This window comes from Bufo bufo, chromosome 10 (assembly GCF_905171765.1).
Source record: "Bufo bufo chromosome 10, aBufBuf1.1, whole genome shotgun sequence".
NCBI classification, from domain to species: domain Eukaryota; kingdom Metazoa; phylum Chordata; class Amphibia; order Anura; family Bufonidae; genus Bufo; species Bufo bufo.
In genome coordinates this window covers 5,935,401-6,079,579 of record NC_053398.1, presented here as the reverse complement: position 1 = coordinate 6,079,579, position 144,179 = coordinate 5,935,401, and the positions used below count along the sequence as shown (strand labels likewise).

Here is a 144,179-nt window from a genome sequence, read left to right as displayed (position 1 = left end):
GGATTGCAGAGGTCCTGAAAAAGAAGGACCAACACTGCAAATACTGACTCTTTGCATAAATGTCATGTAATTGTCGATAAAAGCCTTTGAAACGTATGAAGTGCGTGTAATTATATTTCACTACATCACAGAAACAACTGAAACAAAGATCTAAAAGCAGTTTAGCAGCAAACTTTGTGAAAACTAATATTTGTGTCATTCTCAAAACTTTTGGCCACGACTGTATACATATTAGGGAGGAATCGTCATCCTATATGATGGCAAGTCATGAAAATAAAAAAACTGCTTTCCTGGGTTCTGCCTGTGGACGTTGCACTGTAACTGCACAGAACTGTGACGTCACGCAGTTTGATATTCTACCACTAGATGGCAGGAGCATCTAATCTCTAACACTACAGGTTGTTGATACAGCAAGACTCAGAAGAACTAGAGGATGGAGTCATGAGTGTGAACAGGGACAGATGGAGGCAAAGTACATCCAAGAGCTAAAGACAATAACAACCATGTCTCTTCTCTGTACTGAACCTGGGCTATAGTCTGTATTATACTCCAGAGCTGCACTCACTATTCTGCTGGTGAAATCACTGTGTACATACATTACTTATCCTGAGTTACATCCTGTATTATACTCCAGAGCTGCACTCACTATTCTGCTGGTGCAGTCACTGTGTACATACATTACTTATCCTGTACTGATCCTGAGTTACATCCTGTATTATACTCCAGAGCTGCACTCACTATTCTGCTGGTGCAGTCACTGTGTACATACATTACTTATCCTGTACTGATCCTGAGTTACATCCTGTATTATACTCCAGAGCTGCACTCACTATTCTGCTGGTGCAGTCACTGTGTTCATACATTACTTATCCTGTACTGATCCTGAGTTACATCCTGCATTATACTCCAGAGCTGCACTCACTATTCTGCTGGTGCAGTCACTGTGTACATACATTACTTATCCTGTACTGATCCCGAGTTACATCCTGTATTATACTCCAGAGCTGCACTCACTATTCTGCTGGTTGTTATTGGAAACAGGTGGTGGTTGTTTCACCATATACCCCCACACAGCATAGTTTGGGGGGGGGGGGGGGGGGGCATACAGTGGGGGTTGTGCTGTCCCCAGACCCTCAGTACTGGATTTCAGCTGTGACTGGCGCTCCGTGTGTTGTGTAAGGTCTCGTGCACGCGTGTCTGTGTTTCAATCTGCAGAAAATGGGTCCATGAAATCCGGATACCCCTGCGCAGTATGTTACTGGTTCTCATCCGGACAGGGGCGTTGCTAGCTTAAAACATCCGTAGGTCTGTAGAGAGCTTTATTACCACTGGGTGAACAATAGGGGGGTCTTATTTGTACTGGGGGCTCCTCTACTAATGGGCGCACTCTTGGGGAGCATTATAACTGTAGGGGGCAGTATTACTAATGAGGGCATTCTAGAAGGGAATTACTATTGGTGGGACTATGAGGAGCACTGTTACTATGGGGAAGATTATCTGTGTGGCACTCATTAGCGAGTACAGCAAAATGTCTTCAGTGCTGGTGTTTGGGGGGGGGGGGGGGGGGTTGGTCGACTTAGAGAATTGGTCAATATGCATTGGGGCTGGGGCTCCGGATCTTTTGAGACCCTAGCAACGCCCCTGTCCACGGAACAGCCACTGGGATATGTGTGTCCCCAGAGAAATTAGGTGGGGGTGGTCGCCTGTCAGTGGGGTGGGATTCACCTGAGGAGGGGGATGGTCTCCTGTCATTGTGGGGGGGATTCACCTGAGGAGGGGGGTGGTCTCCTGTCAGCGTGTGGGGGATTCACCTGAGGAGGAGGGTGGTCTCCTGTCAGTGTGTGGGAGATTCACCTGAGGAGGGGGGTGGTCTCCTGTCAGCGTGGGGGGGATTCACCTGAGGAGGGGGGTGGTCTCCTGTCAGTGTGGGGGGGATTCACCTGAGGAGGGGGGTGGTCTCCTGTCAGTGTGGGGGGGATTCACCTGAGGAGGGGGGTGGTCTCCTGTCAGTGTGGGGGGGATTCACCTGAGGAGGGGGGTGGTCTCCTGTCAGTGTGTGGGGATTCACCTGAGGAGGGGGGTGGTCTCCTGTCAGTGTGTGGGGGATTCACCTGAGGAGGGGGGTGGTCTCCTGTCAGTGTGTGGGGAATTCACCTGAGGAGGGGGGTGGTCTCCTGTCAGTGTGGAAGGGGGGGGGGTTTACCTGAGGAGGGGGGTGGTCTCCTGTCAGTGTGTGGGGGATTCACCTGAGGAGGGGGGTGGTCTCCTGTCAGTGTGTGGGGGATTCACCTGAGGAGGGGGGTGGTCTCCTGTCAGTGTGTGGGGGATTCACCTGAGGAGGGGGGTGGTCCCCTGTCAGTGTGTGGGGGATTCACCTGAGGAGGGGGGTGGTCTCCTGTCAGTGTGTGGGGGGGATTCACTTGAGGAGGGGGGTGGTCTCCTGTCAGTGTGTGGGGGATTCACCTGAGGAGGGGGGTGGTCTCCTGTCAGCGTGTGGGGGGGATTCACCTGAGGGGGGTGGTCGCCTGTCAGTGGGGTGGGATTCACCTGAGGAGGGGGGTGGTCTGTCAGTGTGGGGGGGATTCACCTGAGGAGGAGGGTGGTCTCCTGTCAGCGTGTGGGGGATTCACCTGAGGAGGGGGGTGGTCTCCTGTCAGCTTGTGGGGGATTCACCTGAGGAGGGGGGTGGTCTCCTGTCAGCGTGTGGGGGATTCACCTGAGGAGGGGGGTGGTCTCCTGTCAGCGTGTGGGGGGGGATTCACCTGAGGAGGGGGGTGGTCTCCTGTCAGTGTGTGGGGGATTCACCTGAGGAGGGGGGTGGTCTCCTGTCAGTGTGTGGGGGATTCACCTGAGGAGGGGGGGTGGTCTCCTGTCAGTGTATGGGGGATTCATCTGAGGAGGGGGGTGGTCTCCTGTCAGTGTGTGGGGGATTCATCTGAGGAGGGGGGTGGTCTCCTGTCAGTGTGTGGGAGATTCACCTGAGGAGGGGGGTGGTCTCCTGTCAGTGTGTGGGGGATTCACCTGAGGAGGGGGGGTGGTCTCCTGTCAGTATGTGGGGGGGGATTCACCTGAGGAGGGGGGTGGTCTCCTGTCAGCGTGTGGGGGATTCACCTGAGGAGGGGGGTGGTGTCATGGTCTTACCTGCTTGCTGCTCTCCTTCGTTTGACATGTGCTGGCGGCCATCTTGGTTTCTGGGTTTCTTGTAGCCTTCCACCCTGCGGCTCCTCCTTCCCCTGGGAGGAGCTGGATGCCTAGCTCATATATATAGGAGGTCTGTGGCTTCAGTTCCTTGCTTGGTCCTCTTGTGTTCACATGCTTCTAAGACTGCTGCTGCTTCTGGTTCCTGATCCTGGCTTCGTCTGACTACCCTTCTGGTTCCTGATCCTGGCTTCGTCTGACTACCCTGCTGGTTCCTGATCCTGGCTTCGTCTGACTACCCTGCTGGTTCCTGATCCTGGCTTCGTCTGACTACCCTGCTGGTTCCTGATCCTGGCTTCGTCTGACTACCCTTCTGGTTCCTGACCTCTGGCTTCGCAAAGACTCTGCTCGGTTTCACCATCCGTTTGGACTTTTGCTTTACAGCTTTATTTTCAATAAAGCCTTCTTATTTTCACTTATCTCTTGTTGTACGTCTGGTTCATGGTTCCGTGACATTAGGACCAAGCCATGAATTCTGACGGTACAGGGCCATCCTCGCTACTCACGCTGGTTGCCAGACTTGATCAGCAGGATCACCTGTTGGGTCGGTTCGCTGTGGCGTTGCAAACCCTGCTTGAACGCACGGCTCATTTCGCTCCCGTTGCCGATGGGTCGGTTGTCGCTCCTGGGCTCGCTCCTACTGCCGCTCCGGTTGTTGCGCCAGAGTCTACCCCGACACCTGTTGTTGCGCCTGCGGTGTTTCGGGGTATGACCGGTTCTGCCCCTCTTCCACAGCGCTTTGGGGGAGAGCCAACTCAGTGCCGAGGTTTCCTTAACCAGGTGGGCATTTATTTTGAGTTGCTGCCACATGCCTTTCCTACTGAGAGATCAAAGGTGGGCTTCTTGATCTCGCTGCTCTCGGACAAGGCCTTGGCCTGGGCCAGCCCTTTATGGGAGAACAACAATCCGGTGGTTGCCGAGTTTTCCGGTTTTGTTGCTTCTCTTCGGAAGGTATTCGATGTGCCGGCTCGTGCTGCCTCTGCTGCGAAGCTCCTTATGTCCATCAGACAGGGTTCACGATCCGTAGCTGAATACGCCATTGAGTTTCGTACCCTGGCAGCAGAGGTGGGCTGGAATAATGAGGCTCTGGTCGCTGCTTTCTCTCATGGTCTCTCGGATGCCTTGAAGGATGAGGTTGCAGCTAAGGACCTACCAGTTGAGCTCGAGTCTCTTATTTCTTTCCTGATTTTGATTGACACCAGACTCAGGGAGAGACCTTCCTTTAAGGAGAACCTGCGGAGGTCTTCTAACAGATTGGTGCCTACGTTTGCTGTCCCACCCGTGCCTCCCTCTCCTCCCACGCCTCCTGGGGATGACTTGTCTGGGGGTGAACCCATGCAGCTGGGGTTTGCTCGCCTGTCCGAGGGGGAGAGGGCACTCCGGAGACGTGAGGGCCGATGCATGTACTGTGGTCTCGGTGGGCATTTTCGGTTGGCATGTCCGAACCGTCCGGGAAACGCTCGCACCCTGAGATCCTGTCGGGGGCAGATCTTGGGTGGAGTCTCCTCGTCTCCGGTTTCCCGTGTTGACAAACCACTGATCACTGTTGTCCTCTCCTGGGTCGGGGGCTCGGTGACGACCCAGGCGTTGGTGGACTCTGGTGCTGGTGGTTTGTTCATTGATAGTGTGTTCGCTGCCGCCAATTCCATTCCTCTGCAGGCTCGAGGTTCCCCACTGGCTCTTGAGGCGATAGACGGCAGACCCCTTCTGCCGCCACACGTGACTCATGAGACCCTTCCAGTGGGGATAGCCATTGGTGCCGTTCACAGAGAGTCGGTCTGCCTCCAGGTTATTTCGTCTCCACACTACTCGGTGGTCTTGGGGTACCCCTGGCTCCAGAAGCATAATCCGACTTTCGATTGGAGATCGGTCGAGATCCTCTCGTGGTCACCGCAGTGTGGGGCTAGTTGCATCCATGGGTCTGTCAAGTTGCTGTGTACTTCCTCGGACTCTCTGTTGCCTCCTGAATATGAGGAGTACCGGGATGTATTCGATAAGGTGCGCGCGGTTGCCCTACCTCCGCACCGCCCATATGATTGTGCCATAGAGTTACAATCTGGTGCCGTTCCTCCTCGTGGCAAAGTCTATCCACTGTCGGTAGCGGAGAATGAGGCCATGGAGGAGTACGTGAGGGAGGCGCTTTCACGCGGACACATTCGCAAATCTTCGTCCCCGGCAGGGGCTGGATTTTTCTTTGTGAAAAAGAAGGGCGGTGAGTTGAGGCCTTGCATCGATTACAGGGGTCTCAATCGCATCACGATTAAGAACGCTTATCCGATACCCTTGATTTCCGAGCTGTTCGATCGCCTTAAAGGGGCCACGGTCTTTACCAAACTCGACCTGAGGGCGGCATATAACCTGGTAAGGATCAAGGCGGGCGATGAGTGGAAGACCGCGTTTAACACCAGGACCGGTCATTATGAATCCTTGGTTATGCCCTTTGGGTTGTGCAATGCGCCCGCAGTCTTTCAGGAATTCATCAACGATGTTTTCCGTGACCTGTTGCAGCAGTGTGTGGTGGTCTATTTGGATGACATCTTGGTATATTCTGAATCCATGGAGGCCCACATTCTGGATGTCAGACGAGTGTTGCAACGGTTACGAGAAAACAAGCTGTTCGGTAAGCTTGAGAAATGCGAATTTCACCGATCCCAGGTAACCTTCTTAGGTTACATCATTTCCGCTGAGGGGTTCTCCATGGATCCTGAGAAGGTTTCGGCTGTCTTACAGTGGCCCCAGCCCAGTGGTCTTCGTTCCCTGCAGCGCTTTTTGGGCTTCGCCAATTATTATCGGAAGTTCATCAGGGACTTTTCCATGCTGGCCAAGCCTCTCACGGATCTGACCAGGAAGGGCAGTAATTCCCAGGTCTGGCCGCTCGAGGCCATCCGAGCTTTTGAGGCCCTAAAGTCCGCCTTTGTGTCGGCTCCGATTCTGTCGCATCCCAACCCTGGGTTGCCCTTTGTCCTCGAGGTGGACGCGTCTGAGACGGGAGTAGGCGCCCTTCTGTCTCAGCGTAGAACACCAGAGGGTCCTCTGCTTCCTTGTGGGTTTTACTCCCGGAAACTGTCTTCCGCGGAGTGCAACTATCAGATTGGTGACAGGGAGTTATTGGCCATCGTGCAGGCCCTTAAAGAATGGAGGCACTTGCTCGAGGGTTCGGTGGTTCCGGTTCTCATCCTGACGGACCACAAGAATCTGACCTACCTTTCTGAGGCCAAGAGATTGACACCACGTCAGGCCAGATAGGCTCTGTTCTTGTCACGTTTTAATTACGTGGTCTCCTACCTACCCGGTTCCAAGAACATCAGGGCGGATGCCTTATCACGGCAGTACTCCGAGCTGTCCAGGGAGGAGTCGATTCCGACTTCGGTCATACCTCCGAATCAGATCCTGGCCGCCATTCGCACCAGCCTGACCTCTCCCCTGGGTGAGCAGATTTTGGCGGCTCAATCTGGTGCTCCCTCTGGGAGACCCAACGGCAGATGTTTTGTGCCTGAGGAGTTGCGCACTCGGTTGTTGCGAACCTACCATAACTCCAAGACCGCGGGGCATCCTGGAAAGAATCAGCTGTCCTGGGCTGTTTCACGTCTGTTCTGGTGGCCTTCCCTACGTTCCGACATCGCCGCATATGTAGCGGCATGCTCCGTTTGTGCCCAGAGTAAGTCCCCTCGGCACCTTCCGTTGGGCCTTCTGCAACCCATAGCCACCGGGGAGCGTCCATGGTCACACCTGGGGATGGATTTCATTGTGGACCTCCCTGCATCCCGAGGCCATACGGTCATTCTCATGATTGTGGATCGGTTTTCCAAAATGTGCCACTGTGTTCCTCTCAAGAAGTTACCCTCTGCACAAGAGTTGGCCACGATTTTTGCCAGGGAGGTCTTCCGGTTGCACGGTTTGCCTAAGGAGATTGTGTCGGATCGGGGGAGTCAGTTTGTGTCCAGGTTCTGGCGCGCCTTTTGCTCCCAGTTGGGGATTCATCTCTCCTTCTCCTCGGCCTACCACCCTCAGTCCAATGGGGCCGCAGAACGATCCAATCAGGCCTTGGAGCAATTCCTTCGTTGCTATGTCTCCGATCACCAAGACAATTGGGTTGACCTCCTGCCTTGGGCTGAGTTTGCCAGGAACACGGCGGTGAACTCTTCCTCTGGGACGTCTCCCTTCATGGCCAATTATGGGTTCCAACCTGCCGTGTTACCGGAGGTATTCTCTCCCCAGGATATTCCGGCTGTGGAGGATCACCTTTCCGTCCTACGTGCTTCTTGGGTACAGATCCAGAAGTCCCTTGAGGTCTCTGCGCAGCGCCAGAGACTCCAGGCTGATCGCAGACGAGCGCCTGCTCCTTCCTACCAGGTCGGAGACCGTGTATGGTTGTCCACCCGCAACCTCAACCTTCGAGTGCCCACTCCCAAGCTGGCGCCTCGCTTTGTTGGTCCCTTCCGAGTGCTTCGCAGGGTAAACCCGGTAGCCTATGCCCTTGCGCTTCCTCCTGGCATGCGGATCTCCAACGTGTTTCATGTCTCCCTGTTGAAGCCACTGGTGTGTAATCGTTTCACTTCCTCGGCCTCGTCCGGTCCAAGTGGGCAATCGTGAGGAATATGAGGTGAGCAATATCCTGGACTCACGCCTGGTCCGCGGTCGGTTGCAGTTTTTGGTCCATTGGCGTGGTTATGGTCCAGAGGAGCGTTCCAGGGTTCCCTCCGCAGATGTCCATGCTCCTGCCTTGCTCCGAGCCTTCCACGCACGCTTCCCTCAGAAACCGTTTTGTGCTCCGCGGAGGAGGGGCCCTTGAGGGGGAGGTACTGTCATGGTCTTACCTGCTTGCTGCTCTCCTTCGTTTGACATGTGCTGGCGGCCATCTTGGTTTCTTGTAGCCTTCCACCCTGCGGCTCCTCCTTCCCCTGGGAGGAGCTGGATGCCTAGCTCATATATATAGGAGGTCTGTGGCTTCAGTTCCTTGCTTGGTCCTCTTGTGTTCACATGCTTCTAAGACTGCTGCTGCTTCTGGTTCCTGATCCTGGCTTCGTCTGACTACCCTTCTGGTTCCTGATCCTGGCTTCGTCTGACTACCCTGCTGGTTCCTGATCCTGGCTTCGTCTGACTACCCTGCTGGTTCCTGATCCTGGCTTCGTCTGACTACCCTTCTGGTTCCTGACCTCTGGCTTCGCAAAGACTCTGCTCGGTTTCACCATCCGTTTGGACTTTTGCTTTACAGCTTTATTTTCAATAAAGCCTTCTTATTTTCACTTATCTCTTGTTGTACGTCTGGTTCATGGTTCCGTGACAGGTGGTCTCCTGTCAGTGTGTGGGAGATTCACCTGAGGAGGGGGGTGGTCTCCTGTCAGTGTGTGGGGGATTCACCTGAGGAGGGGGGGTGGTCTCCTGTCAGTGTGTGGGGGGGAGATTCACCTGAGGAGGGGGGTGGTCTCCTGTCAGTGTGTGGGAGATTCACCTGAGGAGGGGGGTGGTCTCCTGTCAGTGTGTGGGGGATTCACCTGAGGAGGGGGGTGGTCTCCTGTCAGTGTGGGGGGGGGATTCACCTGAGGAGGGGGGTGGTCTCCTGTCAGAGTGTGGGGGATTCACCTGAGGAGGGTAGTGGTCTCCTGTCAGTGTGTGGGAGATTCACCTGAGGAGGGGGGTGGTCTCCTGTCAGTGTGTGGGGGATTCACCTGAGGAGGGGGGGTGGTCTCCTGTCAGTGTGTGGGGGGGGGGATTCACCTGAGGAGGAGGGTGGTCTCCTGTCATTGTGAGGGATTCACCTGAGGAGGGGGGTGGTCTCCTGTCATTGTGGGGGGGATTCACCTGAGGAGGAGGGTGGTCTCCTGTCAGTGTGTGGGGGATTCATCTGAGGAGGGGGGTGGTCTCCTGTCAGCGTGTGGGGGATTCACCTGAGGAGGGGGTGGTCTCCTGTCAGTGTGTGGGGGATTCACCTGAGGAGGGGGGTGGTCTGTCAGTGTGGGGGGGATTCACCTGAGGAGGAGGGTGGTCTCCTGTCAGCGTGTGGGGGATTCACCTGAGGAGGGGGGTGGTCTCCTGTCAGTGTGTGGGGGATTCACCTGAGGAGGGGGGTGGTCTCCTGTCAGTGTGTGGGGGATTCACCTGAGGAGGGGGGTGGTCTGTCAGTGTGGGGGGGATTCACCTGAGGAGGAGGGTGGTCTCCTGTCAGCGTGTGGGGGATTCACCTGAGGAGGGGGGTGGTCTCCTGTCAGCGTGTGGGGGATTCACCTGAGGAGGGGGGTGGTCTCCTGTCAGCGTGTGGGGGATTCACCTGAGGAGGGGGGTGGTCTCCTGTCAGTGTGGGGGGGATTCACCTGAGGAGGGGGGTGGTCTGTCAGTGTGGGGGGGATTCACCTGAGGAGGAGGGTGGTCTCCTGTCAGCGTGTGGGGGATTCACCTGAGGAGGGGGGTGGTCTCCTGTCAGCGTGTGGGGGATTCACCTGAGGAGGGGGGTGGTCTCCTGTCAGCGTGTGGGGGATTCACCTGAGGAGGGGGGTGGTCTCCTGTCAGCGTGTGGGGGATTCACCTGAGGAGGGGGGTGGTCTCCTGTCAGCGTGTGGGGGATTCACCTAAGGAGGGGGGTGGTCTCCTGTCAGCGTGTGGGGGATTCACCTGAGGAGGGGGGTGGTCTCCTGTCAGTGTGTGGGGGATTCACCTGAGGAGGGGGGGTGGTCTCCTGTCAGTGTGTGGGGGATTCACCTGAGGAGGGGGGTGGTCTCCTGTCAGTGTGTGGGGGATTCACCTGAGGAGGGGGGTGGTCTCCTGTCAGTGTGTGGGGGATTCACCTGAGGAGGGGGGGTGGTCTCCTGTCAGTGTGTGGGGGATTCACCTGAGGAGGGGGGGTGGTCTCCTGTCAGTGTGTGGGGGGGGATTCACCTGAGGAGGAGGGTGGTCTCCTGTCATTGTGAGGGATTCACCTGAGGAGGGGGGTGGTCTCCTGTCATTGTGGGGGGGGATTCACCTGAGGAGGAGGGTGGTCTCCTGTCAGTGTGTGGGGGATTCATCTGAGGAGGGGGGTGGTCTCCTGTCAGCGTGTGGGGGATTCACCTGAGGAGGGGGGTGGTCTCCTGTCAGTGTGGGGGGGATTCACCTGAGGAGGGGGGTGGTCTCCTGTCAGCGTGTGGGGGATTCACCTGAGGAGGGGGTGGTCTCCTGTCAGTGTGTGGGGGATTCACCTGAGGAGGGGGGTGGTCTCCTGTCAGCGTGTGGGGGATTCACCTGAGGAGGGGGGTGGTCTCCTGTCAGTGTGTGGGGGATTCACCTGAGGAGGGGGGTGGTCTCCTGTCAGAGTGTGGGGGATTCACTTGAGGAGGGGGGTGGTCTCCTGTCAGTGTGTGGGGGATTTACCTGAGGAGGGGGGTGGTCTCCTGTCAGTGTGTGGGGGATTCACCTGAGGAGGGGGTGGTCTCCTGTCAGTGTGTGGGGGATTCACCTGAGGAGGAGGGTGGTCTCCTGTCAGTGTGTGGGGGATTTACCTGAGGAGAGGGGTGGTCTCCTGTCAGTGTGTGGGGGATTTACCTGAGGAGAGGGGTGGTCTCCTGTCAGTGTGTGGGGGATTCACCTGAGGAGGGGGGTGGTCTCCTGTCAGTGTGGGGGGGATTCCCCTGAGGAGGGGGGTGGTCTCCTGTCAGTGTGTGGGGGATTCACCTGAGGAGGGGGGTGGTCTCCTGTCAGTGTGGAAGGGGGGGGATCTCCTGTCGGTGGTGATGGGGGGTGGGCGGTCACGTGTGCCACGTCTGTGGCTGTAAGGTAGGTCACCTGTAGGTCGCAGCTGGTTACCCGTGATGCTTTGCCGCAGGCTGCGGTTGCCGTGCGGTGAGGTAACAGCTGGTCACGTGACTGCTCGTAGTCGAGGTATTAGGGCTGGGCGAACGGGGCGCTGCCGGGAACTCAATAACAGAACAGAGCCCCGCCCCCCTTATTAATATACCGCTGATTAACATAATCAGACGACCGCGACCTCAGCTTGTGACGCAGAACTGAAGAAGGCGGAGCGGCTCCTCCCTCTATTGATGAATATTCAAAGTATGAGGCTGAGGCCCCGCCCAATTGCTGACATATGCAGATAAAGAATTACCATGGCTCCGCCCTGTCGCTGAATATGCAAGCACTTCACTAGCGTAGACCCCGCCCCCGGAGCGGCAGTGCTGCCTGGCGGCCCCTCAGACGGCCATTTGTTTCGCGGCTCAGGGACCCCCGCCCCGGGCATGGCCGGCTGGAAGGACGGCTCGGTGCAGGACAAGTACCGGCTGGTGGTGGTGGGAGGCGGCGGAGTGGGCAAGTCTGCGCTCACCATCCAGTTCATCCAGGTGGGTACCTGTGGGGCCAGTGTGCTGGAATGTGGGGGCCACACTGTACCGGGGCCCCTGGGGGCAGCTCCCTGTAGTGTGTGCTGACCTGGGGCCCTGTCTGTAAGCAGCAGACGAGTGGCTCCACTGCTGGTGAGGTGGGGCCCCTAATGTCCCGAGTGTTGGGGTCACTCCGGGGCAGGTACCTGATGGGGGTTATCCTAGGATATTGGGGGTGCGGGTGGATCTGGAGCCTGTAGCTCTCCAGCTGTTGTGGAACTACAAGTCCCAGCATGCTCTGACAGGAGGATCAGTCTGAGGACCCCGGGTCACTGACCGCGGAGGTCACAGGGTCACCCCGCTGCAGTCCGGTGTGGCGGTATCGGTTGTGCAACTGGGTCACGTGGCCTAATCGCCAAATTTACGGTGATTTTTAGGAAATATTTCCCTGTCGTACACGTCAGGGGTGGAGCCAGGCAATCGTGCCGCCTTTAATTACGCAAACGTGGCGGTTCGTCGTCGGAAACGTCTTGGATGTGGCGTCAAGATCCGATGGGACGGCAGGGCCAGTGTGCCGCCTCTGCGGCCCTCCTCCTATCACTGTTCAGGTCAGCCATGCTGGGGGTTGTAGTTCTATAAACATCGACTTTGACCCCTCAGATTTGGTCATGTGGCTTACAGTTCTGTTTGGGAAAGATGGGTGACAACCAATATGGCCGCCACTACACCCCCTGCCAGAGCCGTTGTCATGATCGCTGCTTGCTGTCATTGAATGGGAACATTATTGTTTACATCCAGAGATACTTCGCAGCTGAGGGTTTGTTACAGTTGTATCCAGGCTCATCTCTGGGAGGCAAATCCCTCAACGCCCAAATCTCTCCCCTGATAGTTTGTTACAATGTATCAGTCTGGAGGTTCGGAAGTTTGGGGATTGTCTAGACTGCATACATTGTAACGAAAGCTCAGCTGTGAGGAGCGTCGGGCTGAATTCACACACTCGGATTCTGATCTCTGGACCGGCTGCTGCCATAAAGACACTGTGAGCTGAGGGTCATTACACCCGCGGCTGGTTTCTAGCCTCTGGATGGAAATAAGAATGTTCCCATTCACTGACAGCAAGCAGAGATCATGAAAACAAGTAATGCAGTCAGAGAGGGATTTATCATGGTCGGCAGATTTCTGTCGTAAAGAAGTCACAATGTTTGGCACGTAATAATTTCTTTTGTGCAAAAACGTGTGACTTTTTGCCTCAAGGCACGTCTTAAGGATAAAGGCGGGGTTTAGCAGAAGGGGCGGGGCTTCATCAGTGTGCCCTCGGCCCTGCAGCGGCGGGCAGCGCCCACCTGTTCACAGGTCCACCTCATCCCCCTTCTGCCATCCGGGGATGATCAGTGGCCGCTAACGATTATTCCTTTAACTTGTAATGAAAGGTTCAGTAATTTCCTGATTTGTTCATCATTTTTAGAACCCCTGCTTGCTGTCAACGAATAGGAACATTGTTTACATCCAGTGACCAAAAATCAGAAGACACGGGATGCAATCTGTAGAGGGGGGTGTATGTAGCGGTCTGTGTGCAGGGGCTATGTGTCTGATGCCCAGGAAACTGCATGAAAGGCAACTCCCTGGACCGCTTGGCACATGGCCTGCATTCGCTGGTTGCTGTCAGTGAATAGGTCCATTCCTAGTTACATCCACAGTTCTGCTCACACAGCTGAAGGTTTGTTACAGTTTATCTGTGTCTACAGTTTGACCCCTGTCCTGACAGTTTGTTACAATGTATCAGTCTGGAGTCCAGGAGGGTTAAGTTACAGATACACTGTGACAGACCCTCAGTCTCTGGATGTAAATAGGCATTTTCCCATTCACTGACATGAAGTGAGCAGTGAGAAAGCTGCAGAAATTCTCATATTATGATGCCGGCCCTTTAACATCCGTCCCATAATCCGGTGCGTCGGGTGATGTCGGCAGCGTATGCGGTGAGGGAAGGGTTACCCGGGCAGCGTGTGACGCCATGCTTTGCGGTCGGACGCAGCTGTTGTCGTTCAGGCCTCTTGCTGCAGCTGTCATTTGCTGACCTGTTGCCCCCCCCCCCCTCCCCCGCTGCTGCCATCTTGTCCTGTAATTTTTAGCTTTTTACGTATGTTACCCCTGCGGTATGTACTTATACTCCGCTCACACCCAGAGCTGCGTTCACCTGTCTGCTGTTACATCATATTTTATACTCCACTCACACCCAGAGCTGCATTCACACATCTGCTGTTGCATCTGTTTTTATATTCACATCCGGAGCTGCATCTACAATTCTTCTGGCTTCATAACCTTGCTGGTTGAGCGTTAGCACATTGGCTCTTCAGGGCTCCCGGAAAGCTGTGTTCCTCTCTTCCCAGACTCGTTGTGTTGGCCATATTGTTTGTCACCCAGCTTTCCCAGGAACAAACGGGTTATTTTACTGGGTGTGACGAGCGGTGACCTTGCTGTGGCGCCGCCTCTCTCTTCTCTGCTTCTTCTAGGACATTGATCCCTTACTGAGAAGACAAGAAAATATTAACCAGAGGGACGGAGCGGCCGCGGCGTTCAGGGTCGTGCGCTCGTCCAGAGCCACGTTTATTTATACCCCGGAGACTCCACATGTGTGCGCTCCCACGAGCCGCTGCATAACTCATGGTTCATCCTGAGCCTCCTGGTTAATCAGTAGAATATGAGAAGTGCATGAAATGCAGCACTTGTGTATCTGAGCTGCTGCTCATCCTGAGGTCCCTGGTTCATGCATTTCTTTGGGGGGTGGGGGGGCGGATGCATGTTAATTCTTGTAGGAGCCTCAACCATTTAGGAAAGTGTCCCCTGCAGGTAAAGTTGAGTGCAGTGCATGATGGGAGATCAGCGGCGTTCTCCTCCGCTTGTCACCACCTGGTGCCGAGCGTTACAACTTCTGTGTCCTGGAAGGATTCGCCTGAGATTGTTACAGTGTATCAGTGCAGACAGTCCTCTGTCTCAGCAGCACACACTGATACATGGTAACAAGCCTTCAGCTGTGTGAGGACAATGCTCCCAGTCACTGCACAAACCGTGAGCCTGAAGTGACGCCTCCACCCTGCGCATGTGGTCCCAGTACGAGGAGCGCTGCTCTGGGTGTGAGGCTGCAGTCTGTTTTTCACTGTGGTTTTTCAGGTGATGTGGGTGGGGGCGCTCTCCCGTCCTCGCACTCTTTCCTCTGTCTCTTTCTCTCTCACATACTCTCGCTTTTTGTCTCTCCCTGTCTTTCACTTTCTGTATCCTTCGGTTTCTCTCTGTCTCTCTCTCTCTGTATCGCTCTATCTCTCTCTTTCTCTCTGTATCGCTCTATCTCTCTCTTTCTCTCTGTATCGCTCTGTCTCTCTCTTTCTCTCTGTATCGCTCTGTCTCTCTCTTTCTCTCTGTATCGCTCTGTCTCTCTTTCTCTCTGTATCGCTCTGTCTCTTTCTCTCTCTGTATCGCTCTGTCTCTCTCTTTCTCTCTGTATCGCTCTGTCTCTCTCTTTCTCTCTGTATCGCTCTGTCTCTCTCTTTCTCTCTGTATCGCTCTGTCTCTCTTTCTCTCTGTATCGCTCTGTCTCTTTCTCTTTCTGTATCGCTCTGTCTCTTTCTCTCTCTGTATCGCTCTGTCTCTTTCTCTCTCTGTATCGCTCTCTCTGTCTCTCTCTGTATCGCTCTCTCTGTATCGCTCTTTCTCTCTCTGTGTCGCTCTGTCTCTCTCTGTGTCGCTCTGTCTCTCTCTGTGTCGCTCTGTCTCTCTCTGTGTCGCTCTGTCTCTCTCTGTGTCGCTCTGTCTCTCTCTGTGTCGCTCTGTCTCTCTCTGTGTCGCTCTGTCTCTCTCTGTGTCGCTCTGTCTCTCTCTGTGTCGCTCTGTCTGTCTCTGTGTCGCTCTGTCTGTCTCTGTGTCGCTCTGTCTGTCTCTGTGTCGCTCTGTCTGTCTCTGTGTCGCTCTGTCTGTCTCTGTGTCGCTCTGTCTGTCTCTGTGTCGCTCTGTCTGTCTCTGTGTCGCTCTGTCTGTCTCTGTGTCGCTCTGTCTGTCTCTGTGTCGCTCTGTCTGTCTCTGTGTCGCTCTGTCTGTCTCTGTGTCGCTCTGTCTGTCTCTGTGTCGCTCTGTCTGTCTCTGTGTCGCTCTGTCTGTCTCTGTGTCGCTCTGTCTGTCTCTGTGTCGCTCTGTCTGTCTCGCCGTGTCGCTCTGTCTGTCTCGCCGTGTCGCTCTGTCTGTCTCGCCGTGTCGCTCTGTCTGTCTCGCCGTGTCGCTCTGTCTGTCTCGCCGTGTCGCTCTGTCTGTCTCGCCGTGTGTCTCCTCCACAGTAAAGGTTCATTCACACGACCGTTTGAAGGGGGTTCGTATTCGTTCCGCTATTTTGCAGAACCGGTGCGGACCCTTTCATTTCAATGGGGCGGCGAAAGATGCAAACAGCACACCCTGCGCTATCCGCATCCGTAGTACCGTTCCGCCGCCCGCAATTGCGGACAAGAATAGGCATTTCTATCGCAGTGCCGGCCATGTGCGGTCTGTAAATTGCGGAATGCACATTGGCCGGGGTCCGTGTTTTGCGGATCCACAGTTTGCAGACCGTCGTGTGAATGCGCCATAAATGTCACAGAAAAATGAAGCCGCTATGCCGTAATCAGATGAGTAAGTTCCTACCGTTCTGTGTCTGCAGCTCCTGTGCAGACGGTGTCTCCATGGTAACAGATGACAACGTGCAGTCTGATCCTGCAGGCACAGTCTGTTACCATGGAGACGCATGGTCTGCTCGGAGCTGCACACACAGAACGGTTCAGTGTTTTCTACATTTTTAGTTTTATTGGGACAATAAAAGAAATTACTGAGCGATGGCATGTCTACTACTCCGGTCACATCTAGAGCTGCATCCAGAATTCTGCATGTCCGTCCCCCACACACACACACATTTCTCTTCCTCCACTTGTTTAGTCATAGTTACTGCTTAACTTTACATAGAATTGTGAATGCAGCTTTAGATGTGGCTGGAGCATAGGATTTGACGTAGTGCAGGATCGGCAGTAAGATGACGAGGTGGGCGGCATTGTGGTGCCTCGCGCCCATGTAGTAGTAGACAGAGCTCTGGCCATGTTTCATAGGATGCCGCTCCAGCAGGGAGCCCCGGCATCTGCATTGTTGTGATGTCATCAGAGGGGTTAACCCCTTGTGAGCCACTGATGACCACATGAACCCCAGCAGCTTGCTGCTCTGACATCACAAGGGAGAGAAGCTTTATCATGTAAAGAGACGGTGTATTTTATTTCTTCATAATTTCCATAGCTCTGCTTTCTGTCAGTGAACATGAATGTTTTTGTTTGCAGCCAGGGCCCGCGTAACAGGTCGCACAGGTGAAGGGTGTCACACAGCTGTATCTAGTGTAGAGAATCCTTGTGAGACTGATACATTGTAACAAACCACCAGCACATTACACCCCATGCCGCTATGTCAGGAGACCTGGGATTAAAAGAGCGAATGCTTCTTTTCACTGACAGCAAGTAGAAATATTTAAAATGAAGATGAATTGAAACAGTAAATCTGTTCCTAAAATGTAATTAATCTGTGTCCCCTCCATATATATCGCCCCTCCTCCTGTACGGCCACCTACATACTGTATATATCATCCACCCTTCAGTATGTCCCCCCATATATATCACCCCTCCTCCTGTATGCCCCCCATATATATCACTCCCCCTCCTGTATGCCCCCCATATATATCACCCCTCCTCCTGTATGCCCCCCATATATATCACCCCTCCTCCTGTATGCCCCCCATATATATCACCCCTCCTCCTGTATGCCCCCCATATATATCACCCCTCCTCCTGTATGCCCCCCATATATATCACCCCTCCTCCTGTATGCCCCCCATATATATCACCCCTCCTCCTGTATGCCCCCCATATATATCACCCCTCCTCCTGTATGCCCCCCATATACATCACCCCTCCTCCTGTATGCCCCCCATATACATCGCCCCTCCTCCTGTATGCCCCCCATATATATCGCCCCTCCTCCTGTATGCCCCCCATATATATCGCCCCTCCTCCTGTATGCCCCCCATATATATCGCCCCTCCTCCTGTATGCCCCCCATATATATCGCCCCTCCTCCTGTATGCCCCCCATATATATCGCCCCTCCTCCTGTATGCCCCCCATATATATCGCCCCTCCTCCTGTATGCCCCCCATATATATCACCCCTCCTCCTGTATGCCCCCCATATATATCACCCCTCCTCCTGTATGCCCCCCATATATATCGCCCCTCCTCCTGTATGCCCCCCATATATATCGCCCCTCCTCCTGTATGCCCCCCATATATATCACCCCTCCTCCTGTATGCCCCCCATATATATCACCCCTCCTCCTGTATGCCCCCCATATATATCACCCCTCCTCCTGTATGCCCCCCATATATATCACCCCCTCCCCCGTATATTACGGCTTTTCTGTCTTATTGATGTGGTTTCTTGTCGTAGAAGTTGAGACAACAGGAAATGATAAGCGGCGGCGGCTCCTCGGGTGCCGCTTGTCTCCAGTGAACATTGTTACATTTCCCGTATCATCGGTGACATTGTGTGACGACCCCGCCGGCGGCAGCGGAGGAGCTGTGCTGCACCGTGACCACCCAGCTTTCCTAGAGTTCTGACTAGCTCTTGTTGGTTGCATGTGGGGCTGAGTATTATTTTGGGGGTCTCGGTTCAGGTGGAGGGGTCTTCCCTGGGCATTTGCCAGCACATCTCAGGAATAGCTTGTAGTATGTAAATCAGGGGGAGCTAAAAATGCTGCAGGAGGGGAAAACCGGCCTGGAAACCCCCACAAATCAGAAGAGACTGCACCCTACACCCTGTAACACAGTCGGCTCTGCTTCATCATCACATGAGTGCTGACCACCTGCAGATCCCTCTACTGATCCTCAACTACATCATGTCTTATACTGCAGTCACATCCAGAGCTGCACTCACAATGCTACGGTAACGTCATGTCTTATACTGTAGTCACATCCAGAGCTCTGCTCACAATTCTACAGTTAAATCATGTCCTATACTGCAGTCACATCCAGAGCTGCACTCACAATTCTACGGTTACCTCATGACTAGGTAGAGCTGCAGTCTGTTTTCTCCTTCCTTCTTTTGGTGGCTCCTACCTGGCGGACAGACGACGCGCCCCCGTCTGTGCTCCTGATACAGTGTTGTCCTCTGGCGACCACGCTCATGTTCCACCGTCTCGCCTCCACATACCTGGAATGCCAGGAGGGTCGATGGAGGGACTGCAGCTGTCCACGTCCCTGCAGGGTCCTCGTGGACTGTAGCCCCCCAGTATATGGACACAGGGGCTCTATTTAGACGCTGGAATCTTAATCTCTTTCCTGAAATAATCTGTAAACGTCGTCAAGAGAAGACATAATATACATGAAACCTGTCACTTATATACCGCCATATACCAGATCGAGCCATCAGCGTAACAGGGGAGGAGAATTATATCAATGAAGCGGCATCCAGCGGTAATAGCGGGAAAGTAAATGTACACCATAGATGGAGTAGGTATATTCCTGTACATAGGAGCAGTATTATAGTAGTTATATTCTTGTACATAGGAGCAGTATTATAGTAGTTATATTCTTGTACATAGGAGCAGTATTATAGTAGTTATATTCTTGTACATAGGAGCAGTATTATAGTAGTTATATCCCTGTACATAGGAGGCAGTATTATAGTAGTTATATTCTTGTACATAGGAGCAGTATTATAGTAGTTATATTCTTGTACATAGGAGCAGTATTATAGTAGTTATATTCTTGTACATAGGAGCAGTATTATAGTAGTTATATTCTTGTACATAGGAGGCAGTATTATAGCAGTTATATTCTTGTACATAGGAGGCAGTATTATAGTAGTTATATTCCTGTACATAGGAGCAGTATTATAGTAGTTATATTACTGTACATAGGAGGCAGTATTATAGTAGTTATATTCTTGTACATAGGAGGCAGTATTATAGTAGTTATATTCTTGTATATAGGAGCAGTATTATAGTAGTTATATTCTTGTACATAGGAGAAGTATTATAGTAGTTATATTCCTGTACATAGGAGCAGTATTATAGTAGTTATATTCTTGTACATAGGAGCAGTATTATAGTAGTTATATTCTTGTACATAGGAGGCAGTATTATAGTAGTTATATTCCTGTACATAGGAGCAGTATTATAGTAGGTATATTCTTGTACATAGGAGCAGTATTATAGTAGTTATATTCTTGTACATAGGAGCAGTATTATAGTAGTTATATTCTTGTACATAGGAGCAGTATTATAGTAGTTATAGTCTTGTACATAGAAGCAGTATTATAGTAGTTATATCCTTGTACATAGGAGTAGTATTATAGTAGTTATATTCTGGTACATAGGAGTAGTATTATAGTAGTTATATTCTGGTACATAGGAGCAGTATTATAGTAGGTATATTCTTGTACATAGGAGGCAGTATTATAGTAGTTATATTCTTGTACATGGGAGCAGTATTATAGTAGTTATATTCTTGTACATAGGAGCAGTATTATAGTTATATTCTTGTACTTAGGAGCAGTATCATAGTAGTTATATTCTTGTACATAGAAGGCAGTATTATAGTAGTTATATTCTTGTACATAGGAGCAGTATTATAGTAGTTATATTCTTGTACATAGGAGCAGTATTATAGTAGTTATATTCTGGTACATAGGAGTAGTATTATAGTAGTTATATTCTGGTACATAGGAGCAGTATTATAGTAGGTATATTCTTGTACATAGGAGCAGTATTATAGTAGGTATATTCTTGTACATAGGAGCAGTATTATAGTAGTTATATTCTTGTACTTAGGAGCAGTATTATAGTAGTTATATTCTTGTACATAGGAGGCAGTATTATAGTAGTTATATTCCTGTACATAGGAGCAGTATTATAGTAGGTATATTCTTGTACATAGGAGCAGTATTATAGTAGTTATATCCTGTACATAGGAGCAGTATTATAGTAGTTATATTCTTGTACATAGGAGCAGTATTATAGTAGTTATATTCTTGTATATAGGAGGCAGTATTATAGTAGTTATATTCCTGTACATAGGAGCAGTATTATAGTAGGTATATTCTTGTACATAGGAGCAGTATTATAGTAGTTATATTCTTGTACATAGGAGCAGTATTATAGTAGTTATATTCTTGTACATAGGAGCAGTATTATAGTAGTTATATTCTTGTACATAGGAGCAGTATTATAGTAGTTATATTATTGTACATAGGGGCAGTATTATAGTAGTTATATTCTTGTACATAGGAGGCAGTATTATAGCAGCTATATTCTTGTGCATAGGAGGCAGTATTATAGTAGTTATAGTCTTGTACATAGGAGCAGTATTATAGTAGTTATATTCCTGTACATAGGATCAGTATTATAGTAGTTATATTATTGTACATAGGGGCAGTATTATAGTAGTTATATTCTTGTACATAGGAGGCAGTATTATAGCAGCTATATTCTTGTGCATAGGAGCAGTATTATAGTAGTTATAGTCTTGTACATAGGAGCAGTATTATAGTAGTTATATTCCTGTACATAGGATCAGTATTATAGTAGTTATATTCTTGTACATAGGAGGTAGTATTATAGTAGTTATATTCTTAACCAAATGTATTTTTATTCAAAGTAAGTAAGGCATATCAATCGATCACAAACCATCGTAGCATCACAGGTAAGGCAAAGTCACAAATCGGTCATGGAAGTGACCACAAATGCATGTCAGTGCAACACATGTTGTACAAAATGATACATCAAATGTGACAGACAATAAAAATCAAATATAACACAAATAAGAGGAAAAGAGAGGGAAAGGAAGGGAAAGGAAAGGGGGGGGGGGGGGGAGGGGAGTTTTCCCCAACTCTGTCAGGGGAACTTCCTATATGTCTTCCAGGGCGACCAGATTTTCAGAAAGCGGGAACGCGTGCAAGATTCCCAGTGGGCCAGCTCTTCAAACCTGTAGATCTGATCCACCTTATCCCTCCACATCGAAACAGTGGGAGGTTCAGTATCCTTCCAAAGCAGCGGGATGAGCAGTCTCGCCGCCGTGATGAGCATAGTAGGAAGATCAGATCTACGGGGGGAAAGCGAGTCATTAGGGCACCAAAGCAGAATCAGTTTAGGATCCAGCTTAACCTGCTTAGCACACACCTCATTTATCAGAGCTTCTATACTGGTCCAGAACGCTTTAATCTTTTCACAGTGCCACCAAATGTGTGACAGAGAGCCTACGTCTTTTCTACACCTCCAGCACTCACTTGGGAAATCTGCATTAAGCCTATGCAAGAACTCCGGGGACTTGTACCATCTCGTGAGCAGCTTATACGAGTTTTCTTGTACCTTAATACAGCGGCTAAAGCCGTGAGAGTGTGTAAGGACAAAAGCCCTTTCCGGGTCTGTAAGGTGGACAGACAATTCCCTTTCCCATGAAGAAAGGAAATGTAGCTCAGGAGGGGAGGCTGAGAGTAACTCCTTATATATGGTAGACAGCGGTTTAGGGATCCTACGGGCATCTGATAGTCTCTTAGACAGCCAAGAGGGGGCTCCAGAGGTGGTGGGGGGTGGTAGCTTAATCATCTTAATCTCCTTCTGCAGGGCAAAACTCTGTAGGAAGGAAGCTTTTTTGACTATAGGGTTATTCAAGACCGTGGACCAATCCAGGGACCCATCCGGGGACCTAATCTCACTTAAAGGGATCTCGGCCAAAAGAGGCCAGATACCTGAGGGCTTCTCGGCTTCCGGATGGACATAAAACTGTAAAGAGGAAAGCGGAGTACCCAGTATGGGAAACTCAAGTGTTCTATCCTTAAACTGCTTGGCCCACTCAACAAACATACCCTTCCATAGGAGTGGCAAAGAGGAACCACCCGGAGAACAAGGGGACAGCCCCCAGAGAATCCGCTTCATTCTAGTGGAGAGCAGAGAGCGCTCAAGACACACATATGGAGCACTATAAGTGCTATTGAGGAGGGATAGACCTCTAAATAGTTGAAAGGCCACATAGTAGGAACGTATGTCGGGCAGACCAAAGCCGCCAAACCTCCTCTCTCTGGTCAGCACCGAATAAGCAATTCTGGAGGGTTTACTTCCCCACAAAAAGAGGGAAAAAACTCTGCGGATGTCTATAGTAGTTATATTCTTGTACATAGGAGAAGTATTATAGTAGTTATATTCTTGTACATAGGAGCAGTATTATAGTAGTTATATTCTTGTACATAGGAGGCAGTATTATAGTAGTTATACTCTTGTACATAGGAGCAGTATTATAGTAGTTATATGTTTGTACATAGGAGCAGTATTATAGCAGTTATATTCTTGTACATAGAAGGCAGTATTATAGTAGTTATATTCTTGTACATAGGAGCAGTATTATAGTAGTTATATTCTTGTACATAGGAGCAGTATTATAGTAGTTATATTCTTGTACATAGGAGCAGTATTATAGTAGTTATATTCTTGTACATAGGAGGCAGTATTATAGTAGTTATATTCTTGTACATAGGAGCAGTATTATAGTAGTTATATTCTTGTACATAGGAGCAGTATTATAGTAGTTATATTCTTTTCATATGAGCAGTATTATAGTAGTTATATTCTTATACATAGGGGCAGTATTATAGTAATTATATTCTTGAACATAGGAGCAGTATTATAGTAGTTATATTCTTGTACATAGGGGCAGTATTATAGTAGTTATATTCTTGTACATAGGAGCAGTATTATAGTAGTTATATTCTTGTATATAGGAGGCAGTATTATAGTAGTTATATTCCTGTACATAGGAGCAGTATTATAGTAGGTATATTCTTGTACATAGGAGCAGTATTATAGTAGTTATATTCTTGTACATAGGAGCAGTATTATAGTAGTTATATTCTTGTACATAGGAGGCAGTATTATAGTACTTATATTCTTGTACATAGGAGCAGTATTATAGTAGTTATATTCTTGTACATAGGAGCAGTATTATAGTAGTTATATTCTTGTACATAGGGGCAGTATTATAGTAGTTATATTCTTGTACATAGGAGCAGTATTATAGTAGTTATATTCTTATACATAGGAGGCAGTATTATAGTACTTATATTCTTGTACATAGGAGCAGTATTATAGTAGTTATATTCTTGTACATAGGAGCAGTATTATAGTAGTTATATTCTTGTACATAGGGGCAGTATTATAGTAGTTATATTCTTGTACATAGGAGCAGTATTATAGTAGTTATATTCTTATACATAGGAGGCAGTATTATAGTACTTATATTCTTGTACATAGGAGCAGTATTATAGTAGTTATATTCTTGTACATAGGAGCAGTATTATAGTAGTTATATTCTTGTACATAGAAGGCAGTATTATAGTAGTTATATTCTTAACCAAATGTATTTTTATTCAAAGTAAGTAAGGCATATCAATCGATCACAAACCATCGTAGCATCACAGGTAAGGCAAAGTCACAAATCGGTCATGGAAGTGACCACAAATGCATGTCAGTGCAACACATGTTGTACAAAATGATACATCAAATGTGACAGACAATAAAAATCAAATATAACACAAATAAGAGGAAAAGAGAGGGAAAGGAAGGGAAAGGAAAGGGGGGGGGGGGGTAGGGGAGTTTTCCCCAACTCCTTCAGGGGAACTTCCTATATGTCTTCCAGGGCGACCAGATTTTCAGAAAGCGGGAACGCGTGCAAGATTCCCAGTGGGCCAGCTCTTCAAACCTGTAGATCTGATCCACCTTATCCCTCCACATCGAAACAGTGGGAGGTTCAGTATCCTTCCAAAGCAGCGGGATGAGCAGTCTCGCCGCCGTGATGAGCATAGTAGGAAGATCAGATCTACAGGGGGAAAGCGAGTCATTAGGGCACCAAAGCAGAATCAGTTTAGGATCCAGCTTAACCTGCTTAGCACACACCTCATTTATCAGAGCTTCTATACTGGTCCAGAACGCTTTAATCTTTTCACAGTGCCACCAAATGTGTGACAGAGAGCCTACGTCTTTTCTACACCTCCAGCACTCACTTGGGAAATCTGCATTAAGCCTATGCAAGAACTCCGGGGACTTGTACCATCTCGTGAGCAGCTTATACGAGTTTTCTTGTACCTTAATACAGCGGCTAAAGCCGTGAGAGTGTGTAAGGACAAAAGCCCTTTCTGGGTCTGTAAGGTGGATGGACAATTCCCTTTCCCATGAAGAAAGGAAATGTAGCTCAGGAGGGGAGGCTGAGAGTAACTCCTTATATATGGTAGACAGCGGTTTAGGGATCCTACGGGCATCTGATAGTCTCTTAGACAGCCAAGAGGGGGTTCCAGAGGTGGTGGGGGGTGGTAGCTTAATCATCTTAATCTCCTTCCGCAGGACAAAACTCTGTAGGAAGGAAGCTTTTTTGACTATAGGGTTATTCAAGACCGTGGACCAATCCAGGGACCCATCCGGGGACCTAATCTCACTTAAAGGGATCTCGGCCAAAAGAGGCCAGATACCTGAGGGCTTCTCGGCTTCCGGATGGACATAAAACTGTAAAGAGGAAAGCGGAGTACCCGGTATGGGAAACTCAAGTGTTCTATCCTTAAACTGCTTGGCCCACTCAACAAACATACCCTTCCATAGGAGTGGCAAAGAGGAACTACCCGGAGAACAAGGGGACAGCCCCCAGAGAATCCGCTTCATTCTAGTGGAGAGCAGAGAGCGCTCAAGACACACATATGGAGCACTATAAGTGCTATTGAGGAGGGATAGACCTCTAAATAGTTGAAAGGCCACATAGTAGGAACGTATGTCGGGCAGACCAAAGCCGCCAAACCTCCTCTCTCTGGTCAGCACCGAATAAGCAATTCTGGAGGGTTTACTTCCCCACAAAAAGAGGGAAAAAACTCTGCGGATGTCTATAGTAGTTATATTCTTGTACATAGGAGAAGTATTATAGTAGTTATATTTTTGTACATAGGAGCAGTATTATAGCAGTTATATTCTTGTACATAGAAGGCAGTATTTTAGTAGTTATATTCTTTTCATATGAGCAGTATTATAGTAGTTATATGTTTGTACATAGGAGCAGTATTATAGCAGTTATATTCTTGTACATAGGAGCAGTATTGTAGTAGTTATATTCTTGTACATAGGAGCAGTATTATAGTAGTTATATTCTTGTACATAGGAGCAGTATTATAGTAGTTATATTCTTGTACATAGGAGCAGTATTATAGTAGTTATATTCTTGTACATAGGAGCAGTATTATGGTAGTTATATTCTTTTCATATGAGCAGTATTATAGTAGTTATATTCTTATACATAGGGGCAGTATTATAGTAATTATATTCTTGAACATAGGAGCAGTATTATAGTAGTTATATTCTTGTACATAGGGGCAGTATTATAGTAGTTATATTCTTGTACATAGGAGGCAGTATTATAGTAGTTATATTCTTGTACATAGGAGGCAGTATTATAGTAGTTATATTCTTGTACATAGGAGGCAGTATTATAGTAGTTATATTCTTGTACATAGGAGGCAGTATTATAGTAGTTATATTCTTGTACATAGGAGGTAGTATTATAGTAGTTATATTCTTGTACATAGGAGCAGTATTATAGTAGTTATATTCTTGTACATAGGAGCAGTATTATAGTAGTTATATTCTTGTACATAGGAGGCAGTATTATAGTAGTTATATTCTTGTACATAGGAGCAGTATTATAGTAGTTATATTCTTGTACATAGGAGGCAGTATTATAGTAGTTATATTCTTGTACATAGGAGCAGTATTATAGTAGTTATATCCTTGTACATAGGAGCAGTATTATAGTAGTTATATTCTTGTACATAGGAGGCAGTATTATAGTAGTTATATTCTTGTACATAGGAGCAGTATTATAGTAGTTATATTCTTGTACATAGGTGGCAGTATTATAGTAGTTATATTCTTGTACATAGGAGCAGTATTATAGTAGTTATATTCTTGTATATAAGAGGCAGTATTATAGTAGTTATATTCTTGTACATAAGATCAGTATTATAGTAGTTATATTCTTGTACATAGGAGCAGTATTATAGTAGTTATATTCTTGTACATAGGAGCAGTATTATAGTAGTTATATTCTTGTACATAGGAGCAGTATTATAGCAGTTATATTCTTGTACATAGGAGCAGTATTATAGTAGTTATATTCTTGTACATAGGAGCAGTATTATAGTAGTTATATTCTTGTACATAGGAGGCAGTATTATAGTAGTTATATTCTTGTACATAGGAGCAGTATTATTGTAGTTATATTCCTGTACATAGGAGCAGTATTATAGTAGTTATATTCTTGTACATAGGAGCAGTATTATAGTAGTTATATTCTTGTACATAGGAGCAGTATTATAGTAGTTATATTCTTGTACATAGGAGGCAGTATTATAGTAGTTATATTCTTGTACATAGGAGCAGTATTATAGTAGTTATATTCTTGTACATAGGAACATTATTATAGTAGTAATATTCCTGTACATAGGAGGCAGTATTATAGTAGTAATATTCCTGTACATAGGAGGCAGTATTATAGTAGTTATATTATTGTACATAGGTGCAGTATTATAGTAGTTATATTCTTGTACATAGGGGGCAGTATTATAGTAGTTATATATTCTAGTAGATAACGGACTCTGTAATCTGTGACTCTTCTCTATGACGGATGGTGTAATGGTTGCCGCACAGTTCGCTGTTTTGTGCCTTTTCTATTGTTTATGTTAGTAAGGTTGTAAATTAATGTCTTCCTTGTGCCTCTGCCCCATTGCTGTCCCCTAGGGGGCACTATTGTAGCAGGACATGTATGGCGGTGACATCTGTTTAGTCCTCCCTTTCTGGCTGACGTTCCTGTGTGATATGTACATGTATAACTCTCCTGCGCAGGGTCATTACGGCGCTGATCTGTTATAACGCCGCGCCGCCGGTGTCACCTGGATTATAATGTTTATTCCCCTTGTGATCATGTGACGTCAGATCTTCATCTCATACATTTTGTTCCTCTTTATCTCGGGGTCGCTCGACAGCTGGAAGTTATTTTGGTTTTTTTCTTGGTTATGGAGAACCTGATCCGTCCTAATTAAGTAGACAAATGTCCGCCTGCCGTGCGCCTGTGCTGGCGGTCGCTGGGCGCAGACAGACCTCTGTCTAGACTCCACAGATTGATTGTGAGATTCATTATGTGATGTCCAGGGACATTAGGGAGCACCATAGGGGGGGGAGCCTTAAAGGGCTCCTGCCCCCTTTGCGTACAGCAGAGACCGCCATGAGGGTGCTGGGCTCATTGTAACCAGAGTACCAGTCAGGGGATAGATCCAGCCGCTCGTCTCATCTATGACATCATCACTGTGGCCGTGTGGAGAAACAGCGACGTATGGTGCCATAACGTGCAGCTAAACCGTAATAGTGTGTCTGATGGGGGTGATAGTGATGTCCACTGAACTGCCCCCTCCACCCTATCCCTATAGTATAAGCTGTGCAGGTGCCTGATGGCGACACCTTGTGGTGAGATGCGGTAAGTACAGGGCTCTGGTTTCTGTGTCCCTTTATCTTCCAAGCGTCAATCACGGATGTATTGTGATCAGATTCCCGTAATCCTGATGTCGGGAATTTGTGTCCGTGGCGCTGACGCTCTGCTGTTCTCTTCTTCCTGCAGTCCTACTTTGTAACAGACTATGACCCGACCATTGAGGACTCCTACACCAAGCAGTGCGTTATCGATGAACGCGCCGCGCGGCTGGACAGTGAGTACCATGTGTAATGGAGACGGAGAGAAATCTGATTGTCAGCTCCTGGGGGGACTGGAGTGAAGGGTGTGATTCATATTATATAATGGTCTGTCCTGCACTAACACTGCTGCTTGTGTCTTCCAGTCCTGGACACCGCCGGGCAGGAGGAGTTCGGAGCCATGAGAGAACAGTACATGAGGACCGGGGAGGGGTTCTTACTCGTCTTCTCCGTAACGGACAGAGGAAGGTGCGTCCCACACGTCTAAAGCAACTCACTACGGGGGCGGGGCTGTGACAACCTCTCAGACAGGATATACAGGCAGGTTGTCAGCAGTAATAGATGTTCCTGTAGTATAAGGTGTGAGGATCTCATGTCTGATCACATGTCATTCTATCAGTGATGTCATCAGGATATCGGGTTTTTATGTTTTCTGGGTGGAGTTTCCCTTTAACTTCCTTGCTGTTGATAGTGGGATGATGAGCAGGTAGTCGACCACATGATTTTTCGCTCTGACTATATGATAATGAAGATTTCTTGATTTTGTTTTTGCAGTTTTGAAGAAATCTATAAATTCCAGAGACAGATCCTCCGAGTAAAGGATCGGGATGAATTTCCTATGGTGCTGGTCGGGAACAAGGCAGATCTGGAGCATCAGAGACAGGTGAGACCGCTCTCACTGCTCCGTGACGGTGTCCGTGTGTCGGCAGTCAGGACCGCTGTCCGTCCAGCCCCTCGTGATGTCGTACACCTGCAGTCAATCTGTGCCGGAGTCTGCTCGTACTGGTGCCTGGGCCGGACAGCAGGAGGCGTCGGCAGCCTGCCTTCTGCCGCACTCTGTAGTGCAGCCTGCCTTCTGCCGCACTCTGTAGTGCAGCCTGCCTTCTGCCGCACTCTGTAGTGCAGCCTGCATTCTGCCGGCCTCTGTAGTGCAGCCTGCCTTCTGCCGGCCTCTGTAGTGCAGCCTGCCTTCTGCCGGCCTCTGTAGTGCAGCCTGCCTTCTGCCGGCCTCTGTAGTGCAGCCTGCCTTCTGCCGGCCTCTGTAGTGCAGCCTGCCTTCTGCCGGCCTCTGTAGTGCAGCCTGCCTTCTGCCGCACTCTGTAGTGCAGCCTGCCTTCTGCCGCACTCTGTAGTGCAGCCTGCCTTCTGCCGCACTCTGTAGTGCAGCCTGCCTTCTGCCGCACTCTGTAGTGCAGCCTGCCTTCTGCCGCACTCTGTAGTGCAGCCTGCCTTCTGCCGGCCTCTGTAGTGCAGCCTGCCTTCTGCCGGCCTCTGTAGTGCAGCCTGCCTTCTGCCGGCCTCTGTAGTGCAGCCTGCCTTCTGCCGGCCTCTGTAGTGCAGCCTGCCTTCTGCCGGCCTCTGTAGTGCAGCCTGCCTTCTGCCGGCCTCTGTAGTGCAGCCTGCCTTCTGCCGGCCTCTGTAGTGCAGCCTGCCTTCTGCCGGCCTCTGTAGTGCAGCCTGCCTTCTGCCGGCCTCTGTAGTGCAGCCTGCCTTCTGCCGGCCTCTGTAGTGCAGCCTGCCTTCTGCCGGCCTCTGTAGTGCAGCCTGCCTTCTGCCGGCCTCTGTAGTGCAGCCTGCCTTCTGCCGGCCTCTGTAGTGCAGCCTGCCTTCTGCCGGCCTCTGTAGTGCAGCCTGCCTTCTGCCGGCCTCTGTAGTGCAGCCTGCCTTCTGCCGGCCTCTGTAGTGCAGCCTGCCTTCTGCCGGCCTCTGTAGTGCAGCCTGCCTTCTGCCGGCCTCTGTAGTGCAGCCTGCCTTCTGCCGGCCTCTGTAGTGCAGCCTGCCTTCTGCCGGCCTCTGTAGTGCAGCCTGCCTCTGTAGTGCAGCCGGCCTTCTGCCGGCCTCTGTAGTGCAGCCGGCCTTCTGCCGGCCTCTGTAGTGCAGCCGGCCTTCTGCCGGCCTCTGTAGTGCAGCCGGCCTTCTGCCGGCCTCTGTAGTGCAGCCTGCCCTCTGCCGGCCTCTGTAGTGCAGCCTGCCCTCTGCCGGCCTCTGTAGTGCAGCCTGCCCTCTGCCGGCCTCTGTAGTGCAGCCTGCCCTCTGCCGGCCTCTGTAGTGCAGCCTGCCCTCTGCCGAATCACTGAGTGAAGGACATGCTGAAGCCCAAAGACTGCAGCGTGTTTATAATCGGGGGAGCAGCGCCTCCGCGTGTGATCCGTTGCTAACGGCGATCCCCAGCAAAAATGCATACAATGGAGGATGCCGGCAGCGGAGCACATGCACCACAAATACATCCTACAGAAGAGGAAATAATGTGTGGATGAAAATATAAAAATACATAAATCACGGAAAAAATGTGCACCACAATAATGTGTGACTGAGCGTACTCGCCCCCGACCCTCACGCTGATGTTAAAAGCTGAGACTTTAGCCAATATCTTCCAGTCAGGAACATATCGGAGCCCTGCGCACCCCGTCAAGGCCTCTCAGTGTGGCGTGGGTCCTACCGCTCAACTACCTATGGTGTGTGAACACAAGGACCGACTCGCAGCCAAGCTCCCACCTACCTCCATAGTAAGAGCCCTTTCACCTCAGCGTGAGGGTCTGGCCAGTACGGTCAGTCGCATGTTATTGTGGGGCACTTTTTTTCAGTGATTTTATGTAAATTTATTCTGAAACCAAATACAAATATAAAAATACAATTATAAAGAAATATAAAATCTCAAAGCAATACTGTAGAGAATTGCAAATAGCAGCGATCTGATTGTATCGAGTAGAATAGAAATACAATTCTGTGGCTGTTAAAGCAGTGACGGTCGTTGTCACGTTCACGCACCATCCAGTAAGAGTGCGCCCTGCTGCGAGCTCCGGGAAATACATAAAGTCCGGGGTGTCTAATTAGTGTCACAGAATATATTCTAAGGTCCTATAGCTATTGTTAATAAGGAGCAGTGATTGTATTCCCAGTTGTGCAAGGGTTCATGCACCATTCAGTAGGAGTGCGCGCCGTTGGCGACTCCGGTGCAACTGTAAATCGAAAGAATCCGGTGTGTCCGATTAATGGCACAGTCCGTTCATGGCCGATAGTGTGTTCGCCAAATACTCTCCTTGTTTAATCAGAGGGCCGCACTGGCTACTTTACCCATCCACTGATGCTTGAATCCGTGCATGTATCGCAGCAACCTCTGGGGGGATACGTTCTATCCGGCTGGAATGGTTGCGCTTTATCCGCGTACCTCGTGGCGTCCCGTGTGGTGTGAGAAGACACGTGAATTACACTTTAGTTATAAATCTTTTTGATATGGAGGAGAAAGTATATTGAATGGAAAAATCCATTTGAGAGGATACCCGTCGATTTTAAGACCTGTGGGACTAATATTTGGGAACCTCTGCTTCCCGCCTCCTGGTCACGCCTCATCTGAGTCACATCCCCTTCTTGCAATTAAACCTTTACTATAAAAAGAGCAAACAAATGGTTTACTGTGACCACTGAAGAAGGGACAGCAAGTCCTGAAACGCGTTTGGCGAAAAGAGGAGAAAACAGTGACCCATCGTACAGGGAAATATAACCTAATTCTGGCATTTGAAAGCGGGTACGCCGAGTAACCCTGCAGCAATACCCCCCACCCACGTATATTCAAGGGGAAAAATCCAAGGAGAAACCGGCTTTTTCTCACACCACGAGGTACACGGACAAAGCGCAACCATTCCAGCCGGATAGAACGTATCCCCCCAGAGGTTGCTGCGATACACGCACGGATTCAAGCATCAGCGGACGGGTAAAGTATCCAGTGCGGCACTCCGATTAAACAAGGAGAGTATTTGGCGAACACACTATCGGCCATGAACGGACTGCGCCATTAATCGGACACACCGGATTCTTTAGATTTACAGTTGCACCGGAGTCGCCAACGGCGCGCACTCCTACTGAATGGTGCATGAACCCTTGCACAACTGGGAATACAATCACTGCTCCTTATTAACAATAGCTATAGGACCTTAGAATATATTCTGTGATACTAATTAGACACCCAGGACTTTATGTATTTCCCGGAGCTCGCAGCAGGGCGCACTCTTACTGGATGGTGCGTGAACGTGACAACGACCGTCACTGCTTTAACCGCCACAGAATTGTATTTCTATTCTACTCGATACAATCAGATCGCGGCTATTTGCAATTCTCTACAGTATTGCTTTGAGATTTTATATTTCTTTATAATTGTATTTTTATATTTGTATTTGGTTTTATAATACATTTGTTTTAACACCGTTGGATTAGACTTCCTCATAGCTGCCAGCGATCGGAGTGCCCTCCAACCTTCTAAATTAGATTTCTGTAGCATTGTATTTACAGGCTCGGGGTGTTGCCCTGGGAGAGAGCGCCTACTCCGTGATATTACTTGCCGATGAGCCACTGACATTCGGATCATTGATTTTGACACCCCTTAATAAAGCCCTGCACTGGCGCCGGCCTCTCCGTAACTTCAGCGCATCCAGCGCCAGTTCTAAATGTAAGACGGCTTCCGAGCATCCCCTTCCTCGCCTGCACTACGACCACTTTTGTAGAGCTGGCATGAGCGGGGAGAAGTCGCAGATTGCAGCGCAGAGGACCTAATATAGGCGTATTTCTGTTTTAATAAATGACCCCCATAATGTCCTTCTCTTGCAAGTTCAGTATATACAAAGGATAAATACCTTACATTGAGTTGCACCATCTGACAGCGACGCACCAGCTGGGACGCCCTTTAGAGTCTCATTGGGAAACCACCAGCTCCTGCACAAAGCGCCCCTCGTGGCGAGCTTCTGACCGCTCCGTGAAAAGTTCCAGCATTTATACTGTTTAACCATAGAGCTTCACCCCTAGTGGAGTGTAGCCTGCGCATGCGCTCCATGAGGGTCACTGTGTGTATCTTGTTCATCTGTTATCACTCCGGAGCTCGGAGCAGCCGATTCCCAGATCCGCAATAAATCCGAATCCCGGGATCACCTCGGCAGACAATGCCTACAGGTTCTATTGCACCGGCAGACATCATACGGATCACCATGCACAATCCATCGAGGAGTGATAATTTTTTTGGATGAAAAACTAACGATTTATCACTCCTCTTTCAATCGTTCATACTTATTGTATCACACGATTCTCATCCATTTTCGCTCGCACAAGAATCTGTACGACGTTCGCTCCGTGTAATAGGGCCTTTACTCTACTGAACAAACAAGGCCTTGATTCTATGAAGTAAATGGGACAACACCTTGTTACCAACATTACAGACAAGTCTTCCATTCATTCATTCATAGGTCAGGATCGTTCTGTCAGACACAATGAAGTCCAAATAATCAGCGGCGCCATCTTCATACTTTATCCATGTAATACCCACCTTCCACCAGCAGGTGGCACAATGCATTGAAGACTGATGGCATCTACAACAGCCACAGTTGTGAGGCACACGGGGGAGGCTTCAGCTCTTGCTGCGGGGTTCCTCCACAGCTCTTTTTTATGTTGTGTTAGAATAGCACAGGGCGTCCCCCCCTGTAAGATCCCGAACACCCCCAGAACTGCAGGCTGGTGCTTGGATCTTCATGTGGGTAATTAATGTGGCCGTGGACTGAGCGTTGGGGGTGGTGGTCGCTCAGTATCGCACCCACTGCCATCACGTTGCTCTTCACAGGTAACGCAGGAGGAAGGGCAGCAGTCGGCGCAGCAGCTGAAAGTGACGTATATGGAGGCGTCTGCCAAAATCCGGATGAACGTTGATCAAGCTTTTCATGAACTGGTGCGAGTAGTGAGGTGAGCGCAGCGGCCATCGTAGATCGGGAAATGAGACGCCTGTCAGTAAGGGCTCATGCACACGACCATATGTGTTTTGCGGTCCGCAAAAAATACGAATGGCGTCCGTCTGGTGAATGGTTCCGCATACAGTCTGCAAAAAAACGGAACGGACGCAGAAAGAAAATACGTTCGTGTGCATGAGCCCTAACTCTTATCAGTCAGGACCTCTGCTTGCTGTCCGTAAATGGAAACGCCATTAACATCTATAAAGTTCCTCCACGGCTCCCCTGTCTGAGTTTGATACAATGTTTCAATGCAGGTTCTGCGCCGTTCTGCTGGATTTAAATAGTAAATATTTCTATTCACTGACAACAAGCAGAGAAATATTGAAGAGTCGAAACACAAACTATATCAGAAAGTTGTAGAATGTTCCATAACACAGTTGTGGACCGAGCTGTTGAGGACACGCCCGTGCCCATAACTCCCATCATTCGCTGAGTTTGTCTTCTCTGCCCGCAGGAAGTTTCAGGAGCAGGAATGCCCCCCGTCTCCGGAGCCGACGCGGAAGGAGAAGGACAAGAAAGGCTGTCACTGCGTCCTGTTCTGATACCTGGCGTCCTGTCGGAGCAGCGTTTCTCAGTACATGTCACCAGGATGGCCTTAGTCCACGAGACCCAGGACAGTCCCTCGAAGCCCCGCCCCAACGCAGGAGCGAGCAGGTCTCCCCGGAAATTCACCGCCAGCTCGCGACCAATTGTAAAGTTGGACTTTTAATAGTTTATATTTTTTTTTAATCTATCTTTTTCAATTATTATTATTTTTTTTGTTATTGAGCGGTAAATTCTCCGTACGGCGACGGCGGTCGGGTGACGAGGGCGCGGGGTGTGAGGTCTGTCCACGACGTATGCGGTGGGGACTGATCTTTTTAATTTTTTTTTTACATTTTTCATCTTTTAAATTGAATTTTGTCGCATTTCAGGATGAGATTTTTATTCACCGAGAATCCGTTTTTAAGTGTCCTTTTCTTGTAAGATGGCGGCCGTTATAGCCCATAGAACTCCGCTGACATCCGCGCGGTCCGCGTCACGTTGATCCAGTGTCGGGCCGAGCGCCCTCTTCTCCATCTTATTATTTTCGCCTTCCGGGAATCTAATGTAGCGCCTGTCTCGAAGCCAAGTACTGAGGACTCTGACGTACCATCCGGCGGAGAAGCAACCAAGTGCCTGAGCTGAACTCTGACCCTGGAGGAATGAGCGCAAATATGGCGTCATACGCGGGCGGTGAGCGTCTTAACCGTTGCCAAATTCTGATGACAATAAAGGTTATTGGTGTAAGTGTGGCGCAGTCGGCATCCATTTAAAGAGAGAAGACTTAAAGGGCCGGTACAGTCTCCTGTAAACAAGGCTTAAAGGGCATGTCCTGAATTAGAGAAGAGAGTGAGAACAGCGCCCCTCCTTTCCCTGGGCTGTAACTGGTATTGCAGTTTAGTAACTCACTTTAGTGAGGATCAGCTGTAATACCAGGTGTGTCCTCTAGGATTGGAGGGGCGCTGTTCATGGGAAGAAGCAGACTGCTTTGATAGTTGTATAATGAATTAATATTTTGGATAAGTTCTTGCTGTCAATGAATGGGTGCAGACATAGAGAAATCTCTGCAGAATCGGGACCACAAGTCCGTGACTGTTTACATGACGATGCATGAAGATGGCTTCCCAAAACCAGAAAAACGAGCGGATTCAGTGTTTACTGCAGAATTTGTTACAGTGTGTCAGTATAGGAAAAATAACCGTGCTGAGCATTCCTGGCTGCAGCTGAAGGTTTGTCACTACGTATCAGTTCTGTGAACCACAAACACATGCAAAGCTGTCTGCTGTCCTTATCTGCAGGGTGCTAGCACTCACCTACACTGACACGTAGTAACAAACCCTAAGCTGTGACAGCAGCACTAGGTAAAGACAAGCTTTCAGCTTCAGAATGGAATAAATACTATTTCTATTCATTGACTGCAAGCAAATATCTTGAATGTAGTGACAGATTGAAGCAATGCATCTGCTTGATTTCCAGAAGGAATAGTAGAGGTTTGCCTCTTGTGAATTAGATTTGCTCTCAGGACCCTGGGAAAGCTGGGTGACAAGTCGGTGGGCTGTACTGCTGAACACTAGGGGGCAGCCTCATGGATCCCTTCTTTTTGACGTTCTGTTTTTCTGGATGTCTCTTGATGACGTCTCCGCCCGGAGCGACGCTCTCCGTGTTATACTCTATAATTAGAGGGCAGTGATCTACAGGGACTGGCTTGACACGCCTCACCTGCATCGGGCCCCCAGGGGCCAATTTCTAACAGCCGGTGTGTTTATTTATAAGTAATTACCAAATGAGGAAAACACGAGTCGCATGAGACATCCGCGACCTGCAGGGTGCGGGGCCCGGACAGTGTGAACAGACCCCCAGGGGGCTCCTCGCGTAGTGCAAAGGACACGACAAACCCTCAGCAGTGGCGGAGGATGGGGTCTCGGACTCCAGAAGGTTCCCATTCACTGACATCTGGCAGAGATTTTGAAAATATCTGAAGGGATTCATAGACATTTAAGACAGAATTGGGTGTCATACGCCTGACACCTGCCGGCAGTGGCGGGGATGACTCCGATCCTGGCCCTTTTAACCCCTCAGATGCCACAGTCATCCATGACCGCAGCATCTGATCAGTCAGAAGCCGGCCCCAGGGGCAGGGTCAAATCGTGTGATCGCAGGTTCCCCCGTGGGACTAGAGAAACTGTAAAAAAAAAAGCTTCATAAAAGTCTTTAAAATTATAAAAAGCACAAATATTTAAAAGTAACTGCTTTTCCCATCAATAATATAAAAAACGTTACTTCTAATCCAGAAATGTCTGCAGAGTTAGTGACTGAACGTCTGGGTTTCTCATCTCCCAAAAAAGGTGAATAAAAATCATCAAAAAGTTGCATGTTCCCCAAAATGGTACCAATAAAAACTGCAGTGTGCTCCAAAATATAGTTCCACGTGGCCGGAGTGACGGACTAATAAAGTTATGGGTTTCACTATGCAAAAAAAAAAGAATAAAACTTTTGAATATTAAAAACAATAAAAATAAACCCGAACCTCGCCCCACAAATAATTAATTTTATTTTATTTTTTTCTGCATTACATTCTATGGGAGATGACATGTGGCGCCATCCTGCACACAGCGAGCATCGTGGGAAAAATAAAAATGAAGACTGCACCCAAAACCTGGCCCCGTCAAAGGGGAAGGGGTTGTCCGGGATTATAAAATCGCTCAAAAACAGCGCCACCCTCGTCCACAGGCCGTGTCTGGTACTGCAGCTCGGTTTTATTGATGTCAGCGGGGCAGAGCAGCAGTTCCACACACAGCCTGTGCACAAGGGTGAAGGGGTTAATACTGAGAACATAACATCCAGAGGCGGAAGGCTCCCCTTGATCTAGTCCTGCTCACACAGCTGATTGTTTGTGACAATGTGTCAGTGTAGACCGTCCCCTCTGGGAGCCAGACACCGCAGCAGCACAAACCTCTCCTGTACCGGACACCAGGCCGATAATGCTGCACTGACACATAGTAACAAGCCCATCAGCTGTGTGAGCAGGGCTAGGTCAGGATGGGTTTTCAGCATTTTCACTCGAGCATTGAACAGAATATGGATACATTGTAACAACTCGTTCAGCTCTACGAGCAGGATTCATACAGTCAGGTCAATAAATATTGGGACATGGACACAATTCTGACATGTTTGGCTCTATACACCACCACAATGGATGTGAAATGAAACGGACAAGATGGGCTTTACCTGCAGACCGTCAGCTGTAATGTGAGGGATTTACATCCAAATCAGGTGAACGGTGCAGGAATTACAGCAGTTTGCATATGTGCCTCCTACTTGTTAAGGGACCAAAAGTAATGGGACATAATAATAATCATAAATCAAACTTTCACTTTTTAATACTTGGTTGCAAATCCTTTGCAGTCAATTACAGCCTGAAGTCTGGAACGCATAGACATCACCAGACGCTGGGTCTCATCCCTGGTGATGCTCTGCCAGGCCTCTACTGCAACTGTCTTCAGTTCCTGCTTGTTCTTGGGGCATTTTCCCTTCAGTTTTGTCTTCAGCAAGTGAAATGCTCAATCGGATTCAGGTCCGGTGATTGACTTGGCCATTGCAGAACATTCCACTTCTTTCCCTTTAGAAATCTCTCTGGTTGCTTTTGCAGTATGCTTTGGGTCATTGTCCATCTGCACTGTGAAGCGCCGTCCAATGAGTTCTGAAGCATTTGGCTGAATATGAGCAGATAATATTGTCCTGAAACCCTTCAGAATTCATCCTGCTGCTTTTGTCAGCAGTCACATCATCAATAAATACAAGAGAAGCAGTTCCATTGGCAGCCATACATGCCCACGCCATGACACTACCACCACCATGCTTCACTGATGAGGTGGTATGCTTAGGATCATGAGCAGCTCCTTTCCTTCTCCATACTCTTCTCTTCCCATCACTCTGGTACAAGTTGATCTTGGTCTCATCTGTCCATAGGATGTTGTTCCAGAACTGTGAAGGCTTTTTTAGATGTCGTTTGGCAAACTCTAATCTGGCCTTCCTGTTTTTGAGACTCGCCAATGGTTTACATCTTGTGGTGAACCCTCTGTAGTCACTCTGGTGAAGTCTTCTCCTGATGGTTGACTTTGACACACATACACCTACCTCCTGGAGAGTGTTCTTGATCCGGCCAACTGTTGTGAAGGGTGTTTTCTTCACCAGGGAAAGAATTCTTCGCTCATCCACCACAGTGGTTTTCCGTGGTCTTCCGGGTCTTTTGGTCTTTGCTGAGCTCACCGGTGCGTTCCCTCTTTTTAAGAATGTTCCAAACAGTTGTTTTGGCCGCGCCTAATGTTTTTGCTATCTCTCTGATGGGTTTGTGGTGTTTTTTCAGCCTAATGATGGCTTCACTGATAGTGACAGCTCTTTGGATCTCATCTTGAGAGTTGACAGCAACAGATTCCAAATGCAAATAGCAGACGTGAAATGACCTCTGGACCTTGTATCTGCTCATTGTAATGGGGATAATGAGGGAATAACACACACCGGCCATGGAACAGCGGAGAAGCCAATTGTCCCATTACTTTTGGTCCCTTAACAAGTAGGAGGCACATATGCAAACTGCTGTAATTCCTGCACCGTTCACCTGATTTGGATGTAAATCCCCTCACATTACAGCTGACAGTCTGCAGGTAAAGCACATCTTGTCCGTTACATTTCACATCCATTGTGGTGGTGTATAGAGCCAGAAATGTTAGGATTGTGTCCATGTCCCAATATTTATTGACCTGACTGTATGATGTCGTATACCTAGTGATGATGTGATGCTCCCTGAAGATGTTCTGCAGCAGCTGCGTAGTGTATGATATTGAGCTGATCTGTAACATCCTCATAGTTCACCTGTACATTATCCCTATGTATAATACTGCACCCCTGTGCTCTCTGCTGACAGTGACGAAGACTCAGCGCCTACAGGCCACTTAATTAGTGACAGGCATTACTGGGGGGGAGGGTGCAGCCCCTCGAAGTCCTCTGTGTGCCGATCAGCTCCCATCAGGCATACGGCTGTTTCTATGGGAACACAACTCCGTGCGCTGAGCCCAGGGCGGCATCTCACAGTCCACAGGACAATCTAACAGTTGCATCCAGTGTGCGGCCTGTCAGCTATATACAAGCACATCGTATGACGCCACAATACATGTGCAGGTCACTAATCCGGAGTACGGAGCAGCAGAGACGAAGGGGCCATCAGCACATGGACAATCCTGGAAATGCTTCCCCGTATGTGTCAGAATTTATAGCTAAACATATAAACATTACTGTGCGGTATTATACCTCTCATATCCTTTTATATAGGGGCAGTATTATAGTAGTTATATTCCTGTACATAGGATGCAGTATTATAGTAGTTATATTCCTGTACATAGAAGGCAGTATTATAGTAGTTATATTCTTGTACATAGGAGGCAGTATTATAGTAGTTATATTCTTGTACATAGGAGCAGTATTATAGTAGTTATATTCTTGTACATAGGAGCAGTATTATAGTAGTTATATTCTTGTACATAGGAGGCAGTATTATAGTAGTTATATTCTTGTACATAGGAGCAGTATTATAGTAGTTATATTCTTGTACATAGGAGGCAGTATTATAGTAGTTATATTCTTGTACATAGGAGGCAGTATTATAGTAGTTATATTCTTGTATATAGGAGCAGTATTATAGTAGTTATATTCTTGTATATAGGAGCAGTATTATAGTAGTTATATTCTTGTACATAGGAGCAGTATTATAGTAGTTATATTCTTGTACATAGGAGGCATTATTATAGTAGTTATATTCTTGTACATAGGAGCAGTATTATAGTAGTTATATTCTTGTACATAGGAGCAGTATTATATTAGTTATATTCCTGTACATAGGAGGCAGTATTATAGTAGTTATATTCTTGTACATAGGAGCAGTATTATAGTAGTTATATTCTTGTACATAGGAGGCAGTATTATAGTAGTTATATTCTTGTACATAGGAGCAGTATTATAGTAGTTATATACTTGTACATAGGAGCAGTATTATAGTAGTTATATTCTTGTACACAGGGGGCAGTATTATAGTAGTTATATTCTTGTACATAGGAGGCAGTATTATAGTAGTTATATTCTTGTACATAGGAGGCAGTATTATAGTAGTTATATTCTTGTACATAGGAGCAGTATTATAGTAGTTATATTCTTGTACATAGGAGCAGTATTATAGTAGTTATATTCTTGTAAATAGGAGCAGTATTATAGCAGTTATATTCTTGTTCATAGGAGGCAGTATTATAGTAGTTATATTCTTGTACATAGGAGCAGTATTATAGTAGTTATATTCTTGTACATAGGAGGCAGTATTATAGTAGTTATATTCTTGTACATAGGAGGCAGTATTATAGTAGTTATATTCTTGTACATAGAAGGCAGTATTATAGTAGTTATATTCTCGTACATAGGAGCAGTATTATAGTAGTTATATTCCTGTACATAGGAGGCAGTATTATAGTAGTTATAGTATTGTACATAGGAGCAGTATTATAGTAATTATATTCCTGTACATAGGAGGCAGTATTATAGTAGTTATATTCTTGTACATAGGAGGCAGTATTATAGTAGTTATATTCTCGTACACAGGAGGCAATTTTTATTAGTAAAAGCAAACAGAAATATACATTTCCAAAAAAACGTTTGAAAAACAATGGTCGTTAAACAGAAATCATACCCTCCCCTACAGAGTAAACTCATAATTTCAATATATCATGAGTCCATTTGTGTTAAAAGGAAAGAAAAATAATACCCATCAAACATAATTCAATTGCATTAAAAGTATCATCAAATCCCAAAAATGTCAGGTTGTTCCTATTTTTCCTGACTTCCAGGGATTTGCTCCACCTCAGCTCTGACATGATGAGGGTCACTGCTTTTGTGCGCTGGAATGGCTCGTTACTGATGGACGCTCTGGTTCTGGTTCCAGTGATAGTACTTGATGACGGTAATGATGAGATACATGGTCCCCCGGTCAATGTCACCTACATTAGATGGCACCCCATAGATGATATCTGGGTATTTTAGAGACTGCAGTCGTGGGATTTTTAGCTTACGGGATATTTCCTGCCATATTTTTCCCCCTCCCCAGCACTCTGATATAAAATGTGCCATGGTCTCTTCCTGCTGACAACCCAAGGGACACATACAATCTGACACGCTCAAAATTTTTTGATTCTCTTTAAAAGCTTCTCATGCAAGGACAGCCAAGCAGTGTCATAAAATTTAGGAGGGCGCCTCACTGCGTTAAGGAACCCCAGACTGTCCTGTAAGATGGTGGTCGTGCAGTCTTTCAGTGTGGGCTGTAAACAGAAGAAGGTCTTCCATACCCTGGAGTACAGCTCTTTCCTGGTCTTAGTCTGAATGTAAGACTTCTCTATACCCCACTTCTTCAGGCATCCGAGACCAAAGTCCAGGTACTGGGGGAGGTAGTCACGAGTCGATCGACCCCTCTTGAGACTGCCGCCTCGCACCGAAGACTCTGCAAAAGGTAATATCCAGTCCCTGACACTGTTCACCCACAGGGAGCTGTTCTCCGAGTCCAGGCACCAAAATTAACTTTTAGGAACAAAGAGTCAAAGAAAACCCTTGGATTTATCCTATCCAGCCCACCCTCTCTCCTCTGTAGGTAGGTGATGCCTCTTTTAACTGGGTTCAACCTGTCCCCCCAAAGAAGCGGGAAGAACAGGCTAAAGAGCCTAGCCCAGAAAGATTTATCCTGGCGTTCTCGTCGCTACCGAATTTAACCCCAAGGTTTTTAATATGGGTGGAGGCTTTCGCAAATTGTGGCAGATCAAAATCTGCATCAGAATTCAGTGTCCAGAAAGCTTGACTCTTCTCAAGGTTGACCATGGACCCTGAGGCCTCCGAGTAGCTTCTGATGGCTGCCGACAACATCTCCACCTCACGAGGTTCAGATATCCCCACCGTCACATCATCCGCGTAGGCAACGACACTGAGAGGCAAGCAACGGGGGACCGGTACCCCCCGAAAACCACACTCCTGCAGTGACCTCATAAACGGGTCTAAGGCAAACACATACAGCAGTGGACTCAACGGGCACCCCTGCCGCAACCCTGAACGTGCCACCCTGCCAACCATTGACCACAGGAAAGCTCTCTGCCTCTCTATACAAGGTTTTCAGCCAATCAATAAATTGTCCCAGAATACCGTACTTTGACAAAGAGGCCCATAGATCCTCATGGTCTACTCTGTAAAAGGCTTTTGCCAGGTCAAGACCAACAACATACAGTTGTGTTCAAAATAATAGCAGTCAGACATCACTAACCTGATCAATCACTGCTTTTGGTAGAAATGATATTTCTACATGGCAAATAATTTACTAGCAGGTGTAGTAGAGTAATAGAAATCCAACACACCCAACAGTCATGACATGCATGCTGCTGATTCTGTGTAATTGAATCACTAATTGAAAGGGGCATATTCAAAATAATAGCAGTGTGGAGTTCAATGAGTGAGGGCGTTCATTCTTTGAAAAACAGGTGGTAATTATTGCCCTTATTTAAGGAAGGAAGGCAGCAAATGTCGTACCTGCCGGTTACAGCGCATTTCTCTCTGAAATTCTGAGGAAATTGGTTGTTCCAGACATTGTTCAGAAGAACAGCGTACCTTTAAAAAGTTGATTGGAGAGGGGAAAACATTTAAAGAAGTGCAGAAAATGATCGGCTGCTCTGCTAAAATGATCGCAAATTCTTTAAAATGGCAACCAAAACCTGAAAGACGTGGAAGAAAGCGAAAAACTACCATTCGAATGGATAGAAGAAAAGCCAAAATGGCGAGGACTCCAGGAAGATGAAAGAAGGTGTAAAGTTCCCTATGAGTCCTGTTACAAGGAGAAGACGCCGATGTGAAGCCGAGCGATCTGCAAGAAGCCCCCGCAAAGTCCCACTGGTGAAAAAAGACATGTGCTGAAGAGCTTACAATCTGCCAAAGAGCACATTGACGGCCTAAAGAGACCTTCTGTGGACTGATGAAGGTAAGATGGTTCTTTTTGGGTCTACTGGCCGGAGACAGTTTGTCAGACGACCCCCAAACACTGAATTCAGCCACAGTACGCTGTGAAGACAGTAAAGCATGGTGGACAAGCATCATGAGATGGGGATGTTTCTCATACTACGGTGTTGGGCCTATTTATCGCAGACCAGGGATCATGGATCAGTCTGAATCCATCAGAATACTGGACAAGGTCATGCTGCCTTATGCTGAAGAGGAAATGCCCTTGAAATGGGTGTTCCAACAAGACAACGACCCCAAACACACCAGTAAACGGGCAACATCTTGGTTCCAGACCAACAAGACTGACGTTATGGAGCGGCCGGCCCAATCCCCGGATCTTAATCCAATAGAAAACTTGTGGGTGACATCAAATATGCAGTTTCTGAGGCAAAACCAAGAAATAGAGAAGAACTGTGGAATGTGGTCCGATCCTCCGGGGCTGGAATACCTGGTCACAGGGGCAGAAGGTGGTGACTCCGAGCAGCACAGACGTCCAGCAGTTCTCAGAGACAGCGGTTATACAACTGAGTATTAGTGACGGGATTCAGAGGAAAGAAAAGCTTCAAACATTTCTCAGTTTATAGAGTGAATGTTTGAGTTTGTAAAAAAGAATGAAAACACTGCTACTTTTTTTGAACAGTCTAATATTCACTTTTCTTCAAAAAAATTTTAGAGGAACAACACTAATTTGATATTTTTCTTCATGTTTTGATTTGGAATAGAATGTGTAGTGTTCCCGATGCATCCGTGTGGATGGAAATAAAAGCTATTAGAAGGACTTTGAGCTTTATTCACTTTTTTAAACACACTGCTATTATTTTGAACACGACATATCTCCCACACCTCAGAGCTTTACATCTCTCAAACATCTCCCTTATCGAGATGACTGCCCCAGAGATGTTCTGCCTTTTTACTGTGCCGAACTGACAGCCTGCCAACAGTGCCCGGGACAAACGGACTAATCTAGAGAAAAGGATTTTTTGCCAGAATTTTCCTGTCGACATTCAAGAGGGCAATCGGCCTCCAGTTCTTGATGTCACTAGGCTCCTTACCTTTAGACGGCAGAATTAACGAGGACACCCTCATGAACGGAGACATCAGGTGATTTTCTAAACAAGTGTTGTATACATCCATGAGAATTGGAGCCAATTGGGCTTTGAATTTCTTATAAAATTCTGCTGTTATACCATCGGGACCTGGTGCCTTCTTCAGATGTAATTTATCAATGGCCACTTTAACTTCATCCACCGTCGAGGTCCGTATAGTAAGATCTCACCACCCCCAGGATACCCTCCAGAGATTCCTGCAAACCACCCTGGGAGTCAGTGAGACCTGTGACCACTTTGATTTCCACACACTCCCGACAGTTCTCAAAGGGATCAGATGACCCTAAGGTCCCATAATCCCATTCAAGAAATAGGGAGGTGTACCTGCTCTACTGATACTGACCTAGCTCAGATTTCAGTCGGTTGATTTTTTTGTTTTTCATCCCCACCCACCGAATACAGTGACTCCAATTCTTTCCGCAGCTTGAGGTACTGGCTGTACTTACTCCTCCCTTTCCTAAATGACAGTCTTCTTAAGAGGGGTCTGATCTCCTCTTTGACGTCCTCCCACCAGTCGGCCATGTTGTCGTAAAAGTCTACCCTCTGTAGTTGATGCTGAAAAAGAGAGAGGACAGAATCCTGGACATAAGGATCCTCCAGAAGACTGGAGTTAAGTCTCCATAACCCCCTACCAATATCAGGACACTTAGTGGCTCCTAAGCAGAAAAATAAGGCCAGATGACCTGAATAAGGGACTACTCGCTCCTTCATCTCAGTAACAGTCTCTGCTGGACTGACAAAAGCCAAATCTATCCTACTTCTTCTGTCGGCACAAGAGTAGGTGAAGTTTGGCTTCCTTCCTCCCTGGGTGAAGACATCAATGAGACCTGCCTGAGAGATCATGTTATTTAAGACCTTGGAGTCCCTGGTCCCTGCTCGGCCAGAAGATCTGCCACCCGATGTTCTAGCGACATTGAAATCTCCAGCCATTACCAGAGGAACTGAGGTAAAGAGATACTGCTTCACCTCACTGAACATCTGGATCCTTTCCGCCACTGACTGTGGGCCATAGATATCAATGAGCCGGAGCCTCCTACCATGAATAGTGACTTCTAGAACCAGACATCTTCCCATAGCCACCTCTGTTACCCGATGTACTGTCACATTATTGGTGGTGAACATGATAGCCACCCCGGCATAAGGCTCCACAGCCAGTGACCAGAAAGAAGGACCAGTCCGCCAATCTCTTTCTGCCTCCCTAAAAGCTATAATGTGGTCAGACGGGTCTCCTGCAAGAAGATGACATCTGCATCCAGATACTTGAGATGGTCGAACACAGCGTGTCTCGTACTCCTTACTTTTATGCTGTTCACGTTACTTGAAGCTATTTTTAAAGAAAACGTGGCCATCAAAGCACAACAAAATAAAAGCAGTGAAGTCCCCATCATCATAGGTCAGAGTCTGAGTTGTTCTGTCTGCCACTTGTTTCCATGTCTGACTCTACCTGATCTTCTATGGCACTGGGTCTCCTTTTTGTTGGGAGGTTTCCTGTGTCGCCTTCACGTTCATTGTCTATCCTTTGTAGTTGTCTCTCGTAATCACCATCTGTCTCTGTCAGAACCTCGCACCTATTAGATATCACCATTACCTCTGCACCTGTATTTTTTTTCTTGGTCCTTTGGCCCATGTTGTAATCTGCCTCGGGCTTACGGGAGGAGGTGTCTATTTTCCTCCGTTTGCCCTTCTTACTCCTTCTCTCCTCAGGTACAGATGGTGAAATAGACGAGGCTTCATTAGACTCTTGCTGGACCTGAGGGACAGTCTCCATGTCACCCTGCACATTCTCTGAGCCCTGATGTTCTGGCTCTACACTATCCGACCTCTGCTGGACTTCTTGCCTGGTCAGTATTGTCCCTGACATCAAGGCCTCCTCCTCTACAGCCTCTGCCACCAGTTCCTCACCAGGGAGCTCTGTACAGATGTTGTGCCATGCATCTGGGCAATCTCTGTGAGGGTGGCCCATGTTTCCACACAGATTACATCTGATGGTCTCACAGTTAGCACTTACATGGCCGACCTCGCCACATAGATTGCTCTTCACCACAGTGCAGGCACTGGCCAGATGTCCGGCCTTGCCAAATCTGAAGCACTTCCTGGGCTGACTAGGGTAGAAGCAGACGCCTTTCTCTCTCTCAATGTGGAAGGAATTGGGTAGATGCCATGTTATATTGTTCTGCTGGCGCAGTTTTACCAGGACCTTCCACCCTCCCGTCCAGATACCGCCATCGTCCCTGTTCTTAGTCAGTTCAGACATAAGGTCACAGTGTCTCCGGAGCCGCACCACAATGTCCTGGGGAGGGATGGCCTCATTCCAGAATATGATGTTGACTGTGACAGTGTCTGGTTTGGAGATTGGAATAAAAATGAATTTACTCCAACCTTGAGTGTCCCTAAACCTGGGGAAACTAGCCCAGAACCTATCCAGATTAGACATGAGCTTAAAGCGGACATCATAGCCCTGTCTATCTGGTAGGTTTATAACTGCCAAGATGTCAGCTGGCACGAACCCTATCTGGCGACACAGAAGTTCCCTCACCACAAACCTCCTATCAGGGTGGTCTTCTTTGGCGCCTCGGTGTTTGAACCTCACCACGTGATTGCTTCCCTCTGCGTGTATCACCCTCTTGGAAGGAGAAGCTTGCAGCCTGCAGGACAGGCCGTGTCCTCTGCCGGGGCTCATCTGGGGTATTATTAGAGGATCTGGGCTCCAGTTCAGTGCTCTGCCTATAGGTGGCAAACCGCTCCTGGTTCTTATAGGACTCTGCCAGGGGCCCCATCTTCTCCAGGACACAGTCCATCTCCCTCACCACCCCAGCCAGCCCTACGCTCAGTGAGTGCAGCCTGCCATCATACAAGGTCTTACTCTTAAGGTTTGCAGTCTTAAGTTTATACAGACAGTCTATCTGCATCTGCAGCATTTACTTATGGTGGTTCAGCTCCCTCAATCTCCTTACCAGCCCTGGGATCTCCTCCGCCAGCTGCAGCTCAGGTGCACGCAACGTCTCCTTCTCCGGTGGTCTTGGTTTGGGCAAACTCTGAGGCTGTTTAAACTCAGTCTCCCCATTCCAGGCTTGATGGTCTCATCACTGGGTCCAGAGTCTGCACCTATGATATTATAGTAGTTATATTCTTGTACTAGGAGTCGGTATTATAGTAGTTATATTCTTGTACATAGGGGCAGTATTATAATAGTTATATTCTTGTACATAGGAGCAGTATTATAGTAGTTATATTCTTGTACATAGGAGCAGTATTATAGTAGTTATATTCCTGTACATAGGAGGAAGTATTATAGTAGTTATATTCTTGTACATAGGAGCAGTATTATAGTAGTTATATTCCTGTACATAGGAGCAGTATTATAGTAGTTATATTCTTGTACATAGGAGCAGTATTATAGCAGTTATATTCCTGTACATAGGAGCAGTATTATAGTAGTTATATTCTTGTACATAGGGGGCAGTATTATAGTAGTTATATTCTTGTACATAGGAGGCAGTATTATAGTAGTTATATTCTTGTACATAGGAGGCAGTATTATAGTAGTTATATTCTTGTACATAGGAGCAGTATTATAGTAGTTATATACTTGTACATAGGAGCAGTATTATAGTAGTTATATTCTTGTACATAGGGGCAGTATTATAGTAGTTATATTCTTGTACATAGGAGCAGTATTATAGTAGTTATAGTTTTGTACATAGGAGCAGTATTATAGTAGTTATATTCTTGTACATAGGAGCAGTATTATAGTAGTTATATTCCTGTACACAGGAGCAGTATGATAGTAGTTATATTCTTGTACATAGGAGCAGTATTATAGTAGTTATATCCCTGTACATAGGAGGCAGTATTATAGTAGTTATATTCTTGGACATAGGAGGCAGTATTATAGTAGTTATATTCTTGTACATAGGAGTCGGTATTATAGTAGTTATATTCTTGTACATAGGAGCAGTATTATAGTAGTTATATTCTTGTACATAGGAGTCGGTATTATAGTAGTTTTATTCTTGTACATAGGAGGCGGTATTATAGTAGTTATATTCTTGTACATAGGAGGCAGTATTATAGTAGTTATATTCTTGTACATAGGAGCAGTATTATAGTAGTTATATTCTTGTACATAGGAGTCGGTATTATAGTAGTTATATTCTTGTACATAGGAGCAGTATTATAGTAGTTATATTCTTGTACATAGGAGGCAGTATTATAGTAGTTATATTCTTATACATAGGAGGCAGTATTATAGTAGTTATATTCTTGTACATAGGAGCAGTATTATAGTAGTTATATTCTTGTATATAGGAGGCAGTATTATAGTAGTTATATTCTTGTACATAGAAGCAGTATTATAGTAGTTATATTCTTGTACATAGGAGCAGTATTATAGTAGTTATATTCTTGTACATAGGAGGCAGTATTATAGTAGTTATATTCTTGTACATAGGAGCAGTATTATAGTAGTTATATTCCTGTACATAGGAGCAGTATTATAGTAGTTATATTCTTGTACATAGGAGCAGTATTATAGTAGTTATACTCCTGAACATAGGAGCAGTATTATAGTAGTTATATTCTTGTACATAGCAGGCAGTATTATAGTAGTTATATTCTTGTACATAGGAGCAGTATTATAGTAGTTATATTCCTGTACACAGGAGCAGTATGATAGTAGTTATATTCTTGTACATAGGAGCAGTATTATAGTAGTTATATCCCTGTACATAGGAGGCAGTATTATAGTAGTTATATTCTTGGACATAGGAGGCAGTATTATAGTAGTTATATTCTTGTACATAGGAGGCAGTATTATAGTAGTTATATTCTTGTACATAGGAGCAGTATTATAGTAGTTATATTCTTGTACATAGGAGTCGGTATTATAGCAGTTATATTCTTGTACCTAGGAGGCAGTATTATAGCAGTTATATTCTTGTACATAGGAGCAGTATTATAGTAGTTATATTCTTGTACATAGGAGCAGTATTATAGTAGTTATATTCTTGTACATAGGAGTCGGTATTATAGTAGTTATATTCTTGTACATAGGAGTCGGTATTATAGTAGTTATATTCTTGTACATAGGAGGCGGTATTATAGTAGTTATATTCTTGTACATAGCAGCAGTATTATAGTAGTTATATTCTTGTACATAGGAGCAGTATTATAGTAGTTATATTCTTGTACATAGGAGCAGTATTATAGTAGTTATATTCCTGTACACAGGAGCAGTATTATAGTAGTTATATTCTTGGACATAGGAGGCAGTATTATAGCAGTTATATTTTGCTCTATGTGTAGATGTCTCCTACATATGTGTTAGATATTATATTATAATAATAAATCTATCCCCTTATCTTTAACTATATTAATCAGGCTGTTTCTTGCTGCTGCTATGAACAGAGTTGCTGTTTTAGATGCGACATACTGTGGCTTAGCCGAGCATCAGTATGCAGTGGAGGATGGTAGTAGTAGTAGTTCTTATTGTAGGCGGCTTCTGCGATCAGCAGGTTGTTTTTAATCGTCTTCTACAGGAATACCCATTACCCTGAAAACCAGATCCCTGATAATGAATGATCTGCAGTTGGAGGATATCTTCCAGGTCCATCTCCCATCCGTGCGGCCGCCTGTACCTGCACACACATAGCGTTGGGCTGGGACTGGAGTCTATTGGGCACAGAGGGACTGTGATGTCAGGATGGAGCAGCAGCTGTAGATACAGAGCAAGGAGGCTGCCAGTATCAGGAGACTCCAGGGGAGACCCAGCGTCCTCTCCAGGCTCCTCACACTCCGTCTCCTCCATCACACTGGAGCGGCAGCAAGCAGGCTGACAGATCTGAGGGTCTCGCTGCCAGAAGACTGGGCTGCATCCCCCTCCTCACACTGAAAGTGGTACATTCCTCAGATTGTGAGACCCAAGTCAATGAGCCTCTGTGAATCTCTCTGTGACTCCACTTACCGGACTGGAGGTACCAATCCCAGCCACAACCCAGTGCCAAGCGCCATAAGCAGCACCCGGCAGCCCCTGAGGATGGACGGGGTCAGCAGCAACAGAACCATGTGCTACAGCAGGTGGAGCTATGACAGGTACTGTGCCATGCATCCTGCTCCTGATCAGCTGGGGCCCAGTTACAATGTGTCAGTCAGCAGCTGCCTGGATGGGTTACAATGTTACAATGTGTGCCCCATATGTGTGTATAGGGAGAGATTGTGTATATCTCTGCTATCCGGGGGTCCGGCCGCAGAACGTTCTGTCTACAGACAGCGGATGAATCATTCATGCATTTGGAGATGAATCATTTTATAAAGGGGATAAATAATTGAGCTGCAGGAAGTAATATGTGCGATCATGGTGCCGGGCGCCGCTGATCACAGCACTTTATAGGCTTATCACAGGTTAGACGGCCGTAAACTTGATATATTGTAATGTGTCCCCGGGAGTCGGAGGCTGTGATGATCGGTGGGGGAGGGGTCAGAATATGCCCCGCCCATTATATGTGTTATATGTATGCAGGTGGGTTTCTGATTTAACCCTTTAGGTTCTTCTGAGTAAAGCCTAGGCCTTCACAGTTAGCAGTTACTGGACGCCAAGCCCACCGGCTCCAACCTGATCCATCAGCACCCCTTATCTCGGCGTATTCTGCAGATTATTACACCTCTGACTATTCTACAGATCTGCAGAACATCGCTCAGTCCTCTCTACCTCCTGACAGATACATAGTGATATATCCTGCAGATTATTACACCACTGACCTCTCCAGAGATCTGCAGAACATCGCTCAGTCCTCTCTACCTCCTGACAGATACATAGTGATATATCCTGCAGATTATTACACCACTGACCTCTCCAGAGATCTGCAGAACATCACTCTGACATCTCTACCTCCTAAGGCTTCATGCACACAACCGTATTATTTTGCAATCTGCAAAAAATACGGATGACGTCCGTGTGCATTCCGTATTTTGCGGAACGGAACAGCCGGCCCCTGATAGAACAGTCCTATCCTTGACCATAATGCGGACAATAATAGGACATGTTCTATGTTTTTGTGCAACGGACATACGGAAACGGAATGCACACAGAGTACCTTCCGTTTTTTTTTGTGGACCCATTGAAATGAATGGTTCCGTATACGGTCCGCAAAAAAACGGAATGGAGACGGAATTAAAATACGATTGTGTGCATGAGGCCTAATAGTGATATATCCCGCAGATTATTACACCTCTAGAGATCTGCAGAACATCGCTCTATACTCTCTACCTCCTAATAGCGATATATCCTGCAGATTATTACTCCACTCACCACTCCAGAGATCTGCAGAACATCACTCTGTCCTGTCTTCCTCCTAATAGCGATATATCCTGCAGATTATTACACCACTGACCACTCTAGAGATCTGCAGAACATCGCTCTAAGGGCTCATGCACACAAACGTATTTTCTTTCTGTGTCCGTTCTGTTTTTTTTTTAGGACCGTATGCGGAACCATTCATTTCAATGGGTCCACAATAAAAACGGAAGTTACTCTGTGTGCCTTCTGTTTCCATATATCCGTATTTCTGTTCCGCAAAAACATAGAACATGTCCTATTATTGTCCTCAGTACGGACAAGGATAGGACTGTTCTATTAGGGGCCAGCTGTTCCGTTCCGCAAAATACCGAATGCACACGGACGTCATCTGTATTTTTTGTGGATCCATTTTTTTGCGGTTTGCAAAATACATACGGTCGCGAGCATGAGGCCAAACCGCTCTACTTCCTGACAGATACACAGTGATATATCATGCAGATTATTACACCACTGACCTCTCTAGAGATCTGCAGCACATTGCTCTGCCCTGTTGTGTGGGGTACGGTCCAGGCCCAGCTCTTTCTGGGTTATTTTGGCCTTTTCTGCACTTTATTTCCCTACTCAGAGCTGTGCAGCTTCCAGCCTGACATTGAGCGCACCACATCAGAGAATCTCATTGACTCTTCTGTATATGGGGGTCCTCACTGCCATGAGCTGATGATGGGGGTGGTGCTGATAGGACCCTCAGGATTCATGTTGTATTGCAGGGGAGACGTTTGCATGAATTGGAGCCTTACATGGAGGCGACATAGGGGGTGCCTTTAGGGTTCATTGGCCGATCTATACACAGCGGCAACCCCTTTAGTCATGGATCTACCACTGCACCCGGTTATGGTGGGCCCCTCATCTCTCAGGCCTGTGGATGACCCCTTTAATAGCGTGCGCCCCTGTCTGTTCCCCGGTGGTCTGCACCGTCGCTCTGATGTCAGGGGCCCCATCTGTTCTTTCCGCCGCTCTGTTTCCATGGGTCCGGTGGCAACAAGCCTCCATGGGGCCGGGGCGGCATAGGATCGATGCCCGGACGCACAGGTTCCCCTGCTCGCGTCGCTCGGCTCCTGGAGACCTCGGTGTCAGGCCGGTTGCTAAGGATTTGTCTTATAAAATCCCCGGGGAGATGAATATTAAAGATTCCTCCTTACACAATCCGATCCATAAATCAAGTCACTGAAAGCGCAGAGAGAACTCTCCTTATACTACATCATCCGACTGCTGTCATCCCAGCTGGCAGAATCGTGAGTGCAGCTCTGGATGTGCTGGGAGCCTCAGTCAGTGAGGACTATATGGAGATGAGCAGCAAAACATTATCTTGTGATAGCAGGGAGCGATAGCCTCTCAGTGTCATCTCTGCTTGCTTTCAGTGAATGAAAACTTTCAGAAGGAAATTGTTGCAATGTATCCAGGGGTGTAACCAGAATTTATGTGTCCCTTTAGTCAGGAGTGGCCCCAACTTGTACTAATGCAAAGAGCAGCAACCACAGGACGGATAGCAGTGTATGTATGTATATGCACTCACATCAGTGTTTTCCTGATACAGAGCTCCAAATTCACACGGCCATAAAGTTACATATTAAAATCCTGTTACTAGAGGAGCTGACTGCATATTGATTTATTCATACTAGCTCCCCCTAGTGACGGCTGCAGGAAGAACAAATTCTATTATGCAACTCTAATGGTGCTGCCGATCATGTCTATCGCGGACCCGTGCTGTCGCTTTTGGATGATTTCTTTCTGCTGTCAGCAATGTCTTGACTAATGTTTGTAGGATGAATAAGGACCCTGTTGTCAGAGGAAGATGGGCCGAGACGCCTCCATGTTCTCCTAGATTCACCTACAGCACCCTGTGCACCTAACCAGACACCCTGCAGACCATTCCTCTGTGTTCTGGAATACTGATCCAGGCCGCCCCTCAGAACATGCAGGTACTGATCCAGGCCGCCCCTCAGAACATGCAGGTACTGATCCAGGCCGCCCCTCAGAACGTCCAGGTACTGATCCAGGCCGCCCCTCAGAACATGAAGGTACTGAACCAGGCCGCCCCTCAGAACATGAAGGTACTGAACCAGGCCGCCCCTCAGAATGTGCCGGTGCTGATCCAGGCCGCCCCTCAGAATGTGCCGGTGCTGATCCAGGCCGCCCCTCAGAATGTGCCGGTGCTGATCCAGGCCGCCCCTCAGAACATGCAGGTACTGACCCAAGCCGCCCCTCAGAATGTGCCGGTGCTGATCCAGGCTGCCCCTCAGAATATGCCAGTGCTGATCTAGGCCGCCCCTCAGAATGTGCCGGTGCTGATCTAGGCCGCCCCTCAGAACATGAAGGTACTGAACCAGGCCGCCCCTCAGAATGTGCCGGTGCTGACCCAGGCCGCCCCTCAGAATGTGCCGGTGCTGACCCAGGCCGCCCCTCAGAATGTGCCGGTGCTGACCCAGGCCGCCCCTCAGAATGTGCCGGTGCTGACCCAGGCCGCCCCTCAGAATGTGCCGGTGCTGATCTAGGCCGCCCCTCAGAATGTGCCGGTACTGATCCAGGCCGCTCATCAGAACATATGTAAGCTGTGCAGCCATGGATCTGGTAGGTTACATTGTATTTATAGTGTATTCCATACTTCATCTCCTTGTGATACATTGTATCTACTGCAGTATATATCCTCTACTAAACATCTCTGCTACATTATATCGAGTATGTATCCCATGGTCACCATCTTCCTGTGATACATTATATCGAGTATGTATCCTATGCTCATAATCTTCCTGTGATACATTGTATCAGACATTCTGGGCGCTGCTTCCAGCCCACACGGTGCGGTTCCGCGGTAAAATCTCTGCTTCCCGGCTGCGTCCGTCCCTTGTTCTTTGGTGATGAGGGAACAGGAATGAGAAAAGTGGTTTCTTGGAAGATCCAGCCGATTCCACATGAATGAAGTCAGATCCTCTGATATCAGATGGAGGCTTTTATTACTAACAATGGACTCGAGACTTCCCCGCGGGGGCAACGAAGTGCTAAATATAGGAAACAGCTGAGCCCACTCCTAGCCCCTCACCCCTAGCCTATTGAAATCCACAGCGTCACTTAAAGGGGAACCCCCCAGTGTCTTATGTAGAATTGTATATGGAGCCTGTAAAGAGGGGCCCCAGCTCTGGTTGGAACCTGTTCTTTTTGTCCAAGATTTTTATGACCCTGCACAGGATCCCCTCCCCATCACATAAATATTAATGGGGTTCAAATCCAAGGTCAGAGGGAGCCTCTCTTCTCTCCTACAAGGGTTAATATGGGGGAGGTGACCCCGAAGTCCGTATTTACATTGTTACAATCGGCTGCAGACGTATCAGACACTTTGTATCACTGCAAATGATTCATTAAAGAAAGTGTGAAGAAGACTGTGATACCAAAATGCTTCACGCCCACCACAAAGAAAATGAGGATGACAACGAGCGCTCAAGAGACGCCGATACGTCCACCACAGCAAGTGCGCAGGAGACGCCGATTCGTCCACCACAGCGAGTGCGCAGGAGACGCCGATACGTCCACCACAGCGAGTGCGCAGGAGACGCCGATTCGTCCACCACAGCGAGTGCGCAGGAGACGCCGATTCGTCCAACACAGCGAACAGGCAGGAGATGGAGATACGTCCACTACAACGAGCATGAAGGAGACACCGATACGTCCACCACAGCGAGTGCGCAGGAGACGCCGATACGTCCACCACAGCGAGTACGCAGGAGACGCCGATACGTCCACCACAGCGAGTGCGCAGGAGACGCCGATACGTCCACCACAGCGAGTGCGCAGGAGACGCCGATACGTCCACCACAGCGAGTGCGCAGGAGACGCCGATTCGTCCACCACAGCGAGTGCGCAGGAGACGCCGATTCGTCCAACACAGCGAGTGCGCAGGAGACGCCGATTCGTCCAACACAGCGAACAGGCAGGAGATGGAGATACGTCCACTACAACGAGCACGAAGGAGACACCGATACGTCCACCACAGCGAGTGCGCAGGAGACGCCGATTCGTCCACCACAGCGAGTGCACAGGAGACGCCGATTCGTCCACCACAGCGAGTGCACAGGAGACGCCGATACGTCCACCACATCGAGTGCGCAGGAGACGCCGATTCGTCCACCACAGCGAGTGCACAGGAGACGCCGATTCGTCCAACACAGCGAACAGGCAGGAGATGGAGATACGTCCACTACAACGAGCACGAAGGAGACACCGATACGTCCACCACAGCGAGCGCGCAGGAGACGCCGATACGTCCACCACAGCGAGTGCGCAGGAGACGCCGATATGTCCACCACAGCGAGTGCGCAGGAGACGCCGATATGTCCACCACAGCGAGTGCGCAGGAGACGCCGATACGTCCACCACAGCGAGTGCGCAGGAGACGCCGATGCGTCCACCACAGCGAGCGCGCAGGAGACGCCAATACGTCCAACACAGCGAACAGGCAGGAGATGGAGATACGTCCACTACAGCGAGCGCGAAGGAGACACTGATACGTCCACCGCAGCGAGTGCGCAGGAGACACTGATACGTGCAACACAGCAAACAGGCAGGAGATGGAGATACGTCCACCACAGCGAGCGCGAAGGAGACGCCGATACATCCACCGCAGCGAGCGCGAAGGAGACGCCGATACATCCACCGCAGCGAGTGCGCAGGAGATGCCGATACATCCACCACAGCGAGCGCGCAGGAGACGCAGATACGTCCACCACAGCGAGCGCTAACGAGACGCCGATAGATCCAACACAGCAAACAGGCAGGAGATGGAGATACGTCTACCACAGAGAGCGCACAGGAGACACGATACGTCCACCACAGCGAGTGCGCAGGAGACACCGATACGTGCAACACAACAAACAGGCAGGAGATGGAAATACGTCCACCACAGTTAGCGCGCAGGGGAGAGCAATACGTTTACCACAGCGAGCGCACGGGATACGGAGTTACATCCACCACAACGAATGCGCAGGAGACGGCAATATGTCCACCACAGTGAGCACAAGAAGACTGCGATGCATTCACCACAACGAGCTCTCAGAGAGACATCTACCAGTGAGATGATGGGTCTCTGAAAATATCGGTGTCTAATCCTGGAACTTTCCAATAAAATTCATACATCAATTCCTCACCCGAGATCTCTGCTTGCTTTCATTGAATGAGAATATGCTTTCTGAAATCCAAAGAATAGAAACCTGTACCTGGTTTAATACTTCTCATAGCTGAAGAGTTTGATACAGGGAGCTCCCCCTGGTGGTGGCTGTATAATCTGTATGTAGTGTGCTACCTCTAGTGGTGGCTGTATAATCTGTATGTAGTGAGCTCCCTCTAGTGGTGGCTGTATAATCTGTATGTAGTGAGCTCCCCCTAGTGGTGGCTGTATAATCTATATGTATTGCGCCCCCAGTAGTGGTGGCTGTATAATCTGTATGTAGTGAGCTCCCCCTAGTGGTGGCTGTATAATCTATATGTATTGAGCCCCCAGTAGTGGTGGCTGTATAATCTGTATGTAGTGAGCTCCCCCTAGTGGTGGCTGTATGATCTGTATGTAGTGAGCTCCCTCTAGTGGTGGCTGTATGATCTGTATGTAGTGAGCTCCCTCTAGTGGTGGCTGTATAATCTGTATGTAGTGAGCTCCTCCTAGTGGTGGCTGTATAATCTGTATGTAGTGAGTTCCATCTAGTAGTGGCTGTATAATCTGTATGCAGTGAGCTTCCTCTAGTGGTGGCTGTATAATCTGTATGTAGTGAGCTCCCTCTAGTGGTGGCTGTATGATCTGTATGTAGTGAGCTCCCTCTAGTGGTGGCTGTATAATCTGTATGTAGTGAGCTCCTCCTAGTGGTGGCTGTATAATCTGTATGTAGTGAGTTCCATCTAGTAGTGGCTGTATAATCTGTATGTAGTGAGCTTCCTCTAGTGGTGGCTGTATAATCTGTATGCAGTGAGCTTCCTCTAGTGGTGGCTGTATAATCTGTATGTAGTGAGCTCCCTCTAGTGGTGGCTGTATAATCTGTATGTAGTGAGCTCCCTCTAGTGGTGGCTGTATAATCTGTATGTAGGGAGCTCCCGCTAGTGGTGGCTGTATAATCTGTATGTAGTGAGCTCCCTCTAGTGGTGGCTGTATAATCTGTATGTAGTGAGCTCCCTCTAGTCGTGGCTGTATAATCTGTATGTAGGGAGCTCCCGCTAGTGGTGGCTGTATATTCTGTATGTAGTGAGCTCCCTCTAGTGGTGGCTGTATAATCTGTATGTAGTGAGCTCCCTCTAGTCGTGGCTGTATAATCTGTATGTATGGAGCTCCCTCTAGTTGTGGCTGTATATATCTGTATGTAGTGAGCTCCCTCTAGTGGTGGCTGTATAATCTGTATGTATTGAGCCCCCAGTAGTGGTGGCTGTATAATCTGTATGTAGTGAGCTCCCCCTAGTGGTGGCTGTATAATCTGCATGTAGTGAGCTCCATCTATTAGTGGTTGTATAATCTGTATGTAGTGAGCTCCCTCTAGTGGTGGCTGTATAATCTGTATGTAGTGTGCTCCCTCTAGTGGTGGCTGTATAATCTGTATGTAGTGATCTCCCGCTAGTGGTGGCTGTATAATCTGTATGTAGGGAGCTCCCGCTAGTGGTGGCTGTATAATCTGTATGTAGTGAGCTCCCTCTAGTGGTGGCTGTATAATCTGTATGTAGTGAGCTCCCTCTAGTCGTGGCTGTATAATCTGTATGTAGGGAGCTCCCGCTAGTGGTGGCTGTATAATCTGTATGTAGTGAGCTCCCTCTAGTCGTGGCTGTATAATCTGTATGTATGGAGCTCCCTCTAGTTGTGGCTGTATATATCTGTATGTAGTGAGCTCCCTCTAGTGGTGGCTGTATAATCTGTATGTATTGAGCCCCCAGTAGTGGTGGCTGTATAATCTGTATGTAGTGAGCTCCCCCTAGTGGTGGCTGTATAATCTGTATGAAGTGAGCTCCCTCTAGTGGTGGCTGTATAATCTGTATGTAGTGAGGTCCCTCTAGTGGTGGCTGTATAATCTGTATGTAGTGAGCTCCCTCTAGTGGTGGCTGTATAATCTGTATGTAGTGAGCTCCCTCTAGTGGTGGCTGTGTAATCTGTATGTACTGAGCTCCATCTATTAGTGGCTGTATAATCTGTATGTAGTGAGCTCCCTCTAGTGGTAACTGTATAATCTGTATGTAGGGAGCTTCTCTAGTAGTATCTGTATTCATACTTTTGTGAGACACTCCCTATAGTTGCAGTTGGAGTCAGACAGGATTTTATTATGTTGCAAGGCTGCTGGGGATTTTGACCTTTGTATCAGAAAATCAGATCTGGCTGGTATAGGAATTCTGCCTCTAAACTACCAGAGGGGGTATATCAAACCCTAATGCATAATGCCGTAAATGTATGGCATTTTATGCCTGGAATTGTATGGAGCCGGTAGCTGCAGTCAGCCCTCTCTATACACGGCATGTATAATACAGCAGGCACCCTCACGCAATGGCAGGAAACGGCGATCAGGCCGAATGCCATCATTTAACCCCTCAGAAAATGTGAAATCAATGAGGTAAGGCAGAGGGGTGCAGCTACTTCTGTCTTTTGATCGGAGCCTCCGCATTGAAATCTCGGGGCTCCGATCAGTTACCATGACAGACTGGGGCCTGCTGAAGGTTCCCAGGCCTGCCATGGTAATCTGTCTACAAAACTGTGCACGAGGCACAGCTCAGCATGGACCGTGTGCAAAATCCTATTCACCCAGGTTCTAGCCCCCTAAGGGGGCTAATAGTTATTACATAAAAAGTTGGAAAAAGATTCAAACTTTAAATCACCCCTTTTCCCAATTTTACATATCAAGATATATAAACAAATTAGGTATCGCCGTATCCGAAAATGAACTATTCGCAATTTTTAGTCGTACATACCACAAAAATGGTACCAATAAAAACTACAGTTTATCCACAAAAAACAAGCCCTCATACAATTGTGTAGACCAAAATATAAAAACGTTGGCTGTCAGAAAATGGTGATACAAATATCATTTTGATTTTTGTAAAAAAACAAAATAAAAACTATACAAATTTGTTATGGTCATAATTGTATTGAGATGCAGAATAAGGACGTCATGTCATTTTTAGCGCACAGTGAACGCCATGATGTCAAAACACCAAAAATCTTGGTGGAATTTTTCCCCCCAGATTTTTCAATACAAGACATGATAAATTAAACTGTGCCATTAACAAATGCATCTTGTCCGGCAAAAAATAAGCCCGCATATGGCTATGTGAATGGAAAAATAAAAAGTTATGGCTACTGTTACGTGCGGAGGAAAAAATCAAAAATGAAAATAGGACCGGTCTTTAAGGGGTTAAGAGGAGGGGGTATAATAGGACAAGACCATATAATAGGAGAAGGCGGTATAATAAAAGTATAATATATGGAGGGGGTAGAACAGGAGGTGTGGGTGTAATAGGAGGACTGGTTATGATAAGAGAAGGGGGTATAACTGATACATTATACAAGGGGGGGGGCACCTGTCCAATCAAAGACGGGCGCTGGGGACAACCAGTATAGCTGCCCTAACAGCTCATGCGCTGGCGCATCCATCCCTAACTATACTGGCCCATGGCGGCTCTATCCAAGAGTCCAAACACAAAGCAGGATCCGTAAATATATCCCCCCCCCCGCCCCGCCAACTGTGCATTACAGAAATGCATCCTTCAGGTCCTCGCCATTTACAGGACCTCTGCTTGCTGTCAGCTACTCACACAGCTGATGCAGGTTTGTTACAATAAGTAAGCAACACATAGTTCACCCTTGTCATGGCCTCTGCGCTGACACATTGTGGCAAACCTTCAGACGTGGGTGCAGGTCTAGGTCAGTGCAGGTTTTCAGGCTCTGGATGTCGACAATTTGTTTTCATTGACAACAAACAGAGATCTTGAAAACTGTGAAGATGTAAAACTGAAATTTTGCCTCATCGCCTTCCAAGACTCCTAGCTCTTTCATTTTGTGGTTGGTTCAGCCGGTTAGCGGCTTTTTTTTTTTCCTTTTTGAGAGACGATACTTTTTATTGGCGCCATTTAATTCTCCGTGTCACATGATGTAGAACAGTAAGAAAAGTATTTGTGGGGGGTTGGTGGGGGGGGGATCAAAAAGCTATTCCATAGCAGTGAAACTGCCGTGGTCAGATTAGGGCCTGTTCACACCGAGGGTTGGCTCCGCCACAAAAGGTGGACAAAAAAGTCCTGCGTGCATCCGCTAAGAAAGCGGAACGGAAACCGAACAGACCCCAATATCGTGAATGTGATCTGCTCAGCGACTTGTTATCAGCCTGATCGATGGAAATGGCGGCGGTGTGAACGCGGCTTTATTCTGCGCTCTATACAATTATGGCAACACCACATTTAGGGCTCATTCCCTCAAACATAAGGGCTCCGCGCTCGTGCTGCAAATAACGGACTGCAATGCACAGGCACCAGCTGCGCTTCTGATCCGTGCCTCTGCTCCGCAAAAGTCAATGGGTCCACAGTGCCCGTATATTGCGGATCCACCGCATGAGGCCTTATACGGATTTTATTCCATTTTACTACTTGTTAACTGTAGTTTCTATTGGCAGCTTTTTGGGAAAAAAGCTATTTTTTTTTGCTAATTTTCTTATTCCAATATTTTTTATAAAGCTGCAGCAGTGGCGCACAGTTACGGTCGGGTTCGGAGGACTGGGGTCGGAGTCTTAGTTTTTCCTTGCGCTCCTTCTTTAATTATCGTCTTTCCTCGACGTGGAAGTTAATCCATTCCATTGTGTGTCTTTTACCTGCTCAGCGAGGACCTGTTGCTATGGAAACCAGGCGACGAAAAGATTCCTGTTCCCTCCCACTCACTGCGGAATATGGAGGCTCCGATTATTATATCCAATGTGATATTATAATGCCACAATGATACTAAATAGGGAGGGGGAGGAGCTGACCGATAGAGGGCTGGTGACATCATCGCTTCAGCAGGGATTCGTCACCATGAGCCGGAACCCTGAAAATAGCTGCAATGTCCCTTTAATGCAAATTATTATAAGTAAATGTTTACATCTGGATACAATGTTTCTAGTCTTCTCATTGTCTGTAACTCATTGTTTCCTGCATGCCAGATCACAGGGGCCGAGTGCTTTCAGATCGGGCCCCTGGGTGTGTGATCCTCTGATTGGCTGCAGGCTGTTCCAGTCATGTGTCGGTTGTTCTGATTGGCTGGAGGCTGTTCCAGTCATGTGTCGGTTGTTCTGATTGGCTGCAGGCTGTTCCAGTCATGTGTCGGTTGTTCTTATTGGCTGCAGGCTGTTCCAGTCATGTGTCGGTTGGTCTGATTGGCTGCAGGCTGTTCCAGTCATGTGTCGGTTGTTCTTATTGGCTGCAGGCTGTTCCAGTCATGTGTCGGTTGGTCTGATTGGCTGCAGGCTGTTCCAGTCATGTGTCGGTTGTTCTGATTGGCTGCAGGCTGTTCCAGTCATGTGTCGGTTGTTCTGATTGGCTGCAGGCTGTTCCAGTCATGTGTCGGTTGTTCTGATTGGCTGCAGGCTGTTCCAGTCATGTGTCGGTTGGTCTGATTGGCTGCAGGCTGTTCCAGTCATGTGTCGGTTGGTCTGATTTGCTGGAGGCTGTTCCAGTCATGTGTCGGTTGGTCTGATTGGCTGCAGGCTGTTCCAGTCATGTGTCGGTTGGTCTGATTGGCTGCAGGCTGTTCCAGTCATGTGTCGGTTGTTCTGATTGGCTGCAGGCTGTTCCAGTCATGTGTCGGTTGTTCTGATTGGCTGCAGGCTGTTCCAGTCATGTGTCGGTTGTTCTGATTGGCTGCAGGCTGTTCCAGTCATGTGTCGGTTGGTCTGATTTGCTGGAGGCTGTTCCAGTCATGTGTCGGTTGGTCTGATTTGCTGGAGGCTGTTCCAGTCATGTGTCGGTTGGTCTGATTGGCTGCAGGCTGTTCCAGTCATGTGTCGGTTGGTCTGATTGGCTGCAGGCTGTTCCAGTCATGTGTCGGTTGTTCTGATTGGCTGCAGGCTGTTCCGGTCATGTGTCGGTTGTTCTGATTGGCTGCAGGCTGTTCCAGTCAGGTGTCGGTTGTTCTGATTGGCTGCAGGCTGTTCCAGTCATGTGTCTGCTGGTCTGATTTGCTGGAGGCTGTTCCAGTCATGTGTCGGTTGTTCTGATTGGCTGGAGGCTGTTCCAGTTATGTGTCGGTTGTTCTGATTGGCTGCAGGCTGTCCCAGTCATGTGTCGGCTGTTCTGATTTGCTGGAGGCTGTTCCAGTCATGTGTCGGTTGTTCTGATTTGCTGGAGGCTGTCCCAGTCATGTGTCGGTTGTTCTGATTGGCTGCAGGCTGTCCCAGTCATGTGTCGGTTGTTCTGATTGGCTGCAGGCTGTTCCAGTCATGTGTCGGTTGGTCTGATTGGCTGCAGGCTGTTCTAGTCATGTGTCGGTTGTTCTGATTGGCTGCAGGCTGTTCCAGTCATGTGTCGGTTGGTCTGATTGGCTGCAGGCTGTTCCAGTCATGTGTCGGTTGGTCTGATTGGCTGCAGGCTGTTCCAGTCATGTGTCGGTTGGTCTGATTGGCTGCAGGCTGTTCCAGTCATGTGTCGGTTGGTCTGATTGGCTGCAGGCTGTTCCAGTCATGTGTCGGTTGGTCTGATTGGCTGCAGGCTGTTCCAGTCATGTGTCGGTTGTTCTGATTGGCTGCAGGCTGTTCCAGTCACGTGTCGGTTGTTCTGATTGGCTGCAGGCTTTTCCAGTCAGGTGTCGGTTGTTCTGATTGGCTGCAGGCTGTTGCAGTCATGTGTCGGTTGTTCTGATTGGCTGCAGGCTGTTCCAGTCATGTGTCGGTTGGTCTGATTGGCTGCAGGCTGTTCCAGTAATGTGTCGGCTGTTCTGATTGGCTGCAGGCTGTTCCAGTCATGTGTCGGTTGGTCTGATTGGCTGCAGGCTGTTCCAGTCATGTGTCGGTTGGTCTGATTGGCTGCAGGCTGTTCCAGTCATGTGTCGGTTGGTCTGATTGGCTGCAGGCTGTTCCAGTCATGTGTCGGTTGGTCTGATTGGCTGCAGGCTGTTCCAGTCATGTGTCGGTTGTTCTGATTGGCTGCAGGCTGTTCCAGTCATGTGTCGGCTGTTCTGATTGGCTGCAGGCTGTTCCAGTCATGTGTCGGTTGTTCTGATTGGCTGCAGGCTGTTCCAGTCACGTGTCGGTTGTTCTGATTGGCTGCAGGCTTTTCCAGTCAGGTGTCGGTTGTTCTGATTGGCTGCAGGCTGTTGCAGTCATGTGTCGGTTGTTCTGATTGGCTGCAGGCTGTTCCAGTCATGTGTCTGCTGGTCTGATTGGCTGCAGGCTGTTCCAGTCATGTGTCGGTTGTTCTGATTGGCTGCAGGCTGTTCCAGTCATGTGTCGGTTGGTCTGATTGGCTGCAGGCTGTTCCAGTAATGTGTCGGCTGTTCTGATTGGCTGCAGGCTGTTCCAGTCATGTGTCGGTTGTTCTGATTGGCTGCAGGCTGTTCCAGTCATGTGTCGGTTGTTCTGATTGGCTGCAGGCTGTTCCAGTCATGTGTCGGTTGTTCTGATTGGCTGCAGGCTGTTCCAGTCATGTGTCGGTTGTTCTGATTGGCTGCAGGCTGTTCCAGTCATGTGTCGGTTGTTCTGATTGGCTGCAGGCTGTTCCAGTCATGTGTCGGTTGTTCTGATTGGTCCACCTGTGACCTCAGGGACTTGTTAGGCCTGGATTCCTGTTTCTTCGCTTTGCACAATGATCGTCTCAGCCACTAATGTGTATTAACAAGACGACGGGGGCAATATGACTGCAGGATCAGACTACACAAAGTTTGTAGTCTGTTACCATGGAGACACATAGATCTGCATGGGAGCTGTAGACCACTGGGTAACAACCTCTATTGGGGACCTGTTGACTGTCACCCAGATTTCCCGGGATGGACATAACTACTAAGCAGACGAGTCCAGGGATTACTTGGACACTGTCATGGTGTCCGTGTCCTGAAGTTCATTAACCCAGCAATCGCCATTGGTCGCCGCTGACCCCGCATGACCTTATGTAAATACCTATGTGCCGCCATTTCCTGGGCCTCAGACCTTTGATCCCCCAAATCCCAGGACTGTAGCACCTGACCAGAGAGTCATTGCAGCCTCGGAGTCACCGCGGAGCATCCAGGATGAGGGAAAGTTTCCGGAGGAAAGAGAAGAACTACAGGTAACGTCCCCACAGAGGGGACGCTCGGGCCCCTGCGAGGATGATGAGGGGCCCTGTATTACATGTCTAAGGCACATTGGTTGTATAATGGAAGGCCCTGCAACTAGACTGATCAATTCTGCTCCATTTTTAAAATATCTGCTTGCTGTCAATGAATGGGAATGATTGCTTATGTCCAGAGGGTAAAACAGACCTTACCTAATCCTGCTCACACAGCTGAGGGTTTGTTACAGTTATATCTAATATAGACATTTCTATGTCTGGACGGATACAATTTACCTGCACTGATACATTGTAACAGGTGGGAGGCTGCATTTAGCTCATGCCTGATTGTGTACTCTTTAGCTGTAAATCCATCAATTCTTCACCCTTTTCAAGATCTCTGCTTGCTGTTATTTTTTGGATTCCAAGACTGAAAACCCATCCTGACCTAATGTTACAATGTCCAAACAATCCTCTGTCTGTCTCCTGCCCTGATGGTTTGTTACAATGTATCAGTGCAGGTAATGTATCAGTCTGGAGTCCATGGAGCTCATGTAGGATTGTGACACAAGGTTGGGGGCGCAATTGTAACAAACCCTCAGCTGTTAGAGGCCTGAGCTGGGGTTGGGATTTTAGCTTCTGAATGTAAACAAGAATGTTCCCATTCACTGACAGCTAGCAGATATATTAAAACTTCCAATACTTTCCACTTTGGAGAATCTCCCTGAATAGTCTCTTGATGATCACAGGATATAGGGCCCCAGTCTGGGGGCCCCCGGCACGAAGTGTCTTGTAGGTTCTAGAATGTGTATGATAGGTGAGGTTGTTCTCTTCCCATTGGGTCTTAGACATTCGCCTCCGGTCTCCATGGAAACCTTTAGCGTCATTCCGTCTGTAATCCTCGTAATCTGGCGCCACCTTGTGTCCATCCGCAGAGTAACAGCTGCTGAGAAATCGCCAGACTGAGCGCAATAAAAAGGTGCGATCAGTGCGTTAGCGGATCTGGACACAGAGGCGACCGTAGGGGCGATTTGTCTCTGCCCGCTGTGCCAGAACCAGGATTAACCCCTTCTTTACGTTACATCGGCTCTGGCCACCATTTTTCACTTTTCCATCAGTTTTGCGGGTGCGGCTGCATTTATAAGATGTGTGGCAGCAGCTCGTCGGACCGCCGGCATCATACGAGGGTCTTTCTGAAATGGCGAGGGTGTGACGTCTCGTTCGTTCTGTGACTTTCGTACATTAACGCTTCTCCGTTTATCATGTTTATGGCAAACGATAAAAGCTGCTGCTGAGCGCAGTGCTGCGGGGATCATCCTGATTGTACTACAGATCCCATCATCTCATGGTTACTGAAGGTAGAAAGAAAGCAACAAAATCCTACCGAGAGGTAGAAAGTATGTGCCCCCATATGCACTTGTCTCTGAAGATTTCTATACTGTTCACGGTCTGTGACTAGCTTGGTGATCCAGCAGCACAGAGGATTTCAGTAGCGGAGTGTGCCGATCCTGTGAAAGGTCACAGACTGGGACTTCCATACAGATCCCCAGCAGCACAGAGTATTTTAGAGCACTTGCTGATATATGAGCTTCTGTGGCTGACGGAAGCTTTAGTCTAATCTGATAAGTCACAGCCTCGTCCCTATTGCTTCCAGTGGAATCCCACATCTCTGCGGTCTTAGGACTTCTCATTGCGTTCCCTGTCCCACTATCCCAAACTACTTGCACAACTGCCCTAAATGGCAGACCTCAACTGGTCGGCAGTCCCTGCTTGAGGGCTCATGCACACGACTGTAGCTGTATTTGCGGTCCGCATATCACAGATCCGCAAAACATGGATACCAGCCATTTGCGTTCCGCATTTTACCGAACGGAACGTCCGGCCCATAATACGTAAAACGGTCAAGTATAGGACATGTTCTACTTTTTTTGTGGGTGCAATGTAATGGACATATGGATGCAGACATGTCTGGTCCTGATGGGTGAAGGGTTCATGTTTGGTCTTGGTGGGTGGAGGTTTCATGTTTAGTCCTGAAAGAATGGAGGGTTCATGTCGGTACATGGTGGGTTGAGCTTCTGTGTCTGTTCCTGGTGGATTAAGGTTTCTTATCTGGTCCTGGTGAGTGGAAGGTTCATGCCTGTTCCTGATGAGTGAAGGAATCATGTTTGGTCCTCATAGGTTAAGTTTTCATGTCTAGTCCTGGTAACTATATGGCTCATCTCAAGTCCTGATGAGTGCAGGGTTCATGTCTGGTCCTGGTGGGTGCAGGGTTCATGTCTGGTCCTGGTGGGTGAAGGGTTCATGTCTGGTCCTGGTGGGTGAAGGGTTCATGTCTGGTCCTGATGGGTTGATTTTTCATGGTAGCTAGATGGTTCATGTCTGGTCTTGATGAGTGGAGGATTCATGTCTGGTCCTGATGGGTTGAGTTTTCATGTCTATTCCTGGTAGCTAGATGGTTCATTTCTGGTCCTGATGGGTTGAGTTTTCATGTCTATTCCTGGTAGCTAGATGGTTCATGTCTGGTCCTGATGAGTGCAGGGTTCATGTCTGGTACTCATGGGTGGAGGGTTTATGTTTGGACTTGGTGGGTGGAGGGTTCATGATTGGTCTTGGTGGAATTAGGTTTCATGTCTAGTCCTGGTGGCTGGAGTGTTCATCTCTGGTCCTGGTGGGAGAACGGTTCATGTCTGGTCCTGGTGGGAGAACGGTTCATGTCTGGTCCTGATGGCTGAAGGATTCATGTTTGGTCTTGGTGGGTGAATGTTTCATGTTTAGTCCTGAAGCATGGAGAGTTCATGTCCAGTCCTGGTGCGTTGAAGTTTCATGACTAGTCCTGGTGGGTGTAGAGTTTATGTCTAGTCCTGGTGGGCTTAGGTTTCATGGCTGGTCCTGATGGCTGGAGGCTTCATGTCTGGTTCTGATGGGTAGAAGGGTCATGCCTGATCCTGGTAGGTATTATACGCAGTGAGACCAGGAGATGCCTCATTGTCAAGGTCATTGAGAACATTGCCTCTAATTACCTGTGCATCAAACAAGTGGCTGCTTCCTCATTAACTCTCCCTGTATATGGTTAATGATCTGCGTGAATCCGGATCAGCTTCTTCTTGGTGCGGCGTCTATATTTACACAATCGGCAGCGCAGATCCCGGGGCCCTCGTTATCACTTTTCCTCCAGCGCCCAGAAGTTGCCAATAATAATGTGTCCAGGCAGAAGGGAAATGCTGCTTTTCGTCTTCCTCTTATCTCTGCAGCCATAAACACGACATTAATGCAGCCTTAATTGGAGAAATTACGCACCAGGCGTCCGGCGAGACTGCGCTAAAGTTCACAGCGCTTAACTGCACTTTGTGGAGATGAGTGTAAACCGGGAGTTGCATTAATTTAACAGATGGGGGAGGGGTGTAGATTTAGATTTCATGTCTGAATTCACCATCGCTTCCCCATATCCATATCCGCAGCCTATGCATTGCAGAGGGCAGAGCCCTGGGGGGTGTCCGCAGCATAAATGAACATCCACTCTTGGGTAAATCTTTATTCCAGGAGCAATGGAGGCGCCGGTGATGATGAATATGGTGGAAAATATGAGGAGTCTGTTATAGCGTCACACGACGAGGCCTGAAATGAATAGTAGATGGCGAGAATACACCGAATATACGTGTATGATATAATGTAACATAGAAGACAATGTAAGGTGAGACAATATACAGGATGTCGTTTACGATCTAGTATAGTGGGATACGATGTAACCTGATAATATACAGGATATAAAGTATCACCGTATAATCCTCTGGATCATTTCTAAGCGCAGTTTCGGGCCGGTGCTGGATGAGATTTAATGAAGACATTTTTTGGGTCAGTGTGACACTGGAATATTCTGTGTTCTCCTCTCCACTGTGATATCCTCAGTGTACCAGCGCAGGAGTCGCTGGATGAAAGGACCTTACCGGATAGTGTTGTGCGCGGTCAGGCACAACACTAGGACATGGTGGAGCCCCCGACGCGGGGAGGAGAGACCGGATGCTGCGCTTGTGAGACGGACACGGCAGAGAAGGGACTGAAGACAGAAGCAGAAAAAACTGCGCGCTGCAGCGCGTGACTTCAAAGTAGAGATCAGCGAACCACTCAAGATTAGTTTCAGGTCCAGTTCGCTGAATGTTTGAAAAAGTTTGGTTTGGACCTGAATCGTTTCGTTGCTCCTGAAAGCTGATATGTAACCCCCTCTAGCCCCCTAGGACTAATTTTTAGGACAACTTGTTATCGCTTATTCAGACTTTTTCTTGGTTCCAGCATGTTTTGGCATAAACTGGCAGGCACACTGGGATATTCTGCTTTATCCTTCCCTGCTGTGCTAAACTCGGCTTTAGTCTGGCAGCTGGACTTTAGGACTGTTCTGAAACCTTTGGAGTGGGGGGTGCCTTTAGCTGTTGACCCCCTTACAATATTCTGTCTGTAAGGAGTCATGGTGCTCTATGAGCTGCTTCCCTCTGGACTCTTTCAGGAGAGGGGCCTTCCCTCGTGTAACGGGTCTCCTGGCACCCCGACTGGGTACCTCCGTTGATGGATGCTTCCCGAGGGCTCCAAGCGCTCCGCTCCACACCGTAGGCTCTGCTGACCCCACAAACTGCCGCACCTTGTGTAAGACTGAGACCGTTTTTAACTAAACCAATCACATGCAGTTGAAGGAGGCAGAAAACACACGTGATACAATGAATCAACACAATGGGATAACGTAATCACTCAAAGGCAGACAACACACACCTGTCATACAATTAACCAACACAATTTTCCCTTTGTAGAATAATGAGCCGGGGGGAGGGAGGGGGGGTCTCCATAGTTCTGGGTCCATAGTGCATAGGAAGGAGGCTAGCCCTCAGGCCTCTCCAGCAGCCGCAGTGACTCTTCAGTCCGTCACATTTCTCCCCTCCCAACAGTAGACTAACCAGGTACCAGACCCCCAACTGGTCTGGACCTGTGTTAGTCGGACAAGATGAATCCAGAACCTCTTCCAACTGGGCCGGCTGCCCAGCATCCCTGCAGGGCCGGTAGAGAGACCTCGGTCCCATCTCCACCTGCCGACTGTGGGTCCTCCCATAGTGCCTGATATGCATCATCCAGCCAGATCTCCTGCCATACCAGGGTCTCGCGCTCCGACACCCACCCCTTCAGGGGCTGCTCTCCCAGTAGAGGCATTCGCAGCTCCCATCGCATCCGCAACCTCTGCTCCTCACTGGGGAGACTATTGCCCTGCTGACGCTGCACGTCCTCCAGGGCCTCGTGCCATACGCCTTTCCGGACTGCATCCCTGTAATCCGGGTGATCCTCCTCTTCCTGATGGAACGCTGCTCGAGAACCCGCCGATTCCATGCTGCTGCGGTCGCCAGGGGCGCTGTACGAGTACTGGCGTTGCCCTAATTATAAATCCACAAACAGAGTCTCCGAGCTGCTTCTCCTCGCACTAGGACACCATCCTCCATGATGCCATGTGTCAGGAATCATCCTGCTATGTCTGTTAAGTTCAGGTTGTCTTGCCCTCAAGTTCTCCCTCAGTTAAGAAGGTGGATTGTGTCTCAGCTGGGGGCATCTTACTTCCTGTTTCACATATAAACCTCTCAATCCTGTTACTAATTGCTTGAGTATTGTGTTTTAGCTACGGCTCGTGCGGTCCTCTTGCTTGGAACTAGCTCTCTGGTTTGTTCCTCCTCCTTGCGGTTTACCCTGCTACCTCCTGTTGCCGACCCGGATTGCTTGACTACGTTCCTGTGCCGCCTGCCCTGACCCATTGCTCGTCTGACCTTGGCTCTGCTGCATCCTTCAGTCCTGCACCGTTGCTACCGGTAACGGCTCCGCCTGTCTGGCTCTGCTGCATCCTTCGGTCCTGCACCGTTTCTACCGGTAACGGCTCCGCCTGTCTGGCTCTGCTGCATCCTTCGGTCCTGCACCGTTTCTACCGGTAACGGCTCCGCCTGTCTGGCTCTGCTGCATCCTTCGGTCCTGCACCGTTTCTATCGGTAACGGCTCCGCCTGTCTGGCTCTGCTTTATCCTTCAGATCTGCACCGTTGCTACCGGTAACGGCTCCGCCTGCCTGGCTCTGCTTTATCCTTCAGATCTGCACCGTTGCTACCGGTAACGGCTCCGGTAACCTCCTGCAACCTCCTATTCAAGACTCCGGTGCTTCCTGTGTACAGGCCTTGTCGCTGCCATTGGATTCCAGCAGTATTCCACTAGTATCGTGACAGAATACTCAAGCCAAAAATGGAGTCCGCCAAGACTTGGAGTTCAGAGGTTCGCATTAAACAACTGCAGACCGCTATGGCTAATATGCGCACCGAGATGCAGACTTTAAAAAATAAATATGGCGCCTTTGAAGGACAGACTTCCCACAACATCCAGATTTATGGACAAGCGATTCACGATCTACGTGGTACCGTGCAGACATTATCCGACCGGACAGTCCACTTGGAGAATCAAGTTTCTGTACCACCCGCTACAGTGCCTGCAATGACCCATAAGTTACCACCGTTCAGATTTGGCGGAGACCGCGACAAGTTCCGCGGGTTCCTCAATCAGTGTAGGCCATACTTTGATGCAAATTCAACTCAGTTTCCGACTGATAGATCTAAAGTCCTATGTATTATAAAGCCATTGCCTGGGCAGGTCCGTTATTGAGACTCAAGACGCCCGGCTAAATCACCTAGAGGACTTTATCAATGCCATGAGTCAAATGTTTGACGACCCCAATCGAGGTGCTACAGCTGAAGCAGCATTACTAGCACTGGGCCGGGGCAGACGCCCTGTCACAGAGTATGCAATGGAGTTCAAGAGGTGGGCTGTCGACACCGATTGGAACGACGCAGCGAAAATGTCATTTTTTTGGAAAGGACTATGCAGCGCATTAAAGATGAACTTGCTCGTGCAGAGGCCCCTTTAGGTTTGGGTCCCTTTATTAACCATTGCAATCGAATCGATACCCGACTGTCTAAACGACGACAAGAGAAATGGGCTACCTTGAATTATGATACTAAGCAGTCTCCATCTTTTCCTGTCTCCACTTCCAAGGAAAGATTTATAGAGAATCGGGAAGTGAGCCTATGCAAGTAGATTCCATACTGAGACGTGAAAGCATCGATCGAAGGGAGCGCAGGCTCCGGGAAAGGCTATGCTTTTACTGTGGAAAGTCTGACCACTTCCTTATCAACTGGCCTAGCCGTCCGCGGAGGTTGGTGGCAGCCATTGCAGATCCTGACTGTTCAGATGGAGAATCAATTGCTTCGGAAACAGAATTATCTGAGAAAGCAATCATCCATTTCATCGGTGGCTCCTCATATTAAGAAAGAGAATAAAGACTCCCATTGCTTCCTTCCCATTAAGTTCTTGATTAAATCTCAGTCGATATCCACCTCTGCTATGGTGGACTCCGGGGCTAGTGGCAATTTCATGGACCTTTCTTTTGCACAAAAGAATGGGGTTAAATTTCAGAAAAAAACTCTCACCTGTGGTAATGGAGACCGTAGATGGATCCCCACTGAGCGCAGGGCCGGTGGATCAAGAGACGGAACCACTTGAAATCATTATAACACCTCATCACCATGAAGTCCTATCGTTTCCATTGATCTCTTCTCCACATTTCCCTGTTATTCTTGGCCTATTCCTATAGAATTACTTCCTGGTGCACCCATACCTTTTGGAAACATCTACCCTTTAGCCGGCCCTGAACTAAAAGCCCTCAAGGACTACATAGAAGAAAATCGGGCTAAGGGGTTTATCCACCCATCTTCCTTACCGGCGGGGGCTCCCATATTCTTTGTTAAGAAGGACGGTTCTCTAAGACCTTGCATTGATTACCGAGAACTTAACAAAATTACAATCAAAAATCGTTATGCTTTACCTGAGCTTTTGGAGAGAGTGCGACATGCAATTTTTTTTACCATGTCAGACCTGCGAGGCGCCTATAACCTGGTCCATATCAGATCTGTAGACGAATGGAAGACAGCTTTTAGGTCACGATACGGACATTTCGAATATCTTGTTATGCCTTTTGGTCTTTGCAATGCCCTTGCCACTTTTCAACATCTCGTCAATGATATCTTCAGAGATCTTCTGGACCAGTTTGTAGTCATCTATTTGGACGATATCTTGATCTTCTCTAACTCTATGGAAGAACATCAGAGACATGTGAATTTCACCAGACTGAGATCCAATTCCTTGACTATATAATTTCACCTCATGGTCTACACATGGACTCTCGCAAGATTAAAGCAATAGTAGACTGGCCTACCCCAAGGAGCATAAAAGATGTTCAACGTTTCATAGGTTTTGCCAATTTTTATAGACTCTTTATTAAAAATTTCTCAGAAATAATTACTCCTATTACACACTTGCTTTTGTCTGGTCTCCTCAAGGACAGGAATAGTTTTGTCTCCTAAAGTCCAAGTTCACTACAGCCCCTGTATTAGTTTATCCTGACCCAGAACTCGCCTTCATTGTGGAAGTAGATGCTTCAGACTGTGCTATAGGGGCTATTCTGTCTCAGAGAACCGGAGAGAAGGGTTTATTGCATCCGTGCGCTTTTTTCTCCCAACGTTTATCCCCTGCTGAGAAGAATTATGATGTGGGGAATAAAGAACTGTTAGCTATCATTGCAGCTATTAAGGAATGGAGACATCATCTTCAAGGAACCTCACAGCAAATAATAGTTCTGACTGATCACCATAATCTGGAATTTGTTAGATCTGCCAAATGTCTATCCCGTCGCCAAGCTCGTTGGAGTCTCTTCCTCAATCAATTCAACTTCGTCATCTCGTTCAGGCCTGGTTCCCGTAAAGGCAAGGCAGATGCTCTATCGAGAATCTTTTCCAATGATTCCACTTCTACGATTCTGCCCAAGACCATTGTTCCTAAGTCTAATTTTGTGGGAGTAATCCATAATAAGGACTTGCTTGAAGAGATAAAAGAGGCCTATGACACCGACTCCTTGCTGTCTCGACCACCTGATGATGTGCATTTGGTGCTTAAGAACAAGGTGTGGACCCATGGGCAGCAGCTATATATACCCGAAACAATAGGACTGAAAATTCCAAAATTAGTCCATGATTCTAAGATTGCGGGTCACAAAGGAGCGCAGAAGACACAGGAATTTTTATCCCGTTTCTTTTGGTGGCCCAGTTATCAACAGGATGTAAAGAAATATGTCATGTGACGTTTGTGCTAGATGTAAGACTCCACGTTCTTCACCCATGGGTTTATTACAGCCTTTGTCGGTCCCCTTCGTCCCTGGGGTTCTATTTCCATGGACTTTATCGTAGATCTACCTACCTCTAAAGGAAAAAACACAATTCTGGTAGTAGTTGACCGGCTCACCAAGGCTGCACATTTCATTCCATGTACCGACCTACCTTCTGCCAAAGACACCGCTGACCTTGTGTTTCGTTTTCATGGAGTCCCTGATGAAGTAATCTCGGATCGTGGGGTGCAGTTTACATCCAAATTTTGGCGTAGTTTTTGCACAGCACTTGAGATAGATATTAATCTATCAACCGCCTTTCACCCACAATCTAACGGACAAAGTGAACGCACAAATCAGTATCTTCGATGCTATATCCGCCATTTACAAGATGATTGGGTCGATCTGCTTCCTGTGGCTGAGTTCTCTTACAATAACTCCTAAAGTGCCTCCACCAAGCAAACTCCTTTCTTTGCAAATTTAGGGTATCATCCAAATATTCTTCCCAAATTCCCCGCTGTTTCACCTATTCCAGCAGTCGCGGAGAGGATCTCTGCATTACAGCAACATTTAGAGCTACTAAATGGAGGATTAGAGAGGGCTCAAGTAAATTACAAGAGGCGGCAGAAACATTTCGTAGACCAGCACCAATGTTTAAAATAGGCGATAAAGTATGGCTTTCCACTAGGAATTTTAAACTTAAGGTTCCTTCACCAAAACTTGGACAGAAATGTATTGGGCCTTATAAGATCATCTGGATAATTAGTCCAGTAGCTGTTCGGCTCAAGCTTCCACGACCTATGAGGATTCATCCTGTTTTTCATGTGTCCCTACTTAAGCCTGCCTTACCCAATCCTTTTCCAGAACGTATCCGTCCTCCTCCCGATGCAGTGGAGATAGATGGGCAAGAACAATTTGTTATAGAGAAAATCCTGGACTCTAGAATTTTCCGGAACCATCTACAATACCTCATTAAGTGGCAGGGTTATGGGTCTGAAGAGAATTCTTGGGAACCGGTGGAAAATATTAATGCTCCCCGACTGATCAAACAGTTTCATCAAAGACATCCTGGGAGACCAAGTCAGGTCTCGTCCGGAGGCCGCTGTTGAGGTGGGAGTAATGTCAGGAATCATCCTGCTATGTCTGTTTAGTTCAGGTTGTCTTGCCCTCAAGTTCTCCCTCAGTTAAGATGGTGGATTGTGTCTCAGCTGGGGGCATCTTACTTTCTGTTTCACATTTAAACCTCTCAAGCCTGTTACTAATTGCTTGAGTATTGTGTTTTAGCTACGGCTCGTGCAGTCCTCTTACTTGGAACTAGCTCTCTGGTTTGTTCCTCCTCCTTGCGGTTTACCCTGCTACCTCCTGTTGCCGACCCGGATTGCTTGACTACGTTCCTGTGCCGCCTGCCCTGACCCATTTCTCATCTGACCTCGGCTCTTCGATTCCTTCGGTACTGCACCATTGCTACCGGTAACGGCTCTGCCTGCCTGGCTCTGCTGCATCCTTCGGGCCTGCACCGTTGCTACTGGTAACGGCTCCGTCTGTCTGGCTGCTTCATCCTTCAGTCCTGCAACCTCCTATTCAATACTCCGGTGCTTCTTGTGTACAGGCTGCCATTGGATTCCAGCATTATTTCACTAGTATCATGACACCATGCTCTATGAGCTGCTTCCCTCTGGAGGGACTCCTGCTGCAGGAGGGAGGCCTTCCCTCGTGTAATGGATCTCCTAGCACATCAACTGGGTACTTCCGTCGATGGATGCTCCTAGTGCTTCCCAAGGATTCCAAGCACTCCACTTGACACCGTAAGGACTGCCGACCCCACGAACCGCCGAAGCTTGGTTGGGATCTCGCTGTCTTCTACCCACCCTGGACCTACAACAAGGCTTCCAGGTTCCAGTGGGTGAACCTCTCTTCTTTCAGACAGCAATGCAGGAACAGCTCTTACAAGAGCTAGGGATTATACTCTGGAGAGTATAATGATTATTGCAATCCCCAGAGTGTAGTTCTCCAATCCCCCAAACATGAGCCCAGACTTCATGAAGGGTAGAACAGGACACTTTAATGAGGCTACAGGTCAGCCTTCTATGGAGGTCTTCCATCGAGGGACACTCCCATGGGGACCTTGTGGAAGACTGAGACAGTTTTTATATAAACCAATCACATGCAGTTACACATGTGATACAATTAATCAACATAATGGGATAACGTAATCACTCACACACAGAAACTACCCATTTTTCCCATTGCAGAATAATGAGCCGGGGAAGGGGGGGGGGGATGTCTTCATAGTTTTGGGTCCATAGGAAGGAGGCTAGCCCTCAGGCCTCTCCAGCAGCCCCAGTGACGGTTCAGTCCGTCACACCTCGCTGCTACATCTTCACACATCTGCATCCAACACTAGAATGGCTAAGACTGACTAAACACTTCTTGCAGCCCCTCCCTTGGTAGGAAGCAGGAGTAGCCCACTTCTGCCCAAAAGGAGGAGAATAGAATGGTAAATTTCATTCTATCTAAAAATCTCTCTGCCATATACACACCGCCATCTGCTGTACAACCAGGCACATTACATGAAATACAACGAATAACATATAGCAATAATAGGAATGTACAGTGTAAGAGGACCTGGAATAAATACACAGATGACATTTTGTTTAGCCCATTAAATACAGTAGCAGGGTGTAGGAATGGTAATACCACTTTGGGGTATTACACACTTGCCGTCTCCCTTCTCTCTTCCTGTTCACTGCTGCAGCACTGATTGGCTCATCCAGGCTGTCTGTCCACTTCCTCTCAGGGTCATGTGTGCACCCTTCTTCTTCCTCTCTAGTGCTTTTTTCCTATGCGACATTTTAGTGGATTTGTCCGAAACGAATCAGAAAATTTCGTCTGCCATTCAAAAAATAGCTAAATTTGGGCCGAACTGGTTCACTTATCATTACTTCAAAGGTTAGTGATTATTAATAAAAACATTTAAAAATAGCTACGCGTTTCAGTGGCCGCCACCTTCATCAGGCTGCGTGTATCGCATGCAGAGGGAGAATAAATACCAGTACAACCGGAAATGAAAATTTCCATGAGACAAACCAAAGGCCGTAAGATTATAAAAAAAATTATAAAAAGTTATATTAATATATCATATATAAATAAAAAACATTAATCAAAAACCCGGAATGGGAGAATACATAATTATACGTAAAACACGAGCCAGCAGGATATGCTCAAGAGGGAATTGACATAATGAGCACCACAGAATGCATTGTTACTATGGAAACCGGTAAACCGGAGAATAGCCTGTGAAAATGGTTATTGAATCGGTGATCGGTAGTGATATTCCTGGCAGATAAATAAGTAGTCAACACGGACATTACTAAAGGAGCGGCCGGACAGAAACTGGATCAGGGGCCCAAAGAACAGTGCAGGAAGAAACCGAAAAGTAGATACCCCAGTGCACAGGAGGAATGTATCCATTAGATACCCATAGTATCTACAAGAAAAAAGGCAACATAAGATTACAACATCAAAGTAAATACAAAATAACAAGTGCGGAGAATCGGAAAACGATAGATGTGATATCCATCACCTTCCATTCTCCACATTTAAGGGTCTCAATCATCTCATTAAAACCTCAATCACCACTAATCTGAGGTCACGTGGGTCCTTGTCATGCACCAGAGGGAAGGATGAGAGACGAGGCCCTTACTAATGATGTAGTTTAACCTGGTAGTGCGCCCAATATACTGGAGTCTACAACTGCAGGGGAGTAGGTAGAGCGTAGAGCTACTTGTGATCTACCTCCTCCCCTACAGAGCTACTTGTGATCTACCTCCTCCCCTGCATATCTACTTGTGATCTACCTCCTCCCCTACAGAGCTACTTGTGATCTACCTCCTCCCCTGCATATCTACTTGTGATCTACCTCCTCCCCTGAAGAGCTACTTGTGATCTACCTCCTCCCCTGCAGAGCTACTTGTGATCTACCTCCTCCCCTACAGAGCTACTTGTGATCTACCTCCTCCCCTGCATATCTACTTGTGATCTACATCCTCCCCTGCAGAGCTACTTGTGATCTACATCTTCCCCTGCATATCTACTTGTGATCTACCTCCTCCCCTGCAGAGCTTCTTGTCATCTACCTCCTCCCCTGCAGAGCTACTTGTGATCTACCTCCTCCCCTGAAGAGCTACTTGTGATCTACCTCCTCTTCTGCAGAGCTACTTGTGATCTACCTCCTCCCCTGAAGAGCTACTTGTGATCTACCTCCTCCCCTGCAGAGCTTCTTGTCATCTACCTCCTCCCCTGCAGAGCTACTTGTGATCTACCTCCTCTTCTGCAGAGCTACTTGTGATCTACCTCCTCCCCTGCAGAGCTACTTGTGATCTACCTCCTCCCCTGAAGAGCTACTTGTGATCTACCTCCTCTCCTGCAGAGCTTCTTGTCATCTACCTCCTCCCCTGCAGAGCTATTTGTGATCTACCTCCTCCCCTGCAGAGCTATTTGTGACCTACCTCCTCCCCTGCAGAGTTCCCTGTGATCTACCTCCTCCCCTGCAGAGCTACTTGTGATCTACCTCCTCCCCTGCAGTTGTAGACTCCAGTATATTGGGCACACTACACAATATATCAGTACCAGGTGTAGAAAGGCGCAAGGGACCATCATTGACGGAATGTATGTGTCACTGAGGTTCCTGGTCTTGGTGGAATAAGAGCCAGTTTTCATTTGTCAGCAGCAGTTGCTGTTTGACACCTTGCTATTTAGTATAGTGATCATAGCTGATCCGGGACAGCTCTTACTGGGAGTAGTCAAAGTGCTGGGTGGGCGACTACTCCCCACATTCCAGGCCAGGTCTTGACTGGCCTATATAAAAAACCCAGCCAGCAGTGTCAGCTGGAAGTGATTACCTCTCTCTCTGACAGAGGAGCTCTGGCAATCGCTGGATTGGGATCTGAGCCGTGTGCTAGGCTGGAGGCCTGAGTTTGGGAGGTGTGCTCTGTCCTGAGCAATGCCGATCGGGTGTGAACTAACACCTAGGATAACAGGTGACTCTTTTGCTGTATGAATTGTCTAGGTGTGAACGAACACCAAAACGGCAAATGGACTGTCGTATTGTTTTGTTGCCATAAGTGTGAATAAAACACTAAAGTTTTTGAGTTACAAACGTGTCTTTGCCTCTATACTGCGTCCGCTTGTCCTGTCTACCAGAGCGAATCCCCACACAGGTTAAACAACCCTCGCTACATTCCTCCAGAGACTCCTGATACACTGAGGATATTACAGCATAATGCACTGGTATCTTCTTTTTTTTTAAATAGAGAGGAGAACACAGAATATTTGGGTGATTCAGTGACAGAAACTGCTTGCAGCTACACACATCGCATTGATATCACATTCTGCTCCATAATAAGAAATATCAAAACACTTATGGTCGTGTGAATGGACCCTCACAGATATCTTCAGGAGTCAGAGCTATGATTTTCTGATACAAAAGTAATAATCTACTACGTAAACAGAACCACAAGATAAAAACCTATCTGCATGAAACCACCAGAGGGAACTCACTAAAGAAAATATTTCTAGCCAGAACTAGGGGACGCTCACTACAGATTACAGATTATACAGTTACCACTAGAGGGAGCTCACTACATACAGATTATACAGCCACCACTAGAGGGAGCTCACTACATACAGGTTATACAGCCACCACTAGAGGGAGTTTACTACATACAGATTATACAGCCACCACTAGAGGGAGCTCACTACATACAGATTATACAGCCACCACTAGGAGCTCACTACATACAGATTATACAGTCACCACTAGAGGAAGCTCACTACATACAGATTATACAGCCACCACTAGAGGGAGCTCACTACATACAGGTTATACAGCCACCACTAGAGGGAGCTCACTACATACAGATTATACAGCCACCACTAGGAGCTCACTACATACAGATTATACAGTCACCACTAGAGGGAGCTCACTACATACAGATTATACAGCCACCACTAGAGGGAGCTCACTACATACAGGTTATACAGCCACCACTAGAGGGAGCTCACTACATACAGATTATACAGCCACCACTAGAGGGAGCTCACAACATACAGATTATACAGTCACCACTAGAGGAAGCTCACTACATACAGATTATACAGCCACCATTAGAGGGAGCTCACTACATACAGATTATACAGCCACCACTAGAGGGAGCTCACTACATACAGATTATACAGCCACCACTAGAGGGAGCTCACTACATACAGATTATACAGCCACCACTAGAGGGAGCTCACTACATACAGAATATACAGCCACCACTAGAGGAATCTGACTACATACAGATTATACAGCCACCACTAGAGGGAGCTCACTACATACAGATTATACAGCCACCACTAGAGGGAGATAACTACATACAGATTATACAGCCACCACTAGAGGGTGCTCAATACATACAGATTATACAGCCACCACTAGAGGGAGCTCACTACGTACAGATCATACAGACACCACTAGAGGGAGCTCACTACATACAGATTATACAGCCACCACTAGGGGGAGCTCACTACATACAGATTATACAGCCACCACTAGAGGGAGCTCACTACGTACATATCATACAGACACCACTAGAGGGAGCTCACTACATATAGGTTATACGGCCACCACTAGAGGGCGCTCACTACATACAGAATATACAGCCACCACTAGGAGGAGGTAACTACTTACAGATTATACAGTCACTACTAGAGGGAGCTCACTACATACAGATTATACAGCCACCACTAGAGGGAGCTCACTACATACAGATTATACATCCACCACTAGTGGGAGCTCATTACATACAGATTATACAGCCACCACTAGAGGGAGCTCACTACATACAGATTATACAGTCACCACTAGAGGGAGCTCACTACATACAGATTATACAGCCACCACTAGAGGGAGCTCACAACATACAGATTATACAGTCACCACTAGAGGAAGCTCACTACATACAGATTATACAGCCACCATTAGAGGGAGCTCACTACATACAGATTATACAGCCACCACTAGAGGGAGCTCACTACATACAGATTATACAGCCACCACTAGAGGGAGCTCACTACATACAGATTATACAGCCACCACTAGAGGGAGCTCACTACATACAGAATATACAGCCACCACTAGAGGAATCTGACTACATACAGATTATACAGCCACCACTAGAGGGAGCTCACTACATACAGATTATACAGCCACCACTAGAGGGAGATAACTACATACAGATTATACAGCCACCACTAGAGGGTGCTCAATACATACAGATTATACAGCCACCACTAGAGGGAGCTCACTACGTACAGATCATACAGACACCACTAGAGGGAGCTCACTACATACAGATTATACAGCCACCACTAGGGGGAGCTCACTACATACAGATTATACAGCCACCACTAGAGGGAGCTCACTACGTACATATCATACAGACACCACTAGAGGGAGCTCACTACATATAGGTTATACGGCCACCACTAGAGGGAGCTCACTACATACAGAATATACAGCCACCACTAGGAGGAGGTAACTACTTACAGATTATACAGTCACTACTAGAGGGAGCTCACTACATACAGATTATACAGCCACCACTAGAGGGAGCTCACTACATACAGATTATACATCCACCACTAGTGGGAGCTCATTACATACAGATTATACAGCCACCACTAGAGGGAGCTCACTACATACAGATTATACAGTCACCACTAGAGGGAGCTCACTACATACAGATTATACAGCCACCACTAGAGGGAGCTCACTACATACAGATTATACAGCCACCACTAGAGGGAGCTCACTACATACAGATTATACAGCCACCACTAGAGGGAGCTCACTACATACAGATTATACAGTCACCACTAGAGGGAGCTCACTGTATACAGATTATACAGCCACCACTAGAGGGAGCTCACTACATACAGATTATACAGCCACCACTAGGGGGGCTCACTACATACAGATTATACAGCCACCACTAGAGGGAGCTCACTACATACAGATTATAAGAGGCACCACTAGAGGGAGCTCACTACATACAGGTTATACAGCCACCACTAGAGGGAATCTCGCTACATACAGATTATACAGTCACAACTAGAGGGAGCTCACTACATACAGATTATACAGTCACCACTAGAGGGAGCTCACTACATACAGATTATACAGCCACCACTAGAGGGAGCTCACTATATACAGATTATACAGATTCTTTTGAACTGAGTAATACATCTTTCTTCACTGAGCTGCTATTGTGCACAGTACCACTTCTCCTGTCCTGTATATATATACACTGCACAGTACCACTTCTCCTGTCCTGTATATATATACACTGCACAGTACCACTTCTCCTGTCCTGTATACTGGGTGTAATCCTCAGTATCTGCTCTTATTCTGTATATATACACCGCACAGTACCACTTCTCCTGTCCTGTATACTGGGTGTAATCCTCAGTATTTGAACAGTACCACTTTTCTTGGTTTGCCTGTTGGGGGTCATTCTACTTTTTGGCATGGATATAGTTAATGAGTTGTTCTGTTTATTACTTTGTATCTTTCTTTTCGTTAGCGGTGAGCACGATGTAATAGTCGTCAGATCTTGATGTTCCCTTCACTGAATGCTCTGCTGTCCGTTAATTATCGTATTCGCCATTGTTCCTGCTGCGTCTTTCTCTTTTTCTGTGCTCAGAAAAATTAGAGCGAGTTCATTAAAGGGAATGTGTGAGTTTTATGCCTCTGTTTCTGAGGGTATAATAACGTAGTGACAGACGCCCAGATTGCAGCACGGGGTCACTTATATTTCCACTGCTGAGCGGCAGGAGCCGGACCCCGGTGCCGGAGCCCTGGCTGGTGAGTGACAGCTCCCCTCCCCCCTTCCCCCCCTTCTCCCTCTGGTAATTGGCAGCTTCTTTCCTATACTGTGCACAGGGAGAAAGCTCCGGTCGGCAGTGGAGGCGAGGAGGCCGGGGGATGAGAAGACAGCAGCTCCTGAATTTTGAAGATGCCTCGGTGCCTGCACAGTTTTAGGGCTCATGCACACAAATGTATTTTTCTTCTGTTTCCATTCCGTTTTCTTTTACAGGTTCGTATACGGAACCATTAATTTCAATGTGGCTTGAAAGAAAAACGTAAATGACTCAGTGTACATTCTGTGTCCGCAAGTCCGTTCTGCAAAAAAAAAAATAGAACATGTCCTTTTCTCGTCTGTTTTGCAGACAAGGACAGGCATTGTTACAATGGATTCGCAAAAAAAAACGCATGCAACACGGAAGTCACACGGATGTCACCACAATATACATACAGTCGTGTGAATGAGCCCTTACAGTGCTTAATGAAAACTACTGCACAATAAAAAGTCAGTGACCCAGCTGTGGAGTCGGAGAGTCACCAGTTTATGCTGCTCTCAGACAGATATCGCTCCCGACATCTACTGAAGCTCCATTTTCTACATCAGCTCCATCACCTGACAATAGAACGTGCCTCTATCATCTACATCGGCTCCATCACCTGACAATAGAACGTGCCTCTATCATCTACATCGGCTCCATCACCTGACAATAGAACGGGCCTCTATCATCTACATCGGCTCCATCACCTGACAATAGAACATGCCTCTATCATCTATATCAGCTCCATCACCTGACAATAGAACGTGCCTCTATCATCTATATCAGCTCCATCACCTGACAATAGAATGTGCCTCTATCAGCTCCATCACCTGACAATAGAACGTGCCTCTATCATCTACATCAGCTCCTTCACCTGACAATAGAACGCGCCTCTATCATCTACATCAGATCCATAACCTGACAATAGAACAGGCCTCTATCATCTACATCAGCTCCATCACCTGACAATAGAACGTGCCTCTATCATCTACATCAGCTCCATCACCTGACAATAGAACGTGCCTCTATCATCTACATCAGCTCCATCACCTGACAATAGAACGCGCCTCTATCATCTACATCAGATCCATCACCTGACAATAGAATGTGCCTCAATCATCTACATTGGCTCCATCACCTGACAATAGAACGTGCCTCTATCATCTACATCGGCTCCATCAGCTGACAATAGAACGTGCCTCTATCATCTACATCGGCTCCATCACCTGACAATAGAACGGGCCTCTATCATCTACATCGGCTCCATCACCTGACAATAGAACATGCCTCTATCATCTATATCAGCTCCATCACCTGACAATAGAACGTGCCTCTATCATCTATATCAGCTCCATCACCTGACAATAGAATGTGCCTCTATCAGCTCCATCACCTGACAATAGAACGTGCCTCTATCATCTACATCGGCTCCATCACCTGACAATAGAACGGGTCTCTATCATCTACATCGGCTCCATCACCTGACAATAGAACATGCCTCTATCATCTATATTAGCTCCATCACCTGACAATAGAACGTGCCTCTATCATCTATATCAGCTCCATCACCTGACAATAGAACGTGCCTCTATCATCTATATCAGCTCCTTCACCTGACAATAGAACGCGCCTCTATCATCTACATCAGATCCATCACCTGACAATAGAACAGGCCTCTATCATCTACATCAGCTCCATCACCTGACAATAGAACGTGCCTCTATCATCTACATCAGCTCCATCACCTGACAATAGAACGTGCCTCTATCATCTACATCAGCTCCATCACCTGACAATAGAACGCGCCTCTATCATCTACATCAGATCCATCACCTGACAATAAAACGTGCCTCTATCATCTACATCGGCTCCATCACCTGACAATAGAATGTGCCTCTATCATCTACATCAGCTCCATCACCTGACAATAGAACGTGCCTCTATCATCTACATCGGCTCCATCACCTGACAATAGAATGTGCCTCAATCATCTACATCGGCTCCATCACTTGACCATAGAACGTGCCTCTATCATCTACATCGGCTCCATCACCTGACAATAGAATGTGCCTCTATCATCTACATCAGCTCCATCACCTGACAATAGAATGTGCCTCAATCATCTACATTGGCTCCATCACCTGACAATAGAACGTGCCTATATCATCTACATCGGCTCCATCACCTGACAATAGAACGTGCCTCTATCATGTACTTCTGGTTTATCACCTTACTGTAGAAGGAGCGGCTGTCATCTGCATCCAGCTCCATTGTCCAAACCTGTGTCAGGAATTCCCGGCCCCGGGGGCCATAGGTCGTCAGCGGGTATGTCTCACCTATCTATTGTGATGATGGTGATGATGGTGCTATAGGCAGTAATGTCGCACCGGTCAGTCATTCCTCTGTATTACAGATATTGGCCCCCACCCCGGATAGCGGCTTTACAGAGAAGACATACATATGAGAAGATGGGAGCCGATAAAAGCGACCGCAGGAAATGAATCCAGACGCTCCGCAGAGCGCTATCCGTGAACAAATATCACTGCGATCGGGGACGGGGAGGGGGGTCTGCATTTTTATGAATTTGCGACTGTCAGACGAAGGATTGATATCAATAGTAAAGTGTCTGCTTCATTCTGCCGGATTGTGGCCGGCGGACGGTAAAAAATGTTATGTGCCAGTAAGAAATAAAGGGTTAAAGGGGGATTCCGGTTGTGAGCCGTTATCCCCTATCTGACTATTAGATCAGTGAGGGTCGTACTGCAAGAACCCCCCCCCCTGCTCATGACGACCCCCAAATGAACAGAGCAGCAGGTCGGGCATGAACGAGGGGGCTCGAGGGCTGCGGGGTTCTCATGATTGGTGGGGTCTCAGCAGTCGGACCCTCACAGAGTCCTTCTTTACTGAGAAGTTCTGGAGATTTCGAATGGTCCTGATTCATCTTAATCGGCGTCTGCCTCCCGAGGAGCCATGTCATTTATGGCGTAAATAAGGAAGTTACTCCATGTGCATTCCAATTACGGATGTCCGTATTTCCGCTCCGCAACAAAATAGAACATGTCCTATTATTGTCCGCATTACGGACAAGGATAGGACTGTTCTATTAGGGGACGGCTGTTCCGTTTCGCAAAATATGGAATGCACACGGATGTCATCCATATTTTTTGCAGACCTGTTTTTTGCGCACTGCAAAATAAATACGGTTGTGTGCAAGAGGCCTAAAAAAGTTGTAATTGCATTGAAAGGTTGTAGACTGCAGGGTGAAGAGGGGTTAGCACGCGCGGTAAGGGCTGACGATGGCAGAAGGGTGTGTCCTCAGATTTGGGCGGACGGCTCCAATCTGTCGCTGGAAAAAAACAGGAAGAATCGCATTGGGATCTCCCCGCAGATGAAGCAGACGGCGAATGGCAGGACAAGGGCTCACTGGCTGCAGTAATCCAGTGTGCAGGGAGCATTAGGGGTAGAAGGAGAGGAGAGCGCCCCCGACTGGTGAAGTGCAATAACTGTATAGTCCTCTACCAAGTGCAGTACTATAATTATCTGGTGCAGTGCACTGAAGCATTATAACTGTACAGTGCTCTCTCTGGTGTAATGCACTGAAGCATTATAATATACAGTGCTCTCTCTGGTGCAGTGCACTGAAGCATTATAACTGTACAGTGCTCTCTCTGGTGCAGTGCACTGAAGCATCATAATATTACAGTGCTCTCTCTGGTGCAGTGCACTGAAGCATTATAACTGTTCAGTGCTCTCTCTGGTGCAGTGCACTGAAGCATTATAACTGTACAGTGCTCTCTCTGGTGCAGTGCACTGAAGCATCATAATATTACAGTGCTCTCTCTGGTGCAGTGCACTGGTGCATTATAACTGTACAGTGCTCTCTCTGGTGCAGTGCACTGGTGCATCATAATATTACAGTGCTCTCTCTGGTGCAGTGCACTGAAGCATTATAACTGTTCAGTGCTCTCTCTGGTGCAGTGCACTGAAGCATTATAACTGTACAGTGCTCTCTCTGGTGCAGTGCACTGAAGCATCATAATATTACAGTGCTCTCTCTGGTGCAGTGCACTGAAGCATTATAACTGTTCAGTGCTCTCTCTGGTGCAGTGCACTGAAGCATTATAACTGTTCAGTGCTCTCTCTGGTGCAGTGCACTGGTGCATTATAGCTGTACAGTGCTCTCTCTGGTGCAGTGCACTGAAGCATTATAACTGTACAGTGCTCTCTCTGGTGCAGTGCACTGAAGCATCATAATATTACAGTGCTCTCTCTGGTGCAGTGCACTGGTGCATTATAACTGTACAGTGCTCTCTCTGGTGCAGTGCACTGAAGCATTATAACTGTACAGTGCTCTCTCTGGTGCAGTGCACTGAAGTAGTGAATGAGAGCCGAGCCGCGCTCCGGACAGCGGAGACACGGAGCAGTAACACGACTGATAACGCTCCGTGCCGCTCTGTGACCTTTTTGCTACAAAATCAGGGTGACGACTTTATCTCACTGTGATTGATTATCAATCTTGTGACTGCTCCGTGTCTCTGCTGTCCGCAGCGCGGATCGGCTGTCTGTCATGCAGCGGATTAGCCGCACGGCATCCGCTCGTGTGAAAGAGCCCTAACAGCACCGCGGCGGAGTTCCCCTCTGAGTATCTACTGGTATAATGCGGCACCGGACATCTCCTCCTCTTCTCCACATCCACACCAGAGGATTCAATACCCAGAGCTTCGGAGAGAAGAGCGCAAGGACCTCGACAGTACAAGTGAAAGTGCAGACAAAGGCGCTAAAACTTATGCAATTATTAAATGCATTCTAGTGTGAATAGTATGTGAGGGGCGGACCTGTGTGACCGCTGCCCTGCCCCCATCTCATACACAGCGGGGCAGATGGTCCAGGACGGGGGCGACCACCACGGAGGGGCTCAGCCGTCACTGCTTGGGTTCCAGGGCAATCAATCTACAAAGTATCTATATCTTTTATATCTCATATCTATCTATCTATTATATCTATCTATTTATCCCATATCTATCATCTATATCTATCTATCTATTATCTATCTATTATCTATCTATCTATCTATCTATTATCTATCTATCATCTATATCTATCTATCTATCTATCTATCTATCTATTATCTATCTATCTATCTATCTATCTATCTCTCTATTATCTATCTATTATCTATCTATCTATCTATTATCTATCTATCTATCTATCTATCTATCTATCTATCTATCTATTATCTATCTATTATCTATCTATTATCTATCTATCTATCTATCTATCTATCTATCTATCTATCTATCTATTATCTATCTATTATCTATCTATCTATCTATCTATCTATTATCTATCTATTATCTATCTATCTATCTATCTATCTATCTATCTATCTATCTATCATCTATATCTATCTATCTATCTATCTATCTATTATCTATCTATCTATCTATTATCTATCTATCTATCTATCTATCTATCTATCTATCTCATATCTATCTATCTATCTATCTATCTATCTCTCTATTATCTATCTATTATCTATCTATCTATCTATCTATTATCTATCTATCTATCTATTATCTATCTATCTATCTATCTATCTATCTATCTATCTATCTATTATCTATCTATTATCTATCTATCTATCTATCTATCTATCTATCTATCTATCTATTATCTATCTATTATCTATCTATCTATCTATCTATCTATCTATTATCTATCTATTATCTATCTATCTATCTATCTATCATCTATATCTATCTATCTATCTATCTATCTATCTATCTATCTATCTATCTATCTATCTATCTATTATCTATCTATCTATCTATTATCTATCTATCTATCTATCTATCTCATATCTATCTATCTATCTATCTATCTCTCTATTATCTATCTATTATCTATCTATCTATCTATCTATCTATTATCTATCTATCTATCTATTATCTATCTATCTATCTATCTATCTATCTATCTATCTATCTATCTCATATCTATCTATCTATCTATCTATCTCTCTATTATCTATCTATTATCTATCTATCTATCTATCTATCTATCTATCTATTATCTATCTATTATCTATCTATCTATCTATTATCTATCTAATATCTATCTATCTATTATCTATCTATCTATCTATCTATCTATCTATCTATCTATCTATTATCTATCTATTATCTATCTATCTATCTATTATCTATCTATCTATCTATCTATCTATCTATCTCCTATCTATCTATCTATCTATCTATCTATCTATCTATCTATCTATCTATCTATCTCCTATCTATCTATCATCTATATCTATCTATCTTGTAGTGTAATAACCTTATAACGGCTCCCTGGGAGCGGGGGCTTCTATTGGGGGTGGGTGGCTCCTTTGGGGGGAAATCTTCAGCTGAGGGGCGGCAGAGCGGCGTCCGGTGATGATGAGGATCAGAACACGAGTCTCCATGACAACCGGAGCCCGAGCTGTCTCTTCATTCATGGAGAGGAGGGCTTGTTACCCGCACGATGCACCGCGTCTCACCCCGACTCCTCGCTGCAGCCTGGCACCCGCACACTGCCGCAGAGCCGGAGTCTGTGCTGTTGCAAAAGTATTCACCCCCCTCCATATATCTCACATTGAACAGTTCTGGATCGGTGCAATGTTAATTAAGGGGTGGTCCGGAATCAGAAAAACATGGCTGCCTTCTCCAGCGCCACCCCTGTCCATAGGCTGTGTCTGGTACTGCATCTGAGCTGTGATACCGCACACAACCTGTTTCTGGAAAAGGCATAGGGGTAAATAACCTTTGCTCCGCAATCTGCGTCAGAAAACTTGCGTATATCAGTCAGTAAATGACCCCGCACGCTTCCTCTGATGGAGCAGGAGAATGTCCGCTGTCCTCAGGATGGAGTGGAGAGGTCACTGGGTTCTGTGTCACAGGGAAGGTGCGGGTGAATACTTTTGCTGTATTTTGTGGCAGCCCCAGCATCGTGCACTGGGGTCCACTGGTTGTGCTGGGCCCCCCTCTGCTTGCTCAGCTCTGCTCCATCTCAGGTTTTGCAGCGGGCTGGTGACTGGCAGATGACATCACTGGGGGTTGTGTCTGCTGCTGATGTGGAGCTGCTGCTCTGTGGAGCCGCTCAGTAAAGGAAGACACTGAATGCTGCTGCTGCTGCTGTACAGGTGGAGGGGACTGAGCATCATGTTGCAGCAGGACAAAGCGGAGACGCTTCGAGGGGGCCGCAGCGGCGACAAGAGGCGACTTTAGTGCCAACATTTCCGCAGCGGTGCACAATGCATTAGTCTCTGCTGAGGGATCTCTCCTGGTTTTATTGCTGGAGACAGGATGAGGGTGCTGTTGGGATAGACCTTGCTGTGCTGCACTGTGCTCTGCTCCTCCTGCACTGCTGCTCACCTTCCTCCACAAGCAGAGGATGCTGCTGGCTACATGGCAGAGGTCTGCATGGGGTCTGAACAGGTCGCCTCGTCTTATGCTGGAGGTTCGGGCCCTTGACTGTGAGGAGCAATGACTTCTAAGTACCAGTCTGACTGGATTCCTTACAGGTACCTGTCCTCCTCCTCGTCACCTCCCAGCACTCGGGGGGGGGCTGTCAATCATCTCCATCACCAGATGTACATGACCGGACTGACCGGCAGCACATGGCGGCTACAATGTATCTCTGTAGAGTAATCATGTTTATTATATTATTATTATTTGTATCATTATGATGTCATTATTGTTATTATTATGTTATTTTATTATTATTATTATTGTTGTTGTTTATGATCTTATAGTTTGAGGTTAGGCTACTTTCAGTGCTGACTACAGCTAACCGCCGGTTTGGCTATTTCCGGAACTCCCATAGAGGTGAATGGAGTGCACTTGCGTGGTGCATCCTCGTTCACTTTGGGTTCCCGTTCTAGTTATAGGTGCCGGTCTCAGAGGTGGTCCTAGAGATATGCCACCAATTTGTGTGATGGACCAACCCCTTTAGGGTTTCAGTTAGTTTTACAGTTGTGAATAGTCAGGTTAGCATGACGGCTAGTGTTAAGGCTTGGGTTAGTTATAGGATTGTGGTTGATGTTACGTTTCTGGTTAGTGTTAGGGTTCTGGTTAATAGGGTTAGGTTTAGCATTGGGGTTAATGTTAGGGTTCTGGTTGGTGTTAGGGTCCTGGTTAGTGTTTGGGTTCTGGTTAGTGTTAGGGTTCTAGTTAGCATTAGGGTCCTGGTTAGTGTTAGGTTTAGGGTTCAGGTTAATAGGGCTAGATTTAGCATTGGAGTTAGTGTTAGGGTTCTAGTTAGTAGGGTTACGGTTAGTATTCAGGTTAGTGTTAGGGTTTATTGTTCATTTTAAGTATATTTTTATTGTTGTAGTCAGTGTTTAGTAGGGTTAACATTGGGGTTGGTGACCAGGTTGGGGTTATATTAACCCATGGATGCAATGAAAGTTGGTAACTTCCAAATCCTATGACTGTCCCAGAAGATAAGTTGCGTAGACACTGGAACAAAGTGAATCGTCTCCCAGTGACATCCTCTATAGCAGGGTGTAGAGTCTGCAACCTGGTGTCACGGACGTTCCCACGACAGGTGGCAGGAGATCGGTGAGACTGGCAACACGTGGTTTGATTTGACATGTTTTCCTTGTGGATCACTGGGCGTCTGTGTTGTTTCTGGTAATGGCCAGACCCCTCGCCTCCAGGTGTTGCTAATGTGGTCATTTTACCTTCCTTATTTATTGTTCCTTCTCCCACAATGCTGTGCGGTCTATAGCTTCTGTGCCTGTGGATTGTTTGTGGTTGGATCTCAGCTGAGTTCCTGGTGCTTCCATAGCCCTTTTGAAGTTAAGTCTTTCCTTTCCCTTTTTGTATGTTGTTTGGGTTCTGTGTGTTGCATTTCCCTATTGTTTGCATTAGGCCTGAAGGAGACTCCTGTTCGTCCTTCCTTTTGGAGGAACAGGTAGTCTCGTCCCTGCCATTAGTACCAGGGTCCTATAGGGCTAGATAGGACTCTAGGTATTCCTGCGTATGAACTCACCTACCTCTGGGGTCTGTTCATACTGGTAGTCAGTCAGGATATTGGGTTAGGGTTTTACTAGGAGGTGTCCATCTTCCTTCCCTAGTTCTCAGGCCTGGTTCCCTGTTCCCTCCCATACCCAAGCGGACACCCAGGTCCACACGTGGCCGATGATACTGTTATATGTGGCCTCCAGTCTTTAGGCTTCCTGTCACTTCTGTTTACAAGTCCTGTGTACTATTATGGATAGATATAGAGAATGAGGGGAGCAGGAGACCCCCCACTCTTCTTGTATGAGGGAGTCCCTGCAGTGATGCCCCATCTCTAATGAGAATAGTTTTTGCAGTCCCTGGGACTTTTACAATGTTGCCCTTGAACCTAAAGCGTTTGTGCATGCCCCAGTATGGAGCATGCAGGTTCATGCTGCGTATAAGTCTATCCCACCCCAAGCTTTCTCATTTCCACATGCTTCAACTTTCAATTTACCTTAAATGGTTGATAATGTTCTAAAGTGGGTGCCGGGCCTCCTTGAGGATCCAGGTGCAAGGACCTTTGAGATGTAAGAGAGAAGGCCACGTGAGTGCAGTCAAGGCTGTAGAGATGTGAAGCTGTGGACTACCAGGACCCACCTTCTCAGGACATGAATGGGGGTCCCAGCCCTCATGGTTGTGTGAAGGGTTAGCCTCTCTGGTGTCATGGCCATTCAGTGACTCTGGATGGAGATGAGGGCTCCAGTGCACCTCACATGGGGTTCAGATCTGGACTCACCGATGGACAATGGTGTCCTACCTTCAGAGCTGAGGTCGGGGAGGTGTCACTCCGCGGTTGTCGGTGCAGCTTCATATACATTCGCTTCTTGGAAAGGTTTCCAAGGTGATCCACATGTCTCTATATATATTCTGTAGGTGCCGAGGCCTCCGATACCTCGCAGGAATTATTCCCATTAACTCTTTCATGTGCTGTTTTCTGGGGGTGCAAGGAGTAATAGAGTGGGTTAAAAATGACACATTTTCTGCGCAATCAGTAACTGTGGTAATTAAAGGGCACAGGTCCCCATTAATTATTTAAGGAGTGACGTACTGCCCCCGGCTGTGAGCGAGCGACGGCTAACGCGTTCCTGCCGATAAGAATCACTTTGCTGGAAAGGACTCGAGTCTTTATTAAATTCTATAACTGGATTGAAAATGATATTTGGTAGAAAAGTCATAATTCTGCCAAAATGTTACCTCTTCATTTCCGCTGACCAAGAGTATGTGACGGTGAGAATGGAGGGATGAAAGATAAGTAATTAATGGCGAATTGTGCTCCAAAACTGTAGACTGTGCAAAAGACAATGCACGGAACTACTTCTGTATGCAGGATATAACTCTCATCATGTAATATACTCAGGGGCGTAGCTATAGCGGGGCAGAGGTAGCAGTCGTTACCGGGCCCAAAGACCCTTGTGCCACATAAGAAGACACCGGCTGGAGGGAAGGGGTTAGGTTAAGAATTGGGGGGGGGGGCACCAGGGCCCACGAGCCTTCAGCTACACCCCTGACTATACTATATGCAGGATATAACTCTCATCGTGTACTATACTATATGCAGGATATAACTCTCATCGTGTACTATACTATATGCAGGATATAACTCCCATCGTGTACTATACTATATGCAGGATATAACTCCCATCATGTACTATACTATATGCAGGATATAACTCCCATCGTGTACTATACTATATGCAGGATATAACTCCCATCATGTACTATACTATATGCAGGATATAACTCCCATCGTGTACTATACTATATGCAGGATATAACTCCCATCATGTACTATACTATATGCAGGATATAACTCCCATCGTGTACTATACTATATGCAGGATATAACTCCCATCATGTACTATACTATATGCAGGATATAACTCCCATCATGTACTATACTATATGCAGGATATAACTCCCATCATGTACTATACTATATGCAGGATATAACTCCCATCATACTATCGTTCTGCGCGCTCACCTGTGTCCCGCTAAATGGAGGCACGGACCATAAACTCGGATCAGGCAAGATTAGAGTCCAAAAAAAGAAAAGAAAAAGTCCAGCCTCCAATAAAAAGCGTTGTATTCTTTATCAGGACAGCGTTATAGTCTACGCGTTTCGGATACCAGAATGCGACCCTTACTCATGACATAAGCCACGTAATACTAAAAATCTTATATAGCCAACCCCACCCATCAACTGAAGTATCAGGAAACACGGATCCGATATTCGTTATAGCCAAACGAGAAATGTCTCGGCGCCGACTTCACATTTTGCTCATATACATAGAGGCGATATTTCCTCCTTGTAGTTCAGGGAGTCGAGCGAGTCACGGCCCCGAGGAGGAAGCTGCTCAGCCGGGAGTCTTTATCCATGTTCCGGCCGGGCAGCGGTACTTATTCTGCGATACATTTAATGTGATGTTACTTGTTTTTTGGTTTCCTTTCTCTTTTTTTGTCTTTTTGCCATGTTTTATGTATGTCTCCTCCTGGCAGGTGCCATCAATTGATGGGGGTGATTGGCTAAATACGTTTTTAAGTATCACATGGCTTATGTCACGAGTAAGGATCATATTTTGACTTTTCAAGAATAAAGAATGCAACACGTTTTATTGGAGGCTGGATTTTTTTGTAACTTTTTTATGGACAGAACTACTTCTGTATGCAGAATATAACTCCCATCATGTAATATACTATATGCACAATATACCTTTCATCATATACTATTATTATGTATATACGTACACTGCACAGTACCACTTCTCCTGTCCTGTATACTGGGTGTAATCCTCAGTATCTGCTCTTATTCTGTATATGGACCCTGCACAGTACTATTTCCAATTTTCCATTTGACCGATTTGCTATTCTGGAGTCTGGGATTTACTGTGTACATACATTACTTATCCTGCACTGATCCTGAGTTACATCCTGTATTATACTCCAGAGCTGCACTCACTATTCTGCTGGTGCAGTCACTGTGTACATACATTACTTATCCTGCACTGATCCTGAGTTACATCCTGTATTATACTGCAGAGCTGCACTCACTATTCTGCTGGTGCAGTCACTGTGTACATACATTACTTATCCTGTACTGATCCTGAGTTACATCCTGTATTATCCTCCAGAGCTGCACTCACTATTCTGCTGGTGCAGTCACTGTGTACATACATTACTTATCCTGCACTGATCCTGAGTTACATCCTGTATTATACTCCAGAGCTGCACTCACTATTCTGCTGGTGCAGTCACTGTGTACATACATTACTTATCCTGTACTGATCCTGAGTTACATCCTGTATTATACTCCAGAGCTGCACTCACTATTCTGCTGGTGCAGTCACTGTGTACATACATTACTTATCCTGTACTGATCCTGAGTTAGATCCTGTATTATTCTCCAGAGCTGCACTCACTATTCTGCTGGTGCAATCACTGTGTACATACATTACTTATCCTGTACTGATCCTGAGTTACATCCTGTATTATACTGCAGAGCTGCACTCACTATTCTGCTGGTGCAGTCACTGTGTACATACATTACTTATCCTGTACTGATCCTGAGTTACATCCTGTATTATACTCCAGAGCTGCACTCACTATTCTGCTGGTGCAGTCACTGTGTACATACATTACTTATCCTGTACTGATCCTGAGTTAGATCCTGTATTATTCTCCAGAGCTGCACTCACTATTCTGCTGGTGGAGTCACTGTGTACATACATTACTTATCCTGTACTGATCCTGAGTTACATCCTGTATTATACTCCAGAGCTGCACTCACTATTCTGCTGGTGCAGTCACTGTGTACATACATTACTTATCCTGTACTGATCCTGAGTTACATCCTGTATTATACTCCAGAGCTGCACTCACTATTCTGCTGGTGAAGCTTCCCAGCATTCCCTGTCTTCCAGAATCTTGCTCGGGTCACATTCCGGGGGTCAGGACAGGTGCGATCCTGCTATAGACACATCTGGCAGGTCTGGTTGCCGGCGCTGCTGACGTGTTGTGTGGGAATCAGGCGTCTTTTATTCTGTTTTTCACAATAGAAGTTTCTCCATATAGGAAAGTCGTGAGCGGCTCCTGCAGCGCTCATTACCCGCACTGTGTGCTGCACTGCACTGCGCTCCATCTGTGTCTTATATCCTCCCCTTCTAAAATAGCATCACAAATGGATCGGCGCCTACAAATAGTAAACACACAAGGGGTGGCAAATACAGACCTCCGCAGTGTGACCGCTCTTACAGTAGAGACCTCCGCAGTGTGACCGCTCTTACAGTACAGACCTCCGCAGTGTGACCGCTCTTACAGTACAGACCTCCGCAGTGTGACCGCTCTTACAGTACAGACCTCCACCATGTGGCCGCTCTTACGGTACAGACCTCGGCAGTGTGACCGCTCTTACAGTACAGACCTCGGCAGTGTGACCGCTCTTACAGTACAGACCTCCGCAGTGTGACCGCTCTTACAGTACAGACCTCCGCAGTGTGACCGCTCTTACAGTACAGACCTCCGCAGTGTGACCGCTCTTACAGTACAGACCTCTGCAGTGTGAGCGCTCTTACAGTACAGACCTCCGCAGTGTGACCACTCTTACAATAGAGACCTCCGCAGTGTGAGCGCTCTTACGGTACATACCTCCGCAGTGTGAGCGCTCTTACAGTACAGACCTCCGCAGTGTGACCGCTCTTACAGTACAGACCTCCGCAGTGTGAGCGCTCTTACAGTACAGACCTCCGCAGTGTGAGCGCTCTTACAGTACAGACCTCCGCAGTGTGACCGCTCTTACAGTACAGACCTCCGCAGTGTGAGCGCTCTTACAGTACAGACCTCCGCAGTGTGAGCGCTCTTACAGTACAGACCTCCGCAGTGTGACCGCTCTTACAGTCGAGACCTCGGCAGTGTGACCGCTCTTACAGTCGAGACCTCGGCAGTGTGACCGCTCTTACAGTACAGACCTCCGCAGTGTGACCGCTCTTACAGTACAGACCTCCGCAGTGTGAGCGCTCTTACAGTACAGACCTCCGCAGTGTGAGCACTCTTACAGTACAGACCTCGGCAGTGTGACCGCTCTTACAGTACAGACCTCCGCAGTGTGACTGCTCTTACAGTGCAGACCTCCGCAGTGTGACTGCTCTTACAGTACAGACCTCCGCAGTGTGACCGCTCTTACAGTACAGACCTCCGCAGTGTGACCGCTCTTACAGTACAGACCTCCGCAGTGTGACCACTCTTACAGTACAGACCTCTGCAGTGTGACCGCTCTTACAGTACAGACCTCTGCAGTGTGACCGCTCTTACAGTACAGACCTCCGCAGTGTGAGCGCTCTTACAGTACAGACCTCCGCAGTGTGACCGCTCTTACAGTACAGACCTCGGCGGTGTGAGCGCTCTTACGGTACAGACCTCCGCGGTGTGACCGCTCTTACAGTACAGACCTCCGCAGTGTGACCGCTCTTACATCGCAGACCTCCGCAGTGTGACCGCTCTTACAGTACAGACCTCCGCAGTGTGACCGCTCTTACAATACAGACCTCCGCAGTGTGACCGCTCTTACAGTACAGACCTCCACCATGTGAGCGCTCTTACAGTACAGACCTCCGCAGTGTGACCACTCTTACAGTACAGACCTCCGCAGTGTGACCGCTCTTACAGTACAGACCTCCGCAGTGTGACCGCTCTTACAGTACAGACCTCCGCAGTGTGACCGCTCTTACAGTACAGACCTCCGCAGTGTGACTGCTCTTACAGTACAGACCTCCGCAGTGTGACCGCTCTTACAGTACAGACCTCCGCAGTGTGACCGCTCTTACAGTACAGACCTCCGCAGTGTGACCGCTCTTACAGTACAGACCTCCGCAGTGTGACCACTCTTACAGTACAGACCTCTGCAGTGTGACCGCTCTTACAGTACAGACCTCCGCAGTGTGACCGCTCTTACAGTACAGACCTCGGCGGTGTGAGCGCTCTTACGGTACAGACCTCCGCGGTGTGACCGCTCTTACAGTACAGACCTCCGCAGTGTGACCGCTCTTACATCGCAGACCTCCGCAGTGTGACCGCTCTTACAGTACAGACCTCCGCAGTGTGACCGCTCTTACAATACAGACCTCCGCAGTGTGACCGCTCTTACAGTACAGACCTCCACCATGTGAGCGCTCTTACAGTACAGACCTCCGCAGTGTGACCACTCTTACAGTACAGACCTCCGCAGTGTGACCGCTCTTACAGTACAGACCTCCGCAGTGTGACCGCTCTTACAGTACAGACCTCCGCAGTGTGACCGCTCTTACAGTACAGACCTCCGCAGTGTGACCGCTCTTACAGTACAGACCTCCGCAGTGTGACCGCTCTTACAGTACAGACCTCCGCAGTGTGACCGCTCTTACAGTACAGACCTCCGCAGTGTGACCGCTCTTACAGTACAGACCTCCGCATTGTGACCGCTCTTACGGTACAGACCTCCGCAGTGTGACCGCTCTTACAGTACAGACCTCCGCAGTGTGACCGCTCTTACAGTAGAGACCTCCGCAGTGTGACCGCTCTTACAGTACAGACCTCCGCAGTGTGACCGCTCTTACAGTACAGACCTCGGCAGTGTGACCGCTCTTACGGTACAGACCTCGGCAGTGTGACCGCTCTTACGGTACAGACCTCGGCAGTGTGACCGCTCTTACAGTACAGACCTCCGCAGTGTGACCGCTCTTACAGTACAGACCTCCGCAGTGTGACCGCTCTTACAGTACAGACCTCCACAGTGTGACCGCTCTTACAGCACAGACCTCTGCAGTGTGACCGCTCTTACAGTACAGACCTCCGCAGTGTGACCGCTCTTACAGTACAGACCTCCGCAGTGTGACCGCTCTTACAGTACAGACCTCCGCAGTGTGACCGCTCTTACAGTACAGACCTCCGCAGTGTGACCGCTCTTACAGTCGAGACCTCGGCAGTGTGACCGCTCTTACAGTACAGACCTCCGCAGTGTGAGCGCTCTTACAGTACAGACCTCCGCAGTGTGACCGCTCTTACAGTGCAGACCTCCGCAGTGTGACCGCTCTTACAGTACAGACCTCGGCGGTGTGAGCGCTCTTACGGTACAGACCTCCGCGGTGTGACCGCTCTTACAGCACAGACCTCTGCAGTGTGACCGCTCTTACAGTACAGACCTCCGCAGTGTGACCGCTCTTACAGTACAGACCTCCGCAGTGTGACCGCTCTTACAGTACAGACCTCCGCAGTGTGACCGCTCTTACAGTACAGACCTCCGCAGTGTGACCGCTCTTACAGTACAGACCTCCGCAGTGTGAGCGCTCTTACAGTACAGACCTCCGCAGTGTGACCGCTCTTACAGTGCAGACCTCCGCAGTGTGACCGCTCTTACAGTACAGACCTCGGCGGTGTGAGCGCTCTTACGGTACAGACCTCCGCGGTGTGACCGCTCTTACAGTACAGACCTCCGCAGTGTGACCGCTCTTACATCGCAGACCTCCGCAGTGTGACCGCTCTTACAGCACAGACCTCCGCAGTGTGACCGCTCTTACAGTACAGACCTCCGCAGTGTGACCGCTCTTACAGCACAGACCTCCGCAGTGTGACCGCTCTTACAGTACAGACCTCTGCAGTGTGACCGCTCTTACAGTACAGACCTCCGCAGTGTGACCGCTCTTACAGTACAGACCTCCGCAGTGTGACCGCTCTTACAGTACAGACCTCCGCAGTGTGACCGCTCTTACAGTACAGACCTCCGCAGTGTGACCGCTCTTACAGTAGAGACCTCCGCAGTGTGACCGCTCTTACAGTACAGACCTCCGCAGTGTGACCGCTCTTACAGTAGAGACCTCCGCAGTGTGACCGCTCTTACAGTACAGACCTCTGCAGTGTGACTGCTCTTACAGTACAGACCTCCGCAGTGTGACCGCTCTTACAGTAGAGACCTCCGCAGTGTGACCGCTCTTACAGTACAGACCTCCGCAGTGTGACCGCTCTTACAGTACAGACCTCCGCAGTGTGAGCGCTCTTACAGTAGAGACCTCCGCAGTGTGACCGCTCTTACAGTACAGACCTCCGCAGTGTGAGCGCTCTTACAGTACTGACCTCCGCAGTGTGAGCGCTCTTACAGTACAGACCTCCGCAGTGTGACCGCTCTTACAGTACAGACCTCCGCAGTGTGACCGCTCTTACAGTACAGACCTCCGCAGTGTGAGCGCTCTTACAGCACAGACCTCCGCAGTGTGACCGCTCTTACAGTACAGACCTCGGCAGTGTGACCGCTCTTACAGTACAGACCTCCGCAGTGTGACCGCTCTTACAGTACAGACCTCCGCAGTGTGACCGCTCTTACAGTACAGACCTCCGCAGTGTGACCGCTCTTACAGTACAGACCTCCGCAGTGTGACCGCTCTTACAGTACAGACCTCGGCAGTGTGACCGCTCTTACGGTACAGACCTCGGCAGTGTGACCGCTCTTACGGTACAGACCTCGGCAGTGTGACCGCTCTTACAGTACAGACCTCCGCAGTGTGACCGCTCTTACAGTACAGACCTCCGCAGTGTGACCGCTCTTACAGTACAGACCTCCACAGTGTGACCGCTCTTACAGCACAGACCTCTGCAGTGTGAGCGCTCTTACAGTACAGACCTCCGCAGTGTGAGCGCTCCTACAGTACAGACCTCCGCAGTGTGAGCGCTCCTACAGTACAGACCTCCGCAGTGTGGCCGCTCTTACAGCACAGACCTCCGCAGTGTGACCGCTCTTACAGTACAGACCTCCGCAGTGTGACCGCTCTTACGGTACAGACCTCCGCAGTGTGACTGCTCTTACAGTACAGACCTCCGCAGTGTGACCGCTCTTACAGTACAGACCTCCGCAGTGTGACCGCTCTTACAGTACAGACCTCCGCAGTGTGACCGCTCTTACAGTACAGACCTCGGCAGTGTGACCGCTCTTACAGTACAGACCTCCGCAGTGTGACCGCTCTTACAGTACAGACCTCCGCAGTGTGACCGCTCTTACAGCACAGACCTCCGCAGTGTGACCGCTCTTACAGTACAGACCTCCGCAGTGTGACCGCTCTTACAGTACAGACCTCGGCAGTGTGACCGCTCTTACATCGCAGACCTCCGCAGTGTGACCGCTCTTACAGTACAGACCTCCGCAGTGTGAGCGCTCTTACAGTACAGACCTCCGCAGTGTGACCGCTCTTACAGTACAGACCTCCGCAGTGTGACCGCTCTTACAGTACAGACCTCTGCAGTGTGACCGCTCTTACAGTACAGACCTCCGCAGTGTGACCGCTCTTACAGTACAGCCTCCGCAGTGTGACCGCTCTTACATCGCAGACCTCCGCAGTGTGACCGCTCTTACAGTACAGACCTCCGCAGTGTGACCGCTCTTACAGTACAGACCTCTGCAGTGTGACCGCTCTTACAGTACAGACCTCCGCAGTGTGACCGCTCTTACAGTACAGACCTCCGCAGTGTGAGCGCTCTTACAGTACAGACCTCCGCAGTGTGACCGCTCTTACAGTACAGACCTCTGCAGTGTGACCGCTCTTACAGTCGAGACCTCGGCAGTGTGACTGCTCTTACAGTACAGACCTCCGCAGTGTGACCGCTCTTACAGTCGAGACCTCGGCAGTGTGACCGCTCTTACATCGCAGACCTCCGCAGAGTGACCGCTCTTACGGTACAGACCTCCGCGGTGTGACCGCTCTTACAGTACAGACCTCCGCAGTGTGACCGCTCTTACATCGCAGACCTCCGCAGAGTGACCGCTCTTACAGTACAGACCTCCGCAGAGTGACCGCTCTTACATCGCAGACCTCCGCAGTGTGACCGCTCTTACAGTACAGACCTCCGCAGTGTGACCGCTCTTACAGTACAGACCTCCGCAGTGTGACCGCTCTTACATCGCAGACCTCCGCAGTGTGACCGCTCTTACATCGCAGACCTCCGCAGTGTGACCGCTCTTACAGTACAGACCTCCGCAGAGTGACCGCTCTTACAGTACAGACCTCCGCAGAGTGACCGCTCTTACATCGCAGACCTCCGCAGAGTGACCGCTCTTACAGTACAGACCTCCGCAGTGTGACCGCTCTTACAGTACAGACCTCCGCAGAGTGACCGCTCTATGTCTCTTCATTCTGGGCTGAGGTTTGTTCCTCAGCATCAATGATCTCATTCATTAGTCGGCGACTATTTGGTGGCTCTGCTTCACTTCCCGCTTCCTCTCCCAGACCTTTAGCAATGAATGTGGAGCTTTGTGTTTCCGACTTTCTCCTTGGATTTTTCTCTTTAAGGCGTTTGTGCAGCAGGTGCTGTGGAAGAGAAGACCCTTGTGTCCCTATAAGACTTGGGGGTCTGTGCCCAGAGACATGAATGGGGGTCTCGTGATGTCACGGAGTCCTGCAGGTGATGTCCAATGCTTCCTTCCTGGGTGAACAGCAAGGGTCATTGAACATGTACTGAACCAGAAGCCCCCCATGTATCATGAAGACCCTCACCTTCCCCCCATGTATCATGAAGACCCTCACCTTCCCCCCATGTATCATGAAGACCCTCACCTTCCCCCCATGTATCATGAAGACCCTCACCTCTCCCCCCATGTATCATGAAGACCCTCACCTGTCATAAAGCCCCCCATGTATCATGAAGACCCTCACTAGTCATAAAGTCACTCTTTTAATATGAGGACCCTCACTTTGCCATGGACCCCTCCCCTGTCTAGTTCCATTACTGTCGGGCAGTGGAGTCTGTATCGTGGCCGGTCCATGCAGAACTGTCATTCAGGACTCTGGGAAAGCTGGGTGACAACCTGGTGATAGTTGTTTGCACCTGCAGAACCCGCAGATCCTTCTATAGGAGATACATGAGTATTATTGTACAGGATATTAGTATTCTGGAGATCGCATTGTTAGAAATGCACGTGGCCGCTGCTGTGATCATGGAAATCACATACTCAAGTCTGAAAGTGAGGCGGAGGGCGACTGGGTGACCAGCGTCGGCTCTCCCTCACCGCCCCATGGTGGCATCTGAGGGGCCTAAAGCCGCAGAAGCAGAAAGCATATTATGAATAGCTCATGGTAGTTGGGGGCCCTGTTAGAGACTTTGCATTGGGGCCCAGGAGCCCGACGTTATGCCTTTGCATTGGGGCCCAGAGAAATACTGTGCAGCCTGGGGAAGGGGGGGGGGGGGGGGGGATCATCAATAAGCAGGATTCTGACTTGTTACATTGTTATTCTTTTTATTGCATTGTTATATTTTGTAGCAAATTGTTATATTTTTCATTACATTGTTAGGTTTTTGTTCTACGTTGATATTTATTTTTCATTACATTGCTAAATATTTTATTACATTTTTATTTTGTTTTGTTTTTTACATTATTATATACAGAATTTATTACCTTGAAATATTTTGCGCTACATTATTAAACTTTTTATTACATTGATATATGGTGTATATTTCAATACATTTCTATTACGTGGTGATATTCTTTTACTTTAAGATATAGTTTTATTACACGGTTATGTCTTATATACTGTGTATTTTTGTTTATGTTACATTTTAGTCCGTTTTTATCCAATGTATTTTTTACATTACTATGTACAATATCTTACGACATTGTTAGACTTTTTTCCATTGTTACTTTTTGGTTACATTGTTCTACACTCTTATATTTGTCTTTTCTCGGCTTTGACTTCAGGAGAAGTTCAGGTGACACTTGAGATGACGCAGAAAAGTCCGACTATCATACTACGTAATACATCGCTCGGCCTTCTGGGAGATGGAGCTTGTAGACTTGACTTTGAGAGTCAGCAGAATTATGACTGCAGCTCTGGATGTGACTGGAGACTTGATCCATTTGTTTGTGTTGTTGTAATGACATCATTTCACCCTTTTCCGGTGGCAGGTGACAATTGTACAATGGCTGAGTATTAGAAAGTAAGTGCCCCCCTCTTCACACGCAGATTGAGGGGTAATCTCTGACACTTCCTAATCTGACAGACGGATTGTGGAGTATTTGGATTTTTTTGCTTTCACCAAACCTTGGTGCGATTCCAGGTTCTGACTGTTTTATATGGATGCCGCTGTGGAGAGAGGGCCCCTAGCATAATGTGGCCCCTAGCATAATGTGGCCCCTAGCATAATGTGGCGCACTCAGCGGGGCCTGCCATGGATGCTGGGATAGGTCATACACGTATATGCTGCAGATTTTAGGGTAGGTGCAGTGGTTGGGCCCCATCTCATTATTTCATATTGCTCCCAAGAACATCTACCGATATATTAACCTCCACATTATATCCCCCTCCACAGTTCTGCTCAGGAACGCCCCTATTAATGCTAATTATCCTAAGCCCCGCCTCTCTACGTGCTTTGATTTGTGGGGCAGCCCCATTATGCTCTCAAACCACTAAAGGTGCAATGAGACGGACAGATCCGTCAACAGCAGCAGATCCAGTGACTGTTCCTATAGGGCCTATCCTTGTTGTGTGTGACGTGCAGATTGGCGGGTGGAAGACTCGCTGGTACTTGTAGTTCTTCACGGGCTTATTCTTGGTGACCAGGGGTGGTGACTATATGGCGGCTGTTTTCTCTCACTGTCGTCAGGGCGGACACGCGATGTATCACAGAACACCGCCATATCATCCCGGCCTCCTCTAATGCACAATTAAACTGCACATAGATTTAATAAAGACCTAAATTAGGAAGATGGGGAAGAATATAAGAGCTCTGAGCGCCAAATTATCTCCCACCGCCTACCAGGAGGTATTGTGTCTGATGCCGGAGGCCCCCCTAATGACTGCTGCACAGGTCCTATTCAGACCCATTACCGAGATAACGATCCCATTGCCTCCATCGTTACATTGTAGGAAATTCTTCCTTTGAAGGTTCTGCAAACCTGGGACCCCCAAATCTACTGCTGGAGGTGGGGGGCCGCTTGGGGAAGGGGGCGTTGGTTGCAGTTTGGATTTACTTTTGAACATCACTGACCAATTAAATCTTCACATTAGACTGAATAGATTTGTAAAAACTGCTCTTGAGTTTATTGCTCCAGTCACATCCAGAGCTGCATTCAGAAATTTTGTGTCTCCTTGTTGTCGGAGAGCAGTATGGGAGCACAGAAGCCAGTAAGGGGGGGAACAAACCAACCCCCCTATACAGCTACACATGGTTGTTACATTGATGCAACAATGTAACGATACATATTATAATGAGCTGCTACCCATTATAAACAATGAGCTGAAACTACCACTCACATCCTGCCATGAAAGCTGCACAGTGCTGGGACATGATGTGAGTGGTAGTTTCACACGCTGGACTGTCGCCGGCTGCCGACTGATACATTATTTCCTTTGTTACTGTTTTATTTACCCTAAAATGCAACTTATGTTTGTATTTCCAGCGTTCTGGATGATGAGAGCAGTAGTCTGCGCCAACAGAAACTCGACAGGCAGGTTAGTTCAGCCATGAACTGATGTGAGAATCGCGTTTGACGTAGAAAACTGAACAGATAATGTATGGACGAGCGATCATCAATAACTGATCAATAACCATTCTGGATGGGGGCCGTCGCCTCATCCACACAAGAAAATCCCAACCACATGGTATATGGCCTCCGCAACACGACCGTATGGCTTTTTCTGTGCTTTGCAGTCCGTTTTTCACAGATCCGTTGTTCCGTTTTTTTTGTTTGTTTCTGTTGTGTTTCTGTTTATGCTCCGTTTTTCCGTTCAGTTTTTCCGTATGGCATATACAGTATACAGTAATTACATAGAAAAAATTGGGCTAGGCTAAAAGTTTTCAATAGATGATTCCGCAAAAACGGAACAGATATGGAAGACATACGGATGCATTTGCAGCCACGGAACATGATTTGCATGCAATAATAGGACATGTTCTATCTTTCAACGGAACAGAAAAACTGAAATACGGAAATGGAATGCATACGGAGTACATTCCGTTTTTTTTTAGCGGAACCAATGAAATGAATGGTTCCATATACGGAACGCAAAAAACGGCCCGTAAACGGGAAAAAAAAAACGGTCGTGTGAAAGAGGCCTATTCCAGAAACAACAGTTATCAGAAGATGGAACCAGAGAGGAAATATCAGTGATGTCATCAGCAGGGGGCGGGGCTGTGACAACCTCTCAGACAGGATATACAGGCAGGTTGTCAGCAGTAATAGATGTTCCTGTAGTATAAGGTGTGTGGATCTCATGTCTGATTATATGTCATTATATCAGTGATGTCATCAGCAGGGGGCGGGGCTGTGACTACCTCTCAGACAGGATGTACAGGCAGGTTGTCAGCAGTAATAGATGTTCCTGTAGTATAAGGTGTGTGGATCTCATGTCTGATTATATGTCATTATATCAGTGATGTCATCAGCAGGGGGCGGGGCTGTGACAACTATAAAATACAATATAGCTATAAATCCATTAATATTATTTCTCCGTGTCGGATAACTTTCTCCTGTTGTCGGCAGCGCGCTCTATTAGAACAGAAGCAGAAGAAGAAGCGTCAGGAGCCTCTCATGGTCCAATCTAACGTGGACGGCCGGACCCGGACTCGCAGGATGAAACAGTCCGAGGAACAAGCTCCGCTGGTCGAGTCCTATCACAGCAGTAACAGCAGCACCATCTATCACGGTGAGCACCGCGTTGCACCAGGGGCACGTCCCCATTGATTACACATTATAGTAAGGGTTTCTCTGCAGGGCGTTGGGTGTAAATCATGTGATTTTTATAAATTAGCGGATCGGCGCTGCTTGTCTCACAATCTTTCCCACAGGAATGGACCTCAGATGAAGAGGACAAGCTCCAGTTAGTGTACATATCCCCCAGAGCAGCAATCTGCGTCATCACTTTCACCTGGAACCTTCACCTCATAAAGAGCTTCAACAGTGAAGTCCTGGTGCTCAAGATACTGGACACACATGGAATTCTGCTTACAAGTAGTAGTAATAGAGGCGCATAGCGTAAATCTCTATTCCCTCTGAAACCACAATTCATCTCCTTCCTTTCATGTTGATCCTTTGACTTAAAGACAGAAAGACCCCCAGTAGTGGAGTAACTGCCACGGAGAAGACATGCAGTTTATTCTACTATCAGTCTGTTATTGGTCACACGGTTCGGGTTTCACCACCTTCTTCAGGGGATTAGCTTTGTTCCGCTTCTTCAGGGGTCTGACTTCGCCCGCTTCATCAGGGGTTTGGATTCGCCTCGCTTCTTCAGGTGTTTGGCTTTGCCCACCTTTTTCATGGGTTTGGCTTTGCCCAGCTTCTTGAGAGGTTTGGCTTCGTCCTGCTTTTTCAGAGGTTTGGCTACTCCCTGATCCTTTAGTGGTTTGGCTTCACTCTGCTTCATTAGGGTTTTGGCTTTGCCCTGCTTCTTCAGGAGTCTCGCTTTGCTCTGCTTCTTCAGGGGTTTAGCTTCACCCCACTTCTTCGGGGGTTTGGCTTCACTCTGCTTCTACAGGGGTTTGGTTTTGCCCCACTTCTTCAGGCTTTGGCTTTACCCCCCTTCTTCAGGGGTTTGGCTTTATCCCACTTCTTCAGGGGTTTGGCTTCATCCTCATTCTTCAGGGGTTTGGCTTTGCCCCCCTTCTTCAGGGATTTGGTTTTGCCCCCCTTCTTAAGGGTTTGGTTCCCCCCCCCCCCCTTATTCAGGGGTTTGGCTTTGTCCTGCTTCTTCAGGGGTTTAGCTTTGTCCCCCTTCTTCAGAGGTTTGGATTCACCCCGCTTATTCAAGGGTTTGGCTGCCCCCCTTCTTCAGGGGTTTGGCTTCGTCCTGCTTTTATAGGAGTTTCCTTTTACTTTGGCAGGAGGACCTGTCCCTTTGTGATCCTGAGGGGCTCTGACCTGAGTCGAGAGATAAGGACTTACTTTTTTTTTATTTTTATGACATTTCCAGATTTTAGATTTATCCGTTCCCATGTATTTATTGAGCCAAAATCCATTATTTTCCTTGTGTTCCCATAAAATGACTGATACCAGGAGGCAACAGACAATATTCACCAGCATAAATTTCTGTACCCACTGAGCCAGCATAATATAAAACACCCACATTCTCTCAGAATCTGAGCAGGACAAATACAAGGACCAGGAATCAGCTGGATCAGTGCTCAGCAGGATCAATAACTGGCTGGATCAGTATCTGGCAGGATAAATAATTGGCATATGCAGCAGGATCAGTGCCCTGATTAATACCCTACAGGATCACTACCTGACATTACCAGCAGGGTCGGCAACTGTCCTATTATTGCCCGCAAATCATGTTCCGTGGCTGCAAATGCATCCGTATGTCTTCCGTATCCGTTCAGTTTTTGCGGAATCGTCTATTGAAAACTTCTAGCCCAGCCCAATTTGGCAGGATCCGTAACCAGGATTATCATTATACAGCAGGATCAGTATTTGGCAGATTCAATTCACAGTGGATCAGTAAATGGATCAGCAACCAGCAGTATTCATGCTCACCAGGATCAATACCTTACAGGATCAGTACTCAGCAGGATCAGTACTCAGCAGAATTAATAACCAGAAGGACCATTATGCATCAGGATCAGTAACCAGCCGCATCAGCCATCAACAGGATTAGTGCCCGACAGGATCAGTAACCAGCAGTCTCTTATTTTCACCATTATCTCCCTGATCAGGGTATTTGTTACTTTGTGTCTGAGTAGAACAATCAGTAACTTAAAGACATCTTGTACACATCAGACTGGGATGGTAAATACGGATTTTAGACCGCACGTCATCCGTCAAACATTGTAATTTCCCTTTCTGCATCATAACTTTGTAACGAGACAAGATTGATGGAGGCATTCGGGGAATTTTTGAAGTCCATATTTCTTGAGGGCTCGCGCGCACCGACCATTGCCTGTTTTGGTGCCTGCAAATTGCAGATCCGCAAAACACAGATACCGTCCGTGTTCGTTCCACATTTTACGGAACATCTGGCCCATAATATTGTCCGTCGTAAGGACAATAAACGGACACGTTAAATTTTTTGTGGAACGGCCAGGCTGACCTACGGAAACAGAATGCACGCGCAGTAAATTCCGTTTGATGTTGCTCCAGTTTTTTGCGCCCCTACAGGAGGACGATTGCGCTTTTTTGTGACTTTCTAAAAAGCTGTAGTCGATAAATCTAGCATGCTCCTAATTAACATAGCTAACCACGCCCACTGCCCGCCCACTTTTCAAAAGTGACAAGATCAGCATAATCTGGGAAAGTTGGGTGAAAAGCTTTATTTGCAGCATTACAGCTCCCATTATGACGTCGCTCCTCATCTAGTTATATACAGGTGGGGCAGTGGAGGGGGTCACACTGTATAATGAGGCGGGTGACATTCAGGGGTCTTCAAAGCCTCAGGAGAAGGTGGGCTTCTCTGCTACCTCTGCACCCCCTATAGCTACGTCCCTGGTCGCCATGTTGTCCTGGTTATGCAGCGATAGAGCCCCTGCAGGAGTCTGGGAAACTGGGTGACAACCCTAGTGAGAGTTGCATTGGTGGAAATATAGGTTGTCACCCAACTTTTCCAGAACCGGATATAAGAAAGTATTGGCTGAATGGAATTTTTCATGAACTGGAAAGAGGCGGAGTCATCTCTGACCAATCATCTCTCTCAAATCACTTTGCGTCATGTCGCGGTTATGGAGGTTTCTTCACTTCGCTGATTTGCTACATTGTTGTCATGATATTCGGGGTTCACAATTGTGTCTTCCCACCTTCAGCACATTAGATACAGTGATGCGGAGTTCTCTCTGCGGAGGTCGCACTCTTTAAAATCTCACTGAAGATCATAAGTCATTTGCTTGAGTCGTTCCCTGAGAGAAGGAAAGGTCAAGGGTTAGCTGTTAAATCTGAACTAGTTCCGCTCACATAGCTGAGTGTTTGTTACAATGTGTCAGTGCGGGTATAAGCTATCAACCTGGAGTGCAGAACAGAAGAACGATCTGTTATTGGAGTGTTCAGACTGTAGGCAATTGTAACAAATCCGCAGCTGTCCAGCGAACAATATTTAGCATTTGAGTGTAAACAGCAATATTCCTATTCAGTAACAGCAAGCAGAGATATAAAAAATGGTGAAAATTTTAATGAAAGTCAATTGTCTAAGTGGCAGTACCTTACAATATGTGATGATGAAGCTCTACATACAGAAGGCTGGACGCCGCCCCTTTAAGTTCATTATTTGTTCTGGTTCCAATATTTACCACAACAATGAAACTCTTTTACTAATATCTGCAACATTGTTACTTCTTTCTGTGTCCTCCCACAATTCCTAGAGGGACGCACTGCTCCGTTCATCCTGATGTTCTCTGTGCAATAACGGAATGCCAAAACCAGGGGTGCAGCTGGGGGAGGGCACATGGGGCTCCTGCAGGTAGGGGTGTGGGGGGGAGGGAAGGGAGCAGGATGAGATTGTGCCTTCCCCTTCCCTCTCATGTCTTTGTACCTTTTGAGTTACAACAGCCTGAGAGTCTCACTGGCTGTTGTAACCGGATCCAGCAGCTCTATAAGACAGGAGGTGAAGGGCGCGCTCCCCATGGCTCAGTCAGTAGACGAGTCCATTCAGGGCCTTTGGAAAGTTGTGTGACAGTCCTCACAGGCAGCGTTATGGCAGCCATCACCTGTTACCTGTATACTGCAGGATAGGCGAGACACCTCCGGGGCTTAGATCTCCAGACCTTCCATGAATCATTCATTATTCTGTGCAGGCATTTCTTTGAAGTATAACACCTATCATCTCCTCTGGGATCCCGCTCTGCTGCTGTCAACGTTTCTGCAATTAGATAAAATTGAATGGCGAGTGATTGCGAAGGTTAATTCTGCCGCGTTAGCCTGGACACGAAGCGGGCTCCTCGCTGATTTCTGGAGTGATTGCTCTGAGGCTCGAGGCGCTGTTCAAACACGGAGAAGTCAATGAGAGGTGACTGCCCGCCATTACCGCCATATGCATGTCCCCGTTACACTCCGCGCTGCATCGGGATCTGTAAGCTCCCTGGTGAGGACAAGGGCGATGCTACTTCGGACACCGACAAATGTTGGCCCCTGTTCACAATAGTTGGGGCCCAATCTAGTCGCCAGTGCCGTCTCCATGGGGGATTGCTGCAAACCTCAAATCTTATGCTGAACATAACTGCAACTTTAACACAATAATCAGAGAGAAGGGGGCGGGGACAACTGTGCGACTGTCCCGACTGCTTGATACTTTGTAACAATCCGGATTTCAAGGCGGATTCCGTTATTTCCTGCACTGCATAGTAAATCCAGAATGACCGCCATCTCCAGCGCAGATCGCCATCATCATTGTGTCCAACAGTAACCTGTCAATTGCTGCAATAAAACCTGCTCCTCCTGTGTACAGCAGCTACGGAAGACGATGGTCCTGGGCGTTATCCGGAGGACGCACAAGACGTCCGCAGAACCTTGACCGGGTCTAAAATGGATGAAGAACAACTTTAAGAACATCTTTGTATATTTAGCTGCAACAACTCCCCCCATCATCTCCTGCCTGTGCTTCACTACAAACATATCATAGAAATGTCAGTATAAGGGCTCGGTCACACGACCGGATGGCTTTTTCAGTGTTTTCCGGGCCGTTTTTAATAGATCTGTTTTTCTGTTTACATAAAAAAAATTGGGCTGGGCATAAAACTTTCAATAGATGGTTCCACAAAAACGGAATGGATACAGAAGATATACGGAGTACATTCTGTACGTGGTCCGTTTTTTTTTTTGCGGAACCAACAAAATGAATAGTTCCGTATACGGACCGTATACGGAACTCAAAAAACGGCCCGTATACTGATAGCAAAAAACGTTTGTGTGAACGAGCCCTAAAGCTGAGAACTTTGTAAATCATTAGTTCTGCACCGAGGCTGAGTATCATGTCTTATACTCTACTCACAACCAGAGCTGCATCCACAATTCTGCTGGTTTCCAGGGAGAAGTGCTCGGAGGCTAGTTATCCAGCTATAGCTCTGCAGGTCAAAGGGATGGACAGGAGACCAGCAGAATTGGGACTGCAGCTCTGGTTGTGACTGGAGCATAGGAGACCCCTGTGATTTAGGTGAGGCGTGGGATCTGCACGTGCTCAGCAGTTGTTCGTCTATAGATTTTGATTCTGATGATTTGAGTGATTCCTGAGCACTGGTCCCAGGAGCTGACTCTCTGTGTAACCGGGGATGTCTCTATATACTCCAGTCACATAGAAAGCACTCCCAGGACCCCTCCTCACATCCAGTCTGCCCCTTGTAGGGTATATTCACATGCAGCAGAAATTCCGCTCCCCACTTGTGACCGCGATGGTTTCTGCAGTCAGTGAATGAAGTTCTGGAAGGCCCATGAATAAGGCAGATGGGGCAGAGTTAAAGGCAGCAGGTCCGCTCCCGTCGTGCTGTCATCAGGATACGGGAGCTTGGGTTCTGGGATCCGGGAATGTCATGTCCTCAGGAGATTTCCTGCTGCTACAGTGATTGATTGCATCAATGTGAGGGAATTGCCAGATAAGCAATGTCTTCCCTGGTGTGTAGTAGGGGGCCCCCTGCAGGCAGAATACGGGCTGTGCATGGTCCTCAGTGACTGGAGTAACGTGATTTCTCTCTGTTTCCTCGCTGTATCCCCCGAGCAGTGCAGGAGGCCGAGCAGGAGGACACGCAAGTGGCGGCCGAGGCTCAACCTCCAAAATCTACTAAAAAGAACAAGGCGGCCAATGCCGCTAGCTGCCCGTCAGGCAGCGCCAGGAAAGAGAAAAAAGGAAAGCAGAAAGGTCAGATGCATGACGCTCCCTGCATGCCCCCAAACAGCTGCATGACTATGTGTGCACCTGTCCGCATGAACAGATCTGCCCCAGCACGTATCTGCCCCTCCACCCAGCACGTATCTGCCCCTCCACCCAGCACGTATCTGCCTCTCCACCCAGCCAGTATCTTCCCATTCACCCAGCACGTGTCTGCCCCTCCACCCAGCAGGTATCTTCCCATTCACCCAGCATGTATCTGCCCCTTCACCAGCACATCCAGCACGTATCTGCCCCTTCACCAGCACATATCTGCCCCTCCATCCAGCAGGTATCTTCCCATTCACCCAGCACATATCTGCCCTTCCACCGGCACATATCTGCCCTTCCACCGGCACGTATCTGCCCTAACAGAGGCACTTATCTGCCCCTCCACCCAGCAGGTATCTTCCCATTCACCCAGCACATATCTGCCCTTCCACCGGCACGTATCTGCCCTTCCACCGGCACTTATCTGCCCTTCCACCGGCACGTATCTGCCCCTCCACCCAGCAGGTATCTTCCCATTCACCCAGCACGTATCTGCCCTTCCACCGGCACGTATCTGCCCTTCCATCGGCACGTATCTGCCCTACCACCGGCACGTATCTGCCCCTCCACCCAGCAGGTATCTTCCCATTCACCCAGCACATATCTGCCCTTCCACCGGCACGTATCTGCCCTATCACCGGCACGTATCTGCCCTTCCACCGGCACTTATCTGCCCTACCACAGGCACTTATCTGCCCTACCACCGGCACGTATCTGCACCTCAACCAGGCACAGCATGCACATGGTGAGCGCCACTCATTTTCGCACATCTCACATTGCTCCTCCTGTAACATTTTGGGCCCATGTCAGCAGCAGTCAGCAGTCACTCCTGACCCTGAGGATGGCCTGGGCCCCTGAGCATTGGAATCATAGGGCCACTGAATGTTCTGAGGATTCCTCCATATGTTCTTGATTTTGAATTAATGTATAAAATGAAAACTGTGCAGAATCGTCCATAGGGGCCCGAGCACAAGATCCCTCAGTCACAGAGGTAATTCTGGCTGCTGGCAGCCACCACTAGGGGGTGCTCATAATAAACAACTAGCACTGAACCCATGGAGAGCTGCTTGCTTCTAAGCGCCCCCTAGTGGTGGACTGTATGATCGTAAGTAGTGGAGGCAGCACAGTGCCAGGTGCCGCAGCTATGTGGCAGATGCTTTCCTCTGGTGGAGTAGAGAAGTCAGGGGCAATCCAGGCTGTAACGGATCTCCTAGCACACCGACTGGGCACCTCCGTTAAAAGATGGTCCTAGTGCTTCCCGAGGGCTCCAAGCACTCCGCTCGATACCGTAAGCACTGCCGACCCCACGAACTGCCGCAACTTGGTTGGAATCTCATCGTCTTGTATCCACCCTGGACCTACGTCAAGGTTTCCAGGTTCCAGTGGGTGACCCTCTCTTCTTTCAGAGAGCGATGCAGGAATAAGAACAGGAACAGCTCTTACAAGAGCTAGGGATTATACTGTGGAGAGTATAATGATTATAGCAATCCCCAGAGTGTCGTTCTCCAATCCCTCAAACATGAGCCCAGACTTCATGAAGGGTAGAACAGGAGACTTTAATGGGGCTACAGGTCAGCCTTTTATGCAGGTCTTCCAGTAAGGGACATTCCCATGGGGACCTTGTGGAGACTGAGACAGTTTGTTACATAAACCAATCACACGCAGGTACAGGCAGACAACACCCACCTGTGATACAATTAACCAACACAATGGGACAAGGTAATCACTCACAGGCAGACAATAGAATAATGAGCCGGGGGGGGGGGGGGGTCTCTATAGTTCTGGGTCCATAGGAAGGAGGCTAGCCCTCAGGCCTCTCCAGCAGCCCCAGTGATTGTTCAGTCCGTCACACAGGCCTTGTTCATTTTGATAAGAGTCAACCTGTCAGCATTTTCAGTTGACAGTCGGATACACTTATCAGTTATGATGCCCCCAGCAGCACTAAATACCCGCTCTGACAAAACGCTGGCGGCAGGGCAGCACCTCCAAGGCGTAGAGCGCCAGTTCCTGCCACGTGTCCAGCTTGGACATCCAGTAGTTGTAAGGCACTGAGGGATCATTGAGGACGCTGACACGGTCTGCCACGTACTCCTTCACCATCTTCCAAAACGTTTCCCTCCTTGTGACACTAGGCCGCGCATCAGGGTGAGGGTGCTGGCGGGGTGTCATGAAACTGTCCCAGGCCTTGGAGAGTGTTGCTCTGCCTCTGTTGGAACTGCTGTGTGTTCCCATTGTCTCCCCTCCTCGGTTGCCCAAGGAACTACGTACTCTTCCGCCAGCGTTGTGAGCTGGACTTTTTTGGAGCAAGTTTTCCACAAGGACCTTCTGGTATTGCACCATTTTGCTCGTCCTCTCCACCAGAGGAATGAGAGATGAGAAGTTCTCTTAGTAGCGGGGGTCGAGAAGGGTGAACAACCAGTAATCAGTGTTGTCCAAAATGCGTAAAACGCGTGGGTCACGGGAAAGGCAGCTTAACATAAAGTCAGCCATTTGTGCCAGAGTCCCAACAGACAAGACTTTGCTGTCCTCATCAGGAGGATGACTCTCAATCTCCTCATCCTCTTCAGCCCATCCACGCTGAACAGATGGAATTAATCTTCCATGGGTACTACCCTCTGTAGCGGAGGCAACCGTCTCCTCCTCCTCCTCCTCCTCATCATCATCCAATTCGCGCTGAGAAGACGGACGGAGGGTGGTCAGGCTATCACCCTGTGTACTGTCTTCCGCCATTTCCACCTCTTCCACATGCAAATCGTCCGCCTTCATTGTGATCAGCGAGCGTCTGAGTAGACACAGCAGTGGGATGGTGACTCTGATAATGGCGTTATCGGCGCTCACCATCTGTGTTGATTCCTCAAAGTTTCTTTAAACCTCACAGAGGTCAGACGTCCATGCCCACTCCTCGCTTGTGAAGAGTGGAAGCTGACTGGAAAGGCGACGACCATGTTGCAGCTGGTATTCCACTACTGCCCTCACAAAGCCTGTCCAACATGTGGAACGTGGAGTTCCAGCGCGTGCTCACGTCGCACAACAGTCGGTGAGCTGGAAGCCGGAAGCGCTAGGGGTGGGCTAGGCATGGTATGTGTGTGAGCTTGCCGAGCTCCAAAGCCGCCACCAAGTTCCGGCCATTATCAGACACAACCATGCCTGGTTCTAGGCTGAGTGGTGAGAGCCACAGCTCAGTCTGGTCCCTTATCCCCTGCCACAGCTCTGTGGCCGTGTGCTGCTTGTCACCTAAGCAGATCAGCTTCAGCACGGCCTATTGCCGCTTTCCCACTTCAGTGCTGCACTGCTTCCAGCTACCGACTGATGGCTGACTGGGCTGCAAGATGAGAAATCAGAGGTGGAAGTGGAGGAGGAGGTGCAGCCACTAACGTATGTGGCGGAGGAAACCCTGATGGAAGTAGGGGCCGCAATCATTGGCGTCAGTAGCACCTGTGCCATCCCAGGGTACGACTCGCTCCCAACCTCCACAACGTTCACCCAGTGTGCCGCCAGGGAAATGTAGCGTGCCTGGCCAAAAGCACTTGTCCATGTGTCAGTCGTTAAGTGGACCTTCCCAGTAACTGCGTTGGTCAGGGCACGGGTGATGTTACGGGACACATACTGGTGTAAGGCTGGGACTGAACACCGTGAAAAATATTGGCGGCTGGGGACAGAGTAACGATGGACGGCCGCTGACATCAGGCTGCGGAAGGCCTCAGTGTCCACAAGCCTAAATGGCAACATTTCCAGGGCCAGCAATTTGGAAAGGTGCACATTTAGTGCTATGGCCTGTGGGTGGCTGGGTATTTGCGCTTTTGTTCAAAGGCCTGAGGTATAGACATCTGTACGCTGCGCTGGGACACAGAAGTGGATGTGGTCGCTGATGGTGCTTGAGAAGGTCCAGGTGCAGGGCGGGAGGCATCCGGGCCTGCGCCTTAGACAGGGGATTGGCCAGCACGTAACACAGGGGAAGAGGAGGCAGTGGTGTTACCCGCAGACACTGATTGTGGACCCTGGCGTTCGGCCCACCTATTAGGCGGCTTTGATGCCATGTGGCGGATCATGCTGGTGGTGGTGAGATTGCTAGTGTTTATGCTCCTACTCATTTTTGTATGGTACAGGTTGAAAATTACAATTCTTTTGTCGTCCGCACTTTCCTCAAAAAAGCACCAGACTGCAGAACACCTACCCATTGGCAAGGGAGATTTCTGCAAGGGTGTGCTCCGGTGAACAGTTGTGGGCCTGTTTAGTGTGGCCCGCCTTCTCCCTTTTTCCACCCCACTGCCTCTTCCAGCCTGTTGCGTTGCTGCGGATCCCTCCCCCTCTGTACTGCTGTCCTCGCTCAGCTTTCCACCTTCCCAGGTTGGGTCAGTGATTTCATCGTCCACCACCTCCTCTTCCACTTCCTCACTCTGATCAGCCTCCTGACTTGTTGACCTAACCACAACCTCAGTTATTGATAACTGTGTCTCATCCTCATCGTCAACCTCTTAAGACACTAATTGCCATTCCCCACTGTCTTCTTCTTGTGACTGTGGATGCTCAAGAGTTTGGGAATCAGTGCACACAATCTCCTCATGTCTCTATGCAAGCGGCCTTGGCGAGAGGCCCAAATCAAGGAATGGCGCTGAAAACAGCTCCTCGGAATATCCGAGTGTAGAGTCACTTGTTTGCCCAGACTTTCTATGGTGGGAGGAAGGAGGATCAGGGTGAGGATTCTGTTGACCAGACTCTTGGCTACTGAGACTGGACTTTGTGGAAGACAGGTTGGTGCTTAACCAACAGGAAGCATTATCTGCTGCAATCCAACTGACCACCTGGTCGCACTGGTCTGACTTCGAGAGCGTTGTCCTGTGCCGCCCTGCAAACTGGGACATGAAGCTAGGTGTCGTGGATGAGTGTGTTTCTTGTGCTCTGGCAGCAGGCACAGTTTCAACGCGTCCAGGGCCACGGCCTCTACGTGCACCATCAGCATCATGGCCACTTCCCCGTCACACGTACAGTAGCGCAGGTTTTGTAAGTGTATGATAAAAAAAAATTTAAAAGGTATTTGGGATGTGGAAACGTCACACAGAAGATATCCCCCAGATAATGTCACTGATGTCAGCAGCGGCTAATATAACATTACAGGGAATGTCACGGGTATTTGGGATGTGGAAACGTTACACAGGAGATGTACCCCAGGTAATGTCACTGTCCGCAGCGGAAACAGTCCACGGAAAAAGTACACTGATGTCACTGATATTTTTGGGATGCGCACACATTACACAGGAGATGTAGCGCAGATAATGTCGCTGTCTGCAGCGGCCAAACTACTGCACGCTATTTCACGCAGGATGCACTAAAAATAGATATTGCCGCCACACACAATAGTCCTTAAAAGGACTTTTGGGTCTCTGAAAAGTTTTTAAACTTACAAAAAAAAAAATCACTCCCTACACTATCTTTCCCTCTTTCAGCAAAGCTCTCCCTGACTAACACTGAGCCGAACACGTGTCGTTGGGAGCTATATAGCATCGGTGACGCGTTCCGGCCGGCCAATCACTGTAATGGCAGTAACCAACATGGCTACAGCATTACAGTGAGGGCAGTACTTACCTGCACGTTTATTGGCGAGGAGACTCGAGCATTGCTGGTGCACTGGTGTTCGGCCGAGCATGCTCGATCAACACTAATAGAGAATTAACCTGGAAATTGCTGGACAGAGGTGAAGTCAGGGTCACCCACAATGCACTGCAGCTGAGCATGCCCTCATATGGTGCCCCCATGTCTGCATGTCCCTTGTGTCCCCCATTTATCTTGGTCATGTGACATCAGTGTGGGTGGACTCCGTCAGCATGACGGCCCTGGGTGTTGTCGCTCATATATGACATGTGATGTGGGCGGGGCTTCATTACACCGTATGTAGATTTATTTTGTATTGTAAGATGTTCGCAGCCCTCACAGCTGATGGACGGCAGGACGTCCCCCGAAGACAGATGTCCACAAGAAATCTTTATTATATGTTATGATAAGAAGTATTGTTATTTTATGTTGTTATAATTATTTTGTTTATTAATATTAGAGTATTATTATATAATTATAGTTTGCATTATATTTACTTTATTATCATTATTTTTAGTATTATTATATTTTTTATTTATATTTTATTATTATTTTATATTATTACACTTATTATTATTCAGTTTAATTTTTTATAAACTCCTCGGCGTCTGCTCCGGTGCAGCTGAGGACGTTCATAGGATGCAGATTAATATAAATTGCAGCTGTTCTGTTTCCTGTGAGAAGGAGGTGCACACCCTGACGGGTCACTACAGGGGGGGCAGGAGATAATGTCTCCTCTGCCACAGAGGAGGACAGCAGTGCTATAAATACTGGTGGGACCCCCAATGCACCCCCAGTTATTCAGAAACCTCCTAGCACCCAGCACCTCCCTGCCATCCATCACTTCTTGGACACCCAGTGCTCTGGCCCAAGGCACCGAGAAACTTCCAAGCCCCCAGTGCCCAGAAACCTCCTGCATCCAGTACCCCCATGCACCCAGAAATCTATTTCACCCAGCTTACCACAGGCACCCAGAACCCACTGGTGCCCAGCACCTCCTCCTGGCATCTATCACTCCTCCGACACCCAGCACCTCCAGGAACCCATAAACCTCCTGGCACCTAGTACTCCCCATGCACCCAGAACCTTCTGGCACTCAGCCCCGGTACCCAGCACCCTCTGGCATCTATCACTCCCCTGGCACCCAACACCTTTACGCACTCAAAAAACCCCAGGCACCCAGAAACCTCCTGTCTTCCAGAACCCCCTGGCACCCAGCACCCTCCTGTGCCCAGCACCCTCCTTGCACCCAGCAATGCCCCAGTGGCCTGACCCTTCCTTCGCCCCTGATTAGCCGTTCTCACAGCTTCGCTGCCCTCTCCGTGGTGGTCCAGCACCCACTCACCGCCAGGTATCTGCCTCCTCAGGTATCGATGGCCCCGCAGCTTCTTTCCAGGACGAGGCTCCGGACACAGGGAGTCACGTACAGATATTAACAGTCGGTCAGTCCAACCATGATGAAGACGAGGGGGAATCGACGGCCACCGGGCAACAGCAGAGCAAGCAGGACCTGAGGGTGACCATGCAGAAGAAAGGTGAGCTCCACTGAAGTACAGGGGGCGCTAAGAGGTGCAAAGGCCCTGAGGACTGGGTGGCCCCCAGGGACCCCTGACGTGAAGAGAACAGCTGTAACAGTGGGGAGGCAGTGAGATGTATGGAGATCCTTGCTCCCTTAGGCCTAATGGGACCATATTAATTAGGAATCTGTCCTCTCCCAAGTCCCGGGGTGCAACTAAGGTATGAGCTGATCTAGATGTAGACCCCTGGGCTGGCACTCGTCACCCCCATGAGGGGCGTCAGGGAGCTCTGACCTCTCCGACCTCCTCCTCTTGAAGGATTCATTGTCTTTGGCCTCTGATTTTACTGCAGGAATATCCAGCAGCATGAACTTTGATGAAGAGGAGGATGAGGAAGATGAGGACAGCTCAAGTTCATCCCAGCTCAACAGTAACACCCGTCCAGGCTCTGCCACCAGCAAGAAATCTAATAAGGTCAGTAAACTCCTAACCATGAACGTGGAGGCTTCACTCAGCCGAGAAGAACAATGCAGTTCAGGGTCTACTCCAGCTATTGTGCAACTACAACTCCCAGCATGCTCCATCCACCTGTATGGGAGGTCTGAAAACAGCAGAGCAAGTGTGCATGCTGGGAGTTGCCGTTTTCCATTACCTGATGTAGGCTGCTGTCCCCTGCCCTATGGGCCCTGTAATGGTGGCCATTTGTGGTTGTCACCCAGCATCTGATTGGCTGGGTTATAGACTCCACGCAGAAGACTCAGGGGCTGGGATTTTGAGGGATTCTTTAGATTTTAAGGTGACATCATCTTGGACAGTCTCTGAGACTCAGGAAATCAATGACTATTCTGTTCCTGCAGGAGACAGCGTCGGCCCCCAGCCCCTCCACCAATGAGCCGCCCATCGATGTAGAAGACCTGGAGGAATTCTCCATTCGGCCGGCTCCACAGGGGGTTACTATCAAGTGCAGGATTACCAGAGACAAGAAGGGCATGGACCGGGGCATGTACCCCACCTATTATTTGCACCTGGAGCGGGAGGACGGTAAAAAGGTCAAAATGACATACATTTTAAAATATGTGTCAAAAAGTCCCTGCATTGCGGCACGTTACATCTATGAAAGTGCTGCCCTTACTGTAAGGAATCCTTCCCTGTACTGTTGTCCTATGTTATCCCCACAGACAGAGAGATGAACATATAGTGATTGATTCTTTACATCTATGGAAGTGCTGCCCCTTACTGTAAAGAATCCTTCCCAGTACTATCATCCTATGTTACCTCCACAGACAGAGAGATGAACATATAGTGATTTATTCTTTACATCTATGGAAGTTCTGCCCTTACTGTAAAGAATCCTTCCCTGTACTATCATCCTATGTTACCTCCACAGACAGAGAGATGAACATATAGTGATTTATTCTTTACATCTATGGAAGTTCTGCCCTTACTGTAAAGAATCCTTCCCAGTACTATCATCCTATGTTACCTCCACAGACAGAAAGATGAACATATAGTGATTGATTCTTTACATCTATGGAAGTGCTGCCCTTACTGTAAAGAATCCTTCCCTGTACTATCATCCTATGTTACCTCCACAGACAGAAAGATGAACATATAGTGATTTATTCTTTACATCTATGGAAGTGCTGCCCCTTACTGTAAAGAATCCTTCCCTGTACTATCATCCTATGTTACCTCCACAGACAGAGAGATGAACACCTAATCATTGATTCTTTACATCTATGGAAGTGCTGCCCTTACTGTAAAGAATCCTTCCCAGTACTATCATCCTATGTTACCTCCACAGACAGAGAGATGAACATATAGTGATTTATTCTTTACATCTATGGAAGTTCTGCCCTTACTGTAAAGAATCCTTCCCTGTACTATCATCCTATGTTACCTCCACAGACAGAGAGATGAACATATAGTGATTTATTCTTTACATCTATGGAAGTTCTGCCCTTACTGTAAAGAATCCTTCCCAGTACTATCATCCTATGTTACCTCCACAGACAGAAAGATGAACATATAGTGATTGATTCTTTACATCTATGGAAGTGCTGCCCTTACTGTAAAGAATCCTTCCCTGTACTATCATCCTATGTTACCTCCACAGACAGAGAGATGAACATATAGTGATTTATTCTTTACATCTATGGAAGTGCTGCCCTTACTGTAAAGAATCCTTCCCTGTACTATCATCCTATGTTACCTCCACAGACAGAGAGATGAACATATAGTGATTGATTCTTTACATCTATGGAAGTGCTGCCCTTACTGTAAAGAATCCTTCCCTGTACTATCATCCTATGTTACCTCCACAGACAGAGAGATGAACATATAGTGATTGATTCTTTACATCTATGGAAGTTCTGCTCTTACTGTAAAGAATCCTTCCCTGTACTATTTCCTTGCTGATAAATGTGAAGGGCTCCATTACTGCCAGCTAGATACTGAGGCTGTTGAGCAGTGCTGATGCCCATAGACCCTAGGCAGCTGAGAAGATGGCGGCAGGTACCCCCACCCCCACCCCGCGGTCACCTCTGTCCTGAGCGTTAAATTGTGATATTTTTATGATAATATTTTTAGGTTTTTCTATTGGCTGGAAGAAAGCGTAAGAAGAGCAAAACCTCGAATTACCTCATCTCCATAGACCCGACTGACCTGTCCCGGGGAGGGGAAAGCTTCATTGGCAAACTGCGGTAATGACGTGACCGATGAGGTGCCGTTCACATGTAAGTGTCACGCGTGTAACTATAATCACGTAATCGCCGCAGGTCTAACCTGATGGGAACGAAGTTCACGGTCTACGATAGCGGGGTGAATCCGGTGAAGACGTCCTCAACTCTGGAGGCCAGCAACTTACGGCAGGAACTCGCAGCCATCTGCTATGTGAGTCACCCTGCATAACCACTGCAGTTCACTAACCGTTTTTCAAGATCTCTGCTTACTGTCAGTGAACAGAACCATGCACTAGTTACATCTGGAGATTGAAAACCCTCCTGACCTGCACTCACAGCTGAGGGGATGGTTACAAATGTATCCATTCTAGACATCCTGGACTCCAGACATTTTACCTGCACTGATACATTGTAACAAACAGTCAGAAGAGAGATTTGTGCTGCTGTTTCTTCAGCTGACAGAGGAAATATAGACACATATGGTATAACGGTGCCATACAGTGAGCCATCAAGGTGCCATGTAGTGCCCCAAGCAATGCCACCACACAGTGCTATGTGATAATCAGGGTGCTGGGTGCTGCCCCCTGTGGGTGTTACTACCACACAGCACCACCTGCAGGTTACTGGAGGGATGCCACCCCGTGTGTATGTAGATAGTGATGCCGCTTGGTGAATCCATCGATCTTCATGTAAATCCCAGATTTTCTTTGCCTTCAGGAAACCAATGTCTTAGGCTTTAAGGGCCCTCGGAAGATGAGCGTCATCATTCCCGGGATGAACATGGACCACGAACGAGTCTCCATACGACCTCGCAATGTGAGTCCGGGATCTGGGAACCTCCACAATTTACTCCGCACCAGAGTTTCTCAGAACTTTCATCATGAACTTTCTTGCAGGAGCACGAGACGCTCCTCTCCCGGTGGCAGAACAAGAACACGGAGAGCGTCATCGAGCTGCACAACAAGACGCCCGTCTGGAACGACGACACCCAGTCCTACGTCCTAAACTTCCACGGCCGGGTGACACAGGCGTCTGTCAAGAATTTCCAAATTATACATGACAACGATCGTAAGTGACATCATGCCTTATACTCCAGTCACATCCAGAGCTGCATTCAAGGTTATATTACATCATGCCTTATACTCCAGTCACATCCAGAGCTGCATTCAAGGTTCTATTATATCATGCCTTATACTCCAGTCACATCGAGAGCTGCATTCAAGGTTTTTTTTACATCATGGCTTATACTCCAGACACATCCAGAGCTGCATTCACAATTGTGTTATATCATGTCTTATACTCCAGTCACATCCAGAGAGGCATTCAAGGTTGTATTACATCATGCCGTATACTCAAGTCACATCCAGAGCTGCATTCTACATTTTGTTACATCATGAATAATGCTCCAGTCATATCCACAGCTGCACTTATCATTCTGTCATATGCTGTACACTCCAGACACATACAGAGCTGCATTCATAATTCTGTTACATAATTTTTTTTTTACTGCAGATACATCACCCAAAAGTTTTATTACATCATGCCTTATTCTCTAGTCACATCCAGATCTGAGTTCTACATTTTTGTGACATCATGACGTATACTCAGCGCTGCTAGGCACTGTGAACCAGCAGGGGGCAGCAGAGACATGAGAGAGCCTGCAGCCTGAGGAAATAAGCAGAATTGTGAATACAGCTCTGGATGTGAGTAGAGTATAACACAGTGATTTGGGACCTGCAGAACGGGTGCCTCGTTGGCAGTGGCCCCTATAATGCAGCAAGAGTCTGGGGGCCCGCATTGCTTGGCCTCACCCTTGTCTCTTGGGACCTGCATAGAAACCTAGAATGTGTCGGCAGATGAGAACCATTTGGCCCATCTAGTCTGCCCAATATACTGAGTACTATGGATAGCCCCCGGCCCTATCTTATATGAAGGATGGCCTTATGCCTATCCCATGCATGCTTAAACCCCTTCACTGTATTTGCAGCTACCACTTCTGCAGGAAGGCTATTCCATGCATCCACTACTCTCTCAGTAAAGTAATACTTCCTTATATTACTGTTAAACCTTTGCCCCTCTAATTTAACACTATGTCCTCTTGTAGCAGTTTTTCTTCCTGTAAATCTTCTCTCCTCTTTTCCCTTGTTGATTCCCTTTATGTATTTAGCAGTTTCTCTCATCTCCCCTCTGTCTCGTCTTTCTTCCAAGCTTTACATGTTAAGGTCCTTTAATCTTTCCTGGTAAGTTTTATCCTGCAATCCATGGACCAGTTTAGTAGCTCTTCTCTGAACTCTCTCCAAAGTATCAGTGTCCTTCTGGAGATATGGTCTCCAGTACTGCGCACAATACTCCACATGAGGTCTCACTAGTGCTCTGTAGAGCGGCATGAGCACCTCCCTCTGTCTACTGGTAATGCCTCTCCCTATACACCCCAGCATTCTGCTAGCATCTCCTGCTGCTCTTTGACATGGTCTGCCTACCTTTAAGTCTTCTGAAATAATGACCCCTAAATCCCTTTCCTCAGATACTGAGGTTAGGACTGTATCACTGATTGTATATTCTGCTCTTGGGTTTTTACGCCCCAGGTGCATTATCTTGCACTTATCAACATTACATTTTAGTTGCCAGATTTTTGACCATTCCTCTAGTTTTCCTAAATCCTTTTCCATTTGGTGTATCCCTCCAGGAACTTCAACCCTGTTACAAATTTTTGTGTCATCAGCAAAAAGACACACCTTACCATCGAGGCCTTCTGGAATTTCGCTGATAAAGATATTAAACAATATGGGTCCCAGAACAGACCCCTGAGGTACCCCACTGGTAACAAGACCTTGGTCTGAATATACTCCATTGACTACAACCCTCTGTTGTCTGTCCCTCAGCCACTGCCTAATCCATTCAACAATATGGGAGTCCAAGCCCAAAGACTGCACTTTATTGATAAGCCTTCTATGTGGGACAGTATCAAAAGCCTTACTAAAGTCTAGATAAGCAATGTCTACTGCACCTCCGCCATCTATTATTTTAGTCACCCAATCAAAAAAATCAATAAGATTAGTTTGACATGATCTCCCTGAAGTAAACCCATGCTGGTTTTCATCTTTCAATCCATCGGATTTTAGATATCCCACAATCCTCTCCTTAAGTATGGTTTCCATTATTTCCCCCACTATTGATGTCAGGCTTACTGGCCTATAGTTGCCCGATTCCTCCCTACTACCTTTCTTGTGAATGGGCACAGCATTTGCTAATTTCCAATCTTCTGGGACGACTCCCGTTACCAGTGATTGGTTAAATAAGTCTGTTAATGGTTTTGCTAGTTCACCGCTGAGCTCTTTTAATAGCTTTGGGTGTATCCCATCAGGCCCCTGTGACTTATTTGTATTAATTTTAGACAGCTGACTTAGAACCTCTTCCTCTGTAAAGACACATGCATCAAAAGATTCATTAGTCTTCTTTCCTGACTGAGGTCCTTCTCCTTCATTTTCCTTTGTAAAAACTGAGCAGAAGTATTCATTGAGGCAGTCAGCTAGTTCTTTATCTTCTTCCATATACCTTCCTTCTTTTGTTTTTAATTTGGTAATTCCTTGTTTTAGTTTCCTTTTTTCATTTATGTATCTGAAGAATGTCTTATCGCCTTTTTTCACTGACTGAGGTAATTTCTCTTCTCCCTGTGCTTTAGAAGCTCTTATAACTTGTTTGGCCTCTCTCTGCCCAATCTTATAAATTTGTCTGTCATCCTGGTGGTTTTCTTTATTTTTAGAATTACTAAATGCTATCTTTTTGTTTTTAATGATTTTGGCCACTTCTGCTGAGTACCACAGTGGTCTCTTCCTTTTTTTGCTTTTACTGAAAAGCCTAATGCAATTTTCTGTTGCCTTAAATAGTGCCACTTTTAAGTAGTCCCATTTCTCCTGGACTCCAATGAAACTGTTCCAATCTGATAGGGACTCGTATACCACTAATCTAATTTTAGAAAAGTCTGTTTTTCTAAAATCTAAAACTTTCGTTTTTGTGTGGTGTGACTCAGCCACTGCACTTATAGTAAACCACACTGACTGGTGATCACTAGATCCCAACCTTTCCCCTACAGTAATATCATATACCAAATTCCCATTTGTGAATTCTAAATCTAAAATGGCCTCCTTCCGGGTTGGCTCCTCCACTACTTGCTGTAGAGATAATCCCAGTAGGGAATTTAGAATATCTGTACTCCTGGTAGAACTTGCTATTTTGGTTTTCCAGTTTACATCAGGAAGATTAAAGTCTCCCATAATGATAACTTCCCCTTCAATGTCATTTTAGCTATTTCCTCAACTAGTAGATCATCTAATTCTTTGACTTGGCTAGGTGGTCTATATATCACACCTACACCAGTTACCTTATGATTATCAAACGGCAAGGTAACCCAAACTGACTCTAAATTGGTCTTGCTAACTTGTATTAGATTTGATTTTATGATATCTTTCACATACAGGGCCACCCCTCCCCCTTTATTGCCTTCTCTGTCTTTCCTATATAGAGAGAACCCTGGTATTGTAATATCCCAGTCATTACTCCCATTAAACCACATCTTAGTAACAGCCACTAAATCTATATTCTCAGATGCCATTATAGACTCAAGTTCATTGATCTTATTCCCTAAAACTGCGAGCATTTGTAGACAAGACTCTGAGCTTGTCATTTCTTAACCTTTGTGCTACTGGCATCTTCTGGCATTGTTCCGGGGGGCAGTTGGACTGCTCGATTATCACTCTTTTGCCCCCCTTTCCTAGTTTAAATGCTCCTTAGCAAATATTTGGAACTGTTCACTGAGGACATTCGTTCCCTTGAGAGAAAGATGCAAACTATCTTTCTTGTAAGTTTTTTCCATTCCAACGAGAGCTAACATGAGACACAAAGCCAAACCCTTGGTTCAGGCACCATTCACCAAGCCATACATTGAATTCCTTAATGTACATCTTCCTGTCATGCTGAAGGTTATTCACAGGCAAAACTGCAGAGAATGAAACAGTCGATGCAACCTCCCGTATATCCTTTCCAAGTGTGTGAAAAGCTTCCTTCACCTTTGAAACCTCATTGCAAGCCAGATCATTTGTTCCAAGATGGACAATAACATCCACCTCCCTTTCCTGCTTTGCTTGCCTAATATTAAGGATACGATGTCTGTCCCTGCTAGCGGTAGCACCAGGGAGACATCTCACAATACCATTCTCCTCAAACTTCACACCTCTTATGATAGAATCGCTCACCAACATCTGCTTACTATCAATCCTCACCTTCTCCTTTTTGTCTTTGGCTGCAGTCTTGCATACTTTAGGCATAGGAGATGATTGTTCCTCACCCACTGTGCTTGAGCCATCCTCCATCTTGCTCTTGCGCTCTGAAAGTGCTGCAAATGAATTATGGAGAGCCACAGACTGTGGGACATGTCTTCTATCCACAACTCTCAGTCTACCAGAACCTGCAGTAACCCATCTTCCATTTCTTGGGGGCCTCTGTGGCAGTGGCATTGCAATGTTCTCAGCCTGAGTTTGTTTAACAGTTAATTAACAAATCTCTGATTTCAAAAATGCGATTTCCTGCTGCATTATGGAGAGCTGTCTACAGATCAGACAGCATCCAAACCTCCGAAGAGTATAGGGGCTGCCTTGTTAGCTGTGGCCCCTGTAATGCAGCAGGAGTCTGGGGGCCCTCATTGCTTGACCTCACTCTGGTATCTGGGGACCTGCAGAAGCCTTGTTGGCTGTGGCCCCTGTAATGCAGCAGGAGTCTAGGGGCCGCATTGCCTCACCCTTGTCTCTTGGGACCTGCAGAGGGGCTCCCTCGTTGGCCGTGGCCCTTGTAATGCAGCAGGAGTCTGGGGGCCCGCACTGTCTCACCCTTGTGTCTTTGTCTTGCAGCGGATTACATCGTCATGCAGTTTGGCCGGGTTGCAGAAGACATCTTCACCATGGACTACAACTACCCGATGTGCGCCCTCCAGGCCTTCGCCATAGCGCTCTCCAGCTTTGATAGTAAACTCGCCTGCGAGTAATGGCAGCGCCCGCGGCGTGGAGGCCGCCCGCCCGTGTCTTACACTCCCTATTGTATGGGCTGGACAAATCCGAGTTGCGCTGTGATTTAATTTGTCAGCGGGACCTCGGCGTTGGCGCCGTTGCTACGTAATTCTGAAGTCGCTCGCTGACGGAGAAAATGCGTCTCGTAAAACTTTCCGCTCGACTCTTTCTACAATCGTGGAAACTGTAATTTTATTTTTGTATTTGTTTTTATTGAGGCCAGCATTTGGGTGGGGGGAGTGGGGGGCCGGGGTTATAACCGCCCCCCCATGCTAGTCGCCCCAGTGGACTAAGCAGCGCTAATGCCCCTGATGAGCGCAGTCTGGTGGGCGTGGCCCGGGGAGACGTTTCTGCTTTGTATTTTACTAACTGTCTAACACGATGCATCTGGTGGTGGCCGTTACTAACACGACGTCGCTGCACTGATATCCGCGGAAGCACAAAAATGAAACCGCCAAAAATGTAGTAAAAATTGCTTTCTTGCCCAATTTTAGCCATTATGACTTATCTAAAAACTGTCATTTAAAGGACCGGCGTCCAGTCTTCTGTAAGTAAAGTGTAATCGCTGTGTAATGGGAAGTTTTTGCTTTCTCACAATTTTCCACATCTCTGCTTGCTTGAAGTGAATGGAAGCATTATTTCCATTAATTTGCTGAAACTTCCAAACAGTCCAGACAGTGTATGCTCCAGCTTTTACCTGCACTGATACAGTGTAACAGAACCTCAGGACAGGAGATTGTCTGCAGTGATACAGTGTAACAATCCCTAGAGCCAGGATGGGTTTTCAGCCTCTGAATAACAACACATTCTCATTTACTGACAGCAAGCAGTGGTCTTGAAAATGGGGCAGAACTGAAGCACAAAGCTTCACAGATCATGGCACATAGAAGGAAACCGAGAGCCAAGATGAATGAAGGCCCCAGAGTCCCGGTGGGTGAAGACTGGGGCTGTGACCCGGCTCCTGGTCATGGTCGCACAGTGACAACTTTTTGGATTATTTTTGATCCGTTATTTTATCCATTCTCCTCCAAGGATCCCTGAAATCTCCTGCTGACGACTCTTTAGTGACCTCTGCAGGCCAATTCTAGAATCACAGACGTCTCTGCCTATACAACTTGCGCCATCTGGAGGCCGATTCTAGAATCACAGACGTCTCCGCCTTTACAACTTGCGCCATCTGGAGGCCGATTCTAGAATCACAGACTTCTCCGCCTTTACAACTTGCGCCATCTGGAGGCCGATTCTAGAATCACAGACGTCTCCGCCTTTACTCCTTGCGCCATCTGGAGGCCGATTCTAGAATCACAGACGTCTCCGCCTTTACTCCTTGCGCCATCTGGAGGCCAATTCTAGAATCACAGACGTCTCCGCCTTTACTCCTTGCGCCATCTGGAGGCCGATTCTAGAATCACAGACGTCTCCGCCTTTACTCCTTGCGCCATCTGGAGGCCAATTCTAGAATCACAGGGTTGGACCTCAGGACGCAGGGGTCACTGAGGAGTTTTGAGGAGCAGAATTCAGGCCGATCGCCCCATAGATTTCACTTTATTGGAAGTGTTTTGCAGCTTTTTGGGAGGAGCTACGCTCAGAGCCCGCCCCCGCGTTACACCTTTCTTCTATTTTCCGTGTTTCTATCACTGAGCTGCAGTCGCCGCTGATAACCTCGTGATGATGATAACGTTCTGTATTCAAATTTTTGTTGTTAACGCCTCAGTGACCGCGGGGCCTCAATGGACTCATCCTCGCCTTTAATTTACGCAAACATTTTTCAGCATCTGTAGAAAGGGTGATGACTATTTTGGAAATGTATTATATATTAAAGAAAATGATATCGTCCTGCTCCTCTGGCTGTATTATCTATATTCAGATGTACCCCCCCCCCCCCACAGGGCACGCGACCCCAAAAGGTCGACCTAGAGGGGCGCCTGGAATTCTGCGGCAAAAATCACATCACAGCCTCACGGAAATTAGAAAATGGCGTCAGCAAAAACGGGTTTATGTATATGATGTGCAGAGAGACGGAAAATGAATTAAATCGACAATCGTGTGGAAAATACAAGAAAAGTGTCAAAAATCATCAGAAGAAAAAATAGAAAATGTATTACTAAAGTCCTACATAACACAATGATAACTGAGTACAGATAATGTAGTAGATGTCACCTGCAGTCCTATGTAACACCACAGATAACACAATGATAACTGAGTACAGATAATGTAGTAGATGTCACCTGCAGTCCTATGTAACACCACAGATAACACAGTGATAACTGTGTACAGATAATGTAGTAGATGTCACCTGCAGTCCTATGTAACACCACAGATAACACAATGATAACTGAGTACAGATAATGTAGTAGATGTCACCTGCAGTCCTATGTAACAGCACAGATAACACAATGATAACTGAGTACAGATAATGTAGTAGATGTCACCTGCAGTCCTATGTAACACCACAGATAACACAGTGATAACCCTCTGAGTACAGATAATGTAGTAGATGTCACCTGCAGTCCTATGTAACACCACAGATAACACAGTGATAACCCTCTGAGTACAGATAATGAAGTAGATGTCACCTGCAGTCCTATGTAACACCACAGATAACACAGTGATAACCCTCTGAGTACAGATAATGTAGTAGATGTCACCTTCAGTCCTATGTAACACCACAGATAACACAGTGATAACCCTCTGAGTACAGATAATGTAGTAGATGTCACCTGCAGTCCTATGTAACACAACAGATAACACAGTGATAACTCTCTGAGTACAGATAATGTAGTAGATGTCACCTGCAGTCCTATGTAACACCGCAGATAACACAGTGATAACTCTCTGAGTACAGATAATGTAGTAGATGTCACCTGCAGTCCTATGTAACACCACAGATAACACAGTGATAACTCTCTGAGTACAGATAATGTAGTAGATGTCACCTGCAGTCCTATGTAACACCTCAGATAACACAATGATAACTGAGTACAGATAATGTAGTAGATGTCACCTGCAGTCCTATGTAACACCACAGATAACACAGTTATCCCTCTCTGAGTACAGATAATGTAGTAGATGTCACCTGCAGTCCTATGTAACACCACAGATAACACAGTGATAACCCTCTGAGTACAGATAATGTAGTAGATGTCCCCTGCAGTCCTATGTAACACCACAGATAACACAGTGATAACTCTCTGAGTACAGATAATGTAGTAGATGTCACCTGCAGTCCTATGTAACAGCACAGATAACACAGTTATCCCTCTCTGAGTACAGATAATGTAGTAGATGTCACCTGCAGTCCTATGTAACACCACAGATAACACAGTGATAACCCTCTGAGTACAGATAATGTAGTAGATGTCCCCTGCAGTCCTATGTAACACCACAGATAACACAGTGATATCTACTACATTATCTGTACTCAGAGAGTTGTCACCTGCAGTCCTATGTAACAGCACAGATAACACAGTGATATCTACTACATTATCTGTACTCAGAGAGGGATCACTGTGTTATCTGTGGTGTTACATAGGACTGCAGGTGACATCTACTACATTATCTGTACATAGAGAGCTATCACTGTGTTATCTGTGCTGTTACATAGGACTGCAGGTGATATCTACTACATTATCTGTACTCAGAGAGCTGTCATCTGCAGTCCTATGTAACAGCACAGATAACACAGTGATAACTCTGAGTACAGATAATGTAGTAGATGTCACTTGCAGTCCTATGTAACAGCACAGATAACACAGTGATAACTCTCTGTGTACAGATAATGTAGTAGATGTCACCTGCAGTCCTATGTAACACCACAGATAACACAGTTATCCCTCTCTGAGTACAGATAATGTAGTAGATATCACCTGCAGTCCTATGTAACACCACAGATAACACAGAGATAAGTCTCTGAGTACAGAGAATGTATTAGATGTCACCTGCAGTCCTATGTAACACCACAGATAACACAGCGATAAGTCTCTGAGTACAGATAATGTAGTAGATGTCACCTGCAGTCCTATGTAACACCACAGATAACACAGCGATAACCCAGAGTACAGATAATGTAGATGATACCTGCAGTCCTATGTAACACCACAGATAACACAGCGATAACTCTCTGAGTACAGATAATGTAGTAGTCGTCACCTGCAGTCCTATGTAACACCACAGATAACACAGTGATAACCCTCTGAGTACAGATAATGAAGTAGATGTCACCTGCAGTCCTATGTAACACCACAGATAACACAGTGATAACCCTCTGAGTACAGATAATGTAGTAGATGTCACCTGCAGTCCTATGTAACACAACAGATAACACAGTGATAACTCTCTGAGTACAGATAATGTAGTAGATGTCACCTGCAGTCCTATGTAACACCACAGATAACACAGTGATAACTCTCTGAGTACAGATAATGTAGTAGATGTCACCTGCAGTCCTATGTAACACCACAGATAACACAGTGATATCTCTCAGAGTACAGATAATGTAGTAGATGTCCCCTGCAGTCCTATGTAACACCACAGATAACACAGTGATAACTCTCTGAGTACAGATAATGTAGTAGATGTCACCTGCAGTCCTATGTAACACAACAGATAACACAGCGATAACTCTCTGAGTACAGATAATGTAGTAGTCGTCACCTGCAGTCCTATGTAACACCACAGATAACACAGTGATAACTCTCTGAGCACAGATAATGTAGTAGATGTCACCTGCAGTCCTATGTAACACCACAGATAACACAGTGATAACTCTCTGAGTACAGATAATGTAGTAGATGTCACCTGCAGTCCTATGTAACACAACAGATAACACAGTGATAACTCTCTGAGTACAGATAATGTAATAGATGTCACCTGCAGTCCTATGTAACACCCCAGATAACACAGTGATAACTCTCTGAGTACAGATAATGTAGTAGATGTCACCTGCAGTCCTATGTAACACCCCAGATAACACAGTGATAACTCTCTGAGTACAGATAATGTAGTAGTCGTCACCTGCAGTCCTATGTAACACCCCAGATAACACAGTGATAACTCTCTGAGTATGGGCGTCACTAGGTTAAAAGATTGGGGGCCTGGGCCCTGAATGTACTGTCTGCTAATGAAAAAAAAGCGTGACTACCGGTACTAACCAGGGACGCACTGCAGGAGCTGAAGGACCTGTGATGACATCACAGTCAGGTGATCTGTACTAGAGACAGAGCTCAGTGGTGGAGAAGGACCTTCGATGATGTCACCATCATGTGATAAGTGCAGGAGGGGGCGGAGCTAAGCTGTAAAGAGGAGAACTAGTGGAGAAGACCCTGACTGGGCTGGGAGTTGTAGTTCTGCTCTCTCACACCACCTCCCTGCTTGGTTGAGAGAGTGATGTTATTTACATGGGACTGTATGTTGGAGGAGCTGAAAGGCGGGGAGTGATGTTATTTACATGGGACTGTATCTTGGAGGAGAGTGATGTTATTTACTTGGGACTGTATGTTGGAGAAGCTGAAAGGCGGGGAGTGATGTTATTTACATGGGACTGTATCTTGGAGGAGAGTGATGTTATTTAGGTCATGTGACAGCGGTTTAAGTAGCGTCCATATATAACCAATTGCAGTCTATGTGGCAGTTTTTTTTTTTAAAGGTCTAGTAAATAGCGGCCAACAAAATATTGGGCGTGTCCTATTTTTGGCCGTGAAATCAATGGGGCCATTTCTAACAGCCGTCTAGACAGGAGCACGCCCCTTTAACAGCTGACAAAAACAGGTACAGTGCGGATAAATGATATTTCAGGAGTTAAAATAATTTTAAAAATACTCACCTCATCCAAAGGGACACAGACTCCTCATTGAATGCAGAAGGACCTGCGCTCCCAGCGTGATGACATCACACAATCACATCAGGTCCTGCTGCATCCAGTGAGGAGCGGGTGTCTCCGCGCATGAAAGTGGATGAGGTGGGTTTTGGGTTTTTTTCTGTAAAAAAAAATGCTATGGGCCATATTATTAATGAAGACAGAGGATTGATGTTATTTACATGGGACTGTATGTTGGAGGAGGCAGGAGAGATGGCGTGATGTTATTTACATGGGACTGTATGGTGGAGGGAGAGAAATTATGTGATTGGGTCTGTATGTTGGAATGTCTGGGGCATTATAGGGAGGATTATAACTATAGGGGGCACTGCAGGGGGCATTATAAAGACATATGCATTGGGGCTTGGGCCCCCGATCTTTTGAGACCCTAGCAACACCCCTGTCTCTGAGTACAGATAATTTAGTAGATGTTACCTGCAGTCCTATGTAAAACTACAGATAACACATGATAACTCTCTGTGGTGCAGAATATATTGGCTGAAAGTCATCGCCACCTGGTGGACACATGTGAGTATAACACGGGGCTCATTGATCCTGTGATTACATTATACGTTCGCCCGATCCTCGCCCTTTGTCCGCTGATGTGTTGTTGGCTGCTCCGCTCCATTACTAAGACCCTGCAGCTGCTATATGCTATATTACACAGGGGAATTGCCAGTTATGTAATTGTCTAATATATTCAAGTACATTTAGCATCGCAGAACCTCAGTATTTCATGACTTATTAAATCACCCCCCCGAATGTCAGTCCCATGTAAAGGATCACATCGTTATTAGTGATCATGCTTATCCATCATCAGGAAATTATTATCCCAAATCAGTTTAAAAGAGAAGCGTTGTAAGTATGAAACTGCAAACAGACCAGTGTACCAATGGAGAATTTACATCTTTTTATAGGATTGGGTGTTTCAGTTCCTCCGCTTGCTGTCAGTGATTGGAAACAGTGCTTCCAGAATATATGGTTTGTTGAAATGTGAGAAATACATTGTGATTAGTGTTGAGCGAATCAAAGCATCCGAAGTGGAATTCAGTCCAAATCTCCTTGCAGTTTGTGATAACTAATTTTTATTTTTTCCTAAAATGGCAGCTACACAAGAGAAAGGAAGAAGCCTGGGAATGTGAGATCCCCCATAATGCCGTGCAGACAGCCAATCAGCAGCTAGCCAGACCCTGTGATGTCACAGCTCTATAAAAGCCTCATCTCGCGCGGTCTCTGTTATTGGGGTGACATTGAATAACTTATTTTACATATACAGTTAGGCCTCTTTCAGACGGGCGAGATTTCCGCGCGGGTGCAATGCGTGATGCGAACGCATTGCACCCGCACTGAATCCGGACCCATTCATTTCTATGGGGCTGTGCCGATGAGCGGTGATTTTCACGCATCACTTGTGCGTTGTGTGAAAATCGCAGCATGCTCTATATTCTGCGTTTTTCACGCAACGCAGGCCCCATAGAAGTGAATGGGGCTGCGTGAAAATCGCAAGCATCCGCAAGCAAGTGCGGATGCGGTGCGATTTTCATGCATGGTTGCTAGGATGAAAGTCTATTCACTGTGTTATTTTCCCGTATAACAACATGGTTATAAGGGAAAATAATAGCATTCTTTAATACAGAATGCATAGTAGAAGGTCACTTGAGGGTTAAAAAAAAAATTAAAAAATTATTAACTCACCTCCTCCAATTGATCGCGTTGCTGCCGGTCTCCTGTTCTTTCTTCAGGACCTGTCAAAGGACCTGTGGTGACATCACTGTGCTCGTCACATGATACATCACATGATCCATCACCGTGGTGATGGACCATGTGATGAGCTCAGTGACGTCACCACAGGTCCTTTGACAGGTCCTGAAGAAATAACAGGAGACCGGCAGCTACGCGATCAATTGGAGGAGGTGAGTTAATTTGTTTTTTATTTTTTAACCCTCAAGTGACCTTCTACTAAGCATTCTGTATTAAAGAATGCTATTATTTTCCCTTATAACCAGACCTCGATGGTAGGAATGTTCATACGCAGGAACCTAGAGCCCTATCTGACCCTAAAAGGGCCCTGGAAATAGTGTCAGGACAAAAGATGACCTGTTGAAGGAACAGGAGACTCCCTCAGACCTAATACCAAAGGATAGGGGAATGCAACAAACTAGAAATAGGAAATGACACTTTAAAGAGGACCTTTCACTAGAATAAAAAATCTAAACTAAGCATACAGACATGGAGAGTGGCGCCCAGGCATCTCCCTGCACTTACTATTATCCCTGAGCGCCGCTTCGTTCTCCTGGTATAGGCTCCGGTAGCTTCAGATTTTCGGCTCAACTGGGTGGAGCCTGCCGGCGTCTCCTTCTCCCAGGCTGTAGCGCTGGCCAATCACAGCGCTCAGCTCATAGCCTGAGAGAGAAAAAAAACCTCTCAGGCTATGAGCTGAGCGCTGCGATTGGCCAGCACTCCAGCCTGGGAGAAGGAGACGCCGGCAGGCTCCACCCAGTTGAGCCGAAAATCTGAAGCTACCGGAGCTTATACCAGGAGAACGGAGCGGCGCCCAGGGATAATAGTAAGTGCAGGGGGATCCCTGGGTGCCGCTCTCCATGTCTGTATGCTTAGTTTAGATTTTTTATTCTAGTGAAAGGTCCTCTTTAACTCCGAAGTACGCGGACGAGCAGGAACTTAGAGGAGAACCAAACACCAGCACTTCCACAACCAGAAAGGAGCTATCAACTGCATAGCATGATGGGTGGGACCAGACTAAATAGAGGAGTTGGAATGAGCACTTAAGCTACACCTGAGACAAAAGGTGTGGTCATAACCAGCAACAACACAGAAACAAGTGAAACCAAAGAGGCTGTCAGATCACATCACGTGCAGCCAGTCTCTTAGATCTTCTGACCCCTGTCACGGGAGAGACCGTGACACGTATGTTGAACAGAAGGTGGGCCAGTCCTTGAGCCTGTTGGTGTTGTGGAGCTGTAACCACGGTCAAGGACAATATATGTCCTTTATGGCCGACTGGCTAAATGTCTCTTGGCCAGGTGCCGGCATTTCTCAAGCAGTGAGTCCAGTACTAATGTCCACCTCTGCCTCCTCATCGTCCACCTTCTCCTCAGCCTCCACTGCAGGCACAATCCAGAGTGCTCCTCCAGCATACCACATGTGCAGGGCACGGCGGTGTCACACTGTTCTGCACCTGGTTTTCCTGGGCTAACAGAGTCACACCTGGGAGGAACTGCTCCGCCGCCATCAACAAAGAAATTGAATCCTGGCTTTCTCCTCACCAACTGAAGATCGGAACCATGGTCACCGATAACGGGAAGGACATCGTGTTGGCGCTGCGTCAAGGAGGGCTGACCCATGCGCCCTGCATGGAGCACGTCTTTAATCTGATTGTAAAGAGGTTCCTGAAGTCTTCCACCCAACTGCAAGACACCCTGAAAATGATCAGGAAACATTGCATGCATTTCAGTCACACTTACACTGCAAAGCATGCCCTCCTTACGCTGCGAATGGTGTTCCCCAACATCGCCCGATATGCGACATTTCTACCCGTTGGAACTCCACCCTCCATATGTTGGACTGGCTATATGAGCAGAGGAAGGCCATAAACGATTTCTTGATGATACGGGCGAACAGGAGCACTCCCCTGTGCAACTTCAACGTTAGCCAGTGGCAGCTCATGTGTGACACCTGCCGTTTGCTCAGGCCATTTGAGGAGGCCACTTTATTTATCAGTCGCCAGGACTACAGGATGAACAACGTCATTCCATTGCTTCATGTCCTGGAACAGAAGCTGTTAAATCTGTCTGGCCAGGGAACAGATGTGGCGACTACATTTCATAGCCACATGAGCCCTGTCGGGGCTGAACTAGAGGAGGACATTCACACACAAGCAATGTATACAGAAATGGGTGGTTTATCTGCACAAGTGACAGGAGAGGACCAAGAGGAGCTGGAGGGCGATGAGGAAGACGAGGTGACCCCGACCTGCCGTGACAGTATGCAGTGGAGATGTAGGCAGGGAGTCCCTCCGAGTCCCTTATGAAAATGTCCAGATGCATGCTGAATTGCTTAACGTAGTGACAGTCGTATTATCACTATTCAGCAGAAGGATGACCACTGGCTCTCCACCATGTTAGACCCTCACTACTGCTCCAAAATGGGGGCCTTGTTTACATCCGCTGAGAGGGAGGACAAACTCAACTACTATCGAGACATCCTATGTGGTCATTTATTCGCTGCCTATGTGCACAATCGGATATTCTCACAAAAGTCTGACCCGGGGGCCCTCTGCTCTTACGTTCCACTGCCATGGCTGCTGGAGGGGGGGGGCAGGATCAGCAACTTGAGCCTCCAGTCTCTGAAGAGCACGTTTCTTAGTAACATAGTAATAGTTTATACGTTTCTTCACCCGCCTACTGAAGAAACCTCCCACCAGCAGCAGTAAGACATGGAGCAGAACCTGAACCAGCAGGTGTTGGCATATTTGGACTCAGGGGCGTTACTAGGATCTCAAAAAGATCCGGGGCCCAAGCCCCAATGCATATGCCCCAAATCTCTAAGTCGCCCCTCCCCCCGCACACTCCATTTTGCTGTACTCGCTATACAGCAGCACTTACCTCTCACATCCAGGGCCTCCAGGTGACGTCTCCTCTGATGTAGATCTTCTCTGTAATCATCTTCTCCATTCGGTCCGGACACTTCTCTCACCCGCTCCTCGTCTCTGCAGAGTGTGACACACGGACATCTTAGCTTCCTCACATTTCTATCATCATCCCCCAACCTGGAGCCCCCACAGTGTTATCCTGATGCTCACTGTGCCCCCCGATACCTCCAAATACTGTCCTGAAGAAATAATAGTGCCCCCATAGTAACAGTGCTCCTCGTAGTCCCACCAATAGTAATACCCTTCTAGAATGCCCTCATTAGTAATACTGCCCCCTACAGTGCCCCCAACCGTGATAGTGCTCCACAAGAGTGCCCCCATTAGTACAATGGCCCCCAGTATTAATAATATCCACACAGAGCCTCCAGTAGAAATAAGGCCCCCCCATTGTTCCCCCAGTGGTAATAAAGATCTCTACAGACCCCTTAGTAGTAATAAGGCCCCCATAGTGCTCTTAGTAGAAATAATGCGGATATATATGTCCCTCCTATAGAGCCCCCAGTAGTAATAAGACGCCTAATGTCCCATGGATTTAAAATGCCCCCACAGTGCCCCCAGTATGTATACTGCCCCCTACTGTTATAATGCTCGCCCTGAAGTGCCCCCAGTATTTATAATGCCCCCTGCAGTGTCCCCTGTAATTATATTCCTCCCTCCACCATACAGTCCCATGAAAATAACATTACACCATCTCTCCTGCCCCCTCCAAAATACAGTCCCATGTAAAAAAACATCACTTCCCTCCCTTCAATATACAGTCCCATGTAAACATCACCCCCTCAACATTTATTCTTATGCAAATAACATCTTTCCCAGTTGCCTTCAATGTACAGTCCCATGTAAAGAACATCACCCTGCCCCACCCGCAACATGCAGCCTCATGTAAATAACATCACTTCCTTCAGCCCTAACATACAGTCCCAGTTAAATAACCACAACTCCCAGCATTGCTCTGCCTCTCCCTTCACTTACCTCTCCTCATGTACAGACATCACCACAGCTTCTTCCCCAGGTCTTCTCCTCTTCACTGCCGCCCTCTCCTGCACTGGTCACATGATGGTGACATCATCGCAGGTCCTCAACCACTGCCTGCTTTATTGGTCACATGACCTGTGATGTCACCACAGGTCCTTCAGCTTTTCCAGTGCATTAGATGTTATTGTATTCCCACCCTGAAGACTTACAGTTGTATCTATCTGGCAGGCAGGACATTCGGGGCCTGGGACAAAACATCAGGGGCCCAGGCCTCGAATGTTTTAACCTAGCAATGACCCTGCTCGGACTGCACCCTGTCACCCCACATCCAAGATCCCCCAGACTACTGGGCAGCTAAACTGGATTTGTGGCCGCAACTGGCCGAGTTTGCCCTGGACAAGCTTTCCTGCCCGGCCAGTAGTGTGGCAGAAGAGCGGGTGTTTACTGCGGTGGGGGGCATAGTTACCCCAAGGTGACCTCGCCTGTCCACCCAAAATGTGGAGAGACTGACCTTTGTGAAGATGAATCAGGCGTGTATTAGCCAGGATTTCCACCAATGCCTGATGCATCAGACTAGATCATCCATGGTGCCACACCAAAACATTGTGAAAAATGGCCCGTTACTTCTGGCCACCCGCCTGATGCCACACATCTGCTGCCATCTTCTCCTACTGCCACCATCTTGTGCTGTTTCTGCCACTGCTGTTGCAACCCCCCCCTGCTCTCTGTAACTGGGTCACTGTGTTTTTTTTTTGGGTTGTTCTTCTGACGGATCACAAGAATGGAAAAATAATCAGTGACGTCAACACGAACTTACTGCTGACACCGTCTCCACTCTGTCGGGGGCTCTACTTGTCTCAGCGTGTAACAGAACAGGTTGTGTAGAAATCTATGTGAAATTGGCTCTTTTACGCTATAGTAGAATCCCGGGCCACTGCGCAGTTCTTTATACCGGACGCTTCTTTATACCTCACACTTCAGTTATTTGGTCAGTTAATTCCAGCAGTTACTGTATGGTGATCCAAATACGTGAAGTGTGAACTGAGCCTAAGGCCTCATGCACATGAACGTATTTTCATTCCGTGTCCGTTTCGTGTTTTTTTCGGACTGTATACGGAACCATTCATTTCAATGGGTCCGCAAAAAAAAAACATTCAGTTTCCGTCTGTCCTATTATTGTCCGCATTACGGACAAGGATAGTACTGTTCTATTAGGGGCCGGCTGTTCCGTTCCACAAAATACAGAATGCACACGGATGTCATTGCACACGGATTTTTTGCAGATCCGTTTTTTGCATGTGGTCATGTGCATGAAGGCCTAATAGTAACGCACAGTCATTCTACAGCTAACAGACGTGATTCAGAAGCATGTGTTCACACTGCCACAACATGGATTAAAATAACCTTTTTTTTTCTCCACTTCTTTATTGGCACTGCCTTCATGTCCTTTTGTTCCACTAAAGATTTACTGGGACATAGCTTCTGCAGGCGCACAGTGGTTGTTTTTCTTTTACTGAAGGCTGCTGTATGCTTTCATTTTGGTTTAGCTAGGGGTTAGCTAGGACTGTTGGTGGCCAGCACGACAATGCGCGCATCATTATACTGTATGTGACCTGTCTGTCATACAGATGCACAGTAACTGTTTCACTACCAAAAAAGACTAGCTATGCATGATACTGCACAGTGATGTACACCGAGATTCAGGCTCTCTGCCGGCCGGGATATAGCTTTGAGATTCCATGCGCTTTGAGAAGAATTAATTCGGAATGAAGCAAATTTCCTGAATTAAATTTTTCGAAACCTCGCTCACCTCTAATTGTGATACATTGTAGACGTACTGCTGGAAGGTTTCATTCACTGGGTACAATTACATCCAGTTCTCAACTCCATACTGAATAGAAACAAGGTTATCCACTGACAGCAAGCAGGGGTCCTGAAGTCTGTTCATTCCTTGTGCAGGGTGGCAGGTTAAATAGTCCACCACCGTATGACACCGCCACGGCGCCTCTCGCTCTTCTTGCAGTTTATTGTCCTGATGAGTTTATGTTTACAACCATTTATTCCATTTCTTCAATGCATCTAAAATGAAAAATACAACAACTGTGCAAATAGTGGCAATACAAATCTCCTCCCGTTTAGTGTATACAGCTACTGTGCAAACTAGGAGTCTTTATGATGACAGACTACAAACTCTGTCAGCACCTGTTACTATCCGTCTGGTGATTTATTCAGCGTCTGTGCGGCGGGAAGACCAGACATTACCCTCATGTGGCGGGCACGGCCGGAATAATAACTAGTGCCTGTGGTGTCAGTGATGGTGAGCTCCTCGTAGTGGTGGCTGTCTAATCTGTATGTATGCGAGGAGCTCCCCCTAGTGGTAGCTGTCTCTAATCTGTATGTATGTGAGGAACTCCCCCTAGTGGTGGCTGTCTCTAATCTGTATGTAGTGAGGCGCTCCCCCTAGTGGTGGCTGTCTCTAATCTGTATGTATGTGAGGAGCTTCCCCTAGTGGTGGCTGTCTCTAATCTGTATGTATGTGAGGAGCTCCCCCTAGTGTTGGCGGTCTCTAATCTGTATGTATGTGAGGAGCTCCCCCTAGTGTTGGCGGTCTCTAATCTGTATGTAGTGAGGAGCTCCCCCTAGTGGTGGCTGTCTCTAATCTGTATGTATGTGAGGAGCTCCCCCTAGTGGTGGCTGTATAATCTGTATGTATGTGAGGTGCTCCCCCCCAGAGGTGGCTGTATAATCTGTATGTATGTGAGGAGCTCCCCCTAGTGGTGGCTATATAATCTGTATGTATGTGAGGAGCTCCCCCTAGTGGTGGTTGTATAATCTGTATGTATGTGAGGAGCTCCCCCTAGTGGTGGCTGTATAATCTGTATGTATGTGAGGAGCTCCCCCTAGTGGTGGCTGTATAATCTGTATGTATGTGAGGTGCTCCCCCTAGTAGTGGCTGTATAATCTGTATGTATGTAAGGAGCTTTCCCTAGTGGTGGTTGTATAATCTGTATGTATGTGAGGAGCTTTCCCTAGTGGTGGTTGTATAATCTGTATGTATGTGAGGTGCTCCCCCCAGTAGTGGCTGTATAATCTGTATGTATGTGAGGAGCTCCCCCTAGTGGTGGCTGTATAATCTGTATGTATGTGAGGAGCTCCCCCTAGTGGTGGCTGTATAATCTGTATGTATGTGAGGAGCTCCCCCTAGTGGTGGCTGTCTAATCTGTATGTATGTGAGGAGCTCCCCCCAGTGGTGGCTGTATAATCTGTATGTAGTGAGGACCTCCCCCCAGTGGTGGCTGTATAATCTGTATGTATGTGAGGAGCTCCCCCTAGTGGTGGCTGTCTAATCTGTATGTATGTGAGGACCTCCCCCCAGTGGTGGCTGTCTAATCTGTATGTATGTGAGGAGCTCCCCCTAGTGGTGGCTGTCTAATCTGTATGTATGTGAGGAGCTCCCCCTAGTGGTGG

General features: G+C 47.6%; 2 protein-coding genes across 5 annotated transcripts; both read left to right on the top strand.

Moving 5' to 3' along the window:
* Positions 1 to 11,315: 11,315 nt before the first annotated feature.
* On the top strand, positions 11,316 to 35,334 carry RRAS2 (RAS related 2). The gene is made up of 6 exons (XM_040409612.1): positions 11,316 to 11,504; positions 28,227 to 28,314; positions 28,444 to 28,546; positions 28,853 to 28,961; positions 33,900 to 34,018; positions 34,520 to 35,334. The coding sequence occupies exons 1-6, from the start codon at positions 11,403 to 11,405 to the stop codon at positions 34,605 to 34,607; spliced, it is 609 nt and encodes a 202-aa protein (XP_040265546.1). The 5' UTR covers positions 11,316 to 11,402; the 3' UTR covers positions 34,608 to 35,334.
* A 29,920-nt stretch (positions 35,335 to 65,254) lies between these two features.
* Positions 65,255 to 129,875, top strand: TUB (TUB bipartite transcription factor). Of its 4 annotated transcripts, none has more exons than XM_040409640.1 (12): positions 65,255 to 65,343; positions 105,939 to 105,990; positions 107,022 to 107,184; positions 113,170 to 113,307; positions 120,324 to 120,491; positions 120,826 to 120,947; positions 121,331 to 121,522; positions 123,063 to 123,175; positions 123,251 to 123,365; positions 123,872 to 123,970; positions 124,051 to 124,222; positions 129,058 to 129,875. In XM_040409640.1, exons 1-12 carry the CDS (start codon positions 65,306 to 65,308, stop codon positions 129,189 to 129,191), a joined length of 1,506 nt encoding a protein of 501 aa, XP_040265574.1. In that variant the 5' UTR covers positions 65,255 to 65,305; the 3' UTR covers positions 129,192 to 129,875. The 4 variants fall into 4 exon arrangements, with proteins under 4 accessions (XP_040265574.1, XP_040265577.1, XP_040265575.1 ...); XM_040409641.1 differs by lacking the exon at positions 65,255 to 65,343 and adding an exon at positions 90,648 to 91,050; XM_040409642.1 differs by lacking the exon at positions 65,255 to 65,343 and adding an exon at positions 91,121 to 91,181.
* Positions 129,876 to 144,179: the final 14,304 nt, after the last annotated feature.

Bases quoted from the DNA above. Each gene is read 5' to 3' on its own strand.
- TUB (XM_040409640.1), top strand. From the start codon at position 65,306: ATGAGGGAAAGTTTCCGGAGGAAAGAGAAGAACTACAG. The intron at 105,991-107,021 runs GTTAGTTCAGCC...TGTTGTCGGCAG, and splicing joins AACAGAAACTCGACAGGCAG to CGCGCTCTATTAGAACAGAA. The intron at 124,223-129,057 runs GTAAGTGACATC...TTTGTCTTGCAG, and splicing joins AATTATACATGACAACGATC to CGGATTACATCGTCATGCAG.
- RRAS2 (XM_040409612.1), top strand. From the start codon at position 11,403: ATGGCCGGCTGGAAGGACGGCTCGGTGCAGGACAAGTACCGGCTGGTG. The intron at 11,505-28,226 runs GTGGGTACCTGT...TTCTTCCTGCAG, and splicing joins TCACCATCCAGTTCATCCAG to TCCTACTTTGTAACAGACTA. The intron at 28,962-33,899 runs GTGAGACCGCTC...TGCTCTTCACAG, and splicing joins ATCTGGAGCATCAGAGACAG to GTAACGCAGGAGGAAGGGCA.